The 144179-nt window shown below is 41.5% G+C and overlaps 4 protein-coding genes and 1 long non-coding RNA gene across 9 annotated transcripts; 4 read left to right on the top strand and 1 right to left on the bottom strand.

Annotated features, from left to right (window-relative positions):
• Nucleotides 1-4983: 4983 nt before the first annotated feature.
• Nucleotides 4984-8961, bottom strand: LOC111857797 (uncharacterized). The gene is made up of 2 exons (XR_002841444.2): nucleotides 8477-8961; nucleotides 4984-6073 (listed from the first exon to the last, which is right to left on the bottom strand). It is a non-coding gene; the product is annotated as an uncharacterized lncRNA (long non-coding RNA).
• A 27592-nt stretch (nucleotides 8962-36553) lies between these two features.
• Nucleotides 36554-53483, top strand: top3b (DNA topoisomerase III beta). The gene is made up of 17 exons (XM_023838963.2): nucleotides 36554-36942; nucleotides 39506-39637; nucleotides 41049-41155; nucleotides 41244-41318; nucleotides 41432-41628; nucleotides 43012-43168; nucleotides 43542-43655; nucleotides 44519-44609; nucleotides 44994-45148; nucleotides 45779-45884; nucleotides 46617-46763; nucleotides 47522-47695; nucleotides 48847-48975; nucleotides 49253-49402; nucleotides 50366-50466; nucleotides 51999-52200; nucleotides 52612-53483. Exons 1-17 carry the CDS (start codon nucleotides 36873-36875, stop codon nucleotides 53094-53096), a joined length of 2592 nt encoding a protein of 863 aa, XP_023694731.1. The 5' UTR covers nucleotides 36554-36872; the 3' UTR covers nucleotides 53097-53483.
• A 91-nt stretch (nucleotides 53484-53574) lies between these two features.
• ppm1f (protein phosphatase, Mg2+/Mn2+ dependent, 1F) lies at nucleotides 53575-67131 on the top strand. The gene is given in 10 exon segments (XM_023838966.2): nucleotides 53575-53974; nucleotides 54541-54818; nucleotides 57306-57418; nucleotides 62546-62569; nucleotides 62572-62614; nucleotides 62616-62745; nucleotides 63092-63280; nucleotides 63460-63603; nucleotides 63950-64043; nucleotides 64374-67131. Coding segments are annotated over 9 exon segments (1284 nt in total). The 5' UTR covers nucleotides 53575-53974; nucleotides 54541-54645; the 3' UTR covers nucleotides 64748-67131.
• A 5287-nt stretch (nucleotides 67132-72418) lies between these two features.
• On the top strand, nucleotides 72419-104562 carry mapk1 (mitogen-activated protein kinase 1). 3 transcript variants are annotated; one of them, XM_023838962.2, is made up of 9 exons: nucleotides 72419-72816; nucleotides 83852-84034; nucleotides 85573-85762; nucleotides 88235-88351; nucleotides 96703-96817; nucleotides 98036-98167; nucleotides 98461-98570; nucleotides 101376-101495; nucleotides 103172-104562. In XM_023838962.2, the coding sequence occupies exons 1-8, from the start codon at nucleotides 72671-72673 to the stop codon at nucleotides 101490-101492; spliced, it is 1110 nt and encodes a 369-aa protein (XP_023694730.2). In that variant the 5' UTR covers nucleotides 72419-72670; the 3' UTR covers nucleotides 101493-101495; nucleotides 103172-104562. The 3 variants fall into 3 exon arrangements, with proteins under 3 accessions (XP_023694730.2, XP_023694729.2, XP_023694728.2); XM_023838961.2 differs by lacking the exon at nucleotides 103172-104562 and adding an exon at nucleotides 101712-103165 and having other exon boundaries at nucleotides 101376-101499; XM_023838960.2 differs by having other exon boundaries at nucleotides 72420-72816; nucleotides 101376-101499.
• Nucleotides 104563-119590: 15028 nt separating this feature from the next.
• ypel1 (yippee-like 1) lies at nucleotides 119591-134777 on the top strand. Of its 3 annotated transcripts, none has more exons than XM_023838981.2 (5): nucleotides 119591-119794; nucleotides 123979-124263; nucleotides 133585-133628; nucleotides 133867-133975; nucleotides 134224-134777. In XM_023838981.2, the coding sequence occupies exons 2-5, from the start codon at nucleotides 124147-124149 to the stop codon at nucleotides 134311-134313; spliced, it is 360 nt and encodes a 119-aa protein (XP_023694749.1). In that variant the 5' UTR covers nucleotides 119591-119794; nucleotides 123979-124146; the 3' UTR covers nucleotides 134314-134777. The 3 variants fall into 3 exon arrangements, with proteins under 3 accessions (XP_023694749.1, XP_023694747.2, XP_023694748.1); XM_023838979.2 differs by having other exon boundaries at nucleotides 119591-120287; XM_023838980.2 differs by lacking the exon at nucleotides 119591-119794 and adding an exon at nucleotides 121298-121622.
• Nucleotides 134778-144179: the final 9402 nt, after the last annotated feature.

The raw sequence follows: 144179 nt of genomic DNA, 5'->3' as shown, positions 1-144179 counted from the left end.
TGGCGATGTGGACTACGTAGTTAGGCCTATTTATTTATTGGGAAGGAAGGGGGGTCCCCTATTTCCGATGCTAAACTTGCTTGCAGGTCTCTTGTAACACCCAGACATAGCACCACCTTGTCAAATATTTGTCTGCAAATTTATCTGCGATTATTTATTTTATCAACTGTGAGTGGCCTTCGATAGTCTTTTATTACGTAATTTAACACCCGGGATCTTTTCCATGGGCGTTTCTAACTACTGTACTAGTCGTATTTATTTACTACAGAGTAGGCCTTACCTTGTTCTTGTGATATTAAGTAATTCATACCTGCCTACATTAGGTTGTGAAAAATAGGGAGTCCCGGTGATTAAATTTACCGAGTGAAATTATAAGGGACAAACTGGGCCAAATCGGGAGAATTGGCAAGTATGAGTAATCTCACCCGATATTTCATGATTCATTCAGGTGATAAGAACATCTAGTTCATATAACCAGGATGGCTAGTTCTCCAGGACCCACGCTGTATAACTGAGTTAGTGAGGCTCTTAATTGATATTTAAGGTCTCAGTCCCCTGATTCACCCATGTAAGTGTTTAAACAGGCAGTTGTAAAAAACACTACCTCTGCAACAAATCTCACACCTCCCACTAAAAAATATCCAATACATGTTTGTACACCAGTTGGAACTAAACCATCCTGTGTTAATCAGTGTTAAAGATTACAGATTTTAGAAGGTACAGCTGTCATACAGATACTGATTAACCTGTGCAATTTTAACCTACTAATTTTTTCCTGTGAAGGGTATTGGGAAAATGCTGTAACTGATGCATTTTCTTATACATCTTATAAGTTTGGTGGACTGAAGGTATGGGTGAATACCGTCTGATTTTTATCTCTCCTGCCGATGTTTCTTGTTTTTATTTATTTATTTATCTTCTAAACAGGTTCGAAAGGTTTCTGTGTGCCCTGTGGTGGGTTGGCGCCCCCTCCAGGGTCATTCCCAGTCTTGCTAAAATTAGCTACAGACTCCCGCGACCCTGAATAGGACAAACAAGTATAGTGGATGGATGGATCTTGTTGGAAGGCTAGAAGAATACCATTTTAGTTTCCATTGTAAATGTATTGTAAATATTAATAAAGACTGTAAATTCACTATGTAAAGTCCAATAAACAAAAATTAAATTTTTTCAACTACTATGTATATCCGTCTGTTTATTTTCCACGTGCTTCTTCTGGTCAGGAGCCTGTTCCAGGCAGCATAGGGCAGAACCTGGGATGCCAGCATATCATCCCCAAACTCACAGACTCCACATAGCTTAAATGCCTTTGGAATACAAGCAGAAACTGGAGTACCTGTAAGAAATTCACACAACACAGGCAGAACATGTAGACTGCACAAATAGAGAAAGTTTGTCTCATTTGAGAGCCTTCGTTCACAACTGACCATTTACCTAACATGAAAGTGATTAATTATTGTTGACACTCCACAACAATAAAATGTGTCCTCTGCACTTAACTCATAAGCAGGGGTGGGGGGCATACTTTGCTCAGGGTACCTGAGTGGTTCCTTGCTTGTTGGGGATTTGAACAAACAACCCTTTAACCACAAGCATGCTTCCATGACCATTGGCCACCACTGTCTTATATATGGTATGCATTATATTTCATATGCAAATGATGATTACAGTAGCACATTATCGGGAGCAGATGGAAAGGTAGCCCTGTGTACTACGCCCATAGCCAGAAATACATTTCATGGGCTGTCTGGCAACCCCCGACTGGAAGGGTTAAAACCTGTAAATTTTCTACTTGTGTATGTGCCTGTTGTGTAGCAGGGAACTGGGTGGGAGCAAAAACATGGACTGCTGGGTGTCTCCATGGACTAGGTTGGAAAACACTGACTTAGACTGTAAGCTGTGTTAAACACTGGCTGCTCACACACAATTTCCAGCACCTCTTGTGGTGAAAAGGGGACAGTGCAGGGCAGCAGCCTGCCAATCTCACAACAGACATGCCCTTCAGCTGCTGGACGCCGGACAGAAAACTGATCTCAGATTTAATCCAAGGAATCCTGTAGTGTTGTAGTACCCGACAGCCAAAAATAAAATATTTATTTGTACTGAAGAATAAATTTCACAAATATGAATTTTATAAATCTACAACTGATGAACAACTAACTCTACCAATATAGCCAATATTCTATTAGTTGAAATGAAAACATACAAAAAAATCCCCCTCCATGTTTGAGTCCCCTGAACTTTAAATGACAGCGCTAACTGGTTAAAAAGTATATAATGCATTTGTGCATGTGCACATTGGAGGATAACTATCGCGTATCATTTTAAGCTTAAACGATGGCCTCGTGTGTTTGCTTGGATGAGCACTGTTTGAAAATGACATGAGTCCGAAGAATGATTGGAGGATTTTACCAATATTACAGTAATATGAAAAAAATTTATATTTATGAAGAGCGGCTGTGGAAAATAACTGCCAGGCAAGAATATGTTTTTTTGTTGGATGTTACTGTCTTGCTGTGGTAGTTTTTGATTCTGGAACTTTACCTAATATTTTACTCTGTCATACATCCATCTTATTGCTCGTGAAACCAAAACCTGACAATTTTTTTTTGTCAAGATTTCTTTTTAATGTATAAATTATAAATGCTAATTGTGTTCCTACACAATGTTTCCCATATACTTGAATTTGACATACATGAGAAGAAAAACTGTGATAAGGAAGACATCCGATATTAAATCGCCTCCTTTACATCTATTATATTAAGTTTTAAATTTAAACTATGAAGCACAACCAGGATCGGTCAGGATGCGTCCTATGCGGATGTTTCTCATTACTTCATCGCTACTCTTAACTGAAGTAACGATTTGAACAATAAGGAACCACGCGTGATGTTTCAGTGTCAGTCAGGTTAATGAAAAAGTATTCTATAAAGCACTCTGACCCTTCTGGACCAGAATTGTTTTTTATATTATTATTTTTATTGCTTTGTTATTGTGGATTATAACAGAGAACCGTGGAAATGATAAGGATATGTCTCACATAGCTACATCAAGGACCTAAGTAGCAATACTCATTTAATTCAGAATGAAGAAGCAGCATTATTATGTTCTCTGCAATTCTATATTTTATTACTTGACAAAATTTGATCTCATTTAAACGTTAAAATTGTTCTTAATTAATATTGTGCTTATTATACACTTTTTAAATTGAAGTGGAACTGACCTCCCAAAATGTTGAAGATATTATTCAATAAACAATAATCGTCAACTCCACTGAAAAAAAAGATTAACAAGACAAATTATTATTATTGTTGTTGTTGTTGTTGTTGTTGTTATCATCATTATTATTATTACTTCTGTAATGCTGGTTTTGGCGAAAATGTATCAATTAACAGGTTAAACTGGATCGAGTTTGTCACGCGATTATGTGAATCCGTAACGCTCTACAAGTAAAGTAGGCCTACAAGGTAGACTCCAATGTTGATTTACTAGTTTTGTATGATCCCTTTGCTGAATTCATTTTTCTTATTGCATGCCATGTAATTTAGCAATTGTGAATGTATGGTGCTTATCTGTGACTTTCGATAAATTTTATGTAAGAGGTATCACATTTATTTAGTATCATAATTAACCTTAATTACTGCACCTGCCTTTGATGACGTATTAATTACACACTCGGATTAGCCGTTGCACCGAATGAATTGTAAATATAAAGTGTATTATATTTAGAAACGCAAGAATATCAGCTATAATTCGTATATAGTCTGTTGATACAGTACGATTTTCTTTTGTACTTTATAAAAATCATAATTTTGTCTCTTAATCAACTCTTTATTGTTAATCAACTCCGCATATACGTCATATATAATTATTATAATAAACACATATACTTGGTCTGTTTGACACTTTAAACCGTACAGTGTAAGTAATGCAATTTTTATTGTTGTAATTACTTCATTTTCACATGTATTTTAGCTGTTGAACATATATGACGCTTAGTTCTAAGTAACAATTTAAACAAAAGATAAAGGTACACAAACGAACCAAATAAAATTAGTAGTCTAAGTCATTCAGTGTTTTATTCATACACATGTATCCATAATTATGCTTTTATGGGTTCTTGGGACTGTCAATAAAAGCAATATCTAAGCCTGTATCTGTATCAAATCAGTAGTCTGGCGTGAACGAAACTTTGGACTCATTTTTTTCACATATAATAAAATGTTTCCAGTGAAAGAGACTTTATTAACAACTCAATGTTATTTAAATGTAACTACATGTGAATGTAACACAATGCTTTTTTAAAAAAAAAACAAAAAAAAACAGTTTGTTTTACAGCTCACATTTTGAGATTCAACAGGTCGATAAAAGAACGCCCTCGTTTTCTCCACTAGATGGCGCCAAATTACAGTATTTCATAGAATTAATCGGCCAGGTCGTTAAATACGTATTCTCTTCCGCATTACATGTGACTAAAGAACAATCGTTTCGAAAACAGGAATACGATCGCATACATTAAGAATGCTTAGCGTGTTCTAAAGTGTTTTTATTGAAGGACCCGACGATTCTGCATTTATATTCATTCTATATAATGTGTGCATTGCTAGGCCCTACATTTCGTCTCCAATTGATTTAAAAAAAAAAAAAGATGTTTCTGTCTGATATCTATTTCAACATGTTTGTCCATTATAGTGATGCGAATGAATGTTAATAATGGAGAACAATGTACTTAATTCAGATAAAACATACAGAGATAAACTTGCGGGAAAATGTTTATAGACCTATTACCAATAATCTGTAGTCATTAAATAACGTCCCCCTTTTATAGTAAATAAACTGATGCAGTTATGACCAACAAATTAAGCAGAAGACTGAAACGATTATAAAACCTATACGTCGGTGGTTTTATCACAGGCTGTTAGCAGACAGTACTTAAAAAACCTTGCCTCATTAGCTGAAATCAGTGACTTAATATGCAATCCGTCTTCTTCTACTATTTATTGGAACGATTAAATTATAACATATAACATATAACAAGTGATTCCGTATCTACGCATCTATATACTTACATAAGTTTCCATCTCCCTTTCTGGTTTAGTTCCTTGAGTATGTCCATTGTACATATTTAGTATATACTACTTTTAAACACGGCTATGACATTTTAAGTGGGAAAGACGTTCAGATTCAACGGGGAAATATAACCGCATGGCAAGTAGTCTTAAAGCATTTAGATGACAGACTAGTTGTGTGCTTCAATTTAAATATTAATATTTAATATGACAGCTTGCCTAATTTTAGTATATATTGCAGTGATTTAAATATTTGTAAACAATGTCAGCGGATGAGACAACGGAAGTTGTGCAGTTTCTAAACATAGAGCGACAGCCTAAATGTTACCTGTACAAGTAATCGGAGGAGGCTGTGCAGCTGTACCTTTCGTACTTATCCCAAATGTTCATCTTGAAGCACCTTTTAAAAACCTAAGAACCGCTGGTTTATATCAACGAAACTGAAATAGTCAATATCAACACTAATAAACTATTTTTAATAGAAAGATAATCAGTTACTCAAATTGTAAAGATAAGACACGAAAACTTTATAAATGGCAAGAAAATATCAATGCATGAGGCTGCCATTTAGTTCATGTGTAACACGACTTCAAAATAAACTGAATATATAGGCCTAATGAGAAGAAGCTATAGACGCGTTATATTTTAGGAAAAGTGTTTTCAGAACATTTTGTCAGCTGAAGGCTTGAGAATTGTCCTTTCTAGACACCCTATAATTCTGTTAAATGTGTACCTGAAACCCGTTCTCTTGTTAAAATTCTCAACGTATTGTTCCCTCCCTCAACCAGCGTTCAGAATTTCACTCCTTTTTCCGAGTTAACAAAGGACAAAGGTATAATTCATCATTCCGTTTCCAACTTTGACTAGCCAGAAAGGAGGGCTTGCGAGTCCCCGGGAATGAAACTGTAGGGTCCGATGAATCTAGGCAGAAGGTCGTAACCCCTTCAATCTTCAAAGGCGCTACCGCCTCCGTTGCAGTTGTCACTTCTTGCACTGGCCAGGACCTCAGGAGGTCAAGACAAAAAAAGATTTCTCTAGCATGGAACTTCGCATTATTCCAACAGAGGACTCTTTGCATCATCGATATACTGTAAGACTCCTTGCTGCTACAGGGCTCCAGAAAAGATCTATCTGGGAAGTGCCTATAGGAAAGTACAAGCTTGCCTACATGTAGCTTAAGAACAATATTATACTAGGTTAACTATACTAACTATATGGTAGCTCCGAGGGTGCTCAATAAGGTGCCAAATATCGAACAAAAGAATGTAAGCCATTTCAAAGAAAATGAAAATCTAACATGGGCCTATTATCGGCTGTTGTTTTATTTCAGGTATACGACATATGCCACTGATATATATATAACACTAAGTCAAATTATCCGTATTCCCATTGCTTTTGCTAGGACTTTTGTCTATGAAAATGCCATTGCCTGTAGTCCCACAAATACAACATTCTCCATAGGAATTAGTATATGTGCTAAACGGTGCAACGGTGTATGGCTGTAGTTTTAAAAACCAATCATCCTCAAACTGACAATCTTCAGAAAACTAGGATTTGTAAGATGTGAATTAATTTAACACAGAGAGGCCAAGTTATTGGCCGTTTATAAAAACCTGAAATGTTTTGCCCCAGATATCCCCTATCGAAAGGTGCAGTCATTTGATGATGTATAACATTTGCAAGCAGCCTAGTCATATACATTGAATTCACAATTGCCGTAGTCTTCGTTCCGAGAACAAGAACTATTCACTTCTAGGAACAAACATTAATTGAATAAACTCGCACAGCTTCAGTCAAACCAGAGATATTGCTTATATATTACTTCAATGTCAAGTAAAAAAAAACACGCCGTCTTCGCTGAATATTGCTTATTTATTAAAATATATATTTTAATTCGTACCAAGTCTTAACTTGTGAGTCTCTCAGCTGTAGTGCAAACCCGACAGACTGATGCCCTTTCGTTATTGCACTGCTTGCTGAAGCTCCCACAGTAGTGCAACAGGGAAAGAGTTTCAGGCAACAGGCTTCCTCCCACTTTCTGGATGAAGCGCACAGCAGCACGTGATCAGCACACGCGTTCATCTGCGCTTCAGTGCTGACCACACTTAAACGAACCCCAAAGGATAAATCATTTAAAATGTTGCCCTTTAAATGATTCCAATATCTTTAGGGTCTGTGATAAAGTATCAACATACCAGAAGTTGAAAATTCGTCAGTTTTCACTTGTTTTACCTATTACAGAAAAACCTTAAAACGTTTTTCAAATTAAATACCATTTCCTTTTAATATTAGTCACGTGGTGTCATTAAATCGAATAAACTCCACCAATATAACACATCTATATGGGTTAAGTTTCAATAATATTATACAGCCTATTAAAACATTTGCATATTATAAGTTTAATATAAATAAATAGGCCTACGTACGCTTGCAACTCTTCAAAACATCCAAACTAAGGACTGACTACACATACATACGGAGCCTACAGAAAAATAAACCATCCATCCACACATAACGTGATTCTGTATCATATGCAAGAGACACACTCTAAAGTTCGAACAAATCTATAGCACCACCATGCCGCCCAGGCTAACATACTTTACTAAATATCGTTATACACTAAACTGTAGGTTAGACGTGTTATACTGAATTGTGTATATTTTTGTAATAGCCCGCACGATGTATTGAACAGAACCAGAGCCCTTAGCACTAAGAGAATGCCATTTCCTTGCTGTTCTCGCAATGGCGCTAAGTACAGAGGACACACACTGGCCGCCATTCAAATAGTTTTGGGACCACCTAGTTCCAGGGCGCAGGGGCCACCATCTCGGAGACTAAAACTCTGCATTTCAGTCTCCCGTTTAATAATCCGCTGTGAAGAATATATTTGTCGTCTTCGGCGTCACCTGAGAAGGGAATTTTAGTTATATATATACACACACACATTCCGAATGGTTTGTCCCACAGTGTAAATCAAAATTTTGTATGATCCGTTTCTATCGAAGTCGTTTACAAAAAAGGAGACACTTCATGTTACAACACAAGGGCCCAAGTCATTCACGCATTGCGTATGAAAGCGACACGACCAAATCAACTAACCAAAAGGTGTGAGATGTAGCGAAGAAAATCCCTCCAACTCGAAAAAATTAAAAACAGAATAATTTTGTCGTCTACGAAAACTAGGCAATACATTACTTCCAAGCTTCAAAGAAATTGCTGAGAATTCCTCAGAGTCAAGACCCTATAAGCAATATTGCACTACTCCATCAATAAGCAAAAAAGCAGAGACAATATTGATAGGGTCTCGTCTGTAAGGCAACGCTGAGGTTTTTAACCAATACAAAAATCCAGTTGATGTCACACGTTGATCATGGCAAGAACACGAACCGTGAGGCAAAAATACCTACCTGTAAGCTTGGAATTATGTAGGTTTCCAATGGAATTGCACACGTCTTAGCACGGGCGTCACGTGGCCCTCTTGCTGACGTCGTGAGAATTCCTTACTCCGCGTCGCCCTGCTGGCGGGCACGAGAATTGCGCGTGCTTGGAAAAATTAGCCATTAGTTGGAATTCCTCGCCTCCGCATTTGAGCCTTGACTCGATGCCACCACACGACGCATTTACCAGTTTTTATATACAGCAACATGTGCATTTTTATGACATTACCTTAGCAGCCAATCTGGATAATCTGTATTGTTGCGCAACGCACAGGCAAATATTCTGATCGCTTTTACCTAGCTGAAAATAACGTTGGAATCGATTATAGTTGTATGTTAACGCATTGCAAGAACTGACAATCACAACAACAGTGGAACATGTTACAGAAGCATGAACGAAACGAAAAAAAAATATTTCCAAACATATACAGGACAAAACCATAACATTCGCAACCGTAAACGTAAAATACCTGGTATTCCGAATCCAATGCGTTGTACAAACAAATTGCGAAAATACTGGCTTCGTACGTTTTAGTTTCTCATACGCGTACTCCGTCCTCTCAAACATCATTGCACTCTTCTCTCTCTCTCTACATGCAGGGGGAGAGAGAGAGGGAGAGAGAGAGACTTCCTCTTTCCTAGGGATTAAAAGGAAATGGAAGTGGCAAGACAATCCCCTAATTCACGGATTCCTGACTAATTTAAGAATTCCTCATCGATCTGTTATTTACCACAGAGATCCCTTGTGCTCCACATAGCAATGGCAGACAGAGTGCCTGCCGTCCCCTGATATACGTAAGCAAAGTCAGCGACCAAAAGGCGGGAGAGAGTTAGACAAGACCTTTGTCAATACTAATATGTTTACTAATTCTGTATTAACTCGGGCGAAGTGTGTCATCAACACACGGACCATTTGCATGTTTTAGAATTTCCACCTGAACTAGCAAACAACCTATTACATAGAATCAAGTGTTAAACATAGGCCATATATGCCAAATTCATTTTCTGGCTTTCAAAAAATGTTACGGGCGCAACAACAAAAGCAGTAAAGTAATTACATAAGCCTATATCTAAAAAATAAAAGAGAAACTCTATATTTTATACTAGATTCTGCAGCTAGTTTTAATTATTCATGATCTCAAACGGCAACTAGACTATGTAAATGTTTAGATACACGGAGACATTTGAAACCCTAAAAATCAACATTCATAAATGGGAAAGTAACTGAATTGTACGTTAAATTCCAATGTAATTCGATTTCGATATCCATGTTATTGTTGTAGAAAAAATCCTATTGCATTTATGACAATCATCACATTCAGCGGTTACACATTAAACGTATAGGATTAGTTAAAATTATCCAAATATACATATTACAAATACATAGGCCTAGATTTAACTTAGTAAAATAAACTTGTACGTTTACTGTATCTCCCTGTTTTGGTAATAAATTAGCATAGCACACTCGCCACATTCCGTACAAACAACTTCTTGGAGTATATTTCAGTGACAGAAATTTCGCACTTTGACCCTCATTAAACTCAAAAGATTACAAGAAAAAAACAGATGTGACAGATCCTTGTGTTCTGTACTCCCTGTCTAGTAGCTGCCACAGAATAGAACATTTAAGAAATACTAATAAAAAAAGTTTGCTGTTAAAATGTTAGCAATAAGCTGATCAGAATTTTGTAAATATAAACACACACCTTTTTGAAGTAACTCAAAAGCCAGGCATAGATCGCCAAACACTTTACGGTCCTAATTAAAATTTACTCCTAATTGAAATCATACGTCTGAAGTTTGAAAACCTAAAACATAATTAAGATGACTAATTAATGCTTGTGAAAATAGCTGGTGCACTTCTACGCGTCGCATAGTTGTTTCCTTTCTAGACCAGGGCCTCGCATTCCTGTATTGGCCTACCAACGTGTGGCAAGCTACTACAAGTTCACATCTTTACTTGAGGATTCCACACTGTCAAGCAAGATTTGACCTGCCTACAGACTAACAGCACTCCATGATATATCAGAACAGTAAAATCAACTGTAGCATAGATGTTAAGGCCTCCAAATTCTGTGCAGCATATATCGTACAACCTCGTTTATAAAGCTTTGAATGGGAGACGACCGGTTGTAATCGTATAGCCTACCAAAAAAGAATCAGTAACAATTAGACAACAGTACACGGAATCGGGCAGAGCCATGTGTAGCCTACATCTATTTTTTACCCTACTTAGGTCAAGCTAAGGCTAAACGGAATAAGGCTAAGAAGAAAAAACTCGTTGGGTGGGGACTAACATTTTAACATTGTATGGTTTTCATTTCATATGTGGTGTACATTTTCCACATGTGCAAATATATACGTAAATCAGCGTATGTAAAAAAAGGGGAAAAAACCCCGCCAGATTTAGCCAAAGATCAATTCAAACCCACTTCTAATCTGCGTCACAAACTAGCAACAACGAATCATAATCACTTCCTATGAATTAAGGTATGAAATAATAGTCTGGACGAAATTAATCTATTGCAATAAATCTGTCTTGCATGTTGAAACCTAACGTATGTGTGTACGTACGATATTGGGTTACAAAGCCTACAAGGACTGCAGGGAAGCCTCTTTGGTCGACTTTCAGTGACCAAGGATGAAATTTACCCCAAAGCGGTTCCCCTCCCCCCATTCACAGTATAAGACCTGCCTACCCGCATTCCTCAAAAATACTCCCACCACACCCCACCCCCCCAGACCACCCCCCCACCTGCCACAAATAGGAAGTTAATCTTTCCTCCCACACAACGTAATTTCTTTTAACACTCACTTTCTGCCGCTGTATTATGTATTATGTTTCAAAATGTGACATATTTGCAGAATTCCCCCCATAACTTAAATTTCAACTGTGAACGATGGGGTACTGTTCACTGTATCTGTGCAGACACATTGTTCTCTGTTCGAAACAGTTATTCTGTATCAAGGTTTTGCTATCCTAAAAAATAAGAAATTGCGAAAACTCTTTATAAGATGTAAATAACTAATAACGAAACGTCGAACGACAATTATGTTGACCAGAACGGTGAATATGAGAAAAGCCAATTTACCTGAAACAAACCATCTCACAGAGAGTTTCATTGCAAAATCCTGTTTTTTTAAGTATTATACACAAATTCTAAATTTTGCTAGGTGATGGAACGTACGCAATTCGTCATATAAAATTAGGGAAGAGAGTCTTTAATTTTTGGGAATTATTATAGATAGTTATTGCGCGTTTGGGTTTCAGCATTAACAGATTGCGCAACAACAACGTCTAGGACACATTTTGAAGCACAGATGTAGGATGGAACCTTTGTTTTCCAATAAATAAGTAATAATCTCGCTGTAGATGTCAAATAGGCAATAGATTTTACATAAAAATCCGCCTGAGTCGTTTTTTAAATTCCCTATACAGTAACAAATTGTTGTACTATCAACTGGCGAAATGCTAGCTAACAAATATAGCTATATTGAACTTTAAATTTATGATCAGCTGACATCGTTACATTTACCTAACATAAGTGTAAACAGGGGTTTGTTTATTGTGCGAAAATAACAAAATGACAATTCCAAAGGCCAATCAAGTCTGCAAATCATATTTTAGACAGTATATGTGAGTTAAAAGTATTGTTCAAGTGTTACTCAATCCCACACGTGGTTTTCTAAGCAAGTGAAGAGGACTTCTAAAGTTCTTGGTGAACAAAATGTTCCCTTTTCGGAGGCGTGGCTTGGAGGCCCTTTTCTGCGTGCTGTGAGAAACTTCAAGTTCCTTCGTATAGAAACGCCTTACACGAAAAGGGCTTCCTTTTGTACGTAGTAGGTCACTATTGTGATTATTTAGAAATATGCCTTACTTTTAAATTTTGCGCAATACTTTAAATAACACACCTAACCTACCGTGAACACCTGTAATTAGTGTAACCTCCTTAAATGTATGGTTTTGGTAGGAACTGTTGGAAAAGTAACGGGTCCTGAAATGTGTCAGTGTAACTACAGGCTCTAACATGAGCATGAACATAAAAGCAGCGGTCTTGGCAGTACTGGCGAAGGCCTAGTGCTATGACAATACTATTGCACTGCTTGAATGGATGGAACAGTAGTGCAACATCGTCAGAGCAAGTGACCTTAGCTCAGTTATTGGTGAGAGAGGAACATGGTTCTGTAGTTACACAGATACAGACAAATGTCAAGAAAATGGGAAAATAGTAGCACGTAATATTTATGCAGAAATCCACCACTGACTCTCTTTAACACAATCAAAGTCAATCTGGTGCTGGATTTCCAAAACAGCAAACAGTGTACACCTTTGATAAATTTCTTTATATGGGGTACCCAGGGCTACAGCTAATATTTGGGCCAGTATGTATTTGATATTTTGAATATTGATAATTGATCAAATATTTTAATTTCAATGTCATTTATAGTAGGCTACATGTACCTTTAATCCCCACAGACTGTTTTTATCAACTTTAGAATAGCTTACAAATATATTCATACAAATTCAAGCTCCGTAGGAAAATTGGAACATCTGTCATATTTTTTAATCCAAATTAACTGAGACGAGCAAAGAAATACATTCATTGACTGTAGTCGCTTAAATTTAACCTGCGTTCTGCAAACTTGAATTGTATTCCCCAAAGATCGCGCATTACAAAGCTACCCGTATAATGACAGTACTAATGAATTCCTAGGGTCTTTTGTTTTGTAATAACAGTTTTGTAGTAGTAGTAGTAATAATAATAATAATAATAATAATATTAATAATAATAATAATATGTTAAGTAGGCTTAAATACGTTTAAATACGTTTACATTTGGTACGTTTTAATTTCTTAAAGGATCTTATAGGAGACGTTATATAAAGGAAGTTGATGGAACAGTGTATTTGTGTGTGTGTGCGCGTACATATATGTATGGAAGGTGTGTGTGTGTGGGGGGGTCGTTCTGTCAGCCAATGCCCTTTTAATATTGCACTGCTCTTCTCATTTTCCAGTAGTACAACAGAAAAAGGGCTTTGGACAACAAAATTAAGACTGACTCTCAATATCAATATACATTACTGGAATAAACTTAGCATATAGCATATACTGGAATAAACTTATTTACAAACCAAAAGTAGATTTAAAATAGCACATTTCCGTGCATATAATTCTACTTAGCATCTATATAAACAATCAACATGAATTTAAAGTCTTTAAAAATTAAAAAGAAACTAAAATTAACCAGTAACTTAACACCTGAAAAGAAAGGAAGTAGGCGAAACAAAGCGAACTGCAGCAGTACTTTAAATTAATGCTCCTTTAACAAGTGATGCATGCACCATTGAAAATGCCAGTAAAACTCCTATAGTTTAAAAGTAAATTTTTTATTAACTTTTAAACTAGGAAATTCTAATGCTCCGATAATCTCAAAGCACCGAAAGATACCCCCAAAACAGCAACGTGAAGATGAAAACAATGAATGCTGATCTTATTCTTAACTCAGAATTCGGAATGACATCTGCATTCTGGTTAAAAATGAATCCTTTTCTAAAATGCTTTTTAACTGCCGCCAATGCAGACGGTGAGATTTTAAAAACGAATGAAATGTAATATAAGAAACAATTAAAACGATAGCTTTTTAAAATAATCTTTCTTTCGTATTTATCTTAAAATATGCAGGAACACGTTAGTTTAAAAATAACTAACAGGACATTGAGTGGACAAGCAAATATTAAGTAACATCAGACTTGTTTAATTTAATGGGTACTGTTCGTATCCTTTTTGCCAAAGTGGCGACCTAAAACCCTGTTCCCAGTTCGCGAGACTGGGTGGGGGCGGAGGCTGAACGACGGTTGTTATTCTGTCACACACTGTTTGGCAGCTGTTAGAATCACTAGCTGGCTAAGACCAGAGACAGCATTTAAACATCAACATTTAAGATGCGTTATATTACATTAATGCATTCGCTTCCACACAATCGTCTTGGCGTATCTCAGCAGCATCATGGTTTAACCATCCAGATAAATTATCTGCCCCCATGCTTCAATTGTAAAAAAAACAAAAAAAACAAAAACAAAAACGAGGTACTCTAAAATGTCTGCTTTCAACATTTTCGGATTTTAAGTATTAAAAATAACATGGCATAGATAGGCTATACTCTTAAGTACATTAACCATGCAAAGAACTACTACCCCATAACGACTATTTTGACTGCTGCTTGCATGTACTTAAAAAATAATAACATGAGATAACAAAAGCTTAGATGTAAAACTTTTTAAAGAAACAGCATTCTAAATAATTAAAGTCGCCTTTACGGTACTTCTGAGAAAAAGCACGTGCACATGTATGAGTCTAAAACTGTGGGATATACTTGTATCTGTACGACACACACATTTGCGTGCACACACTAACAAGCATATAAGTATATTGTCACTTTCGTTCTGACACCAAACCTATCCAACACTCACGGTTCCTCAACTCTTCAATAATTCAGTGCACGACTGTGAAATTATGCATTATATACACAAGGGTTTCAGTACACATGTTTTACAGACAGCTTAGGTATAGGTGCCTGGAAGAATTGTTTTAATTTAATTTAATTATTGATACTCTAGTCTTACCAATAGCTGCCTAAGTTAAAAAGTATCAAGCACACCGTAAATGTTTTCAGCGAACAATTGACAATGCTATCACAGCATGGGTGCCCATTCTTCTGGACTCCTTTACGTACCATTTGCAGTCCACAGAAAATCAGTCTGTTGGGAAAAAAATGCAATCCCCTTTCTAGCCAATTACCTCCCTATTGACAATTCTTTCAAATGACCCCTGTACACTTTACTCTCCACCCCAAATCGCGTACTGCTCCCGCCATCTGCACCCAATCACCCGGATGCTACTCACAAAAAGAAAGAGGGACCCCAGATTTCATGAATGGTACCTGGCCAAAGGAGACACAATCCGTAAGCCAAAAACAGAAAAGCAAAAGAAAAAAGTTGGGTGTACGACATGGAAAACACGCCTTCTTAAAGATTCCAGCTTCATTTGTGATCTCTTTGTAATTTTTTTTCTTCCGTCTTGTTTGAATGCAGTTTGGCCGTTAATATTAAATTTACCAAGAAATAAAAATTGCAAATCCTCCATTGCCAACCTCACGGCCTCTCGCTTCCAGACTCCATCTTTGACTAGTTGACATTCAGCTCTTGCTGAAGCAAATTCCGAATTTGCATACCATTTGCCGATTGGTTATTTCTTGCGCTAGTCTTTGCTTTCTGATTTGCCATTGGTTAAACTATGGGATATTTAACAATTTTATCAGTAACAGGATTGGTCACATACCAAGGAGCGTCATAGTATACTTTTATTTTAACAATGAATACACAAACACAATCTCCCATTCACAAATTTCTTATTACCCGCCTTTTCGGCGCAAGGTTGACTTTCTACTGCTATAGTTCCGTCAGCCCACACACACGTAGGAGGTAAATCAAGAAGTCCAAACGTGTTGGGTCGTAAGTTTGAGCACTCGCACTTGCATTAAGTAGCCTATGCTCTTAAAGTGATTTATTTTGCATTATTGTGAAGTGTTATTCAGTTTCAGACACAATATGGTTCAAAAGGGAAGTCAGCTGAGGATTAATGCCATATAATTAGCAAATAATCGTTGCAATGTCAAGGGAAAATTTGGTTGTTGATAACTAGTCATTCTGTTATTGAAGGGATTGTTAGTAGGTTGTTAATCAAATCAAATTCGAAATGAAGACCCTTTCATACTGAAATTGCATTTTTGCTTACGTTATGAATGAATATATTCATTCATAACATATTATTTTCATCATATTCGTTCTTGTTTTCTTAATTGTTGTCCAAGTGCGTTTTCGTAAAGTTGTAAGTAAAGTATATTAAATGACCCTATGTAAAAGATACTTAATATTAGCGGTATATGAATGACACATACTTGATGTCACACTTCTGGGTATGACAGCATTTCGTACAAATTAATGCGGAGGTGAGCTATAGGTTGGATTCGCAGTAAGGGTGGGGCTGGGAGACCCGAGTTCGAAGTCAGCCACTCTCTGGGAGCACTCCGGTCGATGCCTAGAGGAAAGCACTGGGCTGTGAAATCTGGCATTCCTGGCCAATGGAGCTTAAATAATGGTATTGTCCTGCGAAAAGAGCCCGCCTTTCGCTACCCTTCTCTCCCCCTGTTCTGCGGGAACTTGATTGTGCAGTTAATCGGCAAACCGCGTTTGATGTAAGGCAGGGCGTGAATTTAAATGCATCCTAAGATTCGAGAGGGATACTTCTGCCATAACGCAGACCACTCATTCATTCATTCATTCTTAATTCACGTACTCATCTCCTCAGTCAGCCATTCACAAAAAATATTCGTATAAATGTATATTTGGACTCTCGCACTGCTGATTTATAAGACTTGCAATGGAGACTTTTATAAATTATTAACATTTTTATATACAGGGAACTGTTGTTTGAGGGCGGGCGGACGGTCACGCACACGATCGTACGTTTGTGTATGTGTGCTTGTGTGGCGGGGTGAGGAGCGCTGGGGGGCGGATAGTGAGGGGAGAAGGCGGAGATGTGGCTGAATAAAGAAGGATGTAGAGAAATAGTAGGTGGGCCAGCACAATAACGGATGGAAAACTATATCCATTTTAAGATATAAGACAAACATATGCAAGTGTCATATATAGGCCTACTTAAAATCTGCCGCACTCGGTGGGATCAAATAGCTGGCTAATGCTTAGGCCCGTAGGGACTACAAAAGATTATTTTCCGTTTAGAATTATATTCAATCACACAAAGTATTTTGTAGGGTAGCACACCGTATGTAAAGTCACATCGTGAGAAACTGGTAGCTCATGTTTCCGCCCTGTTTATATTAATTTAATTAATTGTCCTTACATAAAAAGAACATGACTTAAATTTGTAAACACACTAGTTTACCAAATATGGGCAAGATATATTTAAACTATAGTTGTGTTTATTGTAAATAATACATGAATTATCCCATCATTTAAAAAATGTTAAAACAACATAATTTAAACATAATATCTTAGATATACTTCAGTAAAGCTCGTATTTTATGCATGCATTCATACTTCTTATTGATAAAATGTACAGGTTCATCGCCGTGCAAGTTCCCGCAAAACAGTGCTAAACTGAGAATTATCAGAGCAGCGATTAGCCAGAAGACACATGGTTGATCACAGAATTCCCAGGACATAAGTAAATATAGGCTAAAAACATGGATGAATGGGGTGCGTACAGGGAATTGTATAGAATATTATGTTTAATACTCTATTAAAAAGTATAGCATTTTGACTTTTAGCTTGTGTCCAGTTTCAGACACACAGCAAATCACGATCTTTAAGACCAAAGATAATAAGGTGTACTAACGCTCTCCGTTTTGTATTTATATTTTTAATTGAAGAATTTCAACATGACAGAAAACCCAACAAAATTATGATATTCTTAACTTTGATAATAATTCATACGGTTTTATATAAGCCTATTATAGTCTGTGTTATTCAACAGAGAAATATATAACTGTTGAATAAAACACATTATAATCAATATTTACAGTTCCAAAAACTCCATTTGTTACAACAGGTCGTTACCTGAATGTGAAATGTATCAAATCATTGAATTGATATAATTGCAGAGTTATAAGGAACTAAAGATACTCATGTTAGTAAATGTTTTCGCCTTTTCAATATTTCACACTTTGAAGAATATATAGATCAGTTGTGTCACTAATCACATATTAACAAAGTTTCTACGGTTAATTTTTTTATCCATGTAATGTGACCAGGGGCGTCAGAAGCATTTTGAATGTGGGGTGGACACACTGTCATAAAACTAATATTTTATGTTAAATGGGGTTTGGGGGGGGGGGGGGGGGTCCAAACGAATAATTATGAAATGTGAGGGGGACACGTCCCCCTCAGATTTAATAGCGGCGACGCCCATGAATGTGACTGACTCTCTGCTAATTTGCTCATTTTAACTAACCACGCTAATTTAACTCTTTTTAAATTACTCGTTTACTATGTAAAAGCCAACATATGCGTCCTAAATACGCACGTGAATTTTAAAAGCAGGCCCTAGGCACGTGATCCTTGAAAATTGGTACTGTCGCGGTGTCTGGAAAAAGAAGAGAACCGAAAAAAAACAAGCTAAACCCTTTCACTATTTTATCTTCAATCTCATCTTGGTTAAAGTTTCATCTACCCTCTTGACTTCAGGTTCCTGCTTTAACCAGTAGCCTTCATTCGGTTGAGTTTAATGGAGAAACGTCTCAACAAAATCAGCACAATTGGCTGAGACACGTCTAGGTCTCCATCTGGACCAATCGAAATCGATATGCGGAGTGCTCGTTGAATAAAAAAAATCGCCCAGAATAAACCGCACTAGTCTGTTTGTGTCTCCACCCACCGCCCGTACACGTGAATTTTATCCCCAAGATCCTACGTTTTTATTGGTCAAATGACAGTATCTCAAACCTATTATAAATATGAATTGTATGTAAAATTTATTTACACTCTATGTTATATAGAAATATGTGTATATGATGCTATAAATGGATGTTTTTCTTCTTTTTGTATCATCATCTACAGTAATAATTACTTTTCCTAATATTGAAGTATTAACAATTGTCATTGTTATTACTGCCTTAATTCAAACCAAAATATAGTGTCTAAAATGAATATATTTCAGAAATAAATTTATGTAATTACATTCCAATTTCAACATCATGGTTGAAATAAGCAACAAATAATAAGCACTAGGCCATAAATAATACCAAACAAACATGAATACATACCTAATACATTTCCAAAAAGAAATAAATACAATTCGTATTTATTGTATGCATACATACGCACACACACACACAGATATATAAATAAAAGAGAAACGTTGATTCTCCCCCTTGAATATTATTAATTACTTTAACAAGTAGTTATGATTCAAAGATTAAATGATATGTTTATACATGTATGTTTTCCACCCATTATTATTTCTGAGTTATTTCAAAATAAAAAATGCTAATCACCATAAGAAATGGTAAAAAAACATTGTATTATCCCAAGTAACTAATTTACAGCACGAGCCAGACATATTTTAGTGTCTGTGAAGTTACGAAGTCTGAAGTTATTACATTTTTAAAATGATTATTATCCCATCTTCACACATTTTAAAAATAATTATATGCTAATTAATTTATCGTATGTGTTGTTTTAGAGAGTGTGTATAATTTATTGCATATTGTACAAACTTTGTTGTTTGTTTTCATGTCTTGTTTATTTGACATTTTGGGGTGGGATGATATGCAGAAGTAAAACACTTGCTGAATAAACAAGTTCATTACATGTGTAATTAATCCATTAAAAGTATTCATGCAAGGGAGTACAATAAAGAAACTATTAAAACAATGGCGATATTTTAATTAGTGTAATTCTTGTATTTTAAATAATAATAAGCATATTTAAAATATTTTACTTGTTGGCCAGATATTTGATATATGGTGCTTGCAGTGTATAACTTTAATGACTATTTCAAGTGTAAATTATAAAAGCATTAAAATAATTTAGATTCAGAGCTTTTCAAAGAAAAAAAAAAGTATTTTAACAATATAAGAAGCACAAGTTCATTCAGTCATATTAAGTTATAGTTCAGAACATTCTGTGTATGTATTTGCTTAACAATGCAAAAATAATACTTGTGTATCATGCAACTTGCAATGTTTTACCATATTTTTGTCTTTATTAAGTTTGTTATTCATGACCTTGGTTATCGAATTCATAGAATGTTCATCACTCAGAGATTAAAAAAGTTCTCCACAAAGTATTTGATATGAATGTTTTTGGGGTAAGAAAAGTTTATTCCTACAACTTAATCACAGGGTGTAAGTTTGTTTAGCGTTATATTGTAGTGTGTGTGTGTGTATATATATATATATATATATATATATATATATATATATATATATATATATATATATACTATACTACAATATATACACATATATATATATAAGCTTATGCTTTAGTTTCAAACATAGAGTTGTAGAACATTGCTGATTGACAGGCTGACTTCCCATAGGAGGGTGATACTCTATTAAGTTTGTTATTAAGGTGATTGCTGTCATCTTACAGTTCAGAAGTGGCTGACTGGCTTGCTGTGCACTTAATGTTCATACATGTGCATCAGAAAGTTTTGTTGGATGGTGGAACAATTAAAGCATCCTGTTCCGTCCCATTTGCCCTCCATCCAAAATGGAGCTGTAGGTTTCCTGTGCTCCCTCATTCTGTGCTCATCCCCCCCCCCCCTTTTATTATTTCATCAAAAGGGGGGCTATTGACTGGAGGCCAGTGGCCATTGATGGGTATTGATGACTGGAAGGGGGAGGCTCCCTGGATTAGCTCTTAGGGGGAGATGTATGACTACTGGTCTGTTTCTCCTTTTTGTTATGATGATCCCCCCACCCTGCAGCCTCCCCCAGCTGCCCTGCACACCCCTCCCCCCAGCGCTCACTGCAGACCATGTCCAGCACCTTCTGGCCCCCAGCCCCCCAGGCCTCAAAGCCCAGCCCTTGCTACAAGCTCCACTAATTGCATGCATGGCATTCCAACCGGGTGGGTGGCATATAGGCCCCAACCCCCCCCCCCCCCCCCCCCCCGCACTGGGTGTTTTCACGGGAAACCATGTGGACATGCACATTCACACATACATACACATAGAAGGGTGGATCTGCACATAACACAGACACACATACATTTCTGCCCTGGAAGTGTGGGTGATGCCCAAAGATGATGATTTACAATATAATTGCCTTCTTGTAATTTGCTTCAAATTCAAGCCATTTCATATAAATCCTGTTATCAATTACAAGATTAATGCACAGTGACAAAAAGTGACAATGGCATACAAGCCACAGTTCTCTAGAGTACTTCCAGAGTAATGCATTATTAATTATTATTATTAATAGTGGAATTCTGATAAAATCAATAATATTCAATCCAAAATCCTGGGAGGTATTTTTCGTACGTGGATTACTCGTTTAGCCGGATGTAACTGTTGACGATTTGGCATGATCTTGGATCTGTCGGTTTTTCGAAACTCTTGTTGGATGTGTTGTCATAGCAGCACAATCAAATCTTCAAACCTGCTCGGAGCAGGTTTGTTCTGTGTAAACAAGGATTAGCTCCCACAAGTAATCAGTGTCCGTGCGTTGAAATCCAATCAGCCATAGCCTCGCCAATTGATATCGGTTCGGAAATTATCAGAAGAGAATTTCATACAGAGAAAGTTTTGCGGGATGGGCAAGATCCTTTATTGCTCCCGGAGGAAATTCTTTTCGAAAGATACCGCTTTAGCCGAGGGGGAATATTGTACCTCAAAGATTTATTAGCACCTTACATTCAGTCAAACTAGGCGAAGTATATGTATAGGCCTATACGTATATTTAAGGGTGTGTGTGTGTGTGTGTGTGTGTGTGTGTATATATATATATATATATATATATATATAATTTTTTATGTCAACAAATCTTTAAACAGTTATATACCAATATTTACCAGTTTGAAGTTCATTCTTGTATTTCACTTTAACCTGTTCCCATGTTCTCATTGTGCTTATGTTTGATCTGGAATTATGACATACAGTAAAATCCCGTTATAGTGGACTCGCATGTAACAGAATTTCGCTTATGACGGACAAACAATTTGGTCCCCAGGGCCGCTTTTAACTGTAGTTTTGTTCGGCTGTAACGGGTATGCAGGCTCCGTCTACAAGGCGCGTGGCGTGCCGGTGATATCCAGCGTAGATACGTACGTAGTCGGGATTATTAATAGTCACGCATCTAGTCAGGTAAAGTTGGATTACTACATGTACAATATAATAATTTATACCACAAGTGTGTCTCCTTGGGTGTGGCATGAGTAAATGGTGTCCTGTAGTTGTGTTCTGGGCATACAGCAACTCTGGACATAACGGACTTTGGATATAACGGACTGTTTTGCCAGGTCCCTTGAAGTCCGTTATAACTGGATTTTACTATATTAAATAATAATTAATCTGACACATAGGAAATGAAACGCTGCATTCAGTAAGTACAATGAACACTACTTCCGCGTTTAATTTGTCGGCCACTGTCTGCCAGCTGTCTTTTCTGGTTTGGGCTGCTTTTGCCGTGTTACCCCTCGTGCATATTAGTTCTTGAAATTCTTTATATCCTTCTAATACGAGGTCCTGCTCCGCTTGTGTGAAAAGGTGCGCCCTCCCTCTCGTCATTTTGTTGCAGCCTATCAAAGACTTAATTGCTGATCAAGTTTTCTAGACTCGATATATATGGGCTTTTCAAGCAGTGCGGGCGCGCACAATCATCTCGGATGAATTGATCCAGCTAGACTAATCTACTACACAGCTGCGTTTGAAAAACCGACTTATCCCGGATGGGTCTCACTGGCATTAACTCATCCAGGATGAGGCATCTGATCTCAGATGATTTAAGCAAAGTACGGAAAATAATCCCTGGTGTTTTGTTTTAGAAATCTATTACAATTTAATTTTTACTTTTCTGAAAGAGGCAGTTTGTGACGTTATTTCAAAAGCTGCAAGGGAAATAATATAGGAGATGTCCCTTTGCCATGTGAGGGCTATTAACAGAATGAACCTAAAACGGAGCACAGCAAACCTGTGGAGGCTGCTGATAAAAGCAGTGTTTCCTGGAGGCCATTTCCAAAATTCAGGTAAGATTTCTCTAATTGACCTAATTTAAACAATAAGGAATGACCCACTATCTTCCCCATCCCTTCCAGTGACATTAAGATGGCTTTCAGTAACACCAATCATGACTCATCTAATCTTTTTTTAGTTTGTGGGAAATATTATGACTGCTATTATCTGTGTTACCGAGGTGAGCAAATAACAGAGAAATCTAAGCAAAGCTTTAGTTTTGCTCTCTGTAATTTAAGCTAAATATTTAGACAGCCCGGGAGATGTTTACACGCTTCTTTAGTTATCATTCAGAAACAGTGGCATCAACATAATCTATCATCTGTGATGATCTGAATGGGAAATGGAACAAACCCTGCCTATTCATGGGCATGCATACCCCAAATCATCAAGAATGAAGAAAGATCCAAGTTTTAAGAATGATTAACTGAATGCAGCGGCACATGTAGTATATAGGCATTTGAAAGTGGCCCTATCCTGTTGTACATGAAAAACAATGAGAAGTACTTACTGTGCTTTGTTACCAAGTAGATTACAAATCAGACAGACATTGAATATACCTTTGACTGGTTTAATTAAACGCATCTCAGAGTGGCACTTCCTACTGAGTGGAGTGGAACTCAGTTTGTATATTTAACGTTTAATGGCTCTGAAGTGAGATACTGCATCAAGTAAGATAACAGCTGTTTATAAATTAAGATAAATAAGACTTGCTAGTCTTGCGATATCGATTTATCAGAAAATGCACAAGACCCACCTGTTGTGGCACAATCTGAACCTGCTGTCAGCCACTTTCTCTCTACCTACAATATTACTCTCAGCAGTACAATACTTACTTTAGTTACAATTTGGCTAAGTGAACCTAAACAGCACGTGAATTGGCCAGAGAGAATTTTTATTTGCATAACCATTAAAATTTTAGGTGTGCAATATACCAGAGTTTTTACGCAAAATTAGTTGTATGATTTCTTAATAGGTTATAAAAAAATTCTTTCTATCCCATGTTACATGTGAATTGACACATGTAATGTAAGCCATTTAAGATACAGTTATTACCAATCCATAACATGACGAACCCAGGATTTTATTCTTCAACAATCTATAAAGCATTTTTTTTCCAGAACTGAGCCAAAAGTTTCCATTGCAAAATATGTTCATCTTATTTTCACCATTGTTACATTGTTTTTCTGTTTAAAGTTGTCTATTGTCCATAGCTAAACTTTCACCATCAGATCATCAGTTAATACAGTTGCACTCTGGTGACTCTACAGTACCTTTCTAGTTACAATGCATGACCATTTAAAGAAATTCAGACAACATACTGTCCACATTTAAGCCCTTATTGGAACCAATGAGCATTATAAAATGCAAAACATCTCTAAGTATAACATTAGCAGGGATTTCTTTGCAAATATTCAGTGCTTCTTTAAATAACTTAAAGAGGCAGCTCATTTGTTTAGAAACAAAAAGCAATTAAACATAAAAGAGGATAAGAGATTTAATACATAAGTGATGTTTCTATTTATCTAACCAATGGAATAAACGGGAGAAGAGTTTCCCCACTGAGTTCGCGCAGGTGTTTCTGCACAGTTGCTCCCCCCAGTGTGAGGGTTCTGGAACATTTTAACCTGCATTCTGTAATGTAATGTAATGTCTGCACATGTAAAGGTTCTCCTTTGTCTGCTACAGGCACTTCCTAAGACAATGATAATGATAGTTTTTGTTTTGTTTCACATGATCAGCCCATAAACAAGTAAAATAATATTTTTTCACAGAAGCTGATCTTAACATCTGCATGTTTTTCTGTTCGTAAACATTTAACCAAGAAGCATTCAGTCAATCAAAATTGTTATTTAACAAAAGACAAGTAAAACTTTTATTTAGGTGAATCTGAGTGGAATAAATAAATAAGAGATGCTGATTTAAGGTGATACATTTTCATTGGCTATTGCTTGCATTTAACACTTGTTAGCATGACTATGACCTTGATGCACTCTAACATGGCAAACTTCACACACACCACTTCATCTGCACACATGTGTTTTGCAGTTCTGCTGTGGGCATCGCTCTCTCCCCCCATCCCAACAAAAAGCTCCATCTTCTGACTCACTGATGTAGATCCGCATGCTCATTAACACAGGCAGCCACACACAAAGAGCCTCATGTAGATCCACACAAACACAACAGCTATGTAAAACAGGAGACAATATAATTCTCCTGCTCTGAGTGGTGCCCTGTTATTTTAAAACACTTCTCCTCTTTCATTTGAAGGGACTGGAAATGGAAACATAAATAGTAGAATTTATTATAACTGCCTAGTCTGTGGACTATTTCCCTTAAACGGCAACATATTTCTCCATCCCAAAGGTCTCTATTGGTACTAAAAGAGGAAACAGTTGGACCCCTGCATGACCTCTGACCCTGGGGGTCAGCATCCCCAGAATTCCCCAGATGTCACGGTTCAGGAGGCGCGCAGAAGCTCTCAGGTTTCCCTGGGCAGTGTGGCGCCAGACGCAGGCAGAGACAGAGGCTCACGTGTGAGCGGCAGGGCCAGCCTGCTGTGCATACCTGACATCCAGATCACGCCCCCACCTGCTCACCTCCCGACCCCAGAGGTAAGAGCAGCGCAGGCAGCCCAGCTCACAGCGAGGTGGACTTGTACAGAACAGCCACACGCCTCAGTGTGCATGCAACAAATCCACAACCCTGTTTTATAACCAAAGAAAGAAAACAATCATAGTTAATAATTCAAAAGTAATAGCATGTTTGGGAGGGATCGCCACATTATCCTCAAAAAAGATGATGCATTTAAAATTTATAACATGATGATGGTTATGTTTCAAAATAACAGAATATAACTTGATTTACTGCATTAGTTAAAATATACAAAATTAATTTGTTAAATCAGTGATTCTCCTGACAGAAAGGATGTGTTTTAAATATAAACTTGAATATAGCTAAGATTGCCTTTGGCAGCCTAGTAAGAAAGCCTTTTTCTATCTTCAAAGTTTATTTACACTTATACATTAACTAACAGAGGTTAGAGAGTAGATAGTTTCTAATCAGTCTCTGAAAATATACTGAAACTGGGGCCAAGGCGAGGGTACATAAGTTCTGGACCCTTTTCCATGTTAGACAATTCAAATATTTTGCAATATTTTAAATTTCCATGTTCCATACATCTATGTAAAGAAAGTTTTTAGAATAAGGAGCGCTGAAACACTATTCATACCAGTCTCACATTAGCTCAAAAAAGAACAGAAAGGATATTTTGTAACTCTTGGTTAAATAGCCAAAAAATGTCTTGTCAACTTGCTGTAAAGACAAAAAAAAGCAGAGGACTCGGAGCGGGAAAGAGGCGTGGATGAAGCCGCGAGAGGCGTGTCCGCCTCCACCTTCCCTGGATGTCAACCTCTTCCTTCTTAATGACTTTAGGAAGTTACTTCCAGTTCGCCTAATGTGATCTTTATTTAAACGTATTATTTTTTTCCCGCAACGTGCCAAAATAAGAGTTTTCAAAGTATGCATTTGTAATTAGTCCCGTTGTATCATAGTATTTAGATATTTATAGAGAGATAATCGAGACAAAATGTTTACCTTTGAAGTAGTTTTAATGACAACGCTTTGGCTTACTTGGTATAAAGGTTTAAAAACTAGTTCCTCCTGTCGCCAAAGTAGTTTCCTGTACCACGCTGCCACGTTGCATGTGATCTTATGGTTCACAGAAAGTTACAGAAATCATCGTTTAAGTTCGAGTTCTTATTCTTCATTTGGAGTCAAATAACTGGTAGCCCGTCTTTTGTGACAACATTAAATGCAGCTGTTTTCTTGCGAACGTTCTGTATTTACCATGTCTATGAATTGGGTTGAAATGATATTAAAAGAGTTTCTTTATTTCATGGTCCTTTTTATGTTTCACGTGGCGAAAGATAATTCGTGTGTAGCAGTTTTGCAAAACGCAGTTACACGGTACCTTATTCAATTCATAATTATTTTCGTCAACTAGATATTTACAATATTTAAAAACAGTAAATTACATCATTACAAACTCAGTATAAGAAAACATTTCAATCCCTATTTAAGTGTTCTATGAAATAATAAAACCCATGCTAATCCGGAGTAATAATTATTCAAAAATATGTGGAGTTAATAAATGTTGTTTTAAATAGGCCTAAGTGTGCAGCAAATAGCAAGAAAAAAATCTTTTTGTAAATTGTTTACAGTGTAAACAAAACAGCATAGCCTATGTAACAATACGACATTTGTTATATGCATAAAATACCCAGAAATATATATATATAGAATATAAATATAGAAAACGAGGATGTATTGATATAGACTAAATATTTTAAATATGTTTGTTAGAAATAAAAAGCTATATGCATAAAGAACATTTACAAACATTAATTATTCAAATATTAGTTACATAAAAATACTATAGCTGATATTTGCTGAATAATAACAATTTCAAAAGACCAATTATATTAACTATTTTCAATCTGTCATATGCAAACATGTGTAATTAGAATTTTAATTTTTTTTTCAAATCCTTTATTATAGTAATTTTCATCTACAGAATAAGTAAAATGTTTTATGTTTCAGTATAATATTCAGTAATAATTTGATATGTGGTAATTCCAGAAATATATTTTCTGGAAGTAAAATAGATTTAAATATTAAATTTCAATCCTATAATAAAACTCTGTTATCTTTCAACTTTAAAACATGAAAATGGATTTTTGTGCCTCAAAGCTTATTTATAGCACCAGAGGAGGATGTGTCTGTCTTTCAACAGCCAGAGCTGTTGTAGGTGCATAGAATTATCATAACATTAACTGCACCAAATCTATAGAGGCTCTACTGCAACTTTATCCAAAACTATAAGAAAACCAATTTTAAAAGACTTTCTCAGGTTTACATTGCAGTTTCAAGACTTCAAAATTAAATGATGCTCACTAAATTCACTTTCATAATGGAGCGTTTGGGTACATTTCTGTGACAAATCTAGAAAGTGAAAACATGTTTTAACAATAAAAGCATACATAATTCTGTAATATTGTATAAAATAAAATTTTAATCTAGATTTAGGTGTAATAAAATGCGACAAAATAGAAAACACAAAGGGCACAGACAATTTCAAATTTGACCGCAAATTAGAGAAGTGCAGTGTAATTATATATATTTTTCTGTGAAAACTAGTATTGTGAAAATTACAGCTCCCAAGCAATGATGGCCATTCTCTAATATGCAAAATCTAGGTGCTGAATCACTGCCACTTTGCTGCATTGTAATCAGCATTTTCACCTTCAGCTGAACTGCCACGTTTCTTGTGCAAGACCCCTACACCCCTGGGTGATTCTGTATCTGTTGTATCTGGTGTTTTAATCAGTAAAACAAAAATCCAGGAAAACAAATACTGTTTATTTAAATGTGTGTGTGTGTGTCCTGTATTCCCAGTCTTGCCCTTCTCTTGGGTCCTCTATTGAGTGTGTAAGTATACAAATTCAACTTCAGAGGAATTCCTGCTTTTTTCTCCACTGTCTGCGTGCCTAATATGCTTGGGGTCAAAGGGCAATGGGCCACAGGCAAACGCATTTCCTTGGCAAGTCAGCCTTGTTCAAACAATCCTGGAATTCCAGGTTGGAGATTGAAGGAGGGAGTGAATAAGAGCCCGGGGGGGGGGGGGGGGGGTGCCTGAGAGACCCCTGCACATCAGAGATAATGGGAGACAGGGCTGAAGCTGATTCAGGCAGGGGGGTGGGGAGTGGGGGGTGGAGCAGGGCGAGCTGAATGAGCTTGGTCACGTTCTTCCGATGAGCTTCTGTTGGGCTTCCAACATGAACATGGGCATCTCTGATGGACCTCTCATTGGAGCACCATTGGCCAGCCGGTGGACGATGCTTTAGAAGGATTTAGCCTTCCAGCTTCTGGGCTAGTGTCCCACTCAGGGTCAGTTGGCGATTTTCCAGTTTGCACTGGGTGCAGGACTTGTTAGAGGTTGGGAGGGTGATGGAGCCATCAAAGGCGGCGGCTCCTTCTCAGCTGCACTCCCTTTCTCTCACAGATATGTGCTAGAATCCTTGTGGCCCTGGTGGGATGGGAGCCCCGGCCGGCGGCTGCTGTGCCAGCACAGTGTTACCCTGCATTCCTGCTGTGTGGCTGTGAAGAAGAGCTCACAGCCCCCCAGAATGTAGCCTGTGGGGGGAGGAGGCATCCTCTCACATTCTTTACATCTTGTGATGGCACTGACCCCTGTCCCACCCCCACTGCCGACCTCTCCCCAAAGCCCCCCCCCCCCCCCAAACCCCGTCCATCGCCTTTTATCTCCCTGGGATTGGGACTATGCTGCTTTCCCCTTATCTGTGTCACTCTTCTGAGGTTTTGGGTCCAGAGCAAATGTTTACACCACGATCTCATGGAAGTGGGAAGGAGACTCCCTGCATCAGAGCGAGATGTGGAAATGTGGCAGCCCACGACAGACAGCCTCTCATTGGGAGTGGGGTGTGTGTGTCTGCATGCGTGCATGTGTGTGTGTGTGAAAACACTCTGTGATGTATATTCTCAAAATAGCCATTAACATCAGGTATGAAAACACTCCAAAATAAACAAGATCTTTTTGTTTTTGCATTTGTCCTTTTTCTTCTACTTCTTCATTTATTATTATTATTATTATTATTGTTGTTGTTGTTTTTGTTGTGTGAACCCATTTTATTAACAAAGCAGTTAAAAAAAAACTTAAACTCCTAATAATTTTGTAGCAGGAACAGTAATTTGCAGATACATTTTTATCCCTAAATTTAACTTTTCCATGCTTTTACTTGAGAACAGACCATTAATCATGTGTAGAAAATAAAAAGGAGGATTGACTTCCATAATGCTAAAACAATTATTCCTTGGCTAAACATATTAAATGAAAATTTATTAAGATTTGTGAATCCATAAACAAACTAAAGGACTTAAATGAATGACTCAAACACTTAAGTGTTTTGCATCAATTAATCTCACCTTTAATGTTGTCCCTGAAATCTGTCACTGATTAATGGAAATGAGGGCATGTAAATCTTTGGGAAAGACAGAATTAATGAGCATTTCCTACCCAATCATACTGTGTAAGCCTCCCCCACCCTGTCAGGGTCTCCCAGAATCCCTCATTGCTCTCCTTTCTGACAGACCTCTTACCTCTTTCAGTATTGGCACTGAGCTGCTGCTCTTCATACGTTACTTGTTTGCCCACCTGTTGTACTGTCAAATCTTTCCTCTCCAGCCACTCACCATTTTTATGCTTTTTTTCACCTGCTGAATGACTATTACATTCCTCTAATATTTCGACTGAAACTGTCATTGTAAAACAAAATAAATACCTTCAGCTGTAGGTTGCAGATGCATACATCAACAACCCTATACGATTAAAAGCTGAGTCATTCATGGAAAATGCTGGTATAAAGGTTGGGTGCCTTTTAATAAGTCAGAATCGCTGGCATTTGACGATCCTGTGGGTTACATAACACCAATGTGAGATAGTTATGACAGATAACGTGATATATTATTCAATTAGTGCCAAACACCATTTCCACACAGACTTTCAAAAGTTAATATCTCCTCAAACAGAAATAACACTTAATACAGAATTATTTTATTATGTACAATTTTATATAAATGTTTAGCAGATTTACTTTTTAATATGCTATACTTTTCCATTTCAGCTCGATATTCTTCCATCATTACATTAGTAGATTTGCACATGGAGAAAATGGCTAGAGAATTAGAGCAGTAACGAGATTTAATCTCCGTATTATAGAGCTAAGAATTTCACTAAGGTGAATCTTGAAGTCTTATATGTTACTACTTTAATAAAATATTTTAGAGGTAAATATTGATAACCAATGCATAATCACTGAAACATATTCAGAATAAACAAACTATTCAAAAAAGAAACTTGTGTGAATTTCTCTTTTGTTACAATTGGGTATGTAGTTTCTCAGATGATCATGAATGTTCTCTCTTTAAACCCTGAACTGAGCCTGTGATTTGTTCAGATGATCATGGATGTTTAGAGGATCATGGATGTTCAGAGGATCATGGATGTTCAGAGGATCATGGATGTTCAGAGTCATCATGAATGTTCTCTCTTTAAGCCCTGAACTGAGCCTGTGATTTTCTCCTCAGACTCTTGTAAAGTCCTAAAAAAGTAACTCAGCATTTCTAGCTGTCATTGTCTGCCTTGTGTACTCTGGACTCCATTCACGCCACCATCCATTTAAATATCTTTGACCCAGCAGTTTTCACGCTACACAGGGTTAGCTATTCCCATATCAGCTGAATGGGCTCCCGTGATGGAGCAAAGCTGCTGAAAGCTTCTACAGCATCTCATGCAGATTCTGCAAATGTGATGTGCAGTATGGATTCCTCTCTTCTAGCCAAAACTGAAGCCAGAATAATCTGGGGTGAGGGATGGTGAGCTTGTAGTGAGGATTGGTGAATAAGGAGTAAGGGAACCCCCCCACTGTAGCTAGTGTTTCATTTGTCACTCAGATTTCCAACTACCTGTGTTTTATTGCAGAATTGTGATATACTGCATAATTGGATAAGATGAAGAAGAATTTTGCTGTATGGATGTATTTTATGGTTTTGTTACAGTCTCATTTGATTCCTTCTGCATGTTTTCCATCTTTAATACATAAAAATTCTTCTTAAAGGACTGAGCCTGGATTCTGAACTTATCGCAATTTGAAAAAATTTATGATATTCCCAAATTGTTGTGTTATACATACATGCTGCAAAACAGGTGTATCATTCAGACCAGAAGTATTCATATACAGTACTGTGCAAAAGCAAATGTTTTAAGCTATTGTCTGGGTAGTAACTGTATGTATTGATCAGAAAAAAAACACAATTTAACATTAGAACATATGTAAATTAAAAGCAACTTATTTCGACCTGTTTTTCTATCCTCTAAATATTGTTTGTTATCTATATCAACAAGGCTTACATTTTTAACACGATGACTTAACAAAATTTAATTGACTGAGCTTAATTGTGTTAGTTTGGGTAACTTTACACGTCACAATGTAAATATACTTTGAAAGTATAGTTGAAGATGCCATGCATTTAAAGTTGACTCAGTAATACCAAACTTTCAGTGAATCATACTGGTTAGCTGACTTCCAGACTAAGGGACAGAAAAGCAAACAGACAATCTGATGAGTTTTTCTGAATGGTTCCAAGGAGCCTGCAATCTTCTGCCTGTTGGGCATCCAGAAAGATCTCACCACCTTTCATTCTTTATGTGATCTAGCTCCTCATCTAGCTCATTTTCCGTCATAACCTTTTTCTCTGTCTCTCCTCCTTGAGCCATTAAGAACAACGACACTATTTTAAATGACACATGGGGTAACTGTGAAGAGGCTGGTAAGCTGATGATCGTCAGCAAACACGTGCCTGATGGTCTGCCGGCCATGACCAGACTGCTCAGCTAACTGCTGCTGATGACTTGCCTGCTCTCCTGAGGCACAACCTTGCAGTACCTCTCGATTTATTTGTTTGTTTTTATTTACCTTTCTAGTGCAATATTTCTGTATCATCATATTCACTATCCATTTATTTCCATTTCTATATGCTATACTTATTTTTAAAGAGAAATATATGTGGTACTGTGTACTGTCTATTTTTGTCTTTTGTGTGGTTGTTTACAGTGCAGTCTTAATTATGAACAATTTCCTCCGTGATGATAGAAGTTTACCGATTCAGATTAAGCATTGTTGCATCAATTTGGCAGCATCATAAGCATTCTCAAAGTGGGAACCAAATCTGCCCACAATTTGCTCACCCGTTTGTGCAATCAGGTCAGTCAGCTACAGCTAATGACGGCTGCTTTTACAGCATGAATACTGCCCCATACCATCACTAGAAGAGAAAATGTCTTCTACCTGCCCCCCACATAAAGAACTAGGCTGTCAAACTCCAAATATGGGCAATCATTCATTTCAGCACAAAGTTCAGCTAACAGTGCAGCAAGGTTATGAATAAATAAGACAGAGGGTACAAATACTCTTTAGGCTCAGTAAGCGTTACTGACCCACGTGCAACAGAGGTGAACTTTGAAGGGGACATATGTCACTCCCCCACAAAAAAAAAACTCAATGACTGTGGCATGGACACATCTCCCAGCTCAGAACTATGCAAATGCTGCAATTGCTAGGATTATGCTTCTCTTGAGAATGTTATTTTTGTGGTGTGGTGCATTAATGCAAATAATTGTTCTGCATGAAGCTTGTTTGAAAGTGGTAAATGTACCAGAAAAGCAGTCATGTTAAATACATGGTATAAAATACCAATTCCCTGTTGGGATTTTTACAACTGAATTCAGGTAAAATCAATTATTTTTATTAAAATTTCTTTTTAATTTTTTTTCCAGGTGCGATAGAGAATGGATTAAATCAGGAAGTCCGTTTAGTTACCTTCTTTTCCCCATATCTCTCACATTAATAGATATGTTAGCACTTTGATAAGATGTATGCAATTGAAGGTGATAAACAATTTAATATCAAATATTAAGTATGTTTAGTTTGGAATACACCCATCTAGAGTAGTTGGGATATCAAGCGATTGCTTAGCGCTAATATCCAGAAAATGTGTATTTTCATAAACCAAAGCTTGATTAAAGGGACCCAAACAAACAATAAACCCTGAATTCACTGTTATTAATAAAACAGATGTATACGTTGTATATGCAACGGGTTTACTGTTAAGTGGCTCTTGTATATTTTTTGTATATAAACAAAGTGTTTTTGTCAGTCGGTTGAATTTAACAGATTACGTTAAAATGTATTGGTTTCGATTGCGTCTGGTCACGGTAAACAGCACCACCTCCCTCTCCCTTCCCGGCCTCACGACCTTTTCAGCTTTTCTACCCTAGGAAAGACTAACAAAAAAGGAACAGGAAATCAGAAGCTTCAATGCAAATAAATGGATGATAACCACATCCAATACAATGATTTTATATGAAACAGTAACCGAAACAAATGACCAAATAGCTCATGCACCGTTATATGATGGCACAGGCTATACTTAGAAAGCCTGATATCGTTAACTGCCCTTCAGTTACAAATGCATCTAATAAAATTCGGAATAACTATCTGAATAATTAGTCCATAGGCCTATTGCTTCACCGCAAAATGTTTTTAAATATTCGAATCACCAAATTTCCCGTGTAGCCTGACAGTTCACGCGTTTAAATAACATTAAAAACAAATAATAAATAAATAACATGGAAAAATAATTGACGGTGTGGGGTATCTGGAATACACCAGATTCACCGAAGAGAAAACGCATCACCTACCCAAGTTTAGTACTGCCGGATCGTGCTGCTGTAAATAGTTAAGCCTAATCCTCTTCCCCATCTAGCGGAAATTTATCGGAAATGCATTATCACAAAAGTATGTTGGAAATAAAACAAACCCTCCTCAACAGTTTTAACAAATAAGCATTTTCCACACATCACGATGTAAATATTTGTGTGGTTCTTTAAAAAAATTACTGACATTTACCTGAGAAAAGGGAACAGATAAGTTTTAAACACGTACGTCCGTGCAGGACTAGTTATTTAGGTATATATTTCAATGGATTTACAAGACAATAAAAAAAATTAAACAGAGATTAATCGCTTATTGAGTTCAAGTTTTACATTTTAGTCTGGTGCCTCATAGATTCAAAAGCAGGAAATGTCGGGTAGATGACTTTGCTTTCACGTTGGAAAGTGGGAAACAGTTAGCGTGATTCCCATAAATCACTTGATTGTGCACCATGGGTGACTGTACAGCAGTTATGAGGCCCTTCTACAAAACTACGCCTTTAGAAATCATGACTGCAAGGTTACTCACCACCCTGCCGCCCTACATTACAGGTTTATGACCACATTTTATGCTGGTTTGTAATCAGTTCTCTGGCTGACTCAAAGTCTTTCTATGCTTTTATTCACCACATTTAATAGACGCTGCTTTGTCATCTTGTGGAGGTTTTTATGTTTAACTTTAAATAACAGGTGAGCTGTATAGAAACATAATTTAGCTGACATTCAAGCAGGTAAAATTCTTACCAGGACGACGTGACGACAAAACTGTCGTACATGAATTTGGCAGTAACCTATGTAGGGTTTGAAAGCAACAATAATTATTTATCCGAAAGTACTAGTATTTTGATGTAGCCTCCCTCTCAGGGAGGCACACGTGAAATAACATCGTTTTAATTTTTTAAATAAATAAATAAAAAACCCGTAAAATAACAGCAACAACTTTCGAGTAAAAAAATGCAAATATAAATGACATTAAAATGAAAATTATAGATTTTTAGATAAATGTAAGCCACATACACAAATGCCTAATATTAATTTAAACAATCATATGTGCACAAATATCATTCCAGTGTAAAAATACTGACAGACAAAAAATTTCACATAATTTTTAATAAATAAGGAAGCTACACATGTTTTAACAAGAAGTAAAAACACCACAAAACGATGACACATCGCGTAACTTAATGTGATTAACTTGGCCAGCGCATTCTACAGATGATCCCGTTATTTTAATGCGGTAGAACTAGTGCCTTGCAAAGGTCAGTGCGATCCCCTGGTGAGATTAAGGAGAACATTTTTAAAAGCTGAAGAGGCCATACGTTTTGGTACCGATAATCACATTTATCATTGGCATTGTTACTAGTATTACCGGGAAGTGGTTATTTTCAAGTGAGTAGCATATCAAATGGTTATGAAAAGATCGATCAACCATTCAAAAGATGTGTGGGATACATACAATCTCGAAGAACTACAGACTTCTCTGATCAATCTGATTTTTTAAAAAAAATTTTTAAAAAAGAAGTGAATTGCTGATGAAAACCTAGCTCTTACCAACATGCAGAAAAACAGCAGGTGTAGAATGATCGAGTACAGGTACTGGGTGTTAAACGAGCCTCCCACAAACTAGTGAATCAAACATTTTGAACGTTATGTTTAATTTTCCGGTTACACAAGAAAAATGCACAAAGCATAAATGCACATATTACTGTATCTGTAAGATGTCAGAGATGTTTTCGTACTATCACTGAAATAAACTGTTAATCACCATCGAAACAATTAGTTCAATATTATATTCATTTTTTGAGTTCTAATGGAAAGTTGTGAATTAACACTACAGACAATAATATCTAAAATGAGTACGTCCAAATGGATTTAGCATAACATTAAGGAGCGTAATTTCAACACAGAGTACACGTCGTCGACCATTACAGTGCAGCGGCACACGTGGAACGTTCTTTCCGGCACTCACCGGAAGTGTCATGACGTCAGACTGTCATGGCGTCGTCCTGTACCTAGTTATGAATTTTATTCGTTGCACTCAATGTTCAATTGAATTCATTCTATCTAAAGGAAAAATTGACGCATTAGTACTTATTTTATATAAACATATCTGTTAATTTCAATTTGATATGCATTATAGATATTAGCAATGCATTAATTACGTTTTGGAGATCTGGTCGTTGCCGGGAGAGAGTTCGCATTATAAAGACGGTTATCCATAGTTTTTCCCTGCCTCTTTTCTCTGTCGTCTCGCCACGATGAAGACGGTTATTATGGTGGCAGAGAAACCGTCGTTGGCACAGTCGATCGCAAAAATTTTGTCTAAAGGTAGGTTTTCCTGAAGTCCACCGAAGAAATGGGATTTATTTACGTATCAGAAAATGGACGGTATGTTAGGCTGTTAGCCTCACATTGAATATTTAATTATTAGCAGAACGGCTTAAGGTTTGTACATGCATATTTGCTGTTACACTTGATGGGATTGTACGAGTGTCATCCTAGATGTCTGTTAACAAACGCGAAACGAAAGTTTGAAAGGGGGGGGGGGGATCAGATCTTAGATGTTCTGGACCGGACAGGTGCCGGAGGTGTCAAACAGTTTGCTTTGTTTATATTGAAAGTATTTCTGATACCCCGATAACCTTCTTAACGAATTTATTTGTACTCGTTAGTTGTATGTCATGAACTGTTTGTAATATTTCGTTTTTCTATTTGTCATTTTTTATCAGTATTTTAATTTGTTTATTTTATCTTATTTGTTTGTTTCTAAAAGCATGTGTGTAACACTGGTTACTAATGAAACACACGGAGCGTGTCATAAAATGCTCTTTATTGTGGTATCCACGGTACTTTTAAAACAACTGTAAATAATAGTTCACTATGTTCTGAGTTATGTAACAAGATTAGGACTGCCTGGAGGTAGCACATAGACAGGCTATACTAACGGTTTCAAACTCGAGGGAAAAGAAAGGGCATTTTCTGTTTTTTTTCAGTACAGGCATTTTTATGGAGATGGGTATGGTTTCTAAGCTGGAGTAGCCTTCCACACCAGTGCAGGAATGGCTTGTGAGACACTTGGCTTCATGGATGATTGCAGGCACTCTGTGTAAATCAATTCTTTCTCTGAAAAGCAGAGAGCAAATTAAAGAAATTGTTCAGATCAATACAACTGAATCTTCTAAGACATTTTCACCAGTAAACAGTAAATTCTAGTAATGTCAATCTGTGTTTCGCCACAGCTCTAAATGCTGAGACTAAAACTTTAATGAACAAAACAGGTTGTTGTTGACCTTCACATTCATTGTCAATTGGACTGTTTTTTTAGACATCCCATGCTGATATATTTGAAATTACTGAACATTTAATATTTAAAAATGGGTGGATGGATATGTACCAAAAGAATGACATTTTTGCTTTTTATATTTATACACCCCCAGGACAGAAGAAACCTTTCTTTTAAAGATTAATAATACTGTACAAGGCATTGTATCAAAACACAGACTTCTTTGTATTGCAAATTTGCATAATAGTATGACCCTGATGTGCACTCACACATACGTCCAGGGTGCGATGCTCCTCTCATTGATGCTATTGGCCATGGTAATGTGTGGTAAGTGTAGCTCCTCCAGGCTTTCCAGGCAGAATGACTCGTCCACACACTGACTGGTCAGTGGGTTACCTCGACTGGCAGTGAGTCCCCACAAGACAAGGCAGCACAGATGTGCAAGCTGAAAGAGTTTAAGTTAAAACTGATCATGGCAATTTAAAGTAAATGAAACCAAACCCTAATTTATGAAATGAAGATGGCATGGAGGTATAAGTGGTTAGCCTGGATGCTTGAATCTTGCCTGGGGTTCTACGTGTGTGTCTGCATGTGTATCTGGTGGGGTTAGATGACTGGGTATTCTGGGAGTGTTTGCTGTATGATGGACTGGCCCCCATAGTGTACCATGCCTTGTACCCTGTGTTTCCTGGAATATGGTGTAAACTCTCCACATTACCCTTCTAGATAGGTTATGGAAAATGAACGGATTAGTGAAATTAACTATAACCGAAAACAATACGTTTGTGCTCTTGGTGTATGGATAAGTGAACTAAAGTAGGCTGGTGGTTAAATCTAGTAAATCTAGATTTGTCTAGAAGCACAATTTGTTGGATTTCAGAACTTCAATTTTATGTGATAACAGTGATAAAGAAATGCAGAGATTTATGATTCTAGCATCAGATGTCCGGTAAGAGGTGTTGCACATATCATTAATTTGAAAAAGGTTTAGCAATGAGGTATCTACTCCAATAAGGCTGAGATTCTTCACGGTTTAGTCTTTGATTCAAACATCCTTGTTGGGCTATACAGTTCTTGCTTAAGTGTAATGGCTATCCAGCCAGATTATGGACACCAAAGAACAGACTCACAAACAAATATTAGCGATGCTGCAGCGAGGCACAGCCCTTCTTACCTGCAGGCGTGTCATTCTGCCGTAGGGGTGGCTCCAAATTCGGGCTCAAGGAGCAGGGAAGATGTGCTGGGTGACGGGCTTCTGTATCCCCTGGCCCCTGCTGCAGTATTTATGCCAGCACAGTGAATGTGGGGCCATTTGGAAGAGCGTCACAGACCCTTGTGTGTCACTGACCTTGACAGACCAATGCATTAGCCAATTGCGTCATTCCCTATTTTAATGTTTTGTCATTATCGTGGAAGAAAGAATAATTTTTGATGCTTATTTATAATATATTGGCCCAAAAATACTATAAAATTCTGTGAGCATATTATTATATTTTTTGAGAATGGGAAATCGTGAGTAGCAGGTACGTCTACGGTATTTGACTTTCATTAAGGTCACTTTAGTTCTTTGCATCAGTCAATCAGACTTCTCTGCTTCTCTTGCTCCAGGTAACTGCACCAGCCGCAAGGGCCTGAATGGAGCGTGCTCAGTGCATGAGTACCCCGGCAGCTTCATGGGCCAGGCTGTCCGCTTCAAGATGACATCCGTCTGTGGTCATGTGATGAGCCTGGACTTCATAGGTGGGTGTTTTTCATTTCCAGATGTGTTTTGTTGGTTTTACTTGTAAACTCCTGGTCACATGGTTTTCCTGTTAACCACATTCGGCTATTACAGCTTAGGTCACCTAATTATACCCAACACATACATCGAAGAGCCAAAACATTATGACCACCTGTAATGAAGTGTGCTAATCAAGATCTGGAATATATTAAATGGCAAGCAAACAGCCCCTTTTCATAGGCGGTGAGTTGAATGCAGGAGAAGTGTGAAGGATGAGTGACTGAAAAGGAACAAATTGGCATGGCCAGACAACTGTGTCAGAGCTGCTCCATAACAGCAAGGCTTATATGGTGCCATTGGTGGTCAGTACCTACTGACCGTGGTTGGAGGAAGGAAAAACCAGGAATTGTTGCCACACTGTCGGGTGCCCATGGCTCACTGATGCGCAGCGGCAACAGAGGCTGTCCTGTCTGTTACGGAGTGACTAAATGGCTAATATGGCATAAGTGATGGAAAATTTTAATGCTGCACATGAAATAACTGAATCACAACACACAGTCCATCACACCCTGCTGCCTATGGGGCTGCATAACTGCAGACTAGTTAGAATTCCCATGCCGACCCGTCTCCACCGGCGGAAGTGTCTGCAATGGGCATTGTTGCAGACCACATACACCTGTTCATGACAATGGTATTCCCAGATGGCAGACGCATCTGTCAGTGGGATAATGTGCCCTGCCACACTGCATGAACTGTTCTGGAATGGTTGTCGGAGCTGATGAAGAGTTCACGGTGTTTCCGTAGCCACCAGATTCCGCAGATCTGAATTCTTTTCAATCCTGAATCCTGGGATGTGCGGTAGCAGCAAATCTGATCTGAGGTGGCTCCACCTTGCAGCTTAAGGGACTTCATGGATCTGCTGCTGATATCTTGCTGTCAGATACAACAGAGCACCTTCAGAGGTCTTGCTGATTGTGTGCCTCGGCAGGTCACAGCTTTTTTGGTGGCACAAGAAGGACCAACAGTATATTAGGCAGGTGGTCATAATGTTTTGGCTATGCGGCATATAGTCCCTGATTATACCCAACACATGTAGTCCCTATCCTCTGAGGGTGAGACTAATCAGCTAGGGTGTCTCAGCTGCCTGCCAGCCACTTGATAGTCAGGTTGCTTCTTAAATAAGCATTTAACACTTGGATGTGGCTCTGAATCATTTGCAAAAGAATTTGGTGTCAGTGCCAGTCTGGTTCAGGGGATCACATGTTCTCAAAGCCCTACAGCTGGAATGGAGTCATTGCAGTGCTTTGGAAAATTAGGGAAGAAAAACAGATTGGAGCCTTTTCACTTGCGTGAACGAGCAGTAATGTCCCTCTGTCCTGCAGCAATGGTATAGTGTGGCTGAGTATATATGTGCATGTTTGGCATATGCAGGGAAGTATAATAACTGGGACAAGGTGGACCCCGCTGAGCTCTTCAGCAAAGCTCCCACAGAGAAGAAGGAAGCCAACCCCAAGCTGAGCATGGCCAAGTTCCTGCAGGTAAGGCTCTGATAGGCTGGATGCTTCCTGGTCCCCAGTAAATGATGCACCTGCCTCTGTTGGTTCCTCATACCCCATTTTCTTACAGGTAGAAGCCAAGGGATGTGACTTAGTTGTTTTGTGGCTAGACTGTGACAAAGAGGGTGAAAACATCTGTTTTGAGGTAATCCACCTGAGGAGATGGACATGATGTAAGGATTTGAAAGTGACAGTAACGGCGGTATTTTTATTTTTGTTTAGATGTGATGAAGCCAGTGCAATCCCTTGTTTTTACAGGTACTGGACGCCATCCAGCCAGTGATGAACAAGGCCTTTGGTAATGAGCGAACCGTGTACCGGGCCAAGTTCAGCTCCATCACTGACACGGACATCTGCAACGCCATGAACCGCCTGGGGCAGCCCAACCGCAACGAGGCGCTGTCCGTGGATGCCCGTCAGGAGCTGGATCTGCGCATCGGCTGTGCCTTTACGCGGTGTGTGGGCCGCTGTGGCTCAGCGGCTTATGATGCTGGGCCTGTGATTGGAAGTGGTTTTAGCACTGGGCCCCTGAGTAAGGCCTTAACCCCAGCTGCTCCAGGGATTGGCTGACGCTGCTCTCTCAAATGAAATTTAACTACTGAGGAACTCCAGGTTAAATACTTTGCTGATGGAATTAGCAGAAACACTTATTGTCGTATCCACTGTAGACTGGGTGATATCTATAAAAATATGTGATATTTTTGATATTTTAATTTAAAAATATCAAGTAAAACAATAATATTGAGTCACCCAACACACATCACATACGAAGAGCTTAATTTTTTTTTAGCCGATAAACAGCTAATCTGCTACACAGCTGACATTAAAACCTGCCATTCGTAGCTGGGGCCTGGGGTGGTTCTTGGGGTTGGACTCGGGTGGGCCCGGGGAGGTTGATTCTGGGGCTGGGGCTGAGGTGGGGGGTTGGGGTGATTCTGGGGGTGGGGCTGGGGGTGGTCACATTATTAGATTATCACCATTTTTTAGTCTGTGGAAAATGATTGATCGGCAGGCTGATTTAATTATGATCTAACAACATGTCATGGACCGTCTAAAACAGGGTCTGCATCATGGGGGGCATTCACTGGCCAGGCCCCCGACTGCCCCAAAAGGAACCACTGAAGATTATTTGAATTATACTTTTTAAAAAAGGCGTTCCCCCTAAAACAAACCGGTCTCTTCCAGGGGAAAGTCTGTGGATCGTCTTCTTACCCAGTGTTTCAGCGCCCACTCCCCCAATCGACTGACACCTTTTACTCACACGCCCCCCCCCCAGCCCCCCATGAGCTTCAGATTTCTTTTGCTGCCAATGTTGTTGTAAAACCAACACAATAAAACATCCAGACATTTACATACACTGATACTTTCATGTTCCAATACCAGGAGTTTAAAGTGCATCAGAAATGTAGGTTAGAAGGCTGAACTGAAAGCCAAGTGATAAATCATTCTGTTGTCCTGGTTTGTGTGTAGAGCCTCAACCTACTTTTCTGAGAAAGGCAATAATCGCCAGTCAGTGTCTCATATCGACACCAGGTCATTTGTCTGATATTGTCTATAACGGATGACATCGTCATATCACCCATCGCTAACCCTCTGTGCTACCTGCACCAGTGCACTCAGCTTGTGTTTATATAAGGAATGGAACTCTCTGTATTCCATGGTTTAATCTGATTTGGCTAAATGTTCCAAATCCCGCCAGTTTTGTTTTTTGAATTGTAGTTTTAGAGACAAGTTCCTTGCTTTTCTTTGGGATTTCAATCGCTTGTCATTGTGGATGTTTCTTTTGGGGTGTCACCTGTTTTTTTTTTTTTTTTTATAAGGAAAATTTCTTGTTCCAGATTTCAAACCAAATATTTCCAAGGGAAATACGGCAACCTGGACTCCTCGCTGATCTCCTTTGGGCCCTGCCAAACGCCCACCCTGGGCTTCTGTGTGGAGCGCCATGATAAGATCCAGTCTTTCAAACCTGAGACCTACTGGGTGATCCAGGCTAAGGTGAGTGAGGCAAAGCTCAGCAAGGGCTTTTTGCCAGCAGATCGGATGCCATGGTACCTCAGGAGCTGTATAACAGACGGTGAGGAGAGAGAGAGAAGAGAGAGAACCAGGCAGCTTTACATCCATCCATCCATCTATCCGTCATCCATCTATCCTCCAAGCATTTATCCTGGTCAGGATCACAGGAGGGCCCGACACTGACTAAGCCTGCATTATGTTTTATGGTAAAATGAGCTAGTAGCTCCAGATGAAGATGAAGTGTCCCAGTCTTTTCTTTTTGAATGAGACGTGACTAAGACCTGCCAGCCTTTGTGTGTGTCAGTGTCCCTGTCCCTGTAACAGCCTTCTGGCTGTGTGGTTTCTCCCCCCCCAGGTGTTCAAGGGGAAGGACAGCCCCGTGATGTTGGACTGGGACCGGGTGCGAGTCTTTGATAGAGAGGTCGGCCAGATGTTCGTCAACATCGCCAAGGAGTCCCGTGAGGCCAGGGTAGGCTGCACCTCCACTCTTCTGTTTTACCTCCTGATGCCCTGGTTTATGCTCCTGTGTGTTTTGTCACTTGATTCCTATTTTCACAGATTCCCTCTTTAAATTGTAATTGCTCTGTTGCAGAAGCATGTTAAGAGTGGGATGTTGGTTGAATGTGAGCTTTGTGTTCCTGGAAGGTGCCTGAGTCCTCTTGAACATGGTGGACAAGGTTTTCCTTTAGTAATATGTTCACATATGTTTTACATATGGATTGAATATTTTTTGTAGTCCTTTAAAAAGTCTTAAAAGATCTTGAGCAAAGCCAACATCTAACAATGTCCATCCATCCAACCATCCATCATTTATCGTCCAGCAGCTTATTCCGATCAGGGCATCCTGAATGTAACAGTCATATTTCTTTTGAATACTTGAGATTCTTATTTATAGTTGTTTCTTTTTTCCTCAGTGTGGCACCATGTGGCTCATTAAAATGCGGCATCATAATCTGGAGCCACAAAGGCTGGTTCTCTGAAGCTGTCAGCTTCCTTGTTGCTGCATATGAGAAGGTCTGGTGTAAATAGTATAAATTGGCTAACTGGACTGGACCTGATCAAATTATCTGGGTTACAATCAAACCAGTGAGGTCATCAGTTGTGAAATTCTATCAAAAACAGTGTTCACCTTGATGCAGCTGCATCAGTGTTTCCCACCTGGCTTCCCGACCCGGTCCTTGGGAGCCGTCCAACGCTCCACATTTTTGCTCCCTGCCAGATAGTCCACATTTTTGCTCCTTTCCAGCTGTCTGGGGGTCCCTGAGGACTGGATTGGAAAACACTGCCCTAGATGGTGATGGGGGGACAGTAACCTGTGCTTGATGTCTTCAGGTGGAGTCGGTGAGTAAGAAGGAGAAAGTGAAGCAGAGACCCCTGGCCCTGAACACAGTGGAAATGCTCAGGGTAGCCAGCTCTGCCCTTGGTAAGGCCTTTACACTGAGTTTTAAATAAACACTTAAGTTAAGGTTCTGTGAATCTAACTTGGAGGCGGTACCATGGTTTAGTAGATCTCTGTGTTAGTGGCTCTTCTGTTTTTCTCCTACCTTCAAATATATGGTGTTAAAGTGAATTGCTGTGTTTGAATTGTTTCTTGAGTGTATTTGTGAGTGTATGCACACCCTATTACCCCCTAAACCCCATGCTTCCTATGATTAGCCCCAGTTCACCATGACTTTGCCTCAAACGCCTGTTGAAAATGGATGGATTCATGTACGGATCTGTCTGAGTGCTGGGGTCACTCATTCATTGTAGTCTGCACTGATCAGCTAAAGGTCTTTGCAGTGATGCTAGTGCATCCTTTGCTAAGGTATGGGTCCTCAGCACACTATGCAGATTGCAGAGCGCCTCTACACCCAGGGCTACATCAGCTACCCACGCACGGAGACCACGCATTACCCCGAGAACTTCGACCTCAAGGGCACCCTACGGCAGCAGGCCAGCAACCCCTTCTGGGCTGATGCGGTGAGTCTGTCTGAAGGCAAACAGACAGCCAGCCGACAGGAGGCTGCTTTCCTTTCATCACGTTGCATCTGTTGTTTTAGATCGTTTTTTTTTTTTTTATCACAGTTTTGAGAAATCAGCTGAAACTCTTCCTAAAGATTTTCTAGCTCCATGATTTTCAAACCTTAAAATCTGGCAAGATTTTTTTTCCCTGTTCTGCCACCTTCATAACAGCTTCTCATACAGTTTGTACAACACCTGTGGAAACTGTGGCGACCTGTGAGAGCGTGTGTGAAACAGCAGTCAGCAAGTGCCAGTGGTTATAACATTTTGCTGTTTCATGCTTTATTTTGGGGTTTGGAAATTCTACTTTCTCCTGATATTATTTGACATGTTTATACTGAAAGTGTTGCAATAGAGCAGAAAAGAGGATCAGTCTATAGCAGTGTTAACAAGCCACAATATATTTTCACAAGAACCAGCGTGCTGTGGCTGTTTCATCTACTCATACTCTGCTGGGAAGCCGTGAGCTTGAGCCCTAAAGCCCTAAAGTACTCTCTATTTTAGCAAATATAAGGTATTAGCACACAAGGAGACTGTGCACCTTTTGTGTGACAGTATGTGGGTCTCATTCTTGTGTCATCCTTGTAGGTAAAGGTGTTGCTTGCGGACGGACTGAACCGCCCCAGGAAGGGGGTGGATGCTGGTGACCACCCCCCAATAACCCCCATGAGGGCTGCGTCTGAGAGCGAACTGGGTGGGCCTCCGCTTTCCCATAATTCATCTGCACATGCAGACAGCAGACCTGTTTCTTACTGGGTTTGATTGCAGGCCCAGCTATGTGTGTATGGAGTTTGCATCCTCTGTGGACCTTTCCACGTATAGTCATGTGATCTGGTGACTGTATATGAGCCACAGGGCACAGATGTTCAGTGGTGTCAATTCTGCACTGCATCTCTGCTGACCGCCTGCACTGCATCTCTGCTGACCACCTGCGCTTTCAGCTTTATTTTCACCCTCATCCTTTTCTTTGTGAAATGTAATGTTAGCATGCTGGGGCAACCTGGGCACCCAATGAACCTTCCTAGAGGTTTTATTTTCCTCCATGTGGAGTTTTTCACGTCTTCTCCATCGTCTTCTGGCATTTTTTCCCTTTTTCCCTGTATTATTAACAGTTTAGTACATTTGTACAGATATTTTTTTGCCACATATTGCTGTTGAGTGCCTTAGAGCAAATATGTTCTGAAAGGCACTATATAAAAATGGAATACGTATTGGCAGTAGATGCATAGAAGGACTGATTATATTAATAAACATATTTTTAGCATATATCTTACATGTACCCGATACACGGAAATACTAGATCATTTCCCTTTGTAAAATACACTTCCTTTTACAATGAAGGAATTTATCAAAACTGTAATTTTGTTAGGATGAGTATGGATGCTGTTGTTTCAATCTGTCTTAGTTTGATTTAACCTCCTTGCAGGAAGTGACGGCTGGCGGCTGTATGAGTACATCACACGGCACTTCATCGCCACTGTCAGCCAAGACTGCAAATACCTCCAGACCACCATCGCCTTCAGCATCAGCACAGAGGGCTTCTCCTGCACAGGGAAAACTCTGCTATCAGCTGGTACGGTCTGGTACACATTAGATGCTCTTCTGAATCATGTGCTTAGGGTGCTGCCCTTAAATCTTGGTAAAAGAAACATATTCAGAAAGGTACTTAAATTATTTAAATCAGGTTAAAACATTAATTGGAGTCAAATTCCAATTGCATCAACATTTGAATATAATTGTACAGAAAGTCGTTGGCTATGGATTGTCCACAAAACCTGCCATCAGTGCTTTTCTTGCTAAAGAAAACTAAATATACCACCCAGTAAATAATATTGTATTGTAACCTACAGTTTAACAGTGCAATTAAGCGAAACTTTTAATTTGGCATTTTCAGTTTAAATTTTAATTCTTATTAACGTATAACATTGTAGATTTTCACCAAGATAAGATAAAATAAAATGCAGCGTGGATTACAAATGTGCTATTTATCAGTAAAAACATGTGTGCAGAATTCAGCAAATTTGTGACAGCATGTTTGTTTGATTTCCAAGCTGCTAGCAGGAAGACCCAACATTATTTATGCATTATTTACATATTCTGAGCCCTGGATGAAATGTCTGGGATTCAGCCATAATTGTGATGCAGTTTGGGGACCATGAGACTGACTAACTTATAAAATTATCCTCTGTGTGTATCGTTAAATCTGTCTCACTCCACAATACATGTATGTGTGTTATGTGTGATGGAAGAACATGAGATGTTTCTGCATGTCAGTGCCAGCCCTCACTGGTCATGCACCAGTCTGTACTGATGACAGACAGTTCCCCACAGGCTTCACAGAGGTCATGCCCTGGCAAGGGGTGCCAGTGGAGGAGAGCCTGCCATCATGCGAGACAGGAGACACCTTCACTGTGGATGAAATCAAGTTGGTGGAGAAGCAGACCAGCCCACCTGACTATCTCACAGAGGCGGAGCTCATCACGCTGATGGAGAAGCACGGGATTGGTCAGTGGTGTTTGTGGGTGGGGTTTTGGGGATAATGGCATTATGTCACGACATGTAGGCCTAGAAGCTTGGACTTCTGGTCATGAAATGACCAATTCATGTGTGGAAAAACGGCTCTCCAGAAATTATTCAATAGAGAGCTGAATAAAGCAGAGAAAGAGATATACGATTTAAATAAATCAATCAAGTGAAATAAATCAGGGATAGGAAGTGTTATGCGGAAAAAGTTTGACACGTGCTAAAAGCTTGAGGAATCCAGAGCGCTGGGTGTTATCTACCTCCTAAACTGCTCTGCACACACGTGTAGTTCCTGACAGCACTATCAGGGCTTGCTGACACCTGGCCCAGTTGCCTTATACTGCGTCTGAGCACGATTTCCCTCCTCCCTATTCCCCTGCTGATCTGCGCTCGTATCTCGCTTAACGTTCCATGCAACTTTTTTGTGCTGAAGAAAGCATAGGAAGGAAAGCACTATTGCACATCACAATGGAATTCATGATTAATGTCCTTATTTTGTGGCTTATTTAGAGTCATTTTGGGTGCAAAGACGTACATAGATTTATCGAGTGTGCAATGTTATTTTTATTCATTTGTGCTGCATGTATAAGAAATCCTATATTTTACCAAATATCTAATTAGTTTTATTGCGTTACATCCAGTTGTTCCTGGATACTCTTGTCAGTCCAAATCTCCAGCGAACACTGTACTTCTGCCATAGACCCAAGTGATCTTTTCTCGTAGTGTTTATTAAATGTTTGCCGCTACCCGATCTGTATGTGAATTTCTTTATGCAATGCAGTTTTGCAAAAAAACATGACACAATCTGTTCAGCCTACTCTACCTGTTCCTCCCAGGTCTGGTTCATGTTTAGTGTGCATGTATGCATGCATGTGTCATTATTGATGTCACTGTTAGTGATCACACTAGATGCACCATGCCCAGGCCCAACTGAAGCATGTCTAGCCCACATCTTCAAGCGGGCCCAGGTACGGTATGGGGTGATCACACTAGTCAAACGAACTGGACTTTGGGGGTCAAACGTGCTTGAGCACGGTACGGATCGCCTAGTGTGAGCACACCCCGTGTCATCACCAGTTCTTTGGAAAGTACAGGGTAAATCTGTCTCTCAGTATTTGATGTCTGTGTTCCAGGAACGGATGCAAGCATCCCCGTCCACATCAACAACATCTGCCAGAGGAACTATGTCACTGTGGAAGGGGGCCGCCGGCTCAAGCCAACCAACCTGGGCGTCGTGTTGGTGCACGGCTACTACCGGATAGGTGAGTGTCTGCTGGTTGGCCTGGACTGAACTGGCCTACTGATTACTGATTTTATGCTATTCCAGTACTGTCGTTGGTTGTTGAACCAGAGGGACCTAATCAACTGTTTGAAAAGAGGACACATGCCATGCCGTTCTTGTACTGTCATTGGGTGCCTCTAGTTCATCATCCAATCAGCTGTTTGAAAAGCAGTCATGTGCTGTAATCCCTCCTATATTACCCCATGGAGATCTTTCCTTACATTGTTTGTGCCTGTTCTTGTGTGTGTGCGAGGCAGATGCCGAGCTGGTGCTGCCCACCATCCGCAGTGCGGTGGAGAAGCAGCTTGGCCTGATTGCTCAGGGCAAGGCTGACTTCCAGCAGGTCCTGCAGCACACGCTGGACATCTTCAAGAGGAAGTTCCACTACTTTGTAGACTCCATCGCAAGTAAGACTGACCTTTTTGATTACCCTTTATTTTACTTTATAATCATTTGATTAATGTAATTTTTTGCTTTATGTCTTATTCGGAGAGAACTTTTTTCAGTTCTGCACTGTATCAAATACATCTTGAATATAATTTTAGATGCATTATAAGATGCTCCTTGTGTTTGGTGTCATCCAGGGAGGAAGTGAATAGTTCATCATTTTCATTTACTAGCTGATTCCCTCAGCAGTGCCTCTGGCTCTTACCAGGCACCTTTTTAATAGAGCAAATACCTGCATTTTAGCAATTTTTAGCTGTTTTGTTTAGCAAACAGCAATTTGGAAGTACCAAGGAATATTTCTTAAATAGTTAACTTTGTTACTGTTCATGCATTTGGGTTAAAACATAAACCATCATGCAGTCCAACTCTGCCTTCGGTTTAGGCTATAACTAGCTAGGCTTTAGGCTAGCTAGTTAGCTAATTTTTCATACCATTAAACAATCCATACACTGTACCCCGGTGTATTGCTTCTCAGGTATTTGGGAGTTACTATATCATTGCATTCTTCATGTGATTCACACATCATTTCTCCAGTTTTTAGGAGGGTAGTTTCAGCCATTCTGGCTCAGTCAATAAATTTGTGAAAGTCTGCCCCTAGTGGCACATGCCTTATTCTACGTTGAGCGACCAGAGCCATAAGGCGCAACAAAAATGAGGAAACACGTGTCAAATCCATGAACAGTAACCTACACAAATCTTCAGAAATTCAGGGTCAATTGGAATAAGGAAGTTTGACCTCCCAGGCCTGACTGACTGACTGACTGACCCACCCACCCATTTAGGGGGTCCAGGGGCCCAGTTTTGATTACTGCAGTGGTTACAATCCCCCCTGTAATGCATGTACACACACACACACACCCTGTCATGGTCTTTTTCTGCTCCTGAAGCGTCTGACCGTTTCTCCTCCCTTCTGCCGCCTGCAGGCATGGATGAGCTGATGGAGGTCTCCTTCTCGCCCATCGCGGACACGGGGAAGCCGCTGTCACGCTGTGGCAAGTGCCATCGCTTCATGAAATACATCCAGGTGAGTGTGCATGTGCTGCCAGCACCCAGTGAATAAAGACCCGGCCTGATGAGCTGGCGGCTGCCATCTTAGACCCCACTGTTTGACCTTTGAACATGGTATGAATTAGTAACATGTGTAGTTGCGTATGAAGTTGTATAAACAGATAAAGGGTACAGATGTAAACTTTCTTTTCTTTTGATTAAAAATACTCAATCAGTGTGAAAGGCAAAACTCTCACATATCCCATCATGGTCTCCAAGAGAATCACATACACATGTACAGGTGAGAAGCAGTCTAGGGGTAAGAGGGCAGGGTTGACCAGCATCTAGCATCCTGAGTGCAGTTGAGGTTAGGGGTCTTGTTTAAGGGTCCAACAGTGTCATCAATCTGCCAGCCACAAGACCTGATCACGGACACCCAGCCCTGCCCTGCCTTGTAGGCTTCAGCAGGTATTACTTACCTGCCTTTCCTGATTCAGTTGATGGTGGTTTTCCAGAATTCCCAGTTGCTTTTTTTTCCCCCTTTGGGAAAGATATGCAGCACGTCTCCTGGCTGTTCGTCTCACTCGAGGGGCTTGCTGGTTCAGAGCCCATCCTCTGGCCTCCTCAGCAAGTCATCATTCAGTCCTGTTGGACATCATGGTCTTGCTGGGCCTCTGCCTCCTCTGTGTACTAATGCTATGCTTGTTGAATCTTCATGGGACGCACTGCCCCCTCCCCCCCCCCCACAGCCTTATTTACATAGACACAATCCCCGGGTTTTAATGAATGAACTCGATGCACATTTGCCTTCCAGGCCTTATTCATGTTGTATTGCTGCCTGTAATATTAAGGCATGTCCTTGGATGCTTGGGTTGCATAAGTGCCACTGATTGCCATTGAATGCTAGCTGATGGGTCTGGCCTTTTTCGCAGAAATAATATCATTGAAATTAATGGTCTCTTACCCCCTGCACTCTCCCCATGAATAAATCATAAATGTCCCACCGGCTTTGAATGATTCACAGTTCAACTGCTTGTCATCTTCACAAAAAAGTCCACCTGTTTCATCCTGTTTCTTGCAAAATGTTCATCAGGTAGGGTCAAGTTGTTATCAAGAGTACCTCCGTATGTTTTCTGGACAACTCCATTACGCTGGTTGGTTTGATTTAGCCACATATTTGCTGTTCTTTTAGATTTATCCTCAGGTTTGGCCCAGTTGGTCCATGTAACACCCAGTCTGCTCAGAATGTACTGCTATGGTACCGTACCTGAAACAAGAGGATGTATTCAAGGGTGGGTTTGTTGTTTTTGCCACCCCCCCCCCCCCCCCCCCCCCCCAATAGTAATAAATAGGTAACGATCGTGGCTTTGGCTAGCTGCTTAGCAGAACTGGCTGCGTCAGCATCTACTAAATAAAGAAGGTTTTTCTTTAATATCTGGTGTAATGACTGTTTGTGGTCAACAGGGGGCCCCATGCAAACATGTGGTTCTGCTGGATATATGCCAGTGAATCGCTGCGCTGCATGTAGCCTTTGCACACACCGTGATTTGCGTACATCCCCTCCCCCAGGCCAAGCCCAGCCGCCTCCATTGCTCACACTGCGACGAGACGTACAGCCTGCCGCAGAATGGCGCCATCAAGCTGTACCGTGAGCTGCGCTGCCCACTGGACAACTTCGAGCTGGTACTGTGGAGCTCTGGGGCGCGGGGAAAGAGCTACCCACTGTGCCCCTACTGCTACAGCAACCCGCCCTTCAGGGACATGAAGAAAGGTGCAGTCTATAACCAGCAAGGGATGTGGCTCATCAGATTTAAGGGGCTTCAGCTGCAGACCCCACATGACCAGGCCAAGGACAAACAGCTGGAAGATGCTTGGATGTCATATATCATAAATAAATGCTGTATTAAAACCGTGCTTATTAGTCATACAACAAACAGCCCAGTAAACATACAGTAGTCATGCATTCTTTATCTTTTTTATTAAAGTTTTAGCCTTTTGATTTGTATATTTTCTTGGTCTGTATCAGGAGTCTGGTCTTTTAATTAGTCAAGCTAATTAAGTAGATGGTCTGCTGGCTAGATGTGGTATAGATTGCATTAATCCTTTTCCTGTTGTGAGCGGCAGGCTTGCGCTGGCCTGTAATTGACTAACCCTCTTGTGCCCCCACCCCCGTCACAAACAGGAATGGGCTGCAATGAGTGCACGCACCCGTCATGCCAGCACTCGCTGAGCGCGTTGGGCATCGGCCAGTGTGTGGAGTGCGATGCTGGCGTTCTGGCCCTGGACCCGTCCTCGGGGCCCAAGTGGAAGATGGCGTGCAACCGTTGCAACGTGGTTGTGCAGTTCTTTGAGCATGCGCACCGCGTGCAGGTGACGGCTGAGAGCTGCGAGGCCTGCGAGGCCGCCCTGGTCTCCGTGGACTTCAGCAAAGCCCACTCGCCACTGCCTGGCAGCGCCACCCAGCACACCGGCTGCGTTTTCTGTGACCCTGTCTTCCAGGACCTGGTGGAACTGAAGCACGCCACCATGAGGCACCCCATGCATCGTGGGGGCCAGGCCCGCCGGCAGGGAGGCCGGGGCCGGGGCCGGGGACGACGCCCGGGTGGGAGAGCCAACCCGAAGAAACCTAAGGACAAGATGGCCGCCCTAGCAGCGTACTTTGTTTAGCGAACGGGAAATCTATGTGTTCCTGTTGACATCAACGCTGTTTATCTGTGTTCATTTAACTTAGAATAAATTTATACACAAAAAAATCACCTGTTTCTTGTAATGCATGGCTTTTCTTTCTACTTTTACAAAAAAGGGTTTAATGTCCATTTAACACAGAAAGCAGCAAATTTCCAGTACTATCTCAGAAGTAGTTATAATTGCAAGTAGCATATTAGAGGGTGAGCAATGTATTTTATATTCAGTATGAGCTGACTACTTACATTTTACTAATAGACTTTTTCTTATTTAAAACTGACTGTGGACAAAACCAATGCAACTCTTTGAATGAAAAATGGAAATTTAGCTTTAATGTTTCTTTTTACAAATATCTGCAATTCTTGGATGCCTATAAAAATTGGTAAAAAAAAAAAAAGTTCTAGGTAAGTAAGCAGGAAGGTCTATTTTACCGAAACATTGTGGTGTATGATGGATGACTAGGAAAGACAGATCATACACACGTGCAACCTATGAATATGCGAAAAAGGAAATGATTGCCCGGCTTTACAAGTTGATGCAAATCTGTTGCTTAAGGTTTATTTTAGCCGTGCATTAAGGAAAAGGATTTTTGCGAAAGCGTCACAGAATTGCATTCTATAACCGGCAGGTGGCGCCGTGTCCGCCAGTGCCTAGGAAGGTGGCCATTTTTGAAGAAACGCGCACGCGTTCTTTTTCAAACGGGATGGAGCGTAACAGTTTCCTCACGCAGCCACTTCCGTAGGGTGAATGTCGACAAGGAGCGTAAGAAGGGTGTCGGTTTCGAGGTAAAAGAAGTGAAACCTCATTTTTTTGGCCTCTTCGTGGATGTTTTTCAAGCAGCAACGGAAAGGCCACCTAAGGTACTAATTCTGACCATGCTTTCCATTTTAGAAACATTCTGGTTTGCCGTAGCATTAGACACTTTGTGCGACCTAACTCGAAATGTTTTGTTTTCCTTTGTATTGACACGTAATTGTTGGTTTTTATTTGTTTAATAAACTATATTTGTGGTTTTGTTATTGGACTCGCTGGTGTGAATTTTAACAATGTCATTAAGCAAGGTAAACCGCTACAGGGACGCGACGTTACTTTGTAGCACTGAGCTGTATACATACGTATACAGACGTGAGAGCAGGAGATGTACACATTCTCCTTATTGTGCCAGCTGTCATGTACCATCAGCCGTAAATGCTTTTTAAGATCAAGTCAAATATATATCCTGTTCTTTCAAATAACTGGTTAGTAAACGTTATGCAGTCCAAGGGTTTTTCAAATTCTTTAACCAAATATCTGGTATAAAGAAAAGCTGTTAAAATAACATGAACCACACAAAACGTTTTTCTTTCTAGCACCAGTTTGCATTTAACCCTGGTTAACACTGACCTACTGCAGAAAAATGTTGAGCTGATTCTTGCACTTTTTTCAGTGTCTTTTCCACAGGTGCTGTTCTCACTGTCTGTCTGTTGAGGACATCCCTCTGTAAAACGAGGACCAGGAAAGAAGTTCTGAGGAAGCAACACGGGCAGGCAGCATGGGCACAGAGGCAGCCAGTACAGAGCGCTTCCTGCGCGAGTTTGTGGAAGAGTTTCCCGAACCACTCAGCCCAGAAGACCCGCTGCCCCTCACACCCACGAGTGGCCGGATTGGTGTCGGCGAGGTGCGGGGCGAGAGCCTGGACTGGGCACAGCGACTGCTTGCTGCCAGGTCAGTAGACGGGTGCACCTGCATCAGTGTGCTGCAGCTGCTTACATACAAAAGGCTTGATGTGCCAGTTCAAGTTCCAGGTGGGGAATGCAGTCGTACCTATAGAGTAAAGAACATCATGTGATTCTCTTCAGTGGGAAGTCTGAAAAGAATGGATAATGGTTAAGCACCGTAAGAGATGCAAGTTATTTTATTTTAGAGAATTGTCTGGTAAAGGGAGTTTTATTTACACAAAAAAATGATTGGTTTAGAGAGAGAACCAATCACATTGTAGAGAAGGCGAGTCCAAGCAACTAGAGGAGGAGGGACCAAGACATCTGATTGGTTGGTCTTAAGTCTGACCAAGGTCTGATTGGTTATTTTTCTAAACCACTCATTTTTCATTCTGTCCTCAGAACATTTTTGTGCAAGTAAAACTCCCCTGAGCCCATTTGTCTTAAAACGCGATGGGAAAAGATTCTACAATAAACAACAGACTTTACATTGAGGCAGTTTAAAAGTTGCTTGATACACATGCACACCTTTGGTCAGCTGGCTGGCATGAGATTTTCAGTTCAAGTGTGCACTCACACACACACACACACACACACACACACACGCATTTACATGTATGTAACAGTTGTATTACCTTGTAAATAGTCTGTAGAGTTTGCAAACTATCTCAACACTCGTCAAAAGCTTCCATGTTGGTATTTAAAGTGGACGCTAGTGAATCGATCATGCACAGTGTGTCCAAAGCTGTGCATACAAAGCTGCACGGATACAAATTTTGGAGTGCAGCAGGCATTCGTTTGCGGAGGTGCACAATGATGTCAAAGGCTTCACAAACGTTCAAGTGGACACGTCCGATAGTGCGCTTATGTAGAAGTATGAACCAGCCTTAATGCATAGCTGTGTATTTTGTGGGCAGGATGGAATCTGTTTCAGATCCTAAATTAAGTGCTGGGTGTAATATTTGACATATGGTTGGATTCTAAATCCAACCAGGTGAAAAATATTTAGGCTGTACGTGCTTTGTAAGGAAATGCAAGTCCTGTCCTGTTTACACCTGTGCTTTTCTGTGGAGGAAAGGAGCCCTGCTTGTAGGATGACCAGCACATTCCTCACATTCCACTCCTGCAAAAAAACACAACAACAGGCTTAAGGTCTGCAGCCCTGCCTGGTCCTCTGTGTCCTGGCCAGTGTGTTTTCAGCATTAAACACAGCAGGTCTCACCTAGCAAACGCTGATATGCTGAAGAGTAGGAGGCAATTAATGAGTAATCTGTAGGCCATGCCTGTTTTTTTTTTTATTTGTCTTCCTCCCAGAATGTTTTGGGGATAAGCTCTGACTTCCTCTGAGCAGAACCAGCATTGTTTAGCCCTTTTCCTGGTTTTCAAAACACATTTCCTGTTTCAGTCTGCTTTGCGGCACACTTACAAAATATGGTGAGCAGGCGAAACACAATGAATAGTCTTCACCCTGCAGTTTAGTGTGCTGAGGTATCTTTAACGTTGGCGTTCCTTCTTGGTGGTGGGGGGGGGGGGGGGCTGGGGGGACGAACAACCTTTACTTAGTGGTAGTAGTTCTGTCTCATGGATTATTTTGCAACTGCTAGTAACCACAGCTGCGCTGAATCTTACTGAGGAATCTGTTTCTCATTCCAGACTGCTGATAGGTGGCTCCCTGGAGACCATTTTCTTTTTTTTTTAAATACTCCTTTCAGGGCTGCGTGCTGCAGAGTTTGGCAGAATGGTAGTGCAAGGAAGGAGATTAAAATGTGTCGGCATAGATGGGTGAAAAACGTCTCGAGTCCCACATATATCACAGAATCCCTTGCTTGCTTGTGTGTTCCCCCTTTGAATGTTCATTTACTGTAAGCCTGGGTGGACAGAGTCTAAGCAAACAGATTGGACTTGCGCATGGTTGGCTGTAATATTCAGCTGGGCGCTAATAGGATTAGTGTAAGCTAGGGGCCATAATGACATCCTTTGTTTGTGTCCTGTTTGTTCAAGAGCCTTCTGATTCCTCTTAGAAACAAGAATTCGTATCTCAGCAGCATTTGTCAGCTCATTGATGACCTCATTGTCTGACGCCCAGCTGTGTCACTGATTCTGGATGAGGCCCCTGGAAGTTTGGGACTGTTACAGTCTCTCTGCAGCCCTGTGAGAATGTTGTGCAAGTGAACCTGAGGGCGAAACTCTGTGGTCCTAAAGATGACAGGATGAACTTTCTCCGCTGTGTAACTGTAACTGTCACCTCCTCTGTGAGGGAAATCCCTTCTTTTTTTCAGGGTGGTCCGAGATGGTAGGCCGGAAATTCAGTTTGATTACTTGATACCTATGTCTTGATTTTTATTTTTTTTATAAAAGTTGGCCAATACTAATACGTTAACCAGTTTATGGTGCATCTGAAAAACAAAGTCAAGAAAGGAGAAAGTCTCCCTGCTGGTCACTTGCAGCCTTTCTCACATGTCCCCCCCCCCCCCCCCCCCCCACCCATCTACAGGAAAGCCCCACCTCTGCTGACTGCCCTGCTTTGCCACACAGCTGTGACAGAGCTCCTGAAGAGCGACCTGACCTCCTGTCACTGCACCACGGACCCCGAGCAGGAGCCAATCTGTGAGTGCCCTCCCCTCACAGTGAGCTTCCCTGCAGACACATAGAGGCCATGCAAAAATTTGATGCTGCCGTCACACTTAACCTGCCAGACGAGTGGCCATGGAGGTATGTGGAAATTATGGTGTTCGGGCAGTTTTCCAGCTTTCATATTTATGCATCTTTTTTTAGTGCAAGTCAATTTATTCTGACAACTGTTGTAGATTTCAACATACTTTGCTTAGTTTTGGGATCTGAAACTACCGGAGAAGTAAATGATAGTGACTAGCCATCAGCAGTGTGTATTGCAAAGCCTCAACACAGAGCAGACTGGCTAGGGTGTGGTTTGTGGTTAACAAATCTGGCAGCTTATTCTTTGGCCAATTAACCGACTTCCTGTAGGGCTCTTACTAGGGCTGAACGATTTATCGATTTCAAATCGAAATCGCGATTTGAAAGAACGCGATTAGCAAATCGCAAAGGCTGCGATTTAGGACATACATTATACAGAACGTCGGACCCAGGTTTTAAAACTGTTGTAAGAATAGTTTTCCAAACTCATACCGTGCTCCCTATGTGACAGTCGTTCTCACCAATCAGAAGTGGCCCGAGGCGACAGAGTACACAAACAGCAAACACGTGAAACCCGAAGAAAATGTTGCATTCGCGGTGCGGAAAAAATATTGATTCCGCTACTGAGCTATAAGTGAATTCATGGTCCGAGATTGTTTCAGAAAGGTCCTATCATCAATAGAACCGGCGAGCTCCTTTTCAACACCAGCTGCAATATACTTCAGCGTATCATACCTTTTGGTTTTTGTTAATAGGCAGTAGCATTAGTATACTGCTAACCCATCAAAACAACAATACAGTCATGTTTATGTCATATGTTTTTGTGCTTATTAAATTTTAAGTGTTTCAAAAAATTAATCCCCAGTAATAAAATAAAAGTATTGCTTTAACATAAATACTAAAATAATAGATCACTTTAATCGCTATTACAGTTGGGTATGGGCACGCGGTCTTATTTAGAAAACATACAAAAAGAGACGCATATAATGTTTAATCATTCGTTTTGTATTTGTCCGAGTAACAAAGCAAAGGAATGATAAGCTGCAGTCGAAAACTGCATTTTACTTCTCATTTAAAATAAAATGCAGGGTTGGCAACTTTGGTCAGCTGCATGGAGTGAGATTTTCTGTTCTCTGTTCTGCACACACATTTACATGTATGTGAGTTTTATTACCTTGTAAATAGTCTGTAGGGTTTGCAAACTGCCTTAACATTTTTGATGCAGCTAATTTTAAGTTCAGAATGGAATATAGATTTGCCGTAAGATTTCTTGGGTGGAGTCTGAAAGAGTTTGCAACCATGAACACGTACATTTTTTGTTTCACCTGAATTGATTTGTATAGAAAATAACCGTATACAGTTGTTAAAAAGCGGAAACTTCGACCAACATGAAATCACCAATAAACGACTTCTATTTATTCAACATTTTATAAAATGCATACTACGTTTAAAAATGTCCAGCTTTACGGTTTCAGGACAGAACAGCCACTCTGTTATGAACATTACGTTTTTTTGAGTGTTATTAGTGTTAATAACAGCAGCTAACAACACAATAGCGCAAACAAAAGGGCTGCATACACCGAAGTAGCTTTTGCTTGTTCATTGGCTTGGGAAAAGGCAGTTCTACTGTTATTAGGAGGGTAATAAGCGTTACCTGCAAGATCGCTATTTTTCTTTTTGCTTCAATTGTTTTCATTATTACTTTATTTAACTTGACACATCACGTCTTTAAATTCTCATCCTTGCATTAGAATATAGACCAGTTAATACTGATGGTATCTCATGCTGCGTCATATGTTTTAAAATTACTACATACTGAATATTGAACTGAAGCTTGACATAAAAATAAATCGCAAATCAAATCGTAATTTCTGTCAGAAAAATCGCGATTCGATATTTTCCCCAAATCGTGCAGCCCTAGCTCTTAAAAAGCATCAGTAGGCCTGTTTGGGAGATGTGAAGGCCAACGCGTTGCCTTTGCGTCTGCCGAGGCACAGACCAGGCATTAGTAGTGCTTTTCTACCACTCCAGCTACCATACTTTTGGTACTTTGAGAAAGGTACTTCAAGGCGTTGGTTTTCCACTGGTGTAAAAATCTTTCAGTTCTGTACGGACATTATAGCTCAGGGTTACTCTGTCATATAAAAATAGCTTTGTAATTTTAATTATTCCTTTTATAGATTATCTAATATATGTTTAAAAAATCAATATAAAGTTTACCTCTGCTGCTTTTGCATAAGTGCTGCATGTGTTCTCCAAGACAGTTATAATCATTTTCATTCTTTCATCCATGGGTTTCTGAGAAATTTGTTAGAAACTCCTTTTTGCTTTATAAAATACCACAATATTTTTTACAACAAAATCACATTGCCAGGACAACACACTATATGCATGCTGTACTAGTACAGTGGTACCTTGGTTTACGAGCATAATTCGTTCCGGAAACATGCTTGTAATCCAAAGCACTCGTATATCAAAGCGAATTTTCCCATTAGAAATAATGGAAACTCATATGATCCGTTCCACAACTCAAAAATATTCATATAAAAATTATTAATACAAAATATAAAGTAAAAATACATAAAACAAATTAACCTACGCTTTACATTTGAAAAGAATCGTGGATGGTGTGAGAGAGACGAGAGAGGAGAAGAGGAGGGTTATTTTGTAGGACGACTTTCACTATAATTAACGGAATCACTGCTATCTGTTGGCTCACTGGAATCTGTTTGTGCGACTTTAACAAGGAACCGATCCAATGACAGCCTCTTTTGCCTTCTTTTCGATTTCGCAAAAATGTGGACATTGCATTGTCGTTAAACAGATTCATCGCTCGCACTGCTACGCCCTTATTCAGGTGGTGCTTTTCTACTAAATTTTGACTATACGAGTGAGGCATGCCGACTGAGACCGAGCATGGGAGACGATTACCCACAATTCTGCAGCGTGAGAAAGTGAATAACCATTGGTTCAGTTGTGATGACGTGCGTGTATTTGTGTGTGTGCCGAGCGCACGTAAAAACAAGAAAAACAAGGAGTGCATGTGTGTCATATGATTTTTCATGATACTTGGTGCTCGTAAACCAGGACTTGCTCGGTTACCAAGTCAAAATTTATTAAAAATCTTTGCTCGTCTTGTGGAACACTCGTAAACCGTAAATCCGAGGTTCCACTGTATATTAAACAAAATATTACTAAATATTTTTTGTCATGCCATTCTGATCTTTTCATTAAATCTGTTCTTCTGACCAAATCGCAATTAGGTGTTTTTAACTTCATTGTTTTCTGAGATCATAACTTTTTTCAAGGCTGCATTTGTATTGTGTTTCAGAGGCAGGCTATTTGCATAACGAATTGACAGAGAAAGCATTTCAAGTCCCATTCCAAAGTACCAAAAAGTACCCTAGCTGGTTTTGGTGTGGTACTTTTGGTACTGGAAGTTTTAGTACTGGTACTCAATTGGAAGTCGGTGGAAAAGGGAAAGTACCAAAAGTACCACACTAAAAGTACGGAACTTGGTCCATGCTAGCTGGAGCCGCATGTGCTAGCCGAGGCTGCAGGCTGGAGCTGTGTGAGTTAGTGGCTGTCCTTCTTGTACACAGGGCTGTGCAGTCAGTGAATGTTCCGGAGTCGACCTGCACTTTGCTGGTGTTATGAGCCCTTCTAGCTACCGAGCAGCTGAGCGCCACTTCACGGGGCTGATTTAATCGGCTGGCACGGCACCATGCTCACCCCGGTGTCCTCCGGTCTCCTAGAAACCTGCGGGTCTGCGCTGAAGCGGCGTGCTGTAAGCCTCATTAGCAGGGTAGCCATGTGCAGGAGGTCATTCACTCCCGCTTCTACCAAAAGAGGACAAAGGGTAGCCTCACATCACTGGCGTGACCCGGTGCTGGCTCGAATATCGAATGGCAGCCATGCTGCCCAGAATTAACCAGTCAGAATGAAGCTGGTAGACAAAAATATTAGTTAGACATGGAACTGAGGTGTGATTATATCTTGCTTTTAAGTAGTACTCCCGGTATGACTGGAATTCCCTAGAAGAGGACAGTAGAGTTCCATAAACAGGAAAAATTAGTCTTCTAAAGTAGGCAGCAAAACATGCCTGACCTCTAGTGGACATTTGTGAATCTTTTTTTCCCCCATCGCATACAGTGTTAGATACCATTTGTAGCAGAAGGATCACAATCTTTTGTTTTCCCACGTGAAGGATCGATGAGCTGGGATGGTATGTATCAGAAACAGGTGGGGGCATGTGGTGGGGGGTGTTGGTTGGGGCTGGATGTCTGAGAACCTGAAAGTTGGTCCCTCCTGAGGTCCTGAGGTACTTTTTTGATCACTCATGATTATGCTAATTTTACCAAGGTTCCCCCCCCCCCCCGCCCCCGAAAAGTGTCTACATGAATTTGCTCCTTCACAGAGCAGGCTGTTTACATGAACGCTAGAATTCTTATATGACGTGTTCCTAATAAAAGCATAGACCCATCTATCCATGCACCTTTCAGCTGTTCACCCTGGTCAGGGTTATGGGAGTGGCTGAGATTAGTCTGAGCATTCCCACTGAAGGTTGTGGAAGGTCATACCTCTGCTATTGGTCATTCTGTACTTGATACACAGATTCCCATATACCTACAGGTACATAATGTTCCAGTTAGTGGTGGGGTGATATGACAGTAATTTACCATGCCCTGTTGAAATGGTATCCACGATAAGCGTTATCACAAGAATCGCAATACAGCATTGCTTAACACTATTAAGATAGATCATGATTCTAACCAGAAATAGCGTGATGTGACATTTTGGCTGTATTACCCACCCCCAGCTGTAATAGAGAGACATATTGAGTAAATCTCTGGAAATAAAGATAAGATATAACATCTGAATATCTAAAAGCAATTGGTATCTTTACATAATGTATAAACTTGCTTTGGTAAGAATAAACAGTAAAAAGCTTCTAAGTAAAGATGTACTAATTGGTGGAAAGGATTTTATTCCTCAATGGTTTGCCAGTGGGGATTTTGTATTAAAGTAGGATTCTTTATGTATTAGAATGTTAGTTACTGATGCTTTTCTATCCCACAGTGCTCCAGTCCAGCTCTGTTCAGCGGATCTCTTCAGCAAGCTGTGGGAGGTTGTCTTCTCCTGGCATCAGACCCCCCGCCCTGCCCTCAGGCCCCTCACGCTTCCTCCTCTGCTCCACACACGCCATCCGCAACATGCGCCGAAAGATGGAGGACCGGCATGTGGCCCTTTCAGAATTCAACCAGATGTTTGGAATCCAGGTGAGGCTTCCGTCCACACAGCCACAGGCTTCAACTCCTGAATGTCTTGGTTGGGGTCCAGGGCCACCATAAACAGCCAGCCCATGATAAGGCACATTAGCAAGCGCTTCTTTTACCTCTGACTGGCAGAGCGACGCTGGCTTCCACCTGGGAAAGCTTTTAATCACCCAGGGTGGGGGCTTAAGTCCAAGAGGCATTCAGCCAATAAAGAGCTGAGATGATGAATGGTGGTAATAGCGTTACCCTTGTACAGGTGTGTTTCTGCATAATTGCTCTGGCAGGTCATATATATGCCCTGTAATGTACGATGCCTTCACTTATCACCCACTGGCTGTGCTTCCCGCAGGATGGGGTGGACCGCGGGTACTATGCGGTTTTTGATGGCCACGGTGGGGTTGATGCCGCCACCTTTGCCGCCACCCACCTGCATGTGCTGCTGGGCCAGCATGAGGCGCTAGCAAGCAACCCCACTGAGGCCCTCAGGAACTCCTTCAGCTGCACAGATGACATGTTCAAGGAGAAAGCTACTAGAGAGGTCAGAGGTCAAACTTTAACATTTGCACGTTTATTTAAACTGTAAAAGTTTCTCTTTTGGTGAAGCATCTGGGTTTCTCTTGTTTTTGCTGTAATCTTTAATGTGTGGTTGCGTGTATGTGTGTGTGTGTGTGTGTGTGTGTGCGCGTGCGTGTGTGCATACACGTGCAATTTCTGCAGCGCCTGCGCAGCGGCAGCACGGGTGTGGCAGTGCTCCTGGCGGGTGATTGGCTGCACGTGGCCTGGCTAGGGGACTCCCAGGCTATGCTGGTGCGGCAGGGTGACCCGGTCACGCTCATGGACCCCCACAAGCCAGAGCGCGAGGTAAGCACCTCAATGGCCACATTCAAGAGGAGGATGGGCGCATTCGTGTAGTTTCCTAGCTCCCCACTTTGATGTCCAACTTCTATCGGGCCACAGGACTCTTCCAGCACCTGTTTATCTTTTGATTTAGTTTCCTGCTGTTGGTTTGTCTCACCCACAGCTTTTTTTGAAAGCCCTGCATACTCGTCACATAGAGCCCTCTCTAGGCTATTGATTATGCGCAATGTACATCTGCACTGCAATTGTGGGTTTGAATGCTGTGTAGATGGAGGCGGGATAAACACTGTGGATATCTGTCAAACTGAGGAAGGAATGCAGCTGTTAAATGCTGACTCCCCTCCCCAAGGATGAGAAGCAAAGGATCGAAGACCTGGGAGGATGCATCACTTTCATGGGGTGCTGGAGAGTCAATGGCACTTATGCTGTTTCTCGGGCAATTGGTGAGTGACTCCAGCGATGTTGCCATGGGATACCATCCATCCCTGCACACCACCAGGCTTAGGACTGTGACGTGCTCTTAAAATGTCAAAACACCATTTTCTCCACAGCTCCATGACAACTGTAAGACATGGCAACCTGAGCCTATAACCTCCTCACTTCCTGTTTCCTGTCGCTTATCGTAATTCATCTTTCTTAATTGTAATTTCTGTAGCAGATAGTTTTAGCCAGAGAAACATTTGTTTTTGCTAATGCAGTCCAGGCTTAAGTAGATTGAAGGTTGCTAGCAAATTGATAGCAGTTCCTCTTCAAACCCGTGTCCTGTGCGCCAGGTGACTTTGATCAGAAGCCGTACATTTCCGGTGATGCGGACTGCGCCTCGCTGCAGTTGGATGGGCAGGAGGACTACGTGTTGCTGGCGTGCGACGGCTTCTTCGACACAGTACGGCCGGCTGATGTGCCAGGGCTGGTGCACGATGCGCTGTTGGAGGGTGCAGGTGAGGTCGATGCCGTCGCCCAACAACTGGTGGCGCAGGCCAAGGCGGCAGGCTCCAGCGACAACATCACCGTGCTGCTGGTGTTTTTGCGTGAGCCGGCGCTGCTGCTCCACGAGGCAGGACATCCCCCCAGACCGGCAGCCAGGCTTCCCCCAGACGGCACCCCTGCTCACCGGCAGGACGCAGAGGGGGGCCCAGTGCTGCCCTGAGCCGGTAGCTCAGCTTTGCAGTGTGTCAATCTGCTGGGTCCTTTCTTTCTTACACCTGTGCCAGTCAGTGATCCACACGTGCCCTCAGCAGCGGCCGGCCGGCCGGCCGGCGATCCACACGTGCCCTCAGCAGCGGCCGGCCGGCCGGCGATCCACACGTGCCCTCAGCTTTCTGACTGCATCGTGGACATATATAGCGCCCTGCCAAACTCAGCCAAACAAGTTCTGCTCTAGCTGCCTGTCTTTTGTCAGATGGTGCATTATTTGGGTCACTGTTACACTCAAAGGCCTGGTTTCACCCTCATGTTCGGATGCCTGTGTGTGTCTGTGTCTTCCTGAAATCTGCTCCGTGTCGCCTTCATACTTGATACGTATCTTATCGTATCGTGTTTACATGTGTGTATGTGTGTGTATATCCAGCAGTACGTGTGTGTGTGTTTGCATCATTGATGTATGTAGTCATTCTTCTGTGCTGTGAAAAAGCTCCCTTCCCCATCAATACAGGACACAACAAACCAGCTGCAAAACAAAATGAATATTTTGGCCAAGTTTTCATGTCTGCTATTGTTGTGCTCCCCAGTATTGCCGGTTGGTTAGACTCACCAAAGACTGCTTTACTGCTGAGGATATGCCTTATGACTGAGGCCCACAGGTATCTTCAGCTGGGGCTTTGGGTATTACTGTATTACAAATGTCATTAATAATTTAAACCCTGCTGGCAAATGGCTGTTATATGATGTCACTGGGCTATCAATAGAAGACCAAAGCATATTGGATAAAAGCTAAGAAGAACAGTGAGTGCTGGAGTCAAATGACCCGCCTCAGATTATCAGACAGGCAGTCTCCTCCAAATCTCCCCTGGCTTTTGGATTGACTGTAAACGGCAGCCAATCGCAGCAGCTATTGGGAGAGATTTGATCATGAGTGGATAAGAGATTGTACTGTTAATGAAGGGCTGGTTAATGGATGGGACACCAGTTAAGAGTGAAATTAAGATTACTCAAAGATGAATCCAATCTCCAGTAAGGGTGTAATGTATCTTGGGGGTTAGTTGCTTAGCGCATATGCGGCAAAATATTTTATCTGTAAATCCACACTGTAAAGCCTGCAAATGATTTAATCTGACAATGAACGTAACTCATATTTGACTTGACTTCCCCACAATGCAGTATGACTGCTGGGAAATGTTAGAACAGTTTATCGCAAACTCTGGCGCTTTCTCTTTGAGATTATCAATATCTGATAACACTTTGTGTGTCTGTGTCTGTGGGGGTGTGTGTTTGCGACTCAAATGCTGCATCATGAAACCTGAAGTCAGTTTTGTACCAAAGACAAACATTTAGTTCAGCACACTACGCCACCAAGTTTTTGAATTACTAATCTGTTTTGCTGTGTGTAAAACTACTGGCTGCAGCGACAACAGTATGTTTTTGCTTAAGCAGCATTTGAAGACGTGAATGAGCAGCCTAGCAGTGTTACACCGGGGTGTTCAAGCATAGTTACAGCTGCCAGTAGTAGCGCTATTCTGTTAAGCCATTTAATTGATGACATAAATTGTCAGATATTCCATATCAAACAATAAAATGAGGTTTAGTATTACATGTGGTGCTAGTTTGAAATGAATTCTGGGGAGACATACAACAATCTCTGCATAGTTTCAGAAATGTTCTGGAAAGCAGCTTCTGCGTTCTCTGTTCAGGATGACTGTTCATCTTGCAGCATGAAAGTCTTTTCTGAGTAGGTTGTGAAATTTTGTATTATTCAGTATTAAACTCTGCTATTTGTCCTCGTGTTTTGTGTTCAGTAAATTACATGTATTGTTCATATGGCTGTTTGTAAACTAGTTTTTAAAGCACTGTTTTTAAATAGTGGGAGAGGTAACATTTTTATATTGAAATATACAGTATTTCTGCAGCTGATTTTGTATTTGGCCCTTATACTTCATTTAAACAATTCATGATGGTAGATGCCATCTTATAGAGATTACTTTGTAAGTGCCTTACCCAGTTAATACTTGTCAGTGTCACCATGGCATTTAGTGTAAGAGTAAGGAAACTGTGAAGGACATTTTCACAAATGTCACATCAAAAATCTGTTCAACTCTGCTGAGATGAATCAGACTTTAGGTTGACTTTTTGCTTTTCTTTGGAGTTGGGTTTCAATATTAAATGTCTTATACAGTGTTTATTAGTTGTAAGTGCTGTAATTGTAAGGTAAACAAGTCCCTATGTAAGTATGTGTGTTATCCACTGTTGACTGTGTTGATCAGTATTTGTGGTACATTCAGTATTACTTTTAAGAGCATTTATGAAACTACTCTGCTGTCTACCCGCTACTGTATGTTTATTCTTAACACACATAATAAAACTTAAAAATAAAACTAACTTCACAGGGTACAATTTGATTTCTGCCTTTGCCTTAGTTCTTAGGACAGCTTCGTTTTAGAAACTTGCATTAAATGCTTCCTAATCACAGTCACAATTGCTGTTCTCCATGTGGAAACATTTTCTTGTGATTTAGAATGCCTGAAATACCCATCATGCACTTGCCTATTGCTGAGAGACATGCTTACACACACCTGGTCCTTTGCTGGTATGATTTTAACATTTGCATGAGATTTTTTATGGGTTCCTGGCCAGTATTACACTAGGCCATGGAATACTTGGGGTTGTGATTTCTAATTTCTCATATGTGATGTATATTGAAGTGTTTACACATTGTTTGCATCTGAAAAAAATGTAAAGGGTGACACTGCCAATCAACCGTACCGCACCCCCCACCCCTCCCTTTGGGACACTTAATGATGTAGGAATGGCATAAAGGGCACTTAATAATGGTACCCTTTTCCTCAGGAAAGGCACCGATAAGGTGCGATTTCCCAGCTGGAACGCACCTTAATCAGCTAATTACCAGCTTTATTTACCAGATATGTTTCAGCAGGAAAATCTGCAAACTATGCTGGATTCTGGTCCCCCAGGACCATAATTGAGCAGCCCTGGCTTAGACCATTGTAAGGGCCCTTCATAACAGCATCCGTTTCCATTAGAAGGATGCCAATAGGGACCTCTTAGGCCATTGTAAGGGCACCCTATAGGGCACTGCATCACATTCTCTCCACTAGAAGGGCTCTCATTAAGACACTATCACATTTTCTTGGGTACATCATGTATCTCACAAGAATGGAACACCCTAGGCGGCACTCGATTATTTTTTTTCCATGTGAAGGGCAATCAATAGTGGTATTTTTGCCATTCATGAGGGTACTTTAGCAATGTTTTTTCAACCTTGGAGGCACTGGGGGGGCGGGGCTGGGGGATGGTTGCACCCTCCTGAGTGCACCAGTGTGACTGAAAAAATCTATAAAAAAAAACCTCTTCAGTGGTAAGGGCCGACATGCCTCTTCAACATTGCGTGGAGATTGGGGATAGTACTTTTGGATTGAGACCACCACCCCAGTCTGCCAATCCTTAAGAAAGGGAACTGGAGAGTGTGTTCCAACTTCAGGAGCCTGTTGGTTGGACCTCAGATTTAGGAAGAGCAATGCCGATTCTGTCATGGCCGCGGAACACTGGACCAGCTTTTTACCCTCACAAGGATACTGGAGGGTTCATGGGAGTCTGTCCAACTTGAAAGGCATGTAACCATGTCCCTCAAGGTGTCCTGTGGGGGCTGCTTCGGGAGAATGGGATACGGGGTCTGTTGTTGAGGGCCATCAGATCCCTTTACAATGGAGCAAGAGCTTGGTTTGCATTGCCAGCAGTAAGTCAGACTCGTGTTAGGCTGCCCTTTGTCACCGGTTCTGTTCATAACTTTTGTGGACAGAATTTCTAGGCATTTCCAAGGGGCAGAAGGGGTCTGGTTTGGGGGCCTCGGGATTGTTTCTTTTGGTGGATGATGTGGTCCTGTTGTCTTCGTCGAGCAGTGACCTCCAGTGTGCACTGGACTGGTTTGCAGCTGAGTATCAGGCAGCTGGGTTGAGGATCAGCATCTTCAAATCTGAGACTGTGATTCTCAACTGGAAAACGCTGGATTGCCCTCTCCTGGTGTGAGATGAGTTACTGCCTCAAGTTTAAGGAGGAGTTGAAGTATCTCGGGTCCTGTTCATGAGTGACAGAAAAATGTAGCAGGAAATCGACAGCAGGATCAGTGCAGCATCACCATCACCAAGGTTCCATCTTGCTAGCACCAGGTTGGACCCCCAACCTGCCTTCAGAACTGCCTTAATTCTCTGTGGCATAGATTCAACAAGGTGCTTGGAACATTCCTCAGAGACATTAGTCCATGTTGACATGACAGCATCAAGTAGATGCTGCAGATATTGTTGGCTGCACCTTCATGATGTGCTGTATTGCTTTGAGATCTGTTAACTGGAGGCAATTTGAGCCCAATGACCTCATTGTCATGTTCAAGAAACCAGGCTACTGGAAGTAGCCATTAGAAGCTGGGTACACTGTGGTCATAAAGGGATGGACATGGTCAGCTACTATACTCAGGTAGGCTGTAGTATTTAAATGATGCTCAGTTGGTACTAAAGGGCCCAACATGTGCCAAATGCAGTGAAAAGGAAGTAGATCAGCAGTTTCTGAAATACTCATACCAGCTTGTCTGGGACCAACAACCCATGTCATTAAAAGTCACATTTACTTTCTTCCCAATCTAGTGTATGATGTGAATATTAATTGTGCTGCTGACATATTATTGGCTGATTATATATTTTCTTCAACAAGCAGTAGTACAGGTGTACCTAATTAGTGTATCTTTTGGCTGGCCTGGAAATGCCTTGGTATCTCCACAGAGGAGCTGGAGGAGATGGCTTGGGGAGAGGGAGGCAACCATGCCCCCACGGGCCGCTGCCCCCACGGGCCGCTGCCCCCACGGGCCGCTGCCCCCACGGGCCGCTGCCCCCACGGGCCGCTGCCCCCGGTAAGTGGCAGAAAATGGATGGATGCTATATGCTAAGCAAGAACAAAAGCAAGGTCCTGGAGTTTAGCTGCTCTGTTACAGGTGTTTATATATTCACTGCTTGTTTTTCTGCTTACCTGCTTTCCAGTCACTCAGACATACTAAAAACAAAAAAAAAAACGTTTTGCTTAGTTATCTGTTGGTTACTGCTGAAAATGTTTGATATTTTGATTCCTTAAAGAATTTTTTCAGGGAGGGGGGGGGTCTGTTTAATTTTGTATTTACTGAGTACCAGGCTAAAATATTCAGACTAAAGTGAAATTATTATTATAAAAATGTTTTTCTTAGATACAGGGTACACTTTTTCTTAACTTCATTTTGATGGTTTTTAAGTTATAAACCACTAAGAAGATTAAACGTTCAAGGAGAATAAGTTAGACCCCAAACCACCACACCTGTGTTTCATTGAATAACTATTTCAGATGTGCATAAATTATAAGCTTTTAGAGAAAAGTAAGAGAAAACAGTGTTTTATTGGTGGCAATTGCAACATGGTCTCATGTAGGTTACCGTGGCAACAACAGAACATGTATTTATCAAAAAAGTTCTACTGTAGCCATTTGAAATGTATACTGTGTACTTGTATAATGATATGAATATACAAGGATGCAATTACCAGATGAAAGAGTTATAAAGGAAACATTCTGTGTGAGATTTACTATGAATACATTGGTTGACACTTTATTCTCATTTTATTACATAACGCTGCTTTTTAGCATAAAATGATATTTTATTAGCATTCCTTGTCAAGAATAAAAAGAAGCAGAAATGAGACTGACAGTCATATCTGGCAACCAGTGAACATCCCAGCAGAAAGGAGTTGTGTGTTTGAGCCATATACTTCTTTCAGCAAAACTGTGCAAGCAGATAGCGCCATGCTAATATGCTGCATGACAACAGCACATCACATTAACAGGGAAGGTGTTTTACAAAAAAGCCACACTTGGCAGAAATACTGTCGTAATGACCAAGGCTTTTACTGACATCACACAAAAAGTTAGAAGGTGTTTCAACTTGAAAATGCACTTTGTCCCCCCCTACTGTGATATACAGGGGGTGGACAAAACACCAGAAACAGGTCAGTATATACATATCAATTGGCAAAGAAGGGCTTCTGCCAGCCTTTCCCTTCAGTGCTTCAGTCTTTCTTGGAATGTTGTCATAAGAGACAGAGACTGCATGTAGATGGATGATGAGGCTTCCATTTGTGAGGGATGAATGAGGTGGACGTCTACTCTGTGCTCCATAACTTACCCTAAGGGTCCATCCATCCATCCATCCTCCAGCTGCTTATCCTGGCTTGGGTTGGGGGTGGTGGCAGTGGCACAGGAGCCTGTCAAAGACCTTTCCAGGGCTTAGGTACCCCATGGATAGGATGCCAGTCCAACGCCAGTCACATGCCCATATAATCATACATGATGGACAATTGAGAGACATCAAACAGCATAACAGCACATCTATGGACTGCAGAAACCCATGTGACACAAGGAGAATATGCAGTGCTGGTGCGGGATTATGGTCATCAATTTCTCCATGCTAAGTTTTGACAGTACAAGTGTGTGATGTATGAGATGAACAAATCAATGGCATGTTTGTAAACTGGGGATAAATTCCTGTAGTTGACAAATTTGGGATTAGATGATACAATCATCCTATGACAGTGTACTGGACAAGTGCATAAGGAAATCAGATGGCTTCATGGATGGATGATTCAAGAATTTATTCATTTATGTTACAAAAGACGTTAAGTAACGTCAAAAAGTGGTTCTAAACTGCATAGAGTAATTAATTTGTAATTAATTTAATACTGAAAAAAAATCATAAACGGTTAATTATCAAGGACACATTTCACAGCATAGAGAAGAAATGAAAGCGACCATGTAACCATGGTTTCAGTGACAGTTGCTAACAGTTATCAGATATACAGATTATATCTGTATATACCATTACGTTCTTGCTACCATTACCAAAAAAATCAAAATACATAATCTTCCAAATTATGCTTTGATTTTTTTTTCTAAATTCTTAAATGCGGCACACAAAAAAAAAACATTTTTTGGTAATGACAAGTTTGTTTATTCGGAACAGAGATCAGATAGAAACATTTTGGACCAAGGTCTTCCTCAGCCTGATTACAGCGTTCCTTGATATTCTCTGCTTCAAATAAATAATATGTGTCTCTGCACTTAACCATTAAACATACAGAGTAAAATATCCACTTGTTTCCAATTTTAAATTTCCTGATTAAACAACATTTTCTCCCCACCATTTACAAATAAAAGTAAGACATAGTGCACAGGAATAAAAATGACAGAAAGTTACAAACAAAATGTTACAAACAAAATAAATCGATAAATATTTAATGATAAAATTTTGTACTCAAAAATAAAATCCTAGAAGGAATTCCGGTAAAATTTCCAACAACCCACAGTTAACAGTTGTATTACCTGTGATGCAGATCAGGTTCACTTATTGCAAATTTAATCTTCTTCATAGTAATTAGAGTCGTCTACATACGTGTCCAGTCAATAAATATAGCACTACTGGGAGATAAAAGCAACTACTTCCAGGCATCACTTACCTGCACGGTACTCGAAATGCGACTCATTTCTGGCAGCGAAACGGTACGGCGCGAGTGAACGTAACGTAGGCGTGAGGCCCGCCCTATCACGTGACTGGGCGTCCTATGCATCACGTGACAACCACCGCTATTTCCTGCAGTATCACTGGCCGCCGTGCCTGCCGCAGTCTGCGGATGTGCTGCTCCGGACCAGCTGGGAAGTGAACCTTCGTGCGTCCGCCTACTCCCCCCCTCCCCTTTTCCATAGTTTTAGGCGTTGAGCAGGCTTGAGAGTTTCAGCCGACTTTTCCGCCGGAGCTGCTTTCTTCGATACCTTCGTTTAGCCACAGCTTTATTTAATTTAGCCTTTAGCACATTCGTGCGAGTAGCCCGTTTTCACAATGGCGACAGCTGCGGTATCGGCTACTGCTGGTGACGCCTCCAACCCGGGATCGGGTGCCGAGCTGGTCCGCGGGCAGGTCTTCGATGTCGGTCCCCGTTACAGCAACCTGTCGTACATCGGCGAGGGCGCCTACGGCATGGTGTGGTAAGTTACTGATCCAGTATTTGTACTACGAAACAAGATGATCGGAGTAGTTTCAATGAAGCATTGGCTCTGAACTTAAAGATGCCTGCAATCCCAGATCGCCATGTAGTTCAACGCTGAGTAGTTGCCCCGCCGCCCGTGTGTCCTTCCGCTGGTTACTTTGTAGTCTCCTGCTTACTTGTTGATCGCCATTGGAGACGCTTGACATTTGAACTAGTTAAACAGCGCAGTTTCTCCGCATATAGATGAATCCTCTTGCTTACGTGTAACATCCTTGTCTTGTTTTTAGTCTTCACGCGGCTTGCTCGTCGCTGGGTGGAGGGATTTTTGTCCCTCATGGGGGCGTGTTAAAGTAATCAGGGAATTAGCTACAGTTAAAAAAATACATTTGCTCTGTAAGGTCGAAACGCATTGCAGGTAAACTGCTTGTATCTGCTCTCGGATCATGTAAAGACAGAACACGGTGTCATTGATACGTGTTGCGTTTCAGAAGCGAGTTTGTGCTTGTCCTAATGACACTTAAAACGTTTAATTAATGAGTGATCGAGCCAGGGTGCGTTTCCAAGCATACCCATCTTAGTACCGGTCATCGAGTATACATTTAGTACTACAGGTAATTCATTACAAACACAAAGGCTGGGAAACCTTTTTTTAAAAATTCATTGTTATCTTAATTAGAAAAAAACAGGCCCTGTGGCAGTGTGAGCGGGATGATGCCCAGTGCCGGGGGCGTGGGTGCTGAGAGCAGGGCTTGCGAAGGACTTTGCGGAGCCATCAGACACACCGCACGTGCGATCACATCCAGGCATTAAACGCACCGAACATGCGATCGCGGCATTTGCACCGAATGTCTGTTTGATTTTAACTTATCTGCTCAGCCGCCATGATTCTGCTTGTTAATTTATTACATTACTATACGAGTGAAAATACTAAATGCCATCACTGGAATTGTACGCTTCATGTTTTTCGTGGATGTGGAAACGCCTTTGGGTTTCTCATTCTGGCAGGTCCTCTGTAAAATATCCATGATTCATTTTAAGCATTACTGTTAGCAGAAAATGTTGCTGTTAACCGAACTGCACCTTGAATGGAATCTTTCAATATTCTTTTTGCCTACATGTTAAGTGCTAGTATTTCTAAGGTTTCGTTTCTGTGTTTTTAAAATGAGAACATGACATGTATATCGCCTTAATTTCCATCTCTAATAAGAGGTTTGTTAAAGATCTTTGATGTTGCAGTGACGTGTGTACCAAGAAATGGCTGTCCCTGTCAAGTAGGCACAACGACCAGAGCTTTGAATGACTTTAAAGTGATCTTTGTATATTTATTTATTGCGCTTTACTTGGATTATATTAATTGCAAACAATGGAGGAGAATTCCGTCTAGAAATATTAAAGCTAATATTAATGTTTCCTATTTGCCTTCCACTGGGGAAATGTCATATTGCGTATACCTGGAAAAAAACAGCAGTTTTTATGAGAAGTGTCACCTTCAGTCATTTTGGGATGCATCCACCCTGATTCGTGGGATATCGGTTCAGAACAGAAATTGTGCAGTTTGTGCACTGCATGTGTTAAGTCTTTGCTGGTCCTTTCCATTTTTTTAAATCCTGGATTTCCAGTGAATCATCTGGTGTTAGATGATAGTAAAATGCTCCATACTGTCATGCTAACAACAATGTGTTCAGTCTGGTGGAAATGTACAATTCATACATAAATTAAACAATTGATAATTTACTGCTGTTTATGCATTTTGTGTGCCTTTTGAACCGGCTCTCTTAGGCCTAGATTTTGAAAAGATTTCACTGGTCTTTGTTTTTGGCCATTTGCTTTGTTACTGGCCGTTTCTATGGGAAATCACAACACATCATTATTATAGACTGATATAGGCTGCATACTATTGTGAACATGCATGTATAGTTTAATTCGCAAATTTAAGCCCTGTATTTTACGGTAATACTTTATATGTGCTGGTTTCTGTAGGCGTCTTAAATAGATGATTTTTACAGTTCCCGGAGTGCTGAGCTGAGCATCACATTAATCTGTTTTACCTGAGATCTCATTGTCGTTATCCACAATATGGCAGGTAGGGGGCTTTGATATATCTTAAAAAGTTGTGCCTTGAGTGGGCTTATTCATTTGTAAGTGGTGTCTGCAGCACAGCCGGTGTTTGGAGTGTTTAACAACCGAGAGTGTCAGTTTTAACGCTGCTGGCTTGGTCACAAGGACACCGCATTATCGAAAGTCACTGCAAACTGTTGGCAAGTTATGAAATGTTTTCAGCAGTCCTGGGCCGACCGCGGGGAAACTTTAACTGCTGATTTGCTTGATACCAGCATGTAAGTCTGCCTGGCGCTCGATTGCTCCACTGCTTCGGAGTGTGAAAAACATTTTTTCTGTTGCAAAGTACTGTAACGCCCACTCAGCATAAGCACACACGGTTCTAGACTGAAGGCTGCATATAGATTTGGTATGGAAATTTCACAGCTCCTGGTGCAAGATTTTAGCCTGGTGTGCTACAGATTCCTGGATGTTATTGATTACATAGACAGTTGTATATAATATTTAACATACAAAAGAAAATGCTAAGACTATAATGATTTAAAACCCCTTTTACTCTCAGTAAATCCCCTTCCTCTTACCAGAGTGGAAAATGGTTTCTGTACTTGGTTGCTAAGATGTTGTTCCTTATCAGTATTTCTGAATGGCTCTTAAAGGATGTTTGTGGAGAGAGCTTTGTCCGTGCTCTGATTATTGTCAATCGCATTTATAGAGTTTGCGATTATGCTGCATTTTAAGGTCAAGGCCAGGGTCTGGCTCTTGCTCGATGAGGTAATGGTTTGTTTAGGTGCATGATAGGTAAACGGTTGTCCTTATTTGTTCATTATGATATTTTGAAGTTCAGTGTCTGTAATAAAATTTCTGTTTTTGTGTTAGGCTCTATTTTTCCTAAACAAAGAATACCCAGCTTCCACTGTGTAGAGGATCATGCACGACTAGGTGAATGTGTGTATCATTAAACTACCCAGATGTGATTTAAAAGCTTACAGAGGGCCGTGCTTGTCTGTCACCCCGTTACGCTGCAGCCCACTTAACGTTAAAGTGAGCGCGGCTGCACAGCTCCTGCGCGTGTAGCCCGTCTGTGTCCTCGCATTTCTGCTGTCCGCGGGCGGGGACTGTTCATTCAGAAATCTCTCATTTGCGTCGGCGCGGGAGCCCGTGTCGCGCTCCATCTGTTCCCGTGGACGGCGCTCTCCAGTATGTGTGTCGGGTTGGGGGTGGGGTGGGGGGTGATCTCATCCCTGGCTCTAACGCCACGGCTCTCACATGGCCGCTGAATGGCTGAGTGCACTGAAGGGGGAGCAGATTCGCCGTGGGACCCGGCTGCTCGCCATCAGCTGTAATCTCCCAGCGGGGGTTTCGGTTGCGTTGGGCCTGATTCCTTTACATTGCGCACTGGACTTTTTTTCTCCTGAGTATTCCTCAGCCAGTAAGCAGCGGTGATGATGAAGGAAAATGAAAACCTGGCTCTGCCTGTTTCTGCGGCTGCTCTAGGTAAATGGATTAAGCCAAGGATATCAGTCCCCCCCCCCCCCCCCCCCCGACAAAAAGGCAAAATCTATAGCTGCCTGTGTGAGGGACAGCGATGGAATGTGGCATATTTTTCTCTGAATGGTTGTGTAGGTGATACTGGCTGTGAGGTAATACGACAGTGTGCTCTGTTAGCCTTTGAGAGGGACTTTAGTGTGAGTCCTGGCACTTTGCTCCACTGAATCGATTGTCTGTCGTTTTTCTTTTCATTCTCACCTTCCCCCATCAGCTGTGCTCAGCACCTGTCGGGGAGCCGCCTGGTGTTCTGCAAGGTGGATTCTGCTCAGAGTTCCTTTTTGGGCCGGGGAAGCAGGCCCAGTGTTTCAGATCTGCTCAGCAGCGAGGACCTTTGGCAGAACGTCGCCTTTTCCGGCTCGCTTTACAATCTCCCACCTCACTGAGCAAAAGTGCACCCCCGCCCCCCCAACCTCGCTCCCTAAAAGAAAACCATTCTCTTCTTTTAGCAATTAGCCGGTGTTTGTTTTGCGTCCTGAGTCTGTTCTCCTCAGGGCCCAGCTTGGGTGTTGAGGCCTTGTGCCGCGGTGATGCCATGATGCAGGAATGCAGACGCGTCGCAGAGGAGTTTCCATTTAAGACCCCGAGCTACAGCATAGGTTTGTTTTAAAAAATAAATGCACCTAAAGTGCAGTGTAATGTTACCGCTGCTGAACACTCTCCGTCTTGAGGCCCTGCCGGCAGACCGGGCGTCAGGTTTCGTGTAGCATGGTACCCTGATGGTCTGCCATTAGCTTTATAATCCTGAGTTTTTGGACTCGTCCTGGCTCTGGATGTGGTCAGCATTGTGACTCTGCCCTGAGCAGCTAAAGGAGGCCCGACTATCGCATGTGTTCATTCACATCTGCTGGATGTCACAAAGAAAATCAGATTAGCTCCTGCGCTCTTGAGGTCCAGTGTGTCTCAGCATGGTAGACATTTAGTGGTAAGGTTTGGGTGTGCTGTATTCACTGTATATATCTACAGTATATCACAGTATAATATTTTAATATTAATGATAGTCATGGAAACTCCTTTATCCTTTTGGAGATTAAATAAAGGGGAAATCCCTGGGTAGTATGTTGGGGGGGGGGGGGGGGGGGGGGGGAGCCTCTGCAGCCCTATTGATCAGAGGAGCAGTAGTGATGTCATTGACTTTGTCATGTGATGGTCGCTCAGCCTTTACCCATCACCCTGCTCTTTTACTTGGTTGTGTTCAGGTAAACTTCCCTACCCTCCATGATCTCCATGGTTACAGTGGTCCTGTGATGTGGGTTTGTGCTCGTTTTGGCTCCACCTCTAGCACCACAGAGTGAGGCCCCCTGGGGGGGGGGGGGGGGGGTCTGCAGGAGTTACAGGAGGCTCATCGTTTCCCTTTTTCAGGTAGGAGTGTAACAAAAATCACAGTTCAGTACGAACCTTGCTTTTGAAGTCACAGTTCGAGCGGGAATAACTGATAAAAACCAACTAATAATAAAAAAAATAATAATTAAAAGTAATTCAAAATAAATATTTTCAAGTTCTCAAGTAATGAGAATAATGCACATTTAGAAAAGTAACTATGCCTGCTCTGTGCTGCATCCACATTAGCAGCCTTCAGCTTCACATACGCTGGCTTGCATAGCGGGACGGCTCCATCCGGCCCTTTCCGGAAGATGCTGGGGAGAACCACACCTGCATCCGTCCGGAACATATGCATACCGATCCGAAAGACCCGTACCGAAGAATTTCGGTACAAATGCGTGTATCGTTACACTCTTGATAATTAGCCTTCCTGATAAATTTAAAAAAATACATCAATTATTTATTTATTTTTTACCTGATTTTGCCAAATTTCTAAAGTATACGCATTCTTGCTGCACCCCGATAACTTAATATGCTTTATAATGTACCAGAATGTAAGTGTAAAATAGTGGAATTGGCAGATCCTGCTTGCAAATCCACATTCCTGGCCATGCATTTCCTGCTGGGGGGGGGGGGGGGCTATGAATCTGTTGCCATCGTGAGATTGTCCATCACATCCCCTTGAAGTGAGAACTTGAAAAGGTCTGTGAAGGTTACCACATGGAAGGGACGACTCGATGGCCCCCTCCCCCAGGGACAGGGACGACTCGATGGTCCACGGTCGCTGTCCGGGGGCTTAAGGTTCTCCGGGCATATTTCTGACGAGATTCTTAGTTCTCAGTCTGATGGTGTGATTGTGTAAGGTTTTGGAGTTTATGCCCCCTATAATCGTATCCCCCCCCCACCCCCCCCCCCCTTTTGGCCAGCCTCGGCACCCACCTGCTGAGTGAGAGTGCTCTCTCTCCCTTTCACCCGCTCGGCACTCGCCGCGCCAGGTCTCGGCCATGCTGCTTGTTCTGGCACGGGATCCGTTTCTGTGGTAACCATGGCGCTGTGGGCTCCTGTGCGCCGTTCTGTCGTCAACCAGCCCATATCTGTGAGGCTGGGGAGGGAGGGTGCAATCCGGCAGCCTGACGTGTCAAATCTTAATTTCTTTAACAAATATAGATAATAAAACTGCTGCTTTCCCTACTGTGTGTGTGTGTGTGTGTGTGTGTGTGTGTGTGTGTGTGTGTGTGTGTGTGTGTGTGTGTGTGTGTGTGTGTGTGTGTGTGTGTGTGTCAGAGTGGGTATACCTTACCTTATAGGGACACCATGTCCCCACAACGTGATGAATACCAGTTTTTTTTTTTTTCCCTTCCTGGTCCCTGTAAGGATAAAACTAAATTTAATAAAAATCTGTGACTGCAATGAAACACTGAATTCAGAAACTTGTATTTTGCCTGGTTACTTATGGTTATGGTTATGGTTAGGGCTGGGTTAGGGTTAAGGTTGTCAGATTTAGCGTTAGCATTTTCCCCATAGAAATGAATGAGCGGTCCCCATAAGGATGTCCTCCTCTCTGCTGCTCTCATTGCATGGTTTTATTAAAGTGTCTGTACAGTGAGTGACAATCATCTGAATGAAAGACTCATTTTGTTAGAATGAGTATGGAAGCGAGCTGGTGAGTGAGGTGTCAGTTTGTGCAGGGCTCGTTTTTGCACCGTAGATCTACACCGACTCCTGACAGCCCACGAGAAACATGCTGTACTGCAGCGTGTTCAGGGCTTGGCCTGGCAGTGCCTCGCAGGGGCCTCTGTGTTTGGGCGTGTGTTCAAGGGGCTTGACTTACTGCCGTGTGTGTGTCTGGCCACATGCACCATTGGAGCTGCAACACCTCGAGTAATTCAGTAAGCATTGTGTAGGCGTGTGTGTAATATTCTTGTGCATTTTGAGCATGTAATAAAATGCATTAGCATGATAAATTTTTATGCCTAATTTTATGATGAAGCACCCCCCTCCCTCCACCCTCCTCCTTGGCTGGATCCTTGACTCCCACTGTGATCATCTCCTCTCCACCCCTTTCTGTCTCCCTGCGGTGATCCATTCCCCCCCCTCCCCATCTCCCAGCGGTGATCCTCTTCTCCTCTGCCCGCCTCCCTGTCCTCCTGTCAGAGCCAGGCACTGAAATCCACGTGGCCTCTGAGCCTCAAATGGACTCCCAGCTGTTATCCCCCCCCCCCCCCCCCGTCAATCCAGTGACCTCATCAGCTTGCACCCGGGTCAGTGCCAGCTCGTGTGAGGTGTGACCTGCCCACTGTGGCAGCTCATTTCACTTGGTGCTGGAGAAGCCCAGCAGTGCCCGTGTCCCCTCCCCCTATTTACTCGCTATAGCAACCACCTGTTGCATAACTAGCCACAGTTTTGGCAATGTGAAGCCTCGGACAACTTCCCTGATGATTTTTTCCCCCCCACCCATGCTGTGACCCTTAGACAGAACTAAGGAGGAGTGCCGGTTACCATTGGGGGCCCCTCTGAGTCTTAATGTCTGCACTTGCTCTGTTTGTGTACCGTATTTTGTCAGCAAAGCTGGATAGTTCAGGTCCAGAGAGTAAAAGTCCACACCAAGGTTTTGTTTCAACCGACCAGTTGAGTACTCTGACTGTGATTCTCTTTATACTTGCCTGGTTGGTTGAAACAAAATCTTGGTCTGGACCCACCTCCGCCTGTCACTGTCATGCCACTTTGCTTTTCTCTTAGCCGCTGCAGGAAGTGTGTCAGCCTGAGCAGGTGCCTGTTCCACTCCCTGCTGCCGGCGGGGAGAGCCCCCCCCCCCAAAGAGCACAGACCCCCTTCCTTTCTGCCCCCTTTGCACCTCATAGTGCTGTGGTCTCTAAGACCTGTATGTTACTCAGTTTCCCTGGAGCCATCTTACCGATTCTTGTCTCTAAAGCATTAAACACCATTAAAGTATCGATGTATGAATGTAGCCATGAGCTTAGCCAAAAAAGCCTTTTTTTTTTTTCTTTTTTTTTTTTTAAATACTTGTGAAAGACTGCAACCTGTGAGATCAGGCTATTTATTGCATATCTGAAATATGGTGTATTTCTTTTTATATTGCTTCCCATTAAGATGGTACTAAATACACAAGGATTGCCGCCCCCCTCCCCACCCCCCCCCCGTTTGTTCGTACTGCCCACTGAATGTTTCCCCATGAACTTGAGAAATCGTTGAATGTGAAAAAAGAAGCCTGGCGATTTATGCAAGAACCTCCTGTACTTTCTGAGGACATTCCTGAGCCCCGTGAGGCGCTCGCTGCACAGCGGCTCCTTGTTTTTGTTTCTTATCAAAATGCCAGTTTTGGTTTTCACCTCTTTAATGCTTTAGCCGTAGTCTGGCCACGAGCGCTGGAAAACGTGTGTTTTGGTTGCTGTCCAGTATTCCATATGGCTATTTTCACACTCGGTTTCGAGTGGAGTTTCATTATATAACAACTCCTACGTGGTTCTGTTCTGGGTTGTGGTTGCCTTGGCAACAGAGCCTGCACTTTCCTTGCTGTCCACGCGAGGGGGTGATGTAAGAAGGCCACTCTCATATTGACACCCCCGAAACGTGGCCAGCTATATTTATGGCACGCTGACATTGGCGCTCTGCTCGCGGGCGTGTTTCCGTAATCGCTGCGTGTCGTTACTGTCTGCAGCTTTGCTTTCCAAGAGCAGAAGCTGAACCTTTATCTTGTTAGGCTTCTCTAAAGCATGGAGATGGCTGAAATCCTTGCAGTACTACAGGCTGCTTCCTCTTGCTTTGTATGGTTGCTGTGTCAGTGTTACAGGCCTGTCTCAGCCATAAACCCAATCTCCTGGATGTCTGTCGGTCACCACGTTGTGTTCCTCTCCTCATGCCCCAGTCTCTCTTCCCCCGCACGCAAGCGCCTGCCTGTGTGTCTGTCGGTCACCGTGTTTTGTTCTTCTCCTCGTGCCCCATTCTCCTACACGCCTGTCTGTCAGTCGCCATATCGTGTTCCTCTCCTCGTGCCCCGATCTTCTCCCACCCCCTGTCTGTCGGTCACCGTGTTTCGTTGTTCTCCTCGTGCCCCGATCTTCTCCCACCCCCTGTCTGTTGGTTGCCGTGTTTCGTTCCTCTCCTCGTGCCCCATTCTCTTCCCACATGCCTGCCTGCCTGCCTGTGTGTCTGTCGGTCACCGTGTTTCGTTCCTCTCCTCGTGCCCCTTTCTCTTCCCGCACGCCTGCCTGCCTGCCTGTCTGTCGGTCGCCATATCGTGTTCCTCTCCTCATGCCCCGATCTTCTCCCACCCCCCTGTCTGTTGGTTGCAGTGTTTCGTTCCTCTCCTCGTGCCCCTTTCTCTTCCCGCACGCCTGCCTGCCTGCCTGTCTGTCGGTTGCCGTGTCGTGTTCCTCTCCTCGTGCCCCTTTCTCTTCCCGCACGCCTGCCTGCCTGCCTGTCTGTTGGTTGCCGTGTTGTGTTCCTCTCCTCGTGCCCCATTCTCTTCCCGCACGCCTGCCTGCCTGCCTGTGTGTCTGTCGGTCACCGTGTTTCGTTCCTCTCCTCGTGTCCCTTTCTCTTCCCGCACGCCTGCCTGCCTGCCTGTCTGTCGGTTGCCGTGTCGTGTTCCTCTCCGCCTGAGCTCTGTTGACATGCCAGCGATGGGACGGGTGACGAGTCCGTCTATTTCAGGACCGCCGGCAGCCTGACCCCCCGTTTCTCCTCTCTGAGGCTGCCTTCGGTTTCTTCGTTTATCAGTTTCAAGTCCTGACTGCTGAATTGGCCAGTTATGGTCTTTGTTTTGACAGTACACTATACAGTAGAACCTTGGAACTCAAACGCCTCTTAACTCGACCGACTCGGACATCGGGTCTGTTGAATTTTTTTCGACTTGAACCCTGACCAAAATCTTAGAACTCGACCATTCCTGGTAAAACTTGTATGGGTCGAGACGCGCTCAACTTGAATGGTTCGGTCGAGAAAAATTGACATGTCTACAAGGGCAAACGGGTTTGCTTATGCTTATGAACTGCTTTCAGTCTCGCGGTACCTCTTTCAGTTTGACGTTCAAAAGCTGTATTCCTCTGTTTTTAGTGCTTTATCTACAGTCCTTTTAGTGGTACAGTAATCATGGCCCCTACGAAAGTGAGCAGTGATAGTAGCAAACCAGAGAGGAAAGTACTGAGAGTAACTGCAGAACTTAATTTCCTTTTTGAGACTTGAATGTGGTGCGTGTGTGTCTGGGATTGTCATTTATTTAATGTTTATTGCTTTTGTATGTGTGATTTCCCCCCCACACACGTCGTATTACTTTTAATATTGATTGTCAGTGCTTTTTATCATTAGTCAGGGCAGTAGATACGTTTAAATATGCAATTAATTGGGGGTCTGGAATGAATTAAATTCATGTGCATTATTTATTATGAGGAAATACGATTTGGACCTCGACCAAATCGCAACTCGACCAGCCTTCTGGAATGAATTAGGTTCATGTTCCAAGGTACCACTGTACTACATTCCTCCCCTCCTCCCCCCCCCCCCCCATGTTGTGTGCACTCAGGGTTGCCCACAGAGGCATACGAACTCTCATGCACACGGCAAAGTGAGAGTCCGTATCGTTGGCCGTAGCGACAGAGAGCCGTGCATCCCGGGTGGCGGTTTCTGGGTGATGGTGATGCTCTGTGGATGTAGCCTGATGATCGGCTGGATCATGGTAGATCCTGTTGTCCTCCACCATCCCCTGCATCTGTGTGACTGTTTGTTTTCCCCCAACGCCTTCGGTTTTGACAATTGGAAGTGCTGCATCATGGGATAGAAAGTGACATGACAGAGCAGGCAGAACCTCAGCATGGCCGTGCTGTTGGCCTCCAGTACCCGTGGGCTGTTAGTTTTGGCAGAATTTATGAACTCCAGAGCTGCTGTGGGCAAACTGTGTCTTTTGGAACTCCAGACAGACGTCTTATTTTGTCTGTGATCAGCCACGTGATTAGCATGCATACTCTATGGCTGTTGTACTGTTCTCTGCTCACACCTATATATGTGCATTCAGTGATGATTGCTTCACTCAGTGCTAAATGCTTAGGTATCACAGTAACGTCGCTGCTCCTGTCCTGCCTCCTCCACAGCTCCGCCTTCGACCACAACAGCAACGTCCGTGTGGCCATCAAGAAAATCAGCCCGTTTGAGCACCAGACCTACTGCCAGCGAACCCTGAGGGAGATCAAGATCCTGTTGCGCTTCAAACATGAGAACATCATCGGCATCAACGACATCATCCGCCCCCCCTCCATTGACCAGATGAAAGATGTGTATCCTGCAAATGCAGCTGCTCATGACCGTTCGGTTGGCTTGCGTGTGTAGGGCTGCACCACACGGGGGGCCAAGGAACCCCTTTTGGTCTTAAGGTTTAACCCTGGTTTTTATGATTAAGAAATTGACTGCTTGAGTTGGGAGGGGGGGCTTTTCCAGTCCAGTTGGGCTTTAAATGGCATAGTGGTGATCAATCTTTAAAAAAAAAAGGAAAAAAAAAAGCCATTTGACTAATGGCCTATCAGTCATCTTCATCTAATAAATTAAATTTACCTGAATTGAACAAATAGTTTTCAGATTTATTGAAACTACCTGGGGCAAAGTACTGGCACTCGTGCCTGTGGATTTTGACATCCTGTAAAACGTGAAACCATCACTTACCTGCAAGGTATCTGTGCCAAGGTGTTTTCATAATACTCATCTAGTCAATAAATCGCCTGACTCCGCCAATAACTTGTAAAGTAGTAGTGCAAATGTCCAATTAAAGAATGTGGAAATAAAAGAAGAGACAAACGGACAACTGGCAACATCATTGAAGGGTAATTTGGAGGGACTATGAGGGCAGTGGCGGACTTAGAGGTTGGAGGGTTGACTGGGGGGGCGGGGTACTGAGCACCCTGACTGTCTTTCCTGCTGCCCGTGTGTCACTGATATATCTAATGGTACTGGATGTGCTAAATGTGCTAGATAAGTGCCTTCTGGGTGCATTCAAGTCAAGGAGCTGGGGTGTGGCTAAGAGAACCAAATCATTCTGTTTGTAGTGGCATGAGTTGAATATGCCAGCCTGACATGAAGATGATATACACAGTGGACACTCTTAGCTATGAATGCAAATGGCAAATATTGTGGTTGCAAGTGAAAATGTACAGCATGCATACAGGGTGAAGAGGCTCAGTTGCTGTCTCGCTCAGCATTCGGTTAGTTAAGACTTTTAGTCTGAGTAGTTTTAAACACATTGCTGCTAGATGTGCTGGTTGTAGCATCTCAAGCTGCTGCCCTGCGGCCTGGGATTTTCATGCACTACGGAGTTTACAGAGAATGGTGTGATAAACAAGGCATCTAATCGGCTGCTTTATTTTTGAAAGCACCATTTTGCGAAGAGAGGTCAGGAGAGAAAGGTCAGATTTGTTATAGTTAAAGGCCATAAGTGCAAAAATGTCCTAGAAATAGTTCACAAGGCAAGAATAGTGTTGATATATAGGGGCAAGAAAAACAACCTATACCATGGCCACTGTGTATGTGTGAAAGTGAGACATTAATCACACAAATATGTTGTGAGGAAATGGGGCTGATTTTGTTGACTTTAATGCTCCTCCCACCCAGTTTCACAGGTCATGTGATGGTGATGGGGGGCAGAATGTGTGGTGGATAACTTGCAGGTATTGAACTGCCCTGTAGGAGGTGCTGATGTAGCAGGTCCCTGAGAAAGCCTGGGGAGTATTTGAGACCTGATTAGTTTTAACCATCAGGGTCCCTCCATGTCCTGAGAATGACGACTTTGGTCCACTTGGAGTTTCCCTTAACATTCAAACCACAGCTACATCGTCCAGGACCTCATGGAAACAGACCTATACAAGCTGCTGAAGACGCAGCATCTTAGCAATGACCACATCTGCTACTTTCTCTACCAGATCCTGAGAGGTCTGAAGTACATCCACTCGGCCAATGTGCTGCACCGTGACCTGAAGCCCTCCAACCTGCTCCTCAACACTACCTGTGATCTGAAGGTCTTGCTCCCACGCCCTCCCCCCACTCAGTGTACTTCTCTCTACGGTTCACCCCCCCCCCCCCCCAACCTGCTGTGTCCTAACAGTCTCTCCACCATTCTCCACACCCCCCACCCCATGTCCTGCTCCAACTTTGGCTGTAGATGTGGATGGTTGTGGTTGCTGCATGCATATAGCAGTGATAGAGCAGTAGAGGGCAGATGTACAAATTCAAATAGTGTAGTGAAACAGGTAAACTTTTGTCAATAGTTTTAATGTTATTAGTCTGACGCGATATTACAGTAATAAGGCATACCACAATATTTTGATACGCTTATGAGAAAATTAGCTGGGGGAAAATTTTTTACCCCAACCCACTCAGTGAATTTTATTGCCAAGATTAAAAAATGCCAGAATAGTGCTGCTTTGTAAAATACCACATGCCTCTCTTCATACTGTCCAGACATTATAATTACATTTGCACGTATCCTCCTCATGCAGCTGTTCATGATAACTACTGCTACTACAGTAACTATTCTTCCTTTACTCCTTCGTCGTTGACTGCTGACCTGTGAAACTCCACGCTGCCCCTTACTGGAAATGCCTAATCAGTCATGTTGCACATGTACAGCTGATGCGCACAGATGCGCAAGGTGTCCACTAGACATAAAAATCTGGGTTATGCTCACACTGACTGCAACCGTCCACCTCCACCCCCTAACGACAATATTTATGTCCCGTCTGCAACCGAAATCACGCAAAAAAAAAAAGAGAAGTATGAGTTGTCCTTCAACTCATACTTCAACTGTGGTCTGCTATATGCATGCAGCAACCACAACCATCCACATGCATCAGTTGTGCTGCATTTCAAAGGTTATTGCTACAGTGCTTCCCATTCATGTTTATATGGAGGACGAAACATGACGTAATCATAAACAAACAAATAAGTAGTTTTTTAATTCAAAGATTTATAAAAAAATAAATGTATTACTTTCTGTTCCAAAGATTTTTTTAGAATTGTTTTATTCCTAATATTTTTTATTCATCTGCATGTAAATGAGGTAGGCAGCCCTAACCCTAACCCTAACCCTTTTTCTAAAGCACTATTGGCCAGGGGGACTTTCCTGATCTGTGCTCCATTACCTTGGCCTTGCTTGGATGAGAAGAAACGCTAATTGGCATTCTTGTTAGCAATGCTAAGTTCCCACTACATGACTTTCCAAATCGTCAGATCGCTGTACTGTTCATATTTATGAGGTTCCATTTGTGCCAGAATTTCAATAGCTCACTGTTCATGTCGACTGAACATCTAATGAACGATTTGTCTGTGCGTATTCAACTTTGAACTCTACTTCAGCTGTGACAAATCTATTTTGACAATGAGATTGTCTGCGTTTGTTTGCGCACCTGACAAAACAGTTCAACTTTGAATTGTACTTCTGTCGTCTTAGTCCTCCCTGTCGTTTGACTTCTGTTGCATGTCGACCAAATATGTCAACACGTTATCCTTGTCGTTTGACTGTGTCGTTCTGCATGTCATCCTGATGTCGTTTAACTATGCTGTCCTGCATGTTTGATATGTCATTCTCGTTGTTTATACATTATCGATGTAATGCTTTTGTCGTCTTGCGTCACATCCTGCTTTATTATGCTGTCTGTCCCTGAATCCCACGTAGACCAATTCAAATGTATTTGGTTAGCACATTTTCATATGCTAGATGTGCAGGTGAACTACGTGACTGACAAACTAGAAAAAGTAAAGGAATCCTAACTTTATTTTGACAGAAGTAGCCTTTGCAGGTTGTTGAATATCCATGTAAAAACAAGAGCGTATTGGAGAATGATTGGTGTATTTGAGAATGTTACAAGAAGGAGTCACAGCGCAGACAGAGACAATGATACAGCAGGGCAAGAACAACATAACGCATCAAGACGACATTCGTAAGTGAGACACATTTGGACGACATACATAATGACGCAGTCAACAAGGAGGACAACGAATTATGTGCTAAGACAACAAAGTACAGTTTAAAGTTGAACTGACAGAAAAATGTTTTCTTTCCTGTTCAATCGACATGCATATCGACACATCTTTGGCACAAATGGAACCCCATACATAAGAACGGTATAGTGATCTGACAACTTGGAAAGTCGTGTGCTGTGAACTTGGTGTTACTAAGATGCCATCTAGCATTTCTTGTCATCCAAGCAAAGCCCAGGTAATGGAGCGCAGGTCAGCAAATCAGTCTCTCTGGCCGATCTATTGTATTGATTGATTTATTTGTAATTGTCAGATTTCGTCTTCCATGTTTCTAGCCATTACAAATGAGGAAAAATTCAAAGTTAACTTTCATCTTCGTTATAGACACGGAATGGGGTTAATGTACATGCATTGAGGGAGTGATGTAGGCTTATGTTTGCTTTGGTTGTTGCTCCATTGCTCACTAAGGCGATGCTTGTTTGGTGCCCCCCCCCCCCCCCCCCCCCCCGTAGATCTGTGATTTTGGGCTGGCCCGCGTGGCAGACCCTGATCACGACCACACAGGCTTCCTCACGGAGTATGTGGCCACGCGCTGGTACCGGGCGCCTGAGATCATGCTCAACTCCAAGGTGAGTGGCTGTGGTCTTTTTTGGTCTTTATTTTTTTATTTTATTTTTTAAATCCAGATTACTATAATTTATAAAGGATTATGGGAATATCTGTGCGTAAAAGGAAATTTTGGGGTAAAACCCTTCGGTCAGTTTTTTTTCCCCCAGTGAATATCTGATGCCTTTAATGTATACGCTGTTCCCTGTCAAATTTAAAGTTTCCTATGCCATATAGCTTACTCTAGCTGGAGATCATCTTTATTACCACTTAAGATTTTGATGTATTGTTCCAAACATTTTTGGATCGTGTCTGATTCAATGTGGAGCGTTTCTGTTAGGATATTTTGCCTTATGGCTCTGGGTGCAATGTGTGAGAGGGTTGGATTGATGGCCGCCAGTGCCTGAATCGGCACGTTAATCAATGCCAGACCCCCTATTTTTCTAAAGTAATTAAAGTCGTGCACAAAGCCTGTTTTTTTTCCCCTCTTTTCCTTGTACTAACTATGTTATTGGGTGACCATTCAATCAGGGGCTGTTGCCACAGATCCCTCAGCTTAAATGATGTTTTGCTGCCTGGTAGGGATGTCATTGTCCATTTATTAACATTCGAGCAATCTACTGATTTACTGTAATGATTAATCAAATACAGTGGTACCTTGGAACACAAACTTAATTTGTTCCACAAGGCTGGTCAAGTTGCGATTTGGTCGAGGTCCAAGTCAAATTTCCCCGTAAGTAATAATGTTAAATGAATTTAATACGTTCCAGACTCCCAAATGATTGCCTATTTAAATGTACCTACCTACCTAGTGATAAAAACATTAACGATCAATATAAAACTAATACACACACGAAATAGCACACATGCAAAAGCGTTAAACATGAAATGAATGACAAACCCATACTCTGAAGCGAGAGCTGATGCACGTTCACCACCTTCAAGAGGCGTTCGGGTTCCTAGAATCTGCTGTAATTGTTTCTAAGATATGTATAGCAATTGGCACAAGGCGGGAACCAATCCAGGAATCACCTGCCTTTTGCAGGTGCACAGTCACTCACACTCACATACGGTCAAATTAGACACTCAGTTCCCTGACGTTGAATGTTTTTGGACTGTGGGAGGCGGCCTACATCGAAAACATACTGTGCCCTCTAAGGTTGTGAAATGACACGGAATGAACAAGGTGGCGACATCGTTTTTAAGTGCGTGACAGACTGCGCTCGCTGACATGTTTGATTTTGTACAGACGTTATTTTGAAGTGCGTGGATGCCTTAAACTCGCAATGCACGATGTTAATATTAACATTGCATGTTATGCACATTTGGTTATCTCATTTAAGGACTGTCATAGTCAGCTAGGTTAAGACAATAACTTTGGCACAAACATTTTTGCCATGACAGGAACCAAAACTTCTCTGCAATTTTAAAGGCACTGTAGAATGAAAATCTGACTACCTCAGCATAGTTGAATAAGGAGAGTTCAGTACATGGAACTGACATACTGTGAATTGCACACACTGCAATTTCTGCTTTCAAATTTAAATCCTGCAGATGTAAAATGTGGGAAAAAATCAGTTTGTTGTGTAAGTCTTAACTACACCACAAGCTTAACATAGCAGCCCATTTTCAAGCCTAGTGCGTCTGCATAACATGCAGCATGTCTCCTCTTTCAATGTGCCTAAATGCACAACTTCACAAGGGCACCTGGCAATGAAAAACATATGCTAACAGTCATTAATGTAAGGTTATTTATTTCTAGTAGGCTAAAAAGGTAAGTCCTGTTCAGGGGAATTTTTCCCAACAGCTCCCATGAGTAACTTACATAATTGGAACCTTTCAGTTATATGGTTCCAACTTTGTAAGTTGCTAACATTGTTAGTGACTGTGCTTTTGGGAAACGTACCCCAGGTTAGCAGGGGATTATTAAACAAAACGAAGTCTGTGATACTGACATTGATAAGAGACTTCTGTACTGCCTGTAGCCTATTTTTGGTTAACTAAACAAATATCTAATCAACACGGAAGTCAGTCATTTAAAGTAGCAGTCCAAGTTCATTACGAATGACGTTTACAAGCTGCTCAGCTTGCTGATTGGAGTGCTTGATAAAAATTGCATGACAAAGCTAGCGTCGTGAAATCATTTGTTGACTGAGATTTAAAATAATTGCAATGTTAAAAACAGTCATGGCTATGCTAACACTATGCCTGCATTATGCAAGAAGGTAGAAGCTCACAAACCTTCTATGTAGACACCAGAGAGCAATTTAAATTTTAAAATACTTGAAAAATGCATTCTATGCCACCTTTTAACTGAGTTCTTTTTCTGATATCATCTACTAAATCTAGATGACAACGAATGACTCAGTCAAAAGTTTCCCTCCACTGCTGCTGCATGAGCTTTGCATTCATTCTCCAAGATGGTCATCATTTTTCGTCCTTGTTGTTGGACCTACTCATAGTGTGGTGCATTTGTGAGAAATTAAACAAGAATTAGTGAGGAGGAAAAATGCTAACAAGAACTGATCACAAAGACATTCCTCTTCCATAGAGGGAATATTGAGCAAAAGCAAGTGATTTGCCAGCATTGCTTTGTATCAGTGCAGCTTGCCGCAACATCACCAACTTATTTGACAGATACCTGGTCGTAGTGCACCAATAGTATGTTCAAATTGCTCAAAGCTTTTGTGGAAACTGAGTACCTCAAAATATTTGAGTACGTTAAATGTTTTTGTCCAGTTTAAAGTGCTAAAAAATTAATCACTGACTAGTATAATTTTAAAAATTAAGTAAACTTAAAAACTCCAAGTAGGTTATACAAAGTTTCTAGTTTTTTAATAGTTAATTTGCATAAATGATACCTGATCATTTTGAGTTCTGTTCATGCAATAAAACTGAATGTGTAAAACTCATTGCCAAATTTTGAGTTCACATGACTCATTACTTTTATACATTAGACACACATAGCTGTTCAGTTTTGTGTTTTTATTTAACAAGCAACTGTCACTGCAAAGCAGGGCTGCCCCATCCTGCTCCTGGAGATCCACCAACCTACAAAGCTTAGCTGCAGCCCTTATTTAACACAGCTGATACAGATAATCAGGCCCTTCAATAGCATCTCAATATTAGTCAGCTATGTTGAAGCTAAGCTTCAACTAAAACGGAGATATTACTGAAGGACCTGGTTATCTGTATCGTGACCATGAGTTTCTCAAGAAAATGTCTGACATCCAAGTGTAAAAATTACTGCAGACAAACAGCATAATACATGAATGGAGGAGTACAGACCCTGTCATTATTTTTTTTGGTACTGGAATCAGAGTATGGGAATTTACAAAGTGCAACATTGTGGCAGTAATGGTATTCTAGAAAAGACAAAAAAACCAAAATTTCAGGACAAAGAATACATGTTTTGATTAGTTTGGGAATCACACAGCAAGCGACTGAAAAACAGTGAAAGTTCTATCAGTTCTATTAAGGCACTCAATACTGACATCCCTTCAGAAACTGTGGCCTGTCCTCAAGCAGGTAAACTGGTTACAGTGTGTCTTGTGTTAATGTCATGGACTTTCTAGAAAGACAAGCAAAAAAAAAAAAATGCATTTATAATACAAATGTTTAACCTGACCATCCCGCACTGGCCTTGACTGAGATGTATGGGCAACCAAAGTAGCAGTTAAGCTAGAAGCAAACGGCAAGTAGAAATGGCTCGCAGTGAGAAGACCTTCATAATATGATGCAAGACTGAATCTGGCCAAGGCTCACATGGCCAGCAATGACAACATATTGACTTGCTTTATATGATCTGTTTATGTGCATTAAAGACAGTGATAACAGTAGTGAACACTGGCAATCATAGACTCTGCTGTCGCTGGCATTTTAGGCATAAATGGTTTAACTGACCTGGAAATCATAAACCTTCAGGTTGTCATGCAGCATCTCTGCTGTCCTGCCTGTATGTGAAGTTCTCTTGTCTGGTCAAGGTCACTAAACACACTGTGCTGGTCAAGCTCAGCATAAAACTGCTTCTGAAAGAATCATGTACACCATAAAAAAATTAAAAATAGTTAACAGGTAAAATCAGCTTGGTAATGAATGGATTAATATGAAATTGACTGACTGTCTCATCAGGAAGTTATTAAATCAGCCAGGAAAATACATTTAGAGAAAGAAAACATACCCTCAGATGCCTTGTTTGAGAAGTTAACTGCTCACCATCTACAGGAATGTGTAATAAAATGGCACAAAGCTTGAATGCAGGACTTGCAATGTTTTATTATACAAAGAATATATTATTTTCCCCCTGAACTGTTATACTTTTAAGCGTAATGTAACATTTAAGTACACCCTTATCCAGCAATGTAAAGGTACAACTTGGCTACATTTAATAATAATGAATAATAATATAAAAATAAAATACAAATGGTGCTAAGTTAAACTGCCATGCGATGTGTACTTGACAAAATCATAATTGTACAAATGTAGATATTCCATCAACATCACCATATTAGTCTGGCCAATTTTACCATTAAGATTTACATAAGGCATAGATTTCAGCTAAAAAGGCATTGAAGATTATGCAGTGCTGTATTTAGCATGTAGTTCATTAAAGTAAAAGAACGTTATCTGTGGATGAAACAAAATCTAAAGTTACTGGAGTCATGTACAGTAGACCACCCGTATCGCGGGTGATATTTTCCAAAGATATTAGCGAACCATCCGTGGGTCCTGTATACTACGTGATTTAAGTGAAGTCAAGAGCTAATATTGCACTGCAAAAATATGTATCGGGATGATTGAGCAAAATCAAGCTTTTCATATGCCAAAGGAGCAATGAAAAAACACAGGCTACTGTTAAGCATTTTGCAATGAAAAGTATCATAAACCTGTACAGAACATGTAATAAGAATATTATTTTATTTTTGCTTACTCAAAAATAATAATTGGACTACTGCTGTTTACTCTTAAATAGTCATTAAAATAAAAATTGACACCTAGTTCAAACTGCCCAATTTGTGTTTGATTAACTAGGTGGATGATTTTTATTAATATGCAGTTGTCATGTGTTAGTACTGTTCGGGTTTACCATGTAGATAAATTCTGTTTGTGTTGCAGTTTTAATCACAAAAATTTCAAAGTAAACTTTCTGGTATCATTTCTGTGTGTTTGTTGATTCTTCCATGTCCCACTCTTGCCAGTGTGGGGAAGCAATAAAAAAGGCCAATTCAATACATGCATGGATACAGTCACAAAATAGAATAATAAAATATACACTCCTTAGATGTTTATATGATACAAACTCTCACACAAAAGTTGGCGCTGGTGAATTCTCGAATCTGAAGGATATTGATTAATTTTCTATACTTGTACTTGTTGAGTTGGCTAGGTGAATCACAGTAGTAAATAAATGTGCAGTTATAATCTTCTATAATCTCCACTATGCGTTGTCCCATTCTTTTGCCTTCTGGCATGTGTTTAAAAAAGTATAATGCACAGCTTGTGGTATTAACCCTTAATTATGACTTGTGTACAATTTGATGTTAGCCTGCAGTGACTAAGTTACCGGGTTAGCCCTTTCCCCCACCTCGGCTGCTTGGACCGTATCAGTGTGTTCGTGGTTCCTGTGTACAAGTCCCTGCTGATCCAAACCAGCCCGCAAGAACATCAGAGTGTGGCCAGCTGGTGCCGTTTCGGCTCCCCAAGACTGCTTCGACTCAGCAGACTGGGATATTTTGAGGGAGGCTGCCACTAATGGTGACTCCATCAACCTGGAGGAATGCACAGACTCTGTGATGGGTTACATCACCAAGTGCATAGAGGATGTCACTGTATCCAAGGATGTCACCACGAGAGCCAACCAAAAGCCCTGGATGACGAGAGAAGTGCGCATGCTGCTGAAGACCAGAAGTGTTTTCGGATCTGGAAACAGGGCTGCTCAGAGCGGCCAGAGCTAATCTGTCTCGGGCGTTGAGGAGCACTAAGCGGGGCCTACGTGCAGAGAATCAACAAACACTTTAATAGCACCAACACATCTTAAAGCCAGGCGTCTGTCTCAGGGTGCTTCAAATCCACCGGCATCATCCCAGCGCCGAAGAAGTCATCAGTGACGTGCCTGAATGACGACCAACCCGTCGCACTCGCATGTAGTGCTTCGAAAAGCTGGTCATGGCACATAAAGACAAATCTGCCCGCCTCTTTAGACCCCCTCCAGTTTGCTTACCAGTCCAGCAGGTCCACTGAAGATGCCATTTCCTCTGCCCTCCACCTCTCCCTGACACATCTGGACAAAAAAAATATATATACACTTATGTTAGGATGCTGTTCATAGACTTTAGCTCCGCCTTCAACACAGTCATCCCTCAAAAGCTGATTGTGAAACTGAGTGGATTAGGTCTGAACACCACTCTCTGCAGTTGGATTCTGGATTTCCTGACCGAGAGGCTCCAGCCTGTGAGACTGGGCTGCAGCACCTCCAGCACCATCACGCTGAGTAAAAGAGCTCCATAGGCTGTGTACTCAGTCCTCTGCTTTTCACTCTGCTGACTCAGGACTGCACAGCTGCACACAACTCCAACCACATCATCGAGTTTGTGGATGATATGACTGTGCTTGGACTGATAAGCTGGGATGTTGAATCTTCCCACAGGGAGGAGGTGGAACGGCTGTCCGTATGGTGCAGGGCCAACAACCTGTCTCTCAGCGTCGACAAGACTAAGGAGATTTGTGGACTTCAGGAAGACCCATCCTGCACACATCCCACTCTATCAACGGGTCACCTGTGGAGATCGTAAGGAGCACCAAGTTCCTCGGCATGCGCATGTCTGGGGAACTTACGTGGACGAGCAACACCACCTCCTTAACCAAGGAAGCCCAGCAGAGACTCCACTTCCTGCGGCGGCTGAAGCGGGCGAGACTCCCCACTCCCATCCTCACCACCTTTTACAGAGGCACTGTCGCGAGCGTTCTGACCAGCTGCATCACTGCCTTTTATGGAAACTGCAATACGTCCGACCGCAAGCACCTGCAGCGAACAGTGGAGATAGCTGAGAACATTATCGGTGTGCTTCTTCCATCACTTCAGGAAGTGTTTCACAAGCACAGTGTTTGCAAGGCTTGCAACATGCAGGACTCTCCCCGCCCCCCCCCCCACCCCTCGCATGGACTCTTCACCCTTCTGCCATCCAGGAGGAGATTCTGCAGCAGCAGAGCCAGGTCCCCCAGGTTGCGGGACACTTTTTACCCCCAGGCTGTGAGGCTCCTTAACACCACACCATCCATTGGGATCTTCAACACTGCCTCATCCACCTCTTAAAATACACATGCACAGCACTTTCCCATATACACGCCAAAAGCACTGGAAATTCACATTCCGTCTGAGTATTTTTGCACACTGCATTTGTCACTTTGTCATGGCTCCAATTTAAACAGTCATCATTGTCCTATACTGTGTCTATCGATTCTCTTTGCTGTTATATATTCTAACTGGTCAGCTCTTACACAAACTCTTAAACGTGTTCTATGAACACCTGTTATTAAACACTGCTTCAATACCGTAAGCCATGCTGCTAATTGGATAAGCTGGAAGGTCAATTTTACTACTACCTCATATTGCATTTTATAATTTCTTTTTTTTCATATCTATAAATTGTTGTTAATTTTTTTATTCTTATTTGCGCTAGTATCTGTACACTGTAGCCATTTCGTCTCACTGTATAATTTATATGACTGAGATGACAATAAAGTTCACTTTCACTTTGACTTAAGTTTTAGCATTGGTTGTCTTGAGATGCAAGAATCATTAAGCTAGATAATTTAAGTTAGAATGATGACAAAGATAAGCTAGGCTACTCCGAGACTGAAGGGTGCGTAGCTTATAGTGGTCTATGGCTAATCCTACATTATTAGGCAAGTCTGGCAATGCCTTTTATGATGGTATTGCATTTGTCATGCTGTTGTGATTAAGTTCTGCTTTGCCATATTAACAGACTGCATTTTCATTCACTTTTAATGTGAAGTGCTCCCACAAAACTAAGGCTTTCGCTGGACCTGCATGTACTATGCTATCTTTAATCATTTATGTATATATAAAATTGAGTAGTTGAATTTAAATGCATAATCATGACTGCTCTTCTGCTTACTGTCCCTGCTGCAATGGATTTTCAGCAGTAATAAGTTTAATGATGAGTGCTGGCCGTTAAATTGCCGTACTAAACGGCAGGCCATTGTTACATGCTCTCATGGGGCTGGAGTATCTACGATTTACCCTGATTCCTACAGTTGGTGCTGGTGTTTGTATGTTCAAAGTTCATAGTTTGTGGAGTTCTATTCTCATGGCAACACGTTATTTTAAAAAAAAAAAATTTTGTGGTTCCAGGGCTACACTAAATCCATCGACATCTGGTCAGTGGGCTGTATCCTGGCTGAAATGCTGTCCAACCGGCCAATCTTCCCAGGAAAGCATTACCTGGACCAACTGAATCATATTCTGGGTAAACTTTCATGTTACTTCCTCTAATGGGCAATGTAATTATGATGAATCAACTGTAATTATTAATTACAACATTCAGGAATTTTTGACTGAGGCAGTACAAATTTCGTGCTGAAAGAATTTGTGCACGTCACGATCTTTACCAGCAGTTTATTTTTCCCCAGCTCCTAAGGATGAGAGATAAGTGAGTCACTCTTTGATAACTTTGACATTAAAGTAGCTTTGCAGGAATGGTCATGCATTCTAGCATGAAAATGGGCCCTTTTTAGCCACTCTGGTGTGCAAAGCGATCAAGTGAAAGAATGAGCGATATAGACGTCAACAGTGGGAGGCACAGTGGTTCTTTGCAGAAGTTGGTTTGTCCTCGTCTTGCTTGATTACCATCCATATCTCATCAGAACTGCTTCCTTCTGCTGAAATTGCTGACTGTGCACCTCTGCTCAGAAACATGTAACATGGTGATCTGGCTGTAGGGCCAGGGTCGGACTTCTGGAGGCTGGAATTTGAGCTGTGCACTGAGGGTGTTGTCACTAGGGAACGCCAATCATGTCCTGGGGAAGAATCAGGAGGCTTCGCTGAGCAGAACAATAACTTGATGTCTACCTTTTGGTGCTTAATGTCGACACTGTAGCCTGTAGTAATCAGACACCTGGATCTTGTAAATTAGTCGTTTTGGTGCCATAAAGATTTGTTAGTCATTATGTTTCATATTGACACAAACCTTGCGAATACCTGTAAGAGTCCAAGGTGCTGGCCTTCATTTGTTTGTGTTTCCCGCCATCTCTGCGCTCCTCCACAGGCTGCTAGTTTTGGCTCTTCTTCTGAACAGATGCCTCCTTAAGGATGGCTCTCGTCATTCCTATATTTGGATCATTCTTGATTCCGTTACCTATGTGGGACAGGCCATCCTGGGCAGTCATCAGTGTTCTTGTCTGTGCACAGCAGGCAGGATGTGTGGCCCCCACTGCCTCAGCCCCTCATGCTGCCTTGCTTTGTCTTTATAAAGGAGCAGCCCCCAGCAATAACCACGGCCACTTTATCTGCAGGCATGACTGTTGACATTTGTGTTGCTGTCACATTGCTCCCCTGCCAAACGAGAAGACATTAACTTGTCCGTCATCTACTGAGGCATGGAAGCCTTGGTGTATATATACCTTATTGACCTTGCTGTGTGTGTATATATTGATGTAGCTGTTAAGTTGCCACTTGTTCCCTGCAGGCATCCTGGGCTCACCCTCTCAGGAAGACCTCAACTGCATATTCAACCTCAAAGCCCGGAATTACCTGCTGTCTCTCCCTATGCGATGCAAAGTGCCCTGGAACAGACTCTTCCCCAATGCTGATCCGAAAGGTCAGCCTGTCCCGCTTTCCTTTCAGACTGTGCTCAAAAAGCCAATGGACGGTAGCCTCAAATGCCAGAAAATGTCCCAGTGTTTTATCTTAAATTTTGGTCTTGGGTTGAAAAGCAGGCTGCACAGCATAAAGCTTCTTATACTTCCATAACATCTATCCATAACTGGGCATCTTGTTCATGAAGCAAGTTTCCCTTAAAATGAGCTGGCCTCATGCTCCAGCCCCTGGCTACTCTGCCCCCTACTGGCTGTACGCATCTCTCAGGTACTTTTTTCTCTGTGTCTATGCTAGCTTTGGATTTGCTGGACAAAATGTTGACCTTTAACCCTCACAAGCGCATTGAAGTGGAGGAGGCCTTGGCCCACCCCTACCTGGAGCAGTATTACGACCCCACAGATGAGGTGAGCACTGCACTTTGCTTTGCGGGGTCTTGAAAGGGCAGTATTAACCCTTCGTTATTTTCCTAGCTGTTTTAAAATATTGTTTGGGTGCCAGTTTACCATCTCGTAATCACCACCCACTGGAGTGCATGCCAATAGAATTCAGCCTCGCATAACCCACCACAGCACAGTAGCTGTGATGTTTGCTTGGCGTTCATCCCTAAATGTCTCAAAGGGATTTTGAGGGAAGGCTGCGAGTTGTAATGCTACTAGTTGTACTATATTATATTCTTTTCTTTAGCGATTTGTATTTTTTGTGGCTATGCAGTCTGTTTGAATGCTTTCAGGAATCACTGGATCTTTTTTCCTGCCTTCAATACCAAATGATTTTGATCCCCTGTGTTCCTTATTAGGTGTATGTATTTGCTTGGCAAAATGTATCGCCAAGATTTAAAGTTGCCATTGCTTTCTGTCAACTAATCTGATCTTCCTTTGGTGCCTGTAATACCTCACCACAGTATTTTGCCACAGTAACAGGTTAAAATCCATTTGCCAGTCATATGTTTAATTTATTTTTGCTATAAACCCATGATTCTCTGAGAATAAGTCGTGCAGTATTTCCATAAAATTTTAGGTGCTGCACTGATCACAATGAATATTACAACAAACTTATGGGGTATTTTATCAGTCTTTAAATCAAATATTCCGAATTACTGCACTTAACATAAACGTCTATGTCAGGGGTCATCAATGATATTTGTCAGAGGGCCAGAGTTTTACCAGACAGTCTCCTTGGGGGCAGGACCCCTCAGAAGAAAATGAAATAAAAATCTAATTTTGGCTTAACATTATGTTTAATGTTTATACTTTTTCCATTTCATAGCCTAAATATAGTCATAAATGGTGGTTATTCTGACAAGAGACTCAGTTTTAGTTGCTTTAATAGTGTGGACCACTATTTTCTTTTTGATCCTCACAATTTTGGAATCCAGTCGCGGGCCGGATTGAACGGCTCAGCGGGCCGCCAGTTGATGATCAGTGGTCTATGTCCTGAACTGCTGAGCTGCATGCTAGTGGTCTTCATCAGCCCCTGCAGTGCCCTGTACTGCTGTGCTCAATGATTCTGTAAAATTCTGTTGGCACTGAGGGTGACATCCCTCAGTCTGCCGTCCGACTGCTGAGGTGTCATGTGACTAGTGGGAGGTGTCAGGAACTTAAATCTGCTGGCGCACTCTACAGCAGTGATTCACAACCCATGAGTCGCGACCAAAATTTGGGTCGTGGCAGTTTCTGAATGGGTTCGCGAGGCAGAGTTGGAAATGTAAGCATTTTAAAACCAGCAAGCTGCTGATCAGATTTCCCAGCCCCAACCATAACCCTAACCTATATAAACGGGTCTCGGGTCTGCAAAGGCTTAAAACGCAAAACTATTGAACACTCAACCAATTCAAAAAATCAAACCAGAGATGCTTAAAATTCACTGGCACATCCAATCAGATTTGAGCCATAGGCATTGATTGGTGTACATTGCAGAGTGCACTGCACGCTTGATCATATTGTTCATTTAAACATAATATGAATATAATTTTGATATAGGGTTGTGACTGAGCTGGCATGGTAAAAGTTGAGGTTGAGAACCGCTACTCTACAGCATCCCCACCAGTGTGGATGGCAGTGCGCCAGTCTCTGTTGCCTGCAGTTGATCTAATCTTGCTGATATTTGGGAAGAGGTTCCTGACAGGCCAGTCCATAGTCATTGGTGATCAGACCTACGATGGTTGTGTCATTAGCACTAACTTGATTATGGCGTTGGAGCTGCCTGGCAGCACAGGCGTGGGTGAACAGTGAGGATAGCATGGAGGCTCAGTACACAGCCCTGTAGGATGCCAACGACCAAGTGGAAGAGGTGTTTCTGACAATCTGTACTCGCAAGGCTCTGCCACTGATGCAAATTGTGTACTAGGTCTAATAGCTGGTGATTAGTCTGGATAGGATTACTGTGTTAAATGTTGAGCAGAAGCCTACACATATATTTGGAGCAATTTATTGTGCAAGTTGTCTAGAGTGGTGTCCAGTGGTGTGGTCCTCTGGTGACCTGTGGTGGTGACACGTGGACTGGCAGGGATGCCAAGCCCCTCGCACACTGCTTGGGGTATCCAGCACCTGCCTCAGTGTTACTTAAAATGTCAATTGTAATATGGTATTTGAGTAACGGGGAAAGGGAAGACTTATATAGAGCCCCGGGGTTATTCTGGGTCACCCCTCCCCCACAGATGATTCTTTGTACGTATGGGCTACTGTCTTTGCCTCCAAGACCGAGAAAGCACACAGGAGTGATGCAGTGTAAACCTCCAGCCACAGTGCTGCCTTCCTGTCACGGCAGTCTGTGAACCACCCACAGAGGAGGTCATTAAAATTGATTTTGGGAATTTGCAGATCAAGACAGACATTGTGATCACTTGCAGTCGCCAATGGGCATCCTTGGTGCTTCCTTCAAAGGGTCTAGTTTGTTGTGTCCCCGCCCCCCCCTTTAATTGTGCTGAAAGCAGCCACGACATAAAGCCCAATGTTTTAAAGCACCTGCAATGGAAGTTACCGAAAAGTGGTGTTGGAATGTCCTAAATTAACACTTGGTATAATGCAGTGAATATTGTAATCAGTGGTGCTGTTTGATTAATCGATTGCTTATTTCCTCACATTTATAATTTATACAGCTGGGAATTTTTACTAATTTCTAAAAGGGACAAACTTCAGGCTTACGGCTGAGTCATCCCCTTAGAAGCTTTGTGTCCCTAATTGTTCTTGCCATTGTGATCCCCTTCTTAGCCTGTAGCTGAGGCTCCCTTCAAGTTTGAAATGGAACTGGATGACCTGCCTAAGGAGACCCTGAAGGAGCTCATCTTCACAGAGACGGCGCGCTTCCAGCCTAGCTTCAGGACCTAATTGGCAGGTGACAGCTAGGGGGCGCTCCTCTGCCACTCTGGGTTGGGGTTCAGGCTCTACATCATTTTATTTCTGCTATACACAGTTGAACACAGTTATAGGTTATTGCTCTACTAATTCATGTGTATGAGTACAAATTCCTATTCTCTGCCCTCATGTCATTCATCCCATCCCATCCCATCCCACCTTCCCAATGGTGGGTCACGCTGGCTGCACCAGGCCAGATCAGACGTCTTTTTCCATGACCACAGACTCTAGATCATCCTGTTGGAACCCTAGGCATCTCAAAGCCATCTGAGAGAGAATCCCTCCAGCATGTCTTAGGTTTTCTCCAGGACTTCCATCTAGTTGGACGTGCCCAGACCGGCTTTCTTGGGAGCAATCCAGGTGCCACTGATTCCTCTTGACCTTACCTGATGAGGTCCCTCTGGATTTCTGAATTTGTCACCCTGTTATAAATGAGAGACCCTGTGAGGAAACCTTGGTTTACCTGCTTGCAGTCACAACCTTGTTTTCCCGGATGTTACACAGAGCTCATGACCATAGCTGAAGAGAGACATGAACTGAGGTAAATCGGATGCCTGGTCTGACTTCCCTCCTGTCAATCCCATGTTCCCTCTCACCATCAGTCCCAAACAACATACTGAGAAACATAAATTCTGACAATAAGGGAAAGAAAACAATCCACTCTTTTCCAGATGCACCGTGGCCTCAGATTTGGAGTTACTGATTCTCATCCTCATAATTCACACCAGGCATGGAAGTGCAAGCTGGAGGGCCTGGTCTGATGAGACCAAAAGCATGATGTCAGTAAATAACAAGGCTGTTGCTTTGCCTCAACATCCTCTCCATCTCAAACAGGAGTGAAGATCACCCATCCCAATAACATTCAGTGCTCTTGACATCTCTGGACAGATCTCATCTGCCCCTGCAGTTTTCCCCACTGTGGAGTCCTTTGACCACCATAGTGATTTCAACTGTAGACTGATCCACCAGATTACCAGTTTTCAACACTCAGTTCCGGGTTAGAAGGCAAATCTGCCAGGTTAAGGAGTCCCTCAAAGTGGACTTTCCACCACAACACTCAGCCACATAGAAGGAAGCCTCTTGTCTGCTGGGAAGACCTGCATCTGTTCAGCCATCAGCCTAGAAAAGTATAAATACTCACGAACCTCAGTCAAGAGCTCTGGTTCTACAGCTTGCTCTCTCTGGAAGTAAGGCCAGCTATGTCTAGCCATCTCCCGACGCTGGTTCTCCTTGGTAACTTTCTTTGTGTCTTTGTTGGGTCATAGTTTGCCTAGTCTCTCCCCACAGACCCCTCTGCCAGGAGCGTGGCTCTGTGGATCATCAAGGCACGTAAGCCCCTCCACCACACTAAGGCCACAGTCTGTGGAGGGCCGCCATCATCTGTCATCCATCATCATCATCATCATCATCATCATTTCATGTTTAATTCAATTCCACCGCCCTCCCCCTCCCCCACGGTGCTATTAAATTAGTTGTTTGAATCCACCAAACCTGTTGGTGGTCAACAAATGGCTTCAAATGTAGTAATGTAGTCTTTCACAAGATGCAGCTCGGTCCATTCCCTTGCCGTGTGCTTGGTCCTACGCCAATCAGGATAAGTAACACGGTGTATTCAGCCAGCTCACCCCCACCCACCCTTGCCGCCCTTACAGATCTCCCCTGGATGGATACAACGCCAGTGCTGCTGTCCTCCTCGCCAGCTTCTCTTCCAGAATGTGCTTTGGTTCACGTCTCGGCTCAACATAACTACCTTCCCGCTTGATCGCTCGGGAAGGGCATTGGGAATTATTCCCTCCCCCCCCCCCCCCCCCTTCTCTCTTTCTCTCTCTCTCTCTCACACTCACTCACTCTCACACACACACACACACACACTTGTTATCCTTTTGCCTGTAGCTTTGGCAGGTGGGGCCACTTCATTCTTTTTGGCTGTGGGGGGTGTCACTTGAAGAATGGCTTTGAGAATTATTATTATTATCATCATTCATCATCACCTACCGAAGATAAAGGGATATTACGGGATCTTAATAAAGCACTTATGGAACATCCCACCTGCAGCTTTCCTAAACTTTCCATAAACCCCTTTTGACTGTAGCCAGGCTGCTTGTAATGTGGTGACAGTGCTGATCTGCAAATGTCAGACAGAATATTAAGCCTCCATTTCGATTACAGACACAAGCACTTACCTGTATAAATGGGCAGCCAGGGAGGAGCATGTACTTAACACTGCTTGGTGCTAAGGAGTCCCACCCCCTAAGTGACAGCACCTACTACTAAAGGGCTCCCTTATACCAGCCCGAAACAAAGCCAGCCAGAGCCTAAAACTCCCCCGTTGTGTGGCAGTAGGCTGCCAGCCTCGTCCACCTCTCGTTCCGAACCTTTAGTGTCATGTTAGCCTGTCAGCTGTTCTCCTAAGCAGTCTAAGTCGCTGCCCTGTAAGTGTGTTTCATTATGAAGATTTTCTGTTCTTCCTCAGGCTCCAGCATTTCACATGAGGTAATCTACAGTAAGTTACTACAGCAGAGCCCTGTTTTACAGCTGTTGTGATGACTAGCTTGCTTTAATACCAAGGCAGGCATAATCAAACTGTGTTTTTGCACATCTTATAGTTTGCCGTTAGTATACCGACCTCCCCCCCCCCCCCCCCCCCCCCCCCCCGGCCACCCCAGCTTTGCGTTGTTGCCTGAGGGTCGTAGACCCATGGAGGCTTTAAACATGCGCATGTAGTTTCGCAGTGTGGAGCTTTGGCCTGTCCTCTCCTCCTGTGTGTGTATCTCACACACAAACACACACACACTCTGTCTGTCTCTCTCTCTCTCTCTCTCTCTCCCCCCCCCCCCCCACCACCACCTGCCCCCCGTAGTGAGTCGACCTCTCCCACCTTGTGACAATTGACTGAATTGACTGCCCTTGCATGACTGTTAAAGCTTTCTATACAAAGACTGTGTAAGTGCCACGTTGCTGGCCCTTCCACTCGGGAATCTCGGGCTCCCCGTCCTCTACCTGATTTGTGCTCTCGGTGCTTTCATTTACAGCCTCCCCCCCCGCCCCCCCCCCCCCCCCAAGAAATAAAGCAAACATCCCTCCCATTCTGTCCTTTCGACTTTGATTTGGAAGGTGAAATTTTAGACAAAGCTTACCGCCAGACAATGTTGGGCATTGGCCTCAGTTTAGGATGAAAATGTTTTTGTAGAGAAAACAGAATCTTGCTGCAGGTCTTAAAAACACCCTCTGTTTACATGATCAGACCTGTAATTCAGCAAGTTGTTACCTTTTTAAATCACAACTGAAATCTTGGAGGGATACTGGTCTTATTGGACTTCATAATGGGCATCATAGGCTAAGACATGGTAGAACTGGAAGCGTGACTCCTCTGGGCTGATTAGTGTCTGCTTTGTGGTTTTGTCGCGCTGCAATTCTGAAAATATCTGCAATGGCTTGTTCTCTTGGATTGGACGGTTTTGTTGGGATTTTCATTCTTGACAAGCCAAAGGCTCTGCTTCCTTTCTGAAGGCAAATGAGAGGCTCATTCAATCACCTACTAGAGGAATAGCCATAAATGATCAAATGACGGTTTGTGAAGCGGTTTAACTGTTCCTTTGCCTTGTATCCTGCATTTCCCGGAAAGCAAAAGCTTTGCTTCCCTGTATTTTTGCCCTAGAGTACTGACTGTGCTCCATGCATTCAGTACTGTGCCATTTCAATGGAGTCTGTCCAGTCAGTCTATCTTAGGGTCACTGACTGGGTGCGAGTGGGAGGCTAGTTCTCTAGAAACACACTGCAAATTCTCTTGTAAGATAAGCTTCTGCTGAATCCATGTGCAACCTGTCTGGTTTTGTGCCTTTATTAGTCTTGTATAACAAGATTTATTGCGTGCTTTGTTTAGTTGGGGATCAGTTGTGATTGCAGTTTTATTCTTTAAAAAGAGAAATCTTTATTCTCACCATTATGTAATTAAAGAAAAGTTATATTGCCACAGCTTTGTGATTGTTATTCTATATTGAATAGGTAAGAGATGGAGCATTTTTTAATTATATTATTTTCCCCCTGCTCCCCCACCTTATATTTTTGGATGCTTTGTGTAAAACCTTTTTTTTATTGTAAAATGAATGTTTTGTTTCTAGTGAATATTAATCTTGTTAAATAATTGTTTCCTTGTATTAAACTACTCCTCTGTACAATTGTGCTGCTTGGGATTTTTTCTTTCCTAACTTTCATTTAACTTCTAAATGTTTGTATTTCACCAGCCTTATTCGTGACAGTGCAGAGGGATGGGAATACGATAGCAGCTGCTGAATTTGCTTTGAGGAAAGCAGTGACTTCCCTTCCTTATCGTACCACTGCAGATCCCCCATGTAGTTGATGATCCCATGATCCAGTGAACAAATTATTCCTAATATTCTATGTAGAAGTTAAATATACTAAATTTATTCATATTTATATTGTAGTCATGTGACTTCTGAATTTTAAACACCCAATGAATATAGTGAATGGTTTTTCAGTGTCTTTTGCAGTTAAGCCTTCAGCTATGACAACTTTAGGTAATTCAGGTATATATGAGACAACCAAAGATAATCAACAAACTTTAACACCAAGAATTAGACCTGAAGCAATTTTTTCCTGTTGTGTAAAAAGGATTAAGCAGCAGAAGAGACATTTCTAAAATGAAGGTGAATTTTATTATTGTAAAACTAACTAACCAGTTTTGATATGGTCATTTATAGACGCTAAAAAAAGAAACCAAGGTTCCAGTGTATTTGTTGTTTGGAGAACTAGGCCTCTTTCTGATTCTGGCGTGCGTTTCCTGATAACGATGATTCCCAGTGTCTTATGAAGAGTAAGATATGGCATTTCTTTTGCTGCATCTGTTTCTTGAACAGTCTCTGAAAGGAGAGCTTCTTAGGAGCGACCTTAACAGGCACCAAAACACCTGATTGGTTCACATCGATGGCTTGAGAATTGATTATTCCCTCTACACAGCAATTGCTTGACTCGCATGAGAGAAAGTGATGTTCTTTTTAAATATAATACTGCAGGAATGCTTCAAAATGTGGCATTCCTCAGAACTGGGGAGAACCTAAAAATAAAATGCTAAATTAACAACTTGAATCATCTAATCGTAAATATGATTTTCGCCAATTGGGTCCCCAGATTGTAGTATCACCAGTTTATTTTATTTGTGCGTGCACCAATATTGGGACGAGCAATGGCCAAGTAGCCGAAAGAAAGTTGCATTACTGTCTTAACATAAGATAATGTCTTGTGTGCTTTAGTATTGCCAACTAAGCACTATCCCTGGGACCTTTTTGGGGAAAAATGTATTAAACTTTCAAACTGGATTTAAGGAAGCACTTCTTTACACAGCGTGTAGTCAGAGTATGGAATAGTCTTCCTGATAATGTAGTGCAAGCTGAATCCTTGGGTTCCTTTAAATCAGAGCTAGATAAGACTTTAACAACTCTGAGCTATTAGTCAAGTTCTCCCCAAGCGAGCTCGATGGGCCGAATGGCCTCCTCTTGTTTGTATAGTTCTTATGTTCTTATGACTGTAGTCACGTATCAGACAATCATTTTATCATGTGGACCATTTATTTTTTTAGCTAAGTGATGTTTGGTTATCAAACTGTACCCTTAATGGTAGTGTTATTTTAAATGAACAGTATGAGCTAACAACAGCGATAAGAGACTGCTAAGAGGCTCAGACCAATCTTACAAAAGTATATCTTACGGAAGATATATTTGACTAAGAATGTTTCAGGAAACACATCAGAGCGTTAAGATACAACTTAAGGTAGAACTTGCAAACAATGTAGCAGTTTTGGAAATGCACCCCTGGATCCCAAGCATTTTAGGGTGCTGCAGAAGGGAGAATTCTGCCGTTTCAGAAGGTTAATCTGTATATGCAAAGGGTTTAATCAAGTATCACCTGTGATACACTCACTAGTAATGAGGGTGCGGAAGCATTTGCCAAGATTGGGGTCCATTGATGAATTTGAACATTCTGCAGATCATGCTGCCTGCACCAGTCGGTGAGCACCTGAATCGTTCCTTTGAAAAGCAAAGTAGAGAGGAACACGAGTCAATGGCTTGTGCAGACTTGCACTGCTGGAATCCTGAATCTCATACATGGTTAAACATAAAATCTTATTCACAAATATCCCGTTTTGAGTGTTTACTACCTCTCTGAGTTTAAAAGGCAAGTACTCTCAGTGACACCATCCAGTGACATTCTGAAAGAAGTTTAACTCGCCACCTTGAAGATGTTCATTTTTTGTATGTGGGGAACATGTACTCAGTACAAAGCTTTTCAGTTGTGTTTAAGTTGTATACTGTAGTATACTGATACCTTGTTACCGGTCAAGGTCTTAATGGAAAATGTAATAAAGGCTGGCCGAGCATAATCCTTATCTGTGAAATGAGCAAAGGCTGGAGTGATCCCATAGTCGCATCCCAGAGACTGCCAGCCCGCTGCCAGCCTACACCAGTTTCTGCACAAAACATCTCTGCCAAGATGATGCCCTGCTGGATATCTTACTCCTGAAAAGGTGACTCGGCAAGCATTTAGAGTAATTCAAGACAAAAGAAAGTGGGATATTTTTATGGTGTGGCTTTGAAGCTGTATGGATAGAAGTTTATCATTGTCATTTATACCAATGTCATATCTATTAGAGTTGCATCAATACCGCCAGTATTAAATTGTGATTCAGTTTGCCACTATTTTTCATTGACATTTTGAAACTTTGCATCAATTTCCTAATTTATTGCAGTTTAACACTGGCGGTACAGTTGAATGTTTTATTAAATTTTTTCTACATGACCAAGTGCACTATGATGCAAAAATGCAGTGAAGTGTCCTCCTCTGAAATGCTGAAGTACAAGTCAGATGTTTCTTTGTCTCCCCCCCATTTATGATCTTAAAAATGTCTACTTGGTTAGCACAAAGAAATGCATGCTTTGTGTGACTGGGAGCTATTTGGTATACTGACTTTATTCAAGATACTTAGCTAAAGGTTGTTAAAGCCGATTAATTAAATTTGGCTTGTAAGTTTTAGTAGTTCCATTATTTCATTATTAGAGTTTACGATCAGGATACAATAGTAATATTGCGACACATTCAACCATGACACTGGTATTGTGAGAATTATTGTATGATTGGCTAGTTGGTAATACCCAGCTCTAATATTTATGTACTCAGAGATGCAGTGGTGATTCCTGCAGCTGCCTTCTGCTAGGTTTGAGCACTGCATCTGGGGTCTGTCCTGTATCTGCAGACAGTAAGCCCTCTGACCGGCCTGTAAAGTGGCTTCTGACAGCTGAGAATTTGGCAGGGAGTTAAAAATGGATGTTGCCGATGCTGACTGTCGCTGTCGCGTCGCCGTGGCTTTTCATAATGCCAGTCTAATTACAGCCTTGCTGCCCTTTATTGCTTTATCTTCCAGTCTGCAGCTCTGTCCGTAGGCTTTTTATGTAACATCTCTGTGCCAGATTTGTTTAATGCCCATTATTTCAGCTTGACCTGGAATGTATGGATGCAGGTATTACATTCGTGTTCTCTCCTTTACATATCTTCCAAATATATTCAAAAGTCAAACATGTATGATATAATGCAGGTGAATCCCAGACATCTTTTGGTCGCTTGGTAGCCTTTCTCTTCTGTTAGGCCTGTTGCTTGTATAAATTTTGCATAGGCCTGCAATGCTGAATAGTAGAAGAAACACAATGTAAATAACAAAAACCAAGTTGATCCACCTTAAATTAAACTGTTTACTCGTAGTGCTCTCATTTCACCAACATGATTTGGATTATCTAATGGATTATCATCACAAGTAAACATTTAAAGTTAATGCCAGGAAAATATAAAACATAATGATTTTAACACTGGATAAAATAAACACCATAAACAATCTATGGCTTCTATAATTTGCCAGAAACCTTCGGTCCAGAGGCATGCTTTCTATACAGTCCTCTTCTTTTGATTATAATTACTCTAATAATTTTTTTAGTAAAATATTTTCTTACGTGCTGCACACGTTTTCTGCATACCAGTAAAGATAAGTGTCCACCATTAGAAATTTCCCAAAAAAGTTGCATGAAGCCCCTGCAGTATAGTACAGTATGTTTTCATATAAAGCTTTACTAATTTTACAAACTTTATTCCATTTTGACAGTATTATAAAGTGAAATGTCGATTGTGTTTTGGCCATTTTAGCCTTTCATTACCCGTGGTTGGCACGGAAATGACGAGGCGCTCCTCCCTGGGCACTAGCTCACATGAATAGGAAATACAAAAGAGAGGAGAGAGGAGGAGGAAGGGGAGAAGAAAAGAAAATTGCGGTTAAGCTAATTTGCCTGCTGTTTAGGACTGGTTGCCGTGGTAGCTTGCTGTCCTTGACTACGGCCAGCTGCATGTTGTTTTAAAGGCCGCTGCTGGCGGTCAGCATTCATTTACATTTTCGCATTACAGTTAAACCTCGTTAGTACATCTTTATAATGCCATCCATGGCTTGTGGAATGCTTTGAGATTACTCACTATAGAATACATTATATAAATTATCCATTGCTGGTTTATTTTGAGTGTGATTGTACCTCCATTTTTCTTTCATAAGATCCATCAGAGGTATCACAACAGGTTGTAAAGTGAAGCCATTTCAAACACATATTCATTGTCTGGGCTCTCAGACCTGGCATTCACTCTTATGCCCGGCTCTAGGCCAACGTGCATTGGCAATGAACCCTGCTCTCCAGCAGGTGGAGTAACCAATAAAGGCATGAACTTTTGGGGGTTCAAAGTTTCTTTGTCATTTTTGTGTGAATGACAGAATAGGGACTGCCAACTTTTCCTAGAAATGTCCTGATGTGGGGGCGGGAGTTAACATACCAGTACAAGTGGATTCTGCTCCAGAACCAAGGCATTAAGTTTTAGTTAGCTTGCTGTGTTATGGATGTCAAATCTAGAACTAGCTTAACTAACTTTTTCTGGCAAGTTACCGAGCTAGCATTATTGGCCATAATTTCTATGTGACACAAAGAGGTCATTTTACTAAAGGCATGACTTGCATTAACAGCGAAACTACAGCAACACAGCATGAAAATGTTGTGCTAACATGTATACTATTGTTACTTTTCATTTTTAGTAAAATGACCTCCCCCTGTCACTTAGAAACTGGACAGTAATTCCTGCTAGCTAACTTTCTAGATAATGTTAGCTAGTTTAAGACCTGACAAGTCAAAGTTGTCTTTCTAACTATCTCAATCTTCTGTTCCTAGCAAAAGTCATAGAAAAAGTTGTATTGACTCATCTTCTTCAGGAAAATGCACTCAGCCATTTCAGTATGGATTCCGTAAACAGCACAGCACCGAAGTAGCTCTATTGTATGTGGTCAATGATCTCCTTGGGTCTCCTGATATTGTAAATCGTAAGGTCCTCAATTTCCGCCTCTCCTATACTGGTATTACTGGTATAGCCCTTCTCTGATTAAGGTCATATCTCACAAATAGACAACAGTTTATCACTCTAAGCCAGGGTTCCCCAATTCCGGTCCTGGCAGGCCAGTCTGCAACACAGTGTTGCAGGAATTGGGGAACCCTGCTCTAGGCAAACACAAGTCATTTATCTCTTCTTTCAGTTATGGTGTTCCTCAGGGATCAGTTCTTGGCCTCTTTCTTTAATTTACATCTACATTCGTATCATGGCCTTCACTTTCATTGCTATGCAGATGATATTCAGTTATGTGTTTGTTCGCTATCCCCTATTGAATCCCCTCCCAAAACACTAATTTGAAGATTTTGATACATGACAACTTTCTCAAACCAAGTTCTGATAAAAACTGAAGTTTTAGGTCCTAAATCCTCATTATCCAAAACATCTAATTTCTCAGTTTGTATTGATGCTGTGTCCATTAAACCTGCTCCTGTTATCAGAAATCTAGGAGTATTATTTGACCACTGAACAATGAACTTTGAGTCCATCACCAAAGGGCCAGGGCCTAAGTGAAGTGCCATTGTTTTAACTTGCACTGTATGTTGGCGCTTCTCCACTGCCACCAAAACTGAGCCGTATATGAGCCGATCCACAAAGAGATGGTTTCCCATTATAAATTATAAGTGGGATATAAATTATAAGCGCCCTGTTCCCTGGGCGCCGCTACGAGTGGCTGCCCTTCGCGGACAAAAAGGAACACGGTGAAGGAGGTGTAAAGACAATTTCCCCACGGGGATCAATAAAGTATCGATTATTATTATTATTATTATTATCCAAGCTGTCCCTGACCTGTACTTGCACTGACAAGGCCCCACTTACTAGCAGGGCTGCAAACATGACTAAATCGACCTGATTACATCACCACCATCTGATTGGTCGAAACGCACAGAAACAAGAAAGAACCAGTGATCTGTGTTGATATGCCTGGATTATCTGAAGGAAAAGGAGGCACGTGCTATATATTATTATTAGTGGTTTTGCACATTACAGTATGTTGATGCATTCCTGGTAACTTGGACCTTGAAAATTTCTAACCTCCTACTTAAAAAGTACCATAGAACAATTACGTTACAGAACGTTACAGAGGCGACATCACCTGAGGTGTCTGTGTCTAACAGGTTTCAGGTGCTTCCAGCTTTAGAGCCGGAAGGGACTGGGGAGGCAGGTGGGCCCTTGGGCACTGAGGAGCCCCCTCCCCCTGGAAGAGGGAGGTTGTGGTAGTGGGGGATTCAATTATTAGGGGAGTAGACAGTTACGTGTGATAGAGGGTCCCGTACGGTGTCTTGCCTGCCTGGTGCCCAGGTAGGAGACCTTCCAGATCGTGTGGACAGGCTTTTGGCCCCAGCTGGGGTGGATCCAGTTGTCGTGGTGCATGTTGGCACCAACGACATAGGCAAGGGTAGGAGGGCTGTTCTGCAAGATAAATTTATAGAAGTCGCCAATAAGCTTAGAAGCAGAATGTCCATGGTGGTATTTTCTGAAATACTCCCCGTGCCACGCGCAAGTCAGACTAAGTTAGCTGAGATAAGGAGATTAAATGCGTGGCTAAAAGGATGGTGTAGGAAAGAGGGGTTTAGGTTTATGGGGCACTGGAGGACCTTCTGGAACAGATGGGACCTGTTCAAGTCGGATGGGTTGCATCTGAACCGGAGGGGAACCAGTGTACTGGGAAGGCGTATTTGTAGAGTAGTTGAGGAATGTTTAAACTAGGGACTGGGGGGGCAGGGAGGTTAGTTAAGTATGTAACTGGGGGGAAACGGAAAGCCCCAAAAAATCATATTATAAGTAGGCACTGTAATAGGCCTACCCTTTGTTGTCTGTATTTAAACGCCAGGAGTATTAGGAATAAAATTCATGATTTAGAGGCTCTTATCTCATCGGACTCTTATGATATTATAGCAATAACTGAAACGTGGTTGAGTGAAAAGGATGGACAAGAATTTAATATGGATGGTTACACGTTGTTCCGTAAGGACCGTGTAGGTAAGAAGGGAGGTGGTGTTGCAGTATATGTAAAGGAAAACTTGCAGGCAAGGGAGCTTACTGATATAAGTAAAAGTACGGAAGCTATATGGGTAAAACTAGATGCTAATAACTCAAATAGCCTAATTGTCGGTGTTTGTTACAGAGCACCTAATGTAGCTGCCGAGGAAAGCAGATTGTTATACAGTGATATTAGGATTATGAGCAATAAAAATGATGTGGTAGTTATGGGTGATTTTAATCTACCGGGGATGCAGTGGGACATTGTTGCTGGCTCTTCTGAAAATGAACTTGAGATGGTGGAATTAGTACAGGATTGTTTTTTTACTCAGTTTGCTAACACCCCTACCAGGGGAGATGCCATTCTTGATCTTGTTTTCTCTAATAACCAGGACAGGATTGGTAAATTAGACGTTTTAGAACCACTTGACAGTAGCGATCATAACATGGTTAAATTTGAGGTTAAGTTTAGTGCCCGAAGACCAAAGTCCAAATCAAAAATATATAATGTTAGGAAGGCTAACTTCAATTGTATGAGATTAAAACTAGAAACTGTGAACTGGAAGGAGTTAAATAACAAAACTGTTGAAGAGGCATGGGAATTTTTTAAAAGCACATTATTGCAAGTGCAAGAGGACTTCATACCTGTTTCCAGCAAGAACAAATCTAGGAAATTGCAACCTAGGTGGTTTACTAGGGAAATAAAGTATAAAGTAAGGAGGAAAAGGGCTTTGTTCCAGAAATTGAAAATAACTGATGATGACAGAATAATGCAAGAGTATCTAAATCTACAGGCTGAATTAAAAAATGACATTAGACGAGCTAAAAGGAATGTCGAAAGGAAGATCGCATTGGAGGCTAAGGATGACGTTAAAAGTTTCTTCCAGTATTTTAACTCTAAAAGAGCTCTAAAAGCTGAAATCACTAATCTGCAGGATAGTAAGGGTCTTATAATTGAAAACAACATTGACATAGTAAATGAGTTCAATGATAGTTTTGCACGGGTATTCACTGTTGAGGACACTAGTAACTTACCAGTTCTTATTACTAATCCAACATCGTCTATAACTAATACATATATAACTGAAGCTGATGTTTTGCAAAGCCTAGCTAAGCTCAAAATAAATAAATCACAGGGCCCTGATGGCATCTTACCTATAGTGTTAAAAGAGATGAGGGATATTATTTGCCGACCCTTAACTTTACTGTTTCAAAAATCCTTATCTGAAGGTGTGGTACCTTCTGATTGGAAGCATGCCAACATAACGCCCATTTTCAAAAAAAGGGATAGAAGTAATTTGTCAAACAATAGGCCAATCAGTCTAACTTGTATAACTGGTAAAGTTATGGAGGCTATAATCAAAGAGAAAATGGTAGATTACCTGGACTCAAATAACATTTTGAGGGATAGCCAGCATGGATTTAGGAGAGGTAGATCCTGTTTAACAAATCTGTTGGAGTTTTTTGAGGAAGCTACTCAGGAAGTTGACGATAAGAAGGCCTATGATGTCATCTACTTAGATTTCCAAAAGGCTTTTGATGTTGTTCCCCACAAGAGGCTCTCACTTAAACTCAAAGCGACAGGTATTTTAGGAACTGTAGCGACCTGGATTGATAACTGGTTAACAGATAGGAAACAGCGAGTAGTTATAAGAGGCTCAATGTCACAGTGGGCCTGCGTTCATAGTGGGGTACCGCAGGGTTCAATTTTAAGACCACTATTGTCCCTAATTTACATAAATGATATAGACACCTATATATACAGTAAACTGGTGAAATTTGTAGATGACACCAAGGTGGGTGGTGTAGCAGATACTGAACTAGCGGCTCAGCAGCTACAGCGGGATCTTAATTTAATTAGTGACTGGGCTGACACCTGGCAGATGAAATTTAACATAGACAAATGTAAGGTACTCCATGTAGGGAGCAGAGATATAAAGTACAGGTATTTTATGGGACCTACTGAAATAAAGGTAGCTGATTATGAGAAAGACCTTGGTGTGTATGTTGATGCTTCCATGTCTCATTCTCGCCAGTGCAGGGAAGCAATAAAAAAGGCTAATAGGATGTTGGGGTATATCTCCAGGTGTGTGGAGTTTAAGTCAAGGGAGGTAATGCTAAGATTATACAATTCCTTGCTGAGACCTCACCTAAAATATTGTGTGCAGGTTTGGTCACCATATCTTAAAAAGGACATTAGAAAAGGTGCAGCGTAGGGCCACAAGAATGATTCCTGGTCTTAGAGGAATGTCATACGAGGAAAGGTTATTTGAGCTAAATCTGTTCAGCCTCAAGCAAAGGAGACTGAGGGGGGACATGATCCAGGTCTATAAGATTCTAACAGGTTTGGATGCTGTTCTACTGAATAGTTACTTCAGCATTAGTTCAAATACAAGAACTCGTGGCCATAGGTGGAAATTAGCGGGAGAACATTTCAAACTGGATTTACGGAAGCACTTCTTTACACAGCGTGTAGTCAGAGTATGGAATAGTCTTCCTGATAACGTAGTGCAAGCTGAATCCTTGGGTTCCTTTAAATCAGAGCTAGATAAGATTTTAACAACTCTGAGCTATTAGTTAAGTTCTCCTCCCCAAGTGAGCTTGATGGGCTGAATGGCCTCCTCTCGTTTGTATAGTTCTTATGTTCTTATGAATAGAATGGATTCGTAATGTAAATGTATGCAAGCGGATGCTAATTCCCCTCGCATTTGGTGTCACTGTATATGCTGAGGGTCCCAGCAGGCTGGTGGTGGTCAGCTTACCCTGTACATGGGGTCCCTAGGGACCCCTGCTGATTAGCTTGAATTATTAATGCTGAAGGGCTCAGAGGTCCTGATGGCTAATTTGTGCTGTATATGTCAATGGGGCCTGATGATCATCTTTTGTTATATATGCAAAGGGGCTGGGTGGTTAACTCACATTATGTATGAGAATCATAGTGTTTAATGTTGGGACTCATGGCCACTAGTGCTCAGAGCCCCCATAGCACCATCTCCACTGCCCCGATCCATAATCCGGCCATGGGCAAACAGGTGCTACTTCTTCCATGTAGATTGAATTTAACCTTCCTCATTTTTAGAGGATTTGTGGAGGATTAATAGATGATGTGTGTCCTTGTCTGCTTTTCTAATTAATTGAGTTCCTGCAGCAAGAGATCAAGGAAGTGCAGTCACCTATAACCAATAGTTTTTTAGTTTAAATCCTAAAAACAGCTATACTGGGACAACCAGTGAACAACACTGCCTCTTCGAAAAACATGCATTGGTATAAATTAGTATCATTTTAAGCCAGTCCTTAAAGATATTTTAAGATGCACAATAATATAGTGCAAATGGTTATTTCCTCTAAAAAAAAGATAAACCATAGGGCCTCTGCTTAGGTATCCTGAAATTTCCTGTAACCTTCAATGGAATCCTTGCCTTCTTTATCCCTGTGGGTTCCATATGACCTATTTAGATCCTGAGGGGTGACCATGGTTATTCCCAAATACTAAATGGATTTTGCGTAGAGCAGAGGTTCAGTAGCATAAATAGGCTGTCAGATGATATGCTAAGTGTCAGAAACTATTAGAAGTTATGAGGTAACACAGTTAAAACGATAAGATAAGATTATCCTTTATTAATCCCACAAGTGGGAAATTTGCATTGTCACGGCAGAAAGTGGACAAAATAAGCATAGGGCATTAAATAAAACATTTTACGGAAGTCAGAATAAGGTTTTACATTTCTATAGTGCAGCTTAGAAGCTGAATGGGTGCACACCTGCCCTATGAGAATATGGGCTAAAACATGTTGCAGAAATTCTAGTAGCCTCACTAAAAAGCCTTGCTGGCTTTGGCTTGTGAGAATTATAGTCGAGTCACGCCACTGGATGCTACTGCTGGAGTCCCTACAGCTTTTAAGTTCAAGCCCTTTACGATATTTCAGTGCCTGATTTTTATATGTGAACATTTCACATGTGGGTGGCTCAGTGGGTTGCACTCCGTGTGGAGTCTGCATGTTCTCCTTGGATTGGGTGTGTGTCCACAAAGTGCTCAGGCTTCCTTTTTCAGTCCAAAGACATGCAGTTAGGTTAAATAGCATCTCTAATTTGCCCATAAGGTATGATTACGTGTGTATGTGCTCCATGATGGATTTGCATCCTCTCCAGGTTGCATCCCTACCTTGTGCCACAAGTCCCCACAGCGGATGGTGTATACAGTAGGCAAAAAACATGGGAACATCTCTCCCCAGCATCAAGGACATTTTCCACAAAAGTGTCACCCACAAAGCCTCCAGCATTGCGCAGGACCCCTCCCACACTTCCCCTGGACTCTTTGTCCTGCCCCCATCTGGAGGAGCATCCAAGCCAATTCTGCCAGGTTCAGCAACAGCTTCTTCCCGGAGGCTGTCAGGACACTCAACACCCAGGTGTCCCCTCCTAAGAATATACACACCTCCCCACCACTGGCACTGCTCACTTTACCTTATTGTTATTCAACTGACACTATTTATTCAGCCATTTATGCTGCAACATTATTTATTATGTTTACACACAACTTTCAATGCACTATGTATAATTATAGACCCTTGTGCCCAACATCCCTGTTTCACAGCGTATTGTGTTTTTGGACATTTGGAAGTTTTGTGAGACCCTGCCCTTTTTACGTGCAGTCCTCGGGGACATCACTTCATGCCACTATATACATGAACTGTATGTGGATGGTATGACTATAAAGCCCACTTGACTTTGCCCTGTGCTGCTTGGAATACGCTATAGCGCCCCTCACCACCACCTCCAGGCAACCGCGACCAGGATAAATGGTTAAATTGTCCAGTAGATGGCAATATTGTAACAAATATAAAAGAAACTGGCACAAATCTACCGGACGCTAGACCAGAATGGTTTATTTATGACACTGTAAGATCTGTTTAAAAACGACCTATAAAAATGTGTTGGTCTTTTAAAATAGCTTCCAATTGTTTTTTCTTGCGTATTTTTTTTAATTGACGCGACAATAATAATAATAATAATAATAATAATAATAATAATACCTACCAATGCTGCATTGACGTGTTTGTGTAGTCCGCTATCTGTTTCAGTATTACTGCGAATAAAGCGACATTGCGTTGACGCACACGTTTCCTATCTAATTACAGTGGGAAGGAGAGACATGCAGCAGTGTTACGAGGACTACTTGGCCATGATGCGCTGCCCTCCACAAAAGATTTTTTTTTTCCAAGTCACATGTGAACAATATTCTTAATTTGCCTGCAGCGTCCGCAGAATAAGTCCCAACGATTTTATAAGCATAAGGTTTGTGACTAAAGTCTAACCCGTAAAAAACATTTAATATAATGTCCATACCAGTAAGATTATAATCAGAATCCGATATTCCTAAAGATGTGTTTGAAAGAAAAAATACAAATAAGGATTAGAAATATATAAATACCTGAAAATCGATTACATAAGTCAAAATTTTAACTCCAGCAACAAACGTGCCTTTTTCGTAATACATAATGACATTATATAATTTAAAATTAATATCCGGCACTGTGTTTTATTATTGTGTAATTTATCTTTATTTTATGTGATATTTCAGATTTATCGTGCTGTATTATAAAATGAAGAATGCATCGAATCGACAGTCTATCATTTGCATTGTACGACGCCGCAGGGATTAATGTTATGATTGTGTTCGTTAATTTTGTTTTGACTTCAATGCATAACTTGTTTAACGTTAATCGTGCTGATGTAAAACTGGATATTGAATTTAAAGTTACTGTAATGTTATAACTTAACGATCTGTGCCTTTGTGTGTTTAATTGATGAGATACTGGTGGTCACGTGCGCTGCACGATAACACTCAGCAACAAGGACCACGTGGCACCGGAGATCCCGCATAAACCGTCAAAATACACAAAATATTATTCTATGATACTAAATAATATATAATAATTTATAATAATGAATAATATTATGTTTATTATATTCTAAGATAGGGATGTAACAATTACGTAAATCGGATTTGTTTTTGGGTATTGAAAGGATACTCATCAAGGATATAGGACAAATTGCGGTGTATGACATTTAACTCCTTATGTATCTTAAAAAGATACACCAATCGGATCGAAACTTAAAGCGACAAAGTATAATATAAAACGCATATTTTCTGTCCTTGAGGCATACCACGCTATTAACCAGGAGATGTGAACAGAAACATATTTCTTGTATCCGATAATCCCTAAAGCTAGCGTTCACACCTCGAGTCTGTAACAATGTAGAATTAGTGCTACGTCCAGGTACATTTTATTTATTTCGATAGACCTATGTAATATACAGTGCTGATAAACTTCTATGTTATTGTTTAGAAAGAAGCCTCGGTTGCGCGCCTGTTTACTTCGACCACGTGCCTACATAATGCGCGTTCATAAATGCAGTAGCTGGAGAACTGGCACGTGTCTCCCGCGGTAGCGCGCTTTACCAAAACAAGCCCCAGGTCTTTGTCTGATTCGCAGAGCGTTAACAATTGGCTGTCGACGGTAACGAGGGTTGGGATTCCTTGCAATTTATTGGTTCATAAGGAATCTGGCTGGTTGTAATTGGTCGACAGGAGAGGGCTTTAGGATGTGCTTGCCCCACCGTGAGTAGTTCGAATATAACGACTTTTTTCAGATAGCAACAAAACAAAAGACACGGACGTCATAGCTGTTTTAATCCAAAGGAGCCAGAGTTGCTTATTATTAAGTATATTTACCGTAGGAGACGTTTTTTAAACTGGCATACAGCACACCTCGATGGATCATGTTTGTTATTGAAGAAAGCGCACAAGAAAGGTTTTTTTAAAAATTCATTACACGTTTTCTTTGGGAAATCATAACTGAAGAGATCTAATTGGGGGAGAAAATAAACAGTTTTGTCAGATTTGCATTGCGTATGTTTGGCTTTTAGGTAATCCCTCTTGGTTTGGTAAATTCCACTCCGCGTATTTTATGTTTGCATTTGATGTGTGCTTTATTCTATTTAATAACTACGTGGGGATCAGAACCAATTGGAGAAGACTGATGAATGGCAAAATAGACGGAGTTTTGCGTGGAAAAACCGCGGTGGTAACGTGTCGCTTTCGGAACGCTGAAGAGTGATCCTATTCAGGAACAATCGCGGTGAATGAGCGGTTGGAGGAACATGCAATACAATAAAAGACAGTGAAGAACTGTCGCCATCGCACTGGGAACGTGGCACCACATGCGCGACTTGTGAATGAAAAGGAAAGCCGCAGCGGAGAAAAGGCATTCTCCGTATCCGTCGGGAAGGGGAAATTGTGTTTTTGTAAGTATTTAGACCTCCCTGGGAGCGGTGTATTATACAGTCATGTATAGCAGTCAAGTATTTTAGACAAGTAGTGAATCGTTTTATTATATCAATATGTCAAATGTAGTATTTGCTCTTGAGAAGCAGGCATGTAACTGACATCTTCCTCTTGGTATTTGCGGAAAGGTCACATTGATCTGTACTGGTGACCCTTTATTTTGCAGTAACAAAGCCATAACTTTAAACTCATTAAATCGTTCTTATCACGAATGAGAGGATTCAGTTAGATGATTTGCCTAGCTTAAAAGAGACACGGTGGTCCATAAATGTGGTGAACAACTGGGTCAGAAAAGCAGGGAGACGCAGGATGCAAACGCATGACATCACCAGTGCTTCTGCTCGACGCACAGTTAATTTGAATGTTGTTTGTTAGCATTTCAGTAACTGTATTATTCGGTGTTCCGATGTCCTGTTCAATAAACGACTATTGGGGGTATAAAGCGATGTGTATGTTGGTGATCGTCATTATTAGTGAAACATTAACAGGCATTTTTTACGGCTGTGTTTGCACATGTACCATTTTGTCTATGGAAGATGTTATCGAATGAAAACTGGATTATTTTTGGTCATTTCAGAAATAACACGGTGGGCCAGTATGAGAGACGTAATGTCATTGCGATAATGCAAGCATGTGTAATATATAATACATATATGTATTAAAGAAATTCAAATATTTAATGATAGGATGACTATATCATCACTGTGACAGTTGTAGCCTTGTGTTGAGGAAATACCGCGTAATAATGGGTAGGTTGTGTTTGATTAGTCATAATTTTATTTTTAATTCTTGATATCTGAATTATATGAAGCATATTGCCGAAATATGACCATTATTTTATTTTCCGTGTTGAGCTGTTGGAATATATATGTACATTAATTATTCTGAATTGTTTGGTTTGCACACGTTATATCACGCTTTCGTCCTGTATTTATTTACACATCCGGGAGCGTATTAGGCTGCACAATTATTCCGCCTTGTCTCCTCCCGCAGTGGCCGTCGTTGCTGTCAATCACATTGATTCCCGCCCACTGCGTGACGTCGCCACCACAAAGCCGCCAGGCTAGTCTATCTTCGACACAAAGGCAACAACAAAGACGAAAGAAATGTGCGAAAGATCGCACAGTCAAGCTTGGGAGATAGCTTCAGTACAAGCGGGGTTGCATAATTTTAGCCTATAACAACAGGCGATAAAATAAGGATTGCCGTTTTTTGTGGAATAGGGCATTTTTTCTTTAGTACACCAAAATATATTGTGTCAAAAAGCTGGTTTCAGAAGAGAGCCGTTTCAGGTGGTGAGTGTTTGTCTAATGCACTATTCTTAGTAAGTTAGCTATTGTTTATAGCAGGCAGGCTACGTGTTGATCTCCTGTAGGAAAAACGAACCGCGCTGTTGGCCTTGACAACATTAGGCACACTAAACGCAGCTTAATAAACGCTTTGCGTCTTGTCTGACGTTATATAGAGACTACTGACATAGAGACAGGGATTCAGAGGAAATACTCACAATAAACAAATGAGAAAGAGAGGCAGTCTCCTAAAAAGTCTCGGAGGCTCATATATTCGTACCTAAACACTGACATTTGGGCTTCCCCTTTGTAAGCCTCGTAGCTTTTCTAGAGTAAACGTACCTTTAAAATAGATTATTCGTGCATTTTTTCAGTATTTACAGAAGCTTGGTGATTCAGAAGCAAATGTTTATTATCGTACAGTGGGTTATACGGAACAGGTTCGTCTTCCTGTTTTTGCGTTGGACTTGCATGCTCTGAATATCTTTCCTTCTGTTAAACCCTGGATTGTGCTCCAAACCTACTGACATCTGTGCTACCAGCAGTAAACCATTTTTCCATAGACATAAAAAGTGGGACTGCAAAGTGAACGTTGCACTTTTATTTTTCTGTGCTCATAAGCCTGCTTTTCTGATTTTAATAGAACGTTTTTTTAAAAATAATTAATCAATATATATATATATATATATATATATACACATACACACACACACACACACACTTCTTAGTAAGAATACATAAACAGCACATCCTAAAAATCTTAATGCAAAATATTTAGGTGGAAGCAATGCATTATATGAGAATCATACAAGTATGTTATAGTTTCTCTATAATTTAGACCATTCCTAGACTTTGGATATTATTGTGGTGTTTGTGGGACAAGTTGCAGGTAAAAACAGTGTGTTTTGTGAAATGTTTTTCTTAGAAAAGTTTAAAAACATTAGCCTGGTGAGCCTTAGAAGGACAATGACGTAAGATTAACAACTTCCCTTTTACAAGAATGATAAAAATATTAAACAAAGGTTAAACAAGACTATTACGATCATGCCATTGTATTCTTCTCAGTATAAGCAAAAGTTTATTTGAAATGGGAATCAGATTTTTGCTGTAACTGTCATTTTTAAAAGTGTGTAAGATGAGCAATATCTAGACTCTGATGCCTTGGGGAAATAATATATCATAGGGGTTGCACTTGGCTTTTGTTTTTGTGAACTTGATCCTCCACAATTAATGCCTCCTGCAGTTTGATAGTATTTGATAAGAAAAAGAGAGAAGTTGGTCATGTTTGCTTTTAAGTGACAGAATGCAGCGTATTGGAACATGGCTGTGTCAGGTGCAGAAAAAATTAAGCTTGCCAGTTTTGAACTTTGCACTCTTTTCTGAGTCTTTCTGGCTGTGGTGCGAAAGCCATAAGCAGTATGCCATGCGTTGGAAAGCAGCAGAACGTGTCTCGGAGTGCTGCTTGCTGTGCCCTCACCACACAGCTGTGTAGGAAGGGAGATGTGCTAATGCTAAGGCAGACTGGCTGTCACACTCTGTCACTGCCCCCTCCTCTTCCTGTCTGTTTGCGGAAGCCTCCTTGCACTTTGCATGAGCTCGACTGCTGTGCGCTCACCTTCCTGTTATGGCCTCATGACACAGTTGTGCTTGTTTCTGTTTTTTTTTTTTCTGTGGGGGTGCTGTAGAGCCTCAACCTTGGTGTTAGTGTGTGTTTGTGTGTGTGTGTGTGTGTGTATTGGTGTGCAAATGTGGACAGTGATTTCTAGTAGATCTGAGCTATATTTTTAAAGGTTACCTTTGTGTTTTTACAGAAACATTTACCCTGCATTTTCATTCTTATGGTTCAGTTTCAGCTTCATACCCTGGGCCATTACAGAAGGCAGTGAAACTGAGTTTCGTTAATTATTATAGAAAAACTTGGTTTTGTAGCACCTATTGATTAAAATTCCAGTAAAATTACTTGTGCTTCCTTAAAGAAATGCCTAAGAATGTTATGTAGCCTGTTGCCAGATACTGTCTAGTTGAATAAGAATGCTGTAGTATAAGTTTTTTTTATATGTATTCTACATTTTCAAGACGAGGGAAGTAATTTGTTACTATTCAGTGCATAACCTGTTGTAGTTTGTGCTAAATTTCACTGTATTTTCGTAATCTAAATAAACACAGAATACTTTTATTGCTACCGTTAAACATTTTGTGGTAGATGAAAATGCATGTTTAGAAACAACTTATGATAATCACATTTTATAGTGATCTGTCTATGCTGCTCTTCTTTTAACTCATGACATGATGTATATCTTGCCCAGTTTCTCAATATGTTGAAACAACCTCCATTGAATTGTGCTTCTTTGTTGTCTTCCAGGTGTCCATTTCTCCTGTGGTGTCTGTGTGGAACGAGCCACACACCCACTCCAGAACAACGACGGCTTTTGCTTGCATCTTTCAGTGTTTCTTCTGTCAACAAGTTCAGCAGAGTTGCAGCTCGTCCAGCCCCAGCCCGGAGCCTCCTGAGCAGCAGGTCGACAGGGAGATGGTGAAGATGACCAAGTCCAAGACCTTCCAGGCCTACCTGCCCAGCTGCCATCGCACCTATAGCTGCATCCATTGTCGAGCCCATCTGGCCAATCACGATGAACTCATCTCCAAGGTCAGCCATCGGCCTGCATCTCCTGGGGTCACGCTGGATATAAATCTGTAGTACTACCTTTTTGAATATGAATCTGTCAGAACTACGCAGTCTTGTATGAAGATGACAAATAAAAACTTTTGTATGGAAAATTCTATACTTAGCTTATATGTGTGAGTTTAGAAGTGTCATGAAATACACCATGATGTGTAGAATATATACATGATATGTTGTCGCTGTTGTTTGGGGGTGGGCATGGAATACTGGTTAAAATTAGAAGGTTTTTCTTGATAAAATGTGGCCTAGTTTTTGAGTGTCTGTTGAATACATTTAGTTAATGCTTTTATTCCAAAAATATACACTTTTAGGCATTTCTGTAGGTGATATTTTATGGTACTATAGTGGTTAAATACTCTGGACTGGAAAACCACGGAAGGGCCTGGTGAGATGTGTTGTTTTGCTTTGTGGACATTTCGCCCAGCGAGTAGGGAAGGACTTCTAGGGGCCAGCTGCAGCTGCAGGCCTACCCACGTGTGACATCATCTCTGCAGAGCAGCTATTGGTTAGTGGCAATCCCTCATCATGGGTGGCAACTGTGACATTATTTTTGCTTCATAAATTGGGCTCCTGGGCCTTTTTCTAGAGGGTGTTGCCTGGCATGAACTCAAAGCAGGCATTTAGTAAACCCCTTTTTCCCCCCTTGCCGTGGGTGAACTCAGTGACTCGGTACATGGTGTACGTGTCGTACTCCTACCCAGGTAAACAGATTATGCCAAGATGATCTGTCCATCATAGCCATTGTCAGAATCAATGAGCAAGCCACTTAGAATGATTCCCATTCTTGCCAGTTGAGTAGTCACAGATGTTTAGGCAAAAAATGCATCATTGGGGCAGCGTGTGGCTCAATGGGCTAAGCCTGTGTGCCTGTAATCACAATGAGGGACAACTGGTCACCGGTTCAAACCCAGCCTCAGCATGTCTGCGGGTCCTTGAGCAAGGCCCTTAACCCTCAGCTCCCTGGGCGCTGCTACAGGTGGCTGCCCTTCGCAGGCAATTTACTCTACAATGAGCAAGTTGAGGGAGGCGTAAAGACGATTTCCTCACGGGGATCAATAAAGTATCAATTATTATTATTCACCACTTTTTGTCTCTTGAGTTGTAAATTTTTAAATGTATTTTGCAAGTAACCATGGATTAAGTTTATAATTGTAGCATTATTTACAACAGCTCCATGGAAAGTGAATAAATAGTTTTTGTGGCCTGGAATGTGTGGTTAGCCTAGGGGTTAATACTTATATTGCTGCTTGGTGCCTGTGTGGGTGCACTGCTTCCTTGAATGCGTCATCTCCGTACGTGATGGAGGGATGTTCTGGTACCACTTTGCTTCTGTAATTGTGGGACTTCATTTGCCCATGAAGCCTGCACCCCTGCTGGCTCCTGTTGGTGTGGATAAGATGTGAGCTTCCTTCGATCTTCTCAGAGAGCCGACATGGGCCTTCTAGGGCTTCTCCATGCTGTCTAAGATTATGGTATTAGCAGAAATGAGGAACAACTGGTTTATTCATGGCTCTGTGTAGCCCTGTTGCTTCACATGTCCAGGATTGGGAGTTCATATCCCGCCTTTGCTCTGTGGGTGTTGAAATTGCATCTGGGTACTTCTGATTCTTCTCATGGTCCAAACACATACATTTAGGGTAATTAGTAGCTATTTGTGCATTTCTGTGTCATGTCTAGTCTTGTACCTTTTGTTTCTTTGAATAGACGCCCCCCCCCCCATAACCCTGAACAGAAGGTGAATGGATAGTTATTGCCCAATGTGACCTTATGACAGCTGGAGAATAATCAAAACATCTATGTCCCACCTGCTTATCCTGCACAGGGCCAGGAATAATCAAGCATCTCCCCAGTAATGTTCTACAAATGTAGTGGTTCATGATCCAGAGAACTACCTTGTCAGTCAACAACTGACAGCAGAAGAGCCTGAAATGGGATCTGCACCCCCCATTCCCCTAGTTTCACTGCTTCTGTGTGATATCCATCACAGAACGTGGCGCACGGTTTTCCCAAAGGCATGTTTTTGATGAGCTAGAGCAGCTAGAATTTTACTCCTTCCCAGAATTGCATGAATATAAACTACTCCTAATATTTTCATGTCTGTATGCTTGGTGGCCCCATAGATATGGGTGGCTCAGTTAAAGTTAGTCTGCTAACAGGTAGCCAGCTACCTGGTACATGAAAGCACTCCATCCACCCCTGATCTGGGCAACCCCTCCGAAGAGGGCTTTCACAGGCAAACTACACTCATAACTATAATCTATTAATTTTGGAGGCATAAAACTGTTTTTGCCTGAGTTCATCATAACATTTTTATCTGTACTAATGTGTTGGTAATTATATGTACCAGTTATCTTTTTATTGTTCTGTTATTGTAGAAGTTTAAAACTGGCCAATGAAGAGATCATTCAGCTAGGAATTATAGAGAAACAAGAGAACAGGACATGACTATGAGCATTATGCGATACTGAGGAGTTTGTTACGCTGTAAAGAAGCCAGCACAGATATCCCAGGATGCAATTGTTTTGAGTCCTGACCATTATGCTGTTTGCATATTAACAGAAGAGTGCAGGTTTTGGAAAAATAAAACAAAATTATGAGGTTGAACGTGCCTGAAAGGTTTAAAGATTAGAAATTAGCGCTGTTTATTTTGCTATCACTTTCCTGGATAAGCACATGAACGAGAAGTATAAAAAAAATATATATGCTTCAATTTTTCTTTCCTTTTGGAGTGACCCTTCTTGCACCCCTCCCCTGAAAACAATCTGCACCAGCCACTGAGAACAGACCCTTCTTGAAAGACAAGTGAAAATTCAGCTCAATGTGAAATTAGTTAGAACACAGACTATACAAAAGGTCATAGTTCATACTCCCAGTTACATTGTGTTCATCAGTCTTGTAATACTTTTTGTTTTTATTTATGAGAATTCTATAATCTATGTGTTGTGCATAAATAGTAAGCTGATTCCATTATTTGGTATCATTGTTTTCATTGATAAACTTGTCAGATAAAATTGAGCTTGTTTCTAGGTTGCAGTGCCCAGGGCGTCTTTTGTTTGGATGTATCTCCATCCAAACTGACCTTTATGTAAAAAAATAAAATAACAAGCTTTGCATGTCAGAGTGACTTAAATTTATGAATTTGTGTAACACCTTATATTGCATCCTGGAAATCCAGTGGCATCTATTTTAGTGATTCAGGACGTTGCTTTCAAAATCTAATTTAGTCCAGGAGTACAATGAGATGATTGATATCAGGCACCAAACAAATGGGCAGTAGGATCCTTACATCCTTCAACCAGTTTTAATATTAGAAAGTGTAGTTTGCAAAGTATTCCCAGGTAAGTGCAGGATTACTGTGGTGTGTCTGTAGATATGTTAAACAAACCTTATTGATGTTTCTGTAAAAGAAAACAAATATGGCTGACATAGTAGCAACCAGCTAACGTAGCATGTAGCTTGACTGGAAGCTTGCTGGCAGGCCTGGGGCACCCGTGCTGTATCCTTGAACAAAATACTTTAATCTTAATACTACCAATGAAACTCACAGTTTTATAAATGGCTGAAATTATAACTGATACTCTAACTCTGAATAATTAGTTTGCTAAAAACAAAATAATATGTAAACCAAATGTATGCATAATAAATTATTTAACAAATTACTTGGTCAGCTGTCAAGCAGCCCCGTTTGTTGCTTTCTGTGGCTGTGCTTTTGAAGAGCTCCATATATATGGTTATGGTTATGGCTAGGCTGGGGGCAGTATCCCTGCTGCCGTAGTGAGGCCTCACTGGAGGGAAAACCCCTAGTACTCAGCAGGGCCTCTAGGGGCTCTGTGGAGCACACTATCCACTTTAAGTTGATTATGTCACTGGAAAAATGCTGCGCAAAACCTGGTGTTTTCCACAGAGTCCCACCAACGCTTTGTCTGCTTTGGATTATTACAACGTTAATGAGATTGAATGCTAAATTGAGGCTGCCCAATGCTTGGTGATGGGTGAGGATGGCACTAGGGGAGTTGCTGTTAGGTGTGATGGTTAGGAAGTAGCATCACAGTGAAGGTGTGAAGTGTGTTGTTTGCACATTAGACACAGCTGGGACTGGCGTGTGAATTGTAATGCAGAGTGGTGCAACTTTTTTTAATTAGAAAATGAGAATGAACTCTAATTTTTGTGATTTGTGACTAGGGAATAGTCTTGTGACATAGTTTTGTTTCCATTTATAAATTCTCTCTTGAATTTATTTTCTTCAAGAAGCATTTTTCATTTTATATATATTTTTTGTGAGACTGTTAAAGTACCAATCAAACTTAATTTCAGTGAATGTCAGCTGCAAAATATACAAAAACACGTAGGTGGGCAAAATGAAAACTAACAACTGGTATGAAAATAGTCCCTACAATACTTTTAAGTTGAATGGTCTAGGGAATAAATTATTACTGTTGCCTGCCCTAGCCATCACAAATGGACTCACTTCGGGATTGGAGTTACAATTATGCTTGTAGCCAATGACACGTCTCGCCACCCAGACAAGTTGTTTGATTTCAGTTAGCCTTTTCCTTCTCTTTTACTATTTGTTTTTATTCTTGCTCTTGAGTGATTATACTTCAGGCAGTTGGTTAGATGTGGATGATTTCCTTGATTCCCCAAACCCCTTCACCTCACTGCCTTTTACAATAAGTGCTGACGTGTGCAGAGTATGTTTACATAGCCAATACACTGGACAGCCATCTAGATTGTTGTCTTTAGTGATTAGATCAGGATTTCTGTAGACATTCGTTTAATCTATGTGTCCTATAAGGGCTACAGGGTTTAATTGTATTAATGATGTTTCCATGGTGATCAAACGTTACTTGGATTCCATCTGCCTTTTGTGGCTAAATATTAACTCCTGCTAGTTGTAGAGTTAAGTGTGCCCAGGCATGTTTGGACACCTCTGGCTTAAACACAGCACAGTTGCATTTGCTTCATTAACTAAAATGTTTAAGGAATGTGTTGATGCAAAACTGACCTAGAAACGTCCCTCTGGAAGTTCCCTGGTGAAAGGGGCCAGCCCTGCATTAGATAAGGGAGTTGGCAGTGCAGGCCTGCACGTCGAATGGTCAAAGCTGACTAGGAATTGGGGCAGGAAGGAATGAGGCTTAGCCAGGCGAGAGCTGGCCAAAGAGCACGTCTCCCTATTGGCCTTCTGGGAAAAGGCAGGCCTGCTCTGACTGAGGACAAGGAGTGTCCAACAGATAAGAACATCCATACACCATCTGTCCACACTGATGAGAAGTGACATGATTTTGTACTTTTAGTTTAAATGTGATCCTTAGCAGTGGCTCGACTTAATGGGTTCAGTAGTCGCCTTGGGAAAGTCTCTCACCACAGGCCTTTTACACTTTGCATGAGCACTAAATGTAAAGTAAAGAGAAATCACTGCGATGGGAGGTACATAAAGTTTGTTTACTTGCATTACATCATTTTTAATAGTTGTGTCCTGTGTTGCAAAAATTAAAACGCCTTATTTCACTTCAGTGCTTCATGAAAAATTTGAACATGTCTGAAATATGCCAGGACAAGACTAGTTTGGAACTCTGGCTAAAATTAGTATAAAACCTGCTGCTAGTTTGCCTTTGGGGACTCCCTGGTTGCGACTGGAAATTCGTGACAAATCCAGACGAGTTGACAGGTGGCTGCTACAAATATTGGACGGTCTTTGCAAGAAAGAAGAACTTGAAAAATTGAGAATCACTTTGGTCCATATGGCTCTTGGATTGCTGGACTGACCCTGTAATTCAGATGCTAGGATGAGGCACCCAGAACCATTGCCAGAACTTTCATCTATCTAACCGTAATGTTTGTGTCTTTATTTTGAGCAACCAAGTGCTGCTCCGTGAGTTTTTGTCTTTTTTTTGTATTTGAATCTGTGTGGGTGTGCAGACTAGGTGGATTCAGGCTGCTACCCAAGCCGCGGGTTAGCCTGTGGCTGTGGCTGCCCTTGGACTGCTCTGTAACATTTGAAACATGCTCCCTTAAGAGTGCAGCCTTAGCCACGCAGCAGGTATTGGTGTTCATCAGCAGTGGAGAAGGTCTTGCTTGCTTATTTACTTACTTACACACTGACAGACAGACAGACAGACAGACAGACTTTATCGAAGCACCTGTCTGAAGATGACGTGTCGCCACCTGTGTCCCCATGATGTGGGCACAGCATCTTGAAAACCGACTCACTGCCTACATTACTTTGGAGACTCCCAGTGACCCAGTCTACTGTTCCTCACTCAGGTGGCAACTACAGAATAGGACATTGGGGCCTTAAAGACATTTTTTGTGTCTAAATGAAAACCATTGTCTTTTGAACCAAAAGTGCATGATGGTACCATTCCTCACATTAACTGGTAGCATATAGCATGTCCATAAGGTGGAGATTAGAAGCTACGTTACTTTAACGTTAGCTTAGGGCTGGACAATAATTCGATATCAATAAATATCGCGATATAATTTTTTTCAATAACGGTGATACGATTTTTAAACACATTTCCGATATTTCGATATACATATATACTGTATCATATAATATACAGTATATGAATAATCAGCCTGTTTTAGTTTAAATGGAAATATATTATTGTTAATAAGCTGAGTCTGAGAGTTTTTAATATTGTCCATATCGATATCGGAATTATATCGTATCGACCAAAATTAAGAAATATATCGTGATATAAATTGTTGCCATATCGTCCAGTCCTACGTTAGCTGTTTGGAGGAGGAGCTAGGTGAGAGGGACGCTGCAGTGTTTTGAATACTTTGAACTCTGGCTTGTGTCTTGTATTCAAACTGGATCTGAGAGTGATTAGTAAGGTACCTCTCACCGGTGTGATCATAACAACCAGACTGCGTGGGGCCTACCGTTTCACAGGCTGTGCTAATGCTAACACTGCGCTGACTGTTACAGAAAGCTATTGTTAGAAGTTGGTCTTAAAAGGCAGCAGCAGGTGATTTGTCTCTGTCTCGGACAGTAAAAGAAAAAGCAACATCCCGGTCTGTGTGCCTGCTTGCAATAACACAGTAAAGCATGCAGAAATCCATGTAGCAGCCACACTTTCTGTCTTAGGGGTCTTTTTTTGGTCTTTAATGGAAGACTGATTTGTATGTGTAAGATCATCAGTGGCCATACATTTAGATGAGATGATGTTCAGTACTAATACAGCAGGGAATCCAGAAGATTATGTTTACAGCCGTTCTGATGAGAAGTGGTCTGACAAGCATTTCATGGGTGCAAATAGTGTCACCATTAAAATAACATAAAGTGGGAGCAGTTTGAACTCTCTCAAGAGGAAAGCAGAAACATGTTACTTTATAGCTGTTAAATCTTGGCATCTGTCATTGCAGGATATTGGTCAGTTGTTTCATGGCCTGTAGCTGATTTATATTTGTCTAAGTCAGAGAAACTTCAGATTTATAAGATTTATATTTTAAGAAAACATGCATTGATAACAAAATTTTTTCTTTTGTTGTTAGATCCACATTGTACATGACTTCTCACTCACAACTTATTGTTATGAAATAAGGCATTTAGATAAGATTGATAGTTCCAGTTTGTTATTTGAGTCATGCAGTATGATTTAAACTCGCAGCCTAGAAGACGGACATGGATCTCTAACCTTCTGAGTGACTCATTGGTCCCTGTCTTTGCGATATCTTTGTATGCTATTCACAGCCTAGAAGACGGGCATAGACCCCTGACCTCCTGAGTGACACACTGCCCCTGGACTTTACAGTATCTTTGTACGCTATTCACAGCCTAGAAGACGGGCATAGACCCCTGACCTCCTGAGTGACACACTGCCCCTGGACTTTACAGTATCTTTGTACGCTATTCACAGCCTAGAAGACGGGCATAGACCCCTGACCTCCTGAGTGACACACTGCCCCTGGACTTTACAGTATCTTTGTACGCTATTCACAGCCTAGAAGACGGGCATAGACCCCTGACCTCCTGAGTGACACACTGCCCCTGGACTTTACAGTATCTTTGTATGCTATTCACAGCCTAGAAGACGGGCATAGACCCCTGACCTCCTGAGTGACACACTGCCCCTGGACTTTACAGTATCTTTGTACGCTATTCACAGCCTAGAAGACGGGCATAGACCCCTGACCTCCTGAGTGACACACTGCCCCTGGACTTTACAGTATCTTTGTACGCTATTCACAGCCTAGAAGACGGGCATAGACCCCTGACCTCCTGAGTGACACACTGCCCCTGGACTTTACAGTATCTTTGTACGCTATTCACAGCCTAGAAGATGGGCATAGACCCCTGACCTCCTGAGTGACACACTGCCCCTGGACTTTACAGTATCTTTGTACGCTATTCACAGCCTAGAAGACGGGCATAGACCCCTGACCTCCTGAGTGACACACTGCCCCTGGACTTTACAGTATCTTTGTACGCTATTCACAGCCTAGAACACTGGCATAGACCCCTGACCTCCTGAGTGACACACTGCCCCTGGACTTTACAGTATCTTTGTACGCTATTCACAGCCTAGAAGACGGGCATAGACCCCTGACCTCCTGAGTGACACACTGCCCCTGGACTTTACAGTATCTTTGTACGCTATTCACAGCCTAGAAGACTGGCATAGACCCCTGACCTCCTGAGTGACACACTGCCTCTGGACTTTGCAAAACCTTTGAACACTATTTTCTTGTTACTGAGGAATTTGTGCAGTGATTCATTTGTATGTTTTCCTCTATGCAGTTAATCTTCTATGTTAATAAAAAACTTTCCCAAGTATGCTGGCTTTGGTTTGTGCATGTCCCTCGACAGTTTCCTTCACAAGGTGGAGACTGAAACTGCATTTTGGCTTCCCTTTTGGGCCCTTTTCTTCACGTTTATGTGGGGAGAGGAAGGCCTTGGCTGCTTGCTTCCCAGTCCACTTTGTGCATCCAGCATACAGACTGACACACAAAGAACATTTCATCCTTAAACACACATTTATATAATGTGCATGTTGGCTCATTTCCAAGTTCAACCAGTCAAAATAGAGTGGGTGCAAGCAGGAGTGTCTGTCAGGTCCTAGTGCCCTCAGTCCCCTAAGCAAGTTGCACTTCTTGTTTTTCCAGTTTCGGCACAGGGCTGTCACAGTTGGAAAAGAGGGATCTGTATATGTGCTGCTGTCAGGGAAGCTCCAGGGCCCCCATCTCTCATTATCCAGATCTAATGTTTAATGTGGCTGTTTCTTGCTTCTTCCTCATTTTGCTCAGTTGTTTGACTTGCATTTTCTCTCTTGTCTGCAGTCATTCCAAGGCAGCCAAGGCCGGGCCTACCTCTTTAACTCTGTGTAAGTATACCCAGTCAAATTTTGGCATTGGAACTATGGAAATGTTTTTCTTATTGTTGAAAATATATAAAATTTTGGTCCATTCTGCCGTACACTAGGCAGATTAAAAGCATGTGTCCTTTAAGGGGTATTATAATATAAGGATTATAATATAGGGTACCTTTGAGGTTTAATGGAGGCTCTTCTTCACCCGCACCTCTCCACCTCCCTGCCCTCTTGTTTACCCCTCTCCCCATAGCGTGAATGTGGGCTGTGGTCCAGCGGAAGAGCGAGTGCTTCTCACCGGCCTGCATGCTGTAGCAGATATCTACTGTGAAAACTGCAAGACCACTTTAGGCTGGAAATACGTAAGTAAAGCTCGCTTGCTATCTCCCGCTAACCTCCAGAGTGAAGGGAGAGCTTACCCGACTGCCTGTCTGCTGTTTATGGCTGCTCTTAGTGCAGCTTAATGTTCAAGAACAAGTTAATGTGCATGACAGCCAAAATATTTGGGCAAGCTTCCTGAAGCATAGACAGTATTCTTTGTTTCTGATGTGTGAGTTTGAAAAGGGGTTGTCATGTGACCATCTGTGCTCTGATTGGCTTGACCTCGCAGGAGCACGCCTTTGAGAGCAGCCAGAAATACAAAGAAGGCAAGTTCATCATCGAACTGGCGCACATGATCAAGGACAACGGATGGGAGTAGCCCCCTGAGCTGTGGCTTTTCAGTGACCTTTCACCCCTTTGTCCGGGACTCCGCACCGGCAGCTCTGGCAGGGGGGAAGCTCCCTGGCTCATCGTGAAAATTAACAACAGAATTAAGATAACAAACCTGATAAAACAGACAAGCAGACTCTTGTTACGTTTCACTCTTGATTCTGACTGGGCCCTTTCTTGATCCCTTCCTGTTACAGGTGTCCTCTATTACGTGTGAACCACTATTTAAGAGGAAATAATTATTATCCAGCCGACACTTCCTTTTTTTAATGGTGGGGGGGAGTGAAGTGGGTGGGTTGATCGTGTTTCTTTAATCAAAGATTTTCACCCGATGGCAGACTGATGTTACTGGTTAGCATTCGTTCTTCTTCTCTGACTCTTGTCTGTCCGTCAAGCTGTTGCTGTGCATGCTTTACTTGCAGTGTAAGTAAAAACATGGAATCCAGGGCGGGGTGGGGCAGGGGGTGGGGGGGCGGGCAGGGTCTGCACTCCTTAATAAGGTTTGGGGGGGGGGGATGTTATGTAGCAGAGTCTTGTGCTGTTTTTAAGATATAGGGGTGGGGTTGCAGCAACGTGAGATTTTGTATTTCTGAATACCCCCCCGCCCCCCTTCCCTGTTTCATCCATTTTACTGTGTACCTTTTTAATCGTTTCTCTTCTGCCATGGTGCAGGCTGTGGGGAGGCCTGGTACTCCACCTGTGGCATCTTGCGCCGCACTCCATGTATAACCTTGTTGTTTGGAATAGCATTTGTGGCTGGTCCCATTTTGCATCAGTAATAAGGAAAACAAATACAGAGTGCACTGGACAGTGTGGGGGTGGGGGGGCACGGTGCCGGTGTGGTCATACAGTGAAATATGTTCTTCCCAGCCACTTGTATCGATCACATGATACATAAGACATTTATAGTATAGACATGATCATGTGTATGTATATAGATATGCATGTGTACACCTACAGTATGTATTTTCATTTGGACATGCACACTGTGGATGTATATTTGCATAATAAGTAATAGCATACTTGAATGGAGTTACTTTGTTTGCACTTTGCTGAGGCCTTGAGTTCACGAGTGTTTAGAGGCAAAAAGTCTGTCCCATCTATCTTATACGGCCTTCTTTCCGACTCGCACCTGAAAGACCCGATCCTGCATCGGGATTTGAAATTTTGAGGGTTGGGTGGTTGCTGGAAAAACCACCGCTCTTGGAGTTTGCGTTCCTATAAGTTTCGAGAGCTTACGCTGTAGCGATCTAGCGCATGTGCCATTTCTCAACCAAGTTGGTATGATACCTGTGAGACACTAGTTCATTATTTGGATCTAATCAGATGTACAATTAACCCTGTATGGAGAAAACTGTTGTTAATACTTTGCTGCTATTAGAAAATGCAATCCTAGGCTTTGACTTTATTCTTCTGCACTTTATGGCGGTCTGAAAGCGTTTTCCATAGACACCTCCCCTGTCTTTGCCTCTAAGCAGCGTGAACCTCGTGCCTCTTCTAAAGATCCTGTCTCCTGTGTTGTGCAGTGCATAACCCGGTGTGAACCTGGGGCATTTTCTAATGTTCCTGGGCAGAGCTCCCTGACCCCCTTTCTCACCGAAACCTCAGCTTATCCACACATAGAGAGATTAAATCAACTCATATTTTTCATATTTTTATCAGCATTACTAAGAGTTGTTGCTATATGATGGTTATATTGCTTAGAGTGCATATATGGGGGATACATACACACGTATATATAAATATATAGATTAGCCTATAGGAAGGGGGAGGGGGCACTGGGAGATGTTAAATGAGATGAGCATTTAGTGACGTTGGCAGTGTTAAGGCAGTGGGTCCTTGAAAACATGGGAGTGCTGGGTGGACATTGCAGGTCAGTCTGGTCACATGACCTTTGAATCAGCCAGACCCCAGAAAAGACAAAGAAAATTAATTATTCAAATAATCTACTTGAAAAAAAACAGGTGGCGGGGGGGGGGGGGGAAGAAATGAGATTTCCCTGTTACAGTTTTGTACATAAAATGACATATTTAAGGTTTTCTACATATTTCTACTGGGTTGGTTCCTTTACATCCCTGACTTGAAGCACTTTGGTTAATTGTACCTCTAGCTTTTTGTGTGTACTTTTTTTTGGCTTGTTTTTACCTTTTTTTTTGCAATCACACTTGGTGATTTCTCTCTTAACATCTGAATTCGCCACCTGCTCAGTTTTCAGAGCTTTCATCATTTTTGTTCGCTTTTTTTGCTGTCCGTTTTGTTCTGTTCCGGGTAGCCATGCTGTGGGGCTGTCTTGTGCACTTGGTGCACCACGCAGACGTGGGGTGAGCTGGATTCTCACACACGTTTTGTTCAGTGGCCATTCGCTTCACAAGACAGTTCTGGTCAGACCGTTTGTCGAAATTAACTTTTCAGTAAACTTGCAGAGTTTTGAGGCCAGTATCATTTTAAACGATTCAAATAAACGCTGCGTACAAAGTAAACAGCTACATAAAAATAGGTGATTTTGATGTTCCCTTGTTGACACTATGACAATTTTTTTTAACAGTTCTATCAAAATATATGATGATATTTAAGCTGAAAAAGCAGTTAATGTGTCATGAAGTGGTTTTGCACCTCTGAGGATACTTGTGTTCAGAAGTACGCAAAAAGTTTCCTCACAACCTGCTTCTGAAACTCTGTATGCTATTTCAGTGACACTGGCCTCAAGGTTTTATAATTAATGTGCAGTAGAAAGCGCTACTCATGCAACATCTATCTGTATGCAAGGGAAACGATTGTCGGAAAGGCTATTTTCATAGGACTGTTAAAAGACCAGGTCTAAAGCATGTTGTATTTATAATGGTTATATTGAGTTGTGCCTGATTTTCTTTTTTTTTCAAAGCAAAAAATATATGCGGTTTCTTTCTTTCGACTACATTGCTTTACATTTTGTCTTGGTAAAATAAAAATGTATGTCATATTTGTCAGTTTTTCACTGTATTGTATCTACAAGGTATCACAATAAACTTTCAGTGGAAAAATTCTTGATATGCTTAGATCATTGCCGTTTACACAGTGGAAGATGCATTATTTTACCCTATAAAACGTGTGTGGGATATGGCCTCTGATTTTTTACTGATTTGCCAGTTGCATTTAAATGTAGATCAGAGTTGAAACTGGACATGATCTTTTGAAAGCATTTTGAGTTCACTTATATCCAGCCTATTTCCACAGAATACACCCATTACAGTAGTCACATCTGAATATTTTTTACCTAATTGGTAGCCTTAATTGCATAATCAGAATCCCTTTTCATCCATAACTTTTCCAGGAATTAAACCTGCAGTGCTAACTACTGCGCCTCTGAACTCCTTGTGGTCTGTTTGATGATCTGTATAAATAAGAAAGTACATGTGATCATTTCAGCTCTTAATACACCCAAATACTGTAATTTTCTTTCAACAATTTAAGATAAGCTATAAACAGACCATATAATTAACATATAATTAGACCAGTTAAGCCAGGGATGGGTTGGCACTCAACCAACATCAAAACAGCTCAGTGTGAAATGAGTCTGCGAGGCCTCTGTTACCAGCAGGCTGTCAGTACCGAAAATCTTAAGCATGTTGCTTTAATTGCCGTAATTGCAGAAGCTCCCTTTGATGTTAGTTTGCAGTGGTTGTTGTCACAGTCTGCAATTTTTGCTTGTCAATTAGTGATGATTTATAGTCTGAAATACCACAGAGCACAAATGACTTAATGTCCAGAAAACAACTATAGTCAAGATGAAAGGTACCTATAATATCAAGTCACCCTCAAGAACTAGACAAGCTGAGCAAGTCTAAGTTAAGATATTTGAAAATCAAGGCAAATTTATTTATAAAGCATATTTAAAGTGTAAAATATCCAAATACTAACATAAAAAGACTATCGGGTATATGCCAAAGAGAAAAGATGGGTTTCAAAGAGTGATTTGAAGATCTCCAGAGTAGGGGAGGACTCTACTCTGAAAGTGAAAGTTTAAACTAGTGGACAGACTGCGTTGTCGTGTCATGTGATAAGCTTATCTAACTAAATATCTTAACAGGATATGTAGGCAATCATCCATTTTCAGGAACAGCTTATCCAGTTACGCACGCATGCCCACTGCAAAGGTAAGTGTGAGTAACCAGTACAGCTGCACTGGCTTTCTTTGGAACTGTGAGTGGAAATCTTTGATGCCAGAAGCAAACCTGGGAATGGAGAGTCTGCTACCATCCAGGGGCAAACCTGCAAAAGGAAGGCCTTTCTGTGCATCATTCCAAAAGGCCATGTGAAGGGTACAGGAAAGCTGGCTGTCCTCACTCTGACAGAACACCTCTAGGACAAACTGGAGTACAGAATTAGTGCAGGGAGGAAATGAACCCCATAAATACAATGGATTACAAAGGGTTTCAAAGAAGAGTTGGGCACAATGTGTTAGCATCACATCTTCCATGATGTCACAATGACTAAATGGCGACCACTGTGCTCTGAATTCCTGAGCACATAAAGGCTTGTTTTTTCCTCCCATTATTAAGTAACTTTAATGACATATCGTAACAGGTTAATGGTCTGTGAGACTGAGATTCTAACAGTCTAATGTAAATGTCCATTGCAGAGCAACAGTGCCAGTCAACACATTACTTGGCATAAGTGGCTGACTAGGCTAGCAGTGAAGTTTGCCCAGGGTGCCACGTAGGCTTTGACCTGTACTGCAGAGGGAAAAGGGTCCTAGACTGTGGGGGGAATTATATCCTAAATATAAGCATTTTGGAGTCCAGAACTGAATTCATCTCAGTTGAGTCATATTCACCCATAGCAGGCTGATGTGGCTGAGTAAGTCATCCATACTGCCACTACCAGAGGAAACGTGAGATCGACAACAACAGGATGTAATGCAAACCAACCTCCAAACAGCATAGCGCAGAATGTAAGGGCACATATCGCTCAATTCTCAAAGAAGTTCTGTATAAATACCTTGATTATCACCATGTACGTTTTGGAAGTACAGCTCTGGTACCTTGCCCATGACACTCATGAACATCAGGGCCTATAAGGTGGACAGCCTCTTCATGCCCATCTGTCAGAGCTCTGCTGGCATAGGCTGATGTACCCAGCAGTGAGTCATGCCAAGCTGTGATACAGTGCATTCTTTGTTTTTCCTTTCTTTCACCATTGTATTCCCCCTTTCTCTGACCTCCACAGGACGTGCCAGGGGTCCTCTGAGACAGGCAAAGGTAGTGATGCCATCATTGCAGAAAACCCCAGCTCCCTATTGTCTCCCTCAACTGCTGCTGTTCACAGGAAAAAAAGCCCAGAATAATGGAGAATTCTCCATTGTTGGTGCTGCCTGCAGACTCTATAAGCAGAGTATGGAATGCTGGCGCCAGGCCCTGCTGTCACACTCTGAATCCTCTTCCTGCTTCAACAATGAAAGGAGCTGCAGACATGTAAAGCACAATGAGCCTAACACTACATCCAAATGTCATTTTCGCCTCATATATTTGAAAAATTATATCCAAACATACATCATTTGCTCTGTATTATAAATACATTTCTGTAGTAAAGAACAGCCAGCAAATTAAAGAATAAAAGACGCAGGCTGTACATATCAAGATGACTAGCTGGTAATTCTACATTAGCTTCCTTTGGAATTATTGCTAAACACATGCGCAATAACTGTGAGGTCATGCATTGTGTTGATGCCAGGAATGACATGTGAATCAACAGTCATGTTTATAAGTTTAAGAGCTTCTCCTTCTTAAGAAGCAGGACATTCCTGAAGAGTGGGGATCTTTGACTTAGCACAATGATGCTGCCACCTGAAAGCAGTTTTTACAGACATACATTAAGGCTAATGTTTGGATTGTCGCCATAGCGACTCCTTGTTGTGCGATATGCCTCTGAATGCTACCCTGTCGCCCAGCCGGCCCCAAGGTGCTCTGTGCCATGTCCTTTGTGTGAATTCTCCCAGCATTCAGTGCTGCCGACCTTGCCGGGGTTTTTATTTGCTTTTTTAAGAGCAGGAATAAAGCGCGGAGCTGCTCTTTGCCCATGTAACAGCGAGACCTTTTCCCCCCCGTCAGGCCAGAACAAAAGAGCAGTGTTGGCTGAAAGAGTTACAGCTGCATTTACAAATTTGCCCAGGGCAGGGGGAGGTCTGGCACGTGGCGTGTGGGACACCCCCACAAAGGAAAAGGAGCTCTCCCTCCCCCAGGATAGCGGCACCCTGGCCAGCAGCCCGATACGAGGAATTCCCCACCACTAAATGTTTTATAATGTCAGTTAGCTGCGATGGAGGAGAGGCGTTTGTTTGATTTTACGAAACAAGCCTCTTGGATGATAAGTGGGCAGTTTCAGGCGAGCCGCACGCGCCGTAACATCCGCACCCCCTCGGGACCGCTGCAGACGAGACCCAGAGAAGTTTAAATAAGAATGAAAATGAAAAATTGTTCATAGGTCCCCGCCCATTGGCCCATACGTGTTCCAGGGATGAAGGCTATGAGCGTGTTTCCCTAGTGAACAGGACTCATTGGTGTTAGAAAGATAATCACAGAGCATATTCCCTCAGAGACTTTGTCATTGTGTCGTTTTTCTTGTGTCAGTCATTATTAATTATTTCTCACACTACAATAGTCAATCCACGTGGCTTCAAATCTAGGCTACATTTAAGATAAAATTCACTGAATCCACTTCCCCTTGGTTTGTTCCCAGATCTTCGTCAATATCCTAGTGACCACAGCGTTTATTACAGCAATCGGTCGGGTTATTGTATTGGGCCTAAGCATCAATTATTACCTCCCCCACTGACTCTTTCCTATTATTAACTTGGCGGGGGTAATTACATTAATGCTGCTTCCCCATGAGCCTTTGCAAGCAAACAAGATTTACAATGACAGCTGGCTCCACACGTTTCTGAATGGCTGTCAGTGTGTGTGACTGTTTGTATGTGTACAGAGGTATACTACAGAGTACTGTAGTAGGTGCTTCCCACTGACTAGACCCAATAAGCCATCAGGTAGATCTGTCCACCATGCAAGCTCATCTTCTAGAAAAACAAAGAAGCTCTAAGGTCATCTCTCTGCTTTTTGGGGTAAAACCGACACCTTCCTGGAAGTCAGAATTGCTCACTACTGGAATTTGCATTCGATGGTCCCTTTGCACAGTTTTGCTGCAGTGCCTGGTTGCATTAGCATGGTAACTTATCAAGCCAATAAAATATCAGAGGGCTATGTGCTATAAACAGTGTTACATTTTCTTTATGCAGGTCAATACGTCTTATACTTAGGAAACCAATCAGGTTTAAGAAAAAGCAGATGCATTATATAAGCACTTTCGTGGTATTTTATGTGGGTTTCTTAAATGGAAAATAATGTTAATGGGCAGTAAATTGTTTTTGCCTGTTGACACTGGGGCAGACTGTTTGTTATGAGCGATCAGATTTGAAAATGCTTTCACATACATTACTACGTTCAAAAACTGAGAAACTCTCCACATACATAAGGATTTTGGGGGAAATCACTGAAATTAGTGAATTAGCTATACCCCAAGGGAGGCAGTTCTTCCACATGAAACATACAGATCTTTTTCAGTTTTAATATATACTATCAACACAAAGACAACTAGCTAGAGTTAAGAGGCATTTGAGAAATAGCCTACTATAGCTAACAATAGTAGTATTACACATCAGAGTATTAGCATCTACCTGATCTGTACACTGCAGGTTCAGCACAGAGCCAGACCCATGATGATGTCATATGTCAGATGTGCATTTCTGCAGCACCCTGCGATTCTGTGGCCCGAAGCAACGGCTCATCTGGCCCGAGTGTTCAGGACCTCTTTCTGTGTGTTTTCATTCGGCAGCAACCCCCCCCCCCCCCCCCAAGAGTAATGCAATTCTGAGCAGAAACCAAGAGTGTAAGTTGGTTGTGAGTACAGGGTCACATCCCTATAAAGAATCACTCAGTTTGGTGTTTACACAGGGTGCAGTGGTCTGTTCACTGTTTTAAATAGTAAGTGTGCTGGTGAGAGCTACATTTAGAACAATGTATGTAGCTGCCAGAAAAGTCAGCTTTAAACAGCCAGTCCAGCTGGCTCACCATCCAAAGGTTGGCACCGAGTTACCTGATACTGATGCTCCGCAAAAATAACGACGAGACTCAACAATACATCATTACATTTTTTATGAGTGATTCCCAAAGTGCTCCGTCAGCAGGAATTTCAGCAACAATAAATAAACTCTGTTTCACAGAAATGTAATTATGATCATAGTGCAACAATGGAAAGAATTCACCAATTATCTCACCTGCTGAATGCTTTCTGCTGGGGGTCTAGCGCGATATTATGCTTCTGCTAAGTAACTGTAATAGGTGCTTCGTGTAAAGGCTGAGTGGATGGAGTAAGCCTCATTAATAGCTACTCTTGCAGTCTGTAATGCAACACAGTTCTCTGGTCTTCCCTGGCAGGGTAATTATGAGGTCTTGGTTTTTACAGGCGCAGTTAAATGAAGCATATTAAGTAACCACAGGCTGCAGCTGCACTGGTATAAGGTCTGTTCACCGACTGTCCCACACTGCCTGTCACACTTTATGGCACTTAGCTCTGTTTTGTGGTTTGTTGGGCTGGGATCCTTTAGGGGCCTCTGTTGAGCACATTGGGTACAGACACACCAGAAGGGACCATGTCTTGGCATTTACATGTAGTGTGTAGAACGACTTCACACAAAAGCATACACATATGCTGCCATATGGAATTAATGATGACATGAAAGACATGTCAGCGATCAAACCAAACCACAGATAAAAATTCTTGCAAGTATTCTTACATTGTCTGTTTACCCGTAACTGTAGAATTATTGTTTTTAATAGTAGATGAGTATTTGAGGTAATATAATTTAATTTTTTTTAATAGATTTTGCTCATTGTTACATGTATTATTTCTAATTCATTTCAGGTTAGGTACTATTTTATAGGTACAGGCAGACCAGAAGTTCCGAACAAGATCCATTTCCTAAGTCTGTCTTTAAGTTGAATTTGTAAGTAAGTCAGAAAAAAAATAACAATAACTTTACAGTAATAATAAATGTATCTACATATAGCTGTGATCAAGCTGACGAACCACTGAATCTGCGCAATGTTGTCACGTGTGTCAAAAAGTAGTGCATGCATTCGATATTATGAACCATTGTATTTAACCCACATTTCTTACATAATAGACTTTATGGCAGTCCATTCATAAGTATGAGTCCTTAACCTGGGGACTGTCTGTACAATTAAAGAATCCCTGTTTGAACTCGTACATGATTTTTTGACAAATTGATGTGGCCGTTATGTTGGGAACAAGCACCTCTGACTTCTAACACTTGACTTTTCTCACTGGCATCTCTATTAATAGCCATTTGCACTGGAGAATTATGGGTAAAATCCCTCTCTCAAATATAGCTGCAGTGTAGTACCTGGGGATTGAAATGAACAACTTTGGGTCAAAATAGACAACAACCTTTGGGGGCAGTGTGTGGCTGTGGCTGCGATCAGAAGGTGATTGGTTCAAATCCCAGATTCAGCAGTGTAATTTCAGTGTTGTGCCCCTGAGCAATGCTATTAACCCCCAATAGCTCCAGAGACTGCCTGACTCCGCTTCCTCTCAAAAAATGCCTGTTGAGTATATTGCATTTAAAATTTAGTATTTAAACTGCTCAAGTACATACAATTCAAAGAAAAAACTAAAGGCCCACATTTTACACTAAGATTTTATTTCTCCTTACTCCTTTCTCCTTTTTCTTACACACGAAAATATAGAGCACTGGCATCTCTATTAATGACCATCAGTGGCTAATGCTGAACCAGAAAGAGTTTA

Source organism: Paramormyrops kingsleyae, chromosome 2 (assembly GCF_048594095.1).
Source record: "Paramormyrops kingsleyae isolate MSU_618 chromosome 2, PKINGS_0.4, whole genome shotgun sequence".
NCBI classification, from domain to species: Eukaryota; Metazoa; Chordata; class Actinopteri; order Osteoglossiformes; family Mormyridae; genus Paramormyrops; species Paramormyrops kingsleyae.
Note: the sequence above shows the minus strand (reverse complement) of the source record. Positions and strands in the feature narration are given on the sequence as shown.

What these genes read in the sequence shown, in the direction of transcription:
- top3b (XM_023838963.2), top strand. Translation starts at nt 36,873, where the DNA reads ATGAAGACGGTTATTATGGTGGCAGAGAAACCGTCGTTGGCACAGTCG. An exon ending in GTGAAAACATCTGTTTTGAG is followed by an intron (nt 41,319 to 41,431) that starts GTAATCCACCTG and finishes TTGTTTTTACAG; the next exon opens with GTACTGGACGCCATCCAGCC. An exon ending in GAAAACTCTGCTATCAGCTG is followed by an intron (nt 46,764 to 47,521) that starts GTACGGTCTGGT and finishes AGTTCCCCACAG; the next exon opens with GCTTCACAGAGGTCATGCCC.
- mapk1 (XM_023838962.2), top strand. Translation starts at nt 72,671, where the DNA reads ATGGCGACAGCTGCGGTATCGGCTACTGCTGGTGACGCCTCCAACCCG. An exon ending in ATTGACCAGATGAAAGATGT is followed by an intron (nt 84,035 to 85,572) that starts GTATCCTGCAAA and finishes TTCAAACCACAG; the next exon opens with CTACATCGTCCAGGACCTCA. An exon ending in CCCCAATGCTGATCCGAAAG is followed by an intron (nt 98,168 to 98,460) that starts GTCAGCCTGTCC and finishes TGTCTATGCTAG; the next exon opens with CTTTGGATTTGCTGGACAAA.
- ypel1 (XM_023838979.2), top strand. Translation starts at nt 120,219, where the DNA reads ATGAAAAGGAAAGCCGCAGCGGAGAAAAGGCATTCTCCGTATCCGTCG. An exon ending in GAAGGGGAAATTGTGTTTTT is followed by an intron (nt 120,288 to 123,978) that starts GTAAGTATTTAG and finishes GTTGTCTTCCAG; the next exon opens with GTGTCCATTTCTCCTGTGGT. An exon ending in GCCTACCTCTTTAACTCTGT is followed by an intron (nt 133,629 to 133,866) that starts GTAAGTATACCC and finishes CTCTCCCCATAG; the next exon opens with CGTGAATGTGGGCTGTGGTC.